This window comes from Maylandia zebra, linkage group LG23 (assembly GCF_041146795.1).
Source record: "Maylandia zebra isolate NMK-2024a linkage group LG23, Mzebra_GT3a, whole genome shotgun sequence".
NCBI lineage: Eukaryota > Metazoa > Chordata > Actinopteri > Cichliformes > Cichlidae > Maylandia > Maylandia zebra.
Genome location: NC_135188.1, coordinates 41,204,439 through 41,320,031, shown reverse-complemented (window position 1 = coordinate 41,320,031; position 115,593 = coordinate 41,204,439). Strand labels below are relative to the sequence as shown.

The window sequence follows — 115,593 nt, the reverse complement described above, 5'->3', positions numbered from 1 at the left end:
TAAAGGAAAAGCTTCCTTTTCCTGTGACCGACTCAAGCCCTGTTTGACCTTCTACCGCTGTTTTAAGGCTAGACAGAGGGCAGGGAAAGAGAAAAAAACCTGTATGTGTGTGTTGTCAAACCAGGAACAGACAGCTGACATTTTAATGGCATTTCTGGCAGCAGGTGTATTTGAAAGAATCTTTTCAACAAAAAAAAGAAAAAAGGCTGAATTCCTGTCTCTTCTTTTGATCCCTATTGTCTCTGATGACCGCCAGCTGGACCCCAGTTTGCAGCAGAGAGCAAAACAACACAGCCGCTACTACTTTCTGCTCCTTGAAGGCCGCACGTCCAAGACCTCCACCTCCTTTTGTTCACAGTTTGCTTTTACAATAGTCTCGAAGATAGAAGTGCTGAATTAATTGGACATTTGCATTTGTTGGATTTTAATGAGGCTAATTAGCCCGGCAGATCACAGTTAGGTCTGAGAGCTTTGCCCGGATACAGAACAAGGTGTGAAAACACGCTCCAAGCTGAGGATGCAGTAATTGTCCCCTCATCCAGCTCAAAACTTTCACCTTTTGAAGTGGTTTCCCAGGTTAGAGTCTCCCTAATTGTGACCGTCTAATTAAGTGTGAGAAGAAGTGGAAGCACTGGGAATGCTTTTTCTTGCTATCCTTCCTCCGAGTGTGATTATGTTCCAAAATTAGCCCAAACAAAGTGCACAAAGCAGATTGCTGTGGCAAGTGCTGCACACAGGAATGTTGTTAATAACAATCTCCTCTCGTTTCGTTGTGTAGCCGATGTTGGCGTTGTGTCCTCAGTATCAAACAATCAGCTAAATGGTGTAAAAATATCACAGTGGCCCTGAAGTGCAAAGCAACAAAAATTCTCCAAGTGTTCTGTCACGTGTCACAACCTTTTGTGACAGCTTGTGTGAAATGTGGTGTTCTTGTGACTTGTTGGGATGTGGTCATCACAAAAAAGGCAAAGGTCATTCCCATCTTCGAGGCCAAGGTGTGAAATCTCTGTGATATGTTGCCCTGCACCTGAGGTAAGTTTTGAGTGGGGGCTGAAACACCCTAGAAGGGATCTAAAGACATTGTAGGTGGTTGATATCAGCCACCTACCCCTTCCCAGACATTTCGACTCCCACTCACACCTTGCCTCAGCTGCTTCCAGAAACACTTCTAAAAAAAAATCACAGGAGAAAAACATGAAAAAGGATCTTGTTCTCAAATGAAAACGTTTGGCCATTTGGAGGACACGTTTCTCCATGAAAAACAGATATCATGCCATCTCGTGTTTTTATGAGTGAAAAACACATTTTCATACACATCCCACCCCACAAAATGTCAGACCCCATCACAGCCAACATGTGTTATCTTTGAATGGCATGTGATCAACACTGACTGTATCTAACATGGCAACGTTTCTGTCTTCTGTAGCTGCTGGAATGCACAGAAAAAATCATAAAACTCAATATTAGAATCACCTTGATCAATGATGTGTTTCAATCTGAGTCATAGCCTTAAAGGTGTATTTCACCATTTTTGACATATTGATGTTTTATGTAGAGATGGACTGATCTGATATTACGTATCGGTATCGGTCCGATACTGACATAAATTACTGGATCGGATATCGGAGAGAAATAAAAAATGTAATCCGATCCATTAAATATCAAAAAAGCACCTCACAAAACTTGCAACATGGCGTAACTCGGCTCATAACCGTAGCACGTCGGAGCAGTGTGCTCACATAGAGCAGCTGTGTGTATTTGTAGCCTCGCTACCAAACCAGCATTTCATCTCTGAGGAAGTGATCCCAGAGAGACGTAAAGCAAGTGTGTAAGTTCGTCTCTGAATGTTTGTAAAGCATTCCAGCGTTAAGCTTAACAACCGATATATGGAGCCTGCCTCTTCTCCCTCTCCTGTAGCTACTTGAATCACAAAACTGCTTAATGATCAGCTGATCGGCTTTTCTGTCGAGAGTCCGTCTCTCTTGTTTGTTTATCGTCCACTTTGCACCAGAAAGAGGAAACCAGTGGCTGAACAACAGCAGCACGTTTAACCTTGATAAGCTGTTGTTAGAATTTATTTAATATTACTTTCTACACCAGGATCCTTTTCTATGCAGCTGATGGCTGTTAACTGTGCAGGGGCGGATCTAGCAAAGTTTAGCCAGGGGGGCCGATAGGGCATGAACAGGGAAAAGGGGGCATAAAGACATACTTTTCTTTCTTATTCTCATATAAAAAGTGTAGCTTTTAATAAATGATTATCTGAATCTTACACCCAAAGTTTTAATCTGATGTAAAATGTATAGAAATCCATTACTGTATACAGGGAGTGCAGAATTATTAGGCAAATGAGTATTTTGTCCACATCATCCTCTTCATGCATGTTGTCGTACTCCAAGCTGTATAGGCTCGAAAGCCTACTACCAATTAAGCATATTAGGTGATGTGCATCTCTGTAATGAGAAGGGGTGTGGTCTAATGACATCAACACCCTATATCAGGTGTGCATAATTATTAGGCAACGTCCTTTCCTTTGGCAAAATGGGTCAAAAGAAGGACTTGACAGGCTCAGAAAAGACAAAAACAGTGAGATATCTTGCAGAGGGATGCAGCAGTCTCAAAATTGCAAAGCTTCTGAAGCGTGATCATCGAACAATCAAGCGTTTTATTCAAAATAGTCAACAGGGTCGCAAGAAGCGTGTGGAAAAACCAAGGCGCAAAATAACTGCCCATGGACTGAGAAAAGTCAAGCGTGCAGCTGCCAAGATGCCACTTGCCACCAGTTTGGCCATATTTCAGAGCTGCAACATCACTGGAGTGCCCAAAAGCACAAGGTGTGCAATACTCAGAGACATGGCCAAGGTAAGAAAGGCTGAAAGACGACCACCACTGAACAAGACACACAAGCTGAAACGTCAAGACTGGGCCAAGAAATATCTCAAGACCGATTTTTCTAAGGTTTTATGGACTGATGAAATGAGAGTGAGTCTTGATGGGCCAGATGGATGGGCCCGTGGCTGGATTGGTAAAGGGCAGAGAGCTCCAGTCCGACTCAGACGCCAGCAAGGTGGAGGTGGAGTACTGGTTTGGGCTGGTATCATCAAAGATGAGCTTGTGGGGCCTTTTCGGGTTGAGGATGGAGTCAAGCTCAACTCCCAGTCCTACTGCCAGTTTCTGGAAGACACCTTCTTCAAGCAGTGGTACAGGAAGAAGTCTGCATCCTTCAAGAAAAACGTGATTTTCATGCAGGACAATGCTCCATCACACGCGTCCAAGTACTCCACAGCGTGGCTGGCAAGAAAGGGTATAAAAGAAGAAAAACTAATGACATGGCCACCTTGTTCACCTGATCTGAACCCCATTGAGAACCTGTGGTCCATCATCAAATGTGAGATTTACAGGAAGGAAAACAGTACACCTCTCTGAACAGTGTCTGGGAGGCTGTGGTTGCTGCTGCACGCAATGTTGATGGTGAACAGATCAAAACACTGACAGAATCCATGGATGGCAGGCTTTTGAGTGTCCTTGCAAAGAAAGGTGGCTATATTGGTCGCTGATTTGTTTTTGTTTTGTTTTTGAATGTCAGAAATGTATATTTGTGAATGTGGAGATGTTATATTGGTTTCACTGGTAAAATAATTGAAATGGGTATATATTTGTTTTTTGTTAAGTTGCCTAATATTTATGCACAGTAATAGTCACCTGCACACAGAGATGTCCCCCTAAAATAGCTAAAACTACAAACAAACTAAAAACTACTTCCAAAAACATTCAGCTTTGATATTAATGAGTTTTTTGGGTTCATTGAGAACATGGTTGTTGTTCAATAATAAAATTATTCCTCAAAAATACAACTTTCCTAATAATTCTGCACTCCCTATATAGTAACTATTAAGTCTAATATACCCTAGTAAGCTATAGTACTTTTTCCTTTAGGAAGGTGTGATCTGTGCAGTCTGCAATTCTGATGAAGAAAGATGTTGAATCTATTTAATTATTCTTCAAAATAAATTGATTTCTGTGCATTTGCTTTTCACACTGCATCAAATTAAAGTTGAATACGTTGAATAAGCATCATGAGATGGAGGGTGGTTCCCTATTTTTTTTTTTTGCTGGGAGTTTGCAACCCTATTAGTTAGGTTGCTTAATATTTCTGCTAAGTACTCTTTAAAATACCAGAATAGGAAGGATTGAGTAGGTTTAGGTTTATTAGATTGATCAGTATTGCTGAACTATGAAATATTTTGAGATGCAGTGTATTTTTTTATATACAGGTATAGCAGAATAGCTTTAGTGTTGTTGTTTATTTAAACTTGAGTATGAACTTATACAAAATGCAGCAAGATATTTAAAAAACAGTTTTATTGATTAAAAAACACTATATCGGATTCATATCGGTATCGGCAGATATCCAAATTTATGATATCGGTATCGTATCGGACATAAGAAAAGTGGTATCGTGCCATCTCTAGTTTTATGTAAAAACTGTTACTTTGTTTCTTTTGTTAAAAAATTTTTTTTTATTATTATTATAACAAAACTGTGAAAGTTTTAACTCGTGCAGAGGGCAGTCTATTTTTGGGAGTTCTTATTTAAGAAAAAGAAAGCATCTGAGAGCTTAAAAAATTAAATATTTCTTTTTAAAGAAAAGAATAAAAAGAGAAATATCCTGGTAATTTTCTGCCATTTTTGCCATTTTTACCATAAATGATGAATGGTAACATTCAATGTGTGGTTAAAAACATAGGACTAGCATCCATTCTGATCATTGCTGAAAACCACATATGATGTAGTAAATGCTGTCAGTGTCAGTCAGGTGGGAGTGTGTGGAAACCAGAAAAGATTGCAGCAGAGTTACTCTGAATGTGCAGCGCTTCCTTCTTTTCTTTGAAGTCTCACAAGAGAAGGTGTACATTTCTTTAGTTCCTCAAAAGGGAAAAAAATGACAAACATTATATTAAAGACAACACATAAAGGGACACTAGAAAGGGGGGATGATTTCGTTTGAGTCTTCCAGTTGCTGACAGCTTAAATTTTTGGAGAGAATCAGATCAGAGAACACACCCAGCAAAAAAAACCCAAAAAAACAAGGTTGAAACAAAACTTCAGACCAGAACGAGGAAGGCTCGGGAGATAACTCATAAAGAGACACTCGGGTATTAAAGGAGCCCTTCACCTGCACTTGTTAATCCGTGTTTGCTCCATCTTACGTGCTTCTTCTCTGCCTCTCATCTCACCAGCTTTCCACCTTCAAACACTTGGGCAGGTGAGCTTACTTCAGCTCAGCTGGATTTCTTCATGTTGCAGCAGGGTTACTATATTTTCTGCTCCTTCTCTCTCTTGCATTACCCTTCTACTGCACACATCTACTTCTTGACAGCTTCGCTCTGTACTTTTGTATTTTGAATTTTAAGCAAGCCTCACGCACCCGTACCATCGCCGGCACTTCTGGATTCTTTGAGTAAGCCCTTGTCTCAGCTGTCATCACCACATCTCTTTCTCTTGGAAAAAGCAGTGAGACCTTGTTTGGTTCCTCTGATACTTAGTCCAAATGTGCTGTGTTGATTTAACAACTGAGAGGTCGGTAGATTTGGGTGGAAAACTCAAAGGAGAGGACGGTGTTTTCCGCTTCTAAATGCGTACTTTCAGCTTTTCATTTTTGATGATATCTCCCTCCTCACTTTCAGCCTGGAAAAGAATCAGGCCACCTCTGTGGGCGGCCAACCGTTCAGACAAGGGAAGACTATTCAACACGTGGAGCAGACAACATGTCGACAGTTCCAGCTGAGTTGCCATCACCCCCGGATCAAATGATTTTCAGTTGTGGATGGTGCTGTAGCTCCTCATTGTCCACAGGACAGCAGAGCTGCCTGTCAACAGGCTGCAGAGAGCCGTGACAATGCAGTCTTGGCTGGGAGCTGTCAAGTTATACTCATGGCTGCAGTGTGCTGCTCCTACTACAGTGAATTATATGGCCTTACAGTCTCACATGCTAAATCTGTAATAAATACAGAGTAAGCATGCCGCTGATTTAGGGCTCATTGTGACATCGATAGTGTCACTGATAAGTAATAAACCTCATCTGCGGTAAACATTATGGACAAAAACTATTGGGTCACACATCTTAATCTTTGAATTCAGCTATTTAGACGACCTTTTTTAAACATTTGTAAAAGAATGGGTTGTTCTAAAGAGCTCAGTGAATTAAAGTGTGGTGCTATAACAGCATGTCACCACTGGAACAAATCAGTTTGTGAATCATCGACTGTCCTGTAATCATGAAACAGAAAGTTTTTGTTAATTTGTGAAAAATGCCCTTTTTCTTTTTTTTTTGACAACCCAGAAAAAGCTGCAACTTCTATACTAGAATGTGAAAAAACCCTTTTCTGTCATTTTATGTATTACTTGATTACTTTGTTGTAGTGTGATTGACCACGTGAGAGATCTTTGTCAGCAGGAAAAGCTAAAAAATGTATTAAAAAACACTGTTAAAAGTCCCCCTGTGACAGACTGGCGACCTGTCCAGGGTGTACCCCGCCTCTCGCCCTATGACAGCTGGGATAGGCTCCAGCACCCCCCGCGACCCTGTAAAGGATAAGCGGAAGCGAATGGATGGATGGATGTTAAAAGTCCTCCTTCACATTTTTTAAAGCAGTCCAGGGGTGCAAATTAGCTTGTTTACTGGGCCGATTCTGGCTGTTTCACACGCCTGATATAAAGTATCTTAGGTTCAGATCTGGTAAGAGACTTTTACAGAATTTAAATAATTTCTTATCTCACTCCTCCTGATGAAAAATGAGCTACAACATTGAAAACAATTTGCCCTGCTGTGCAAAGCTGTGACAGATTCCTCTCGCTGTCCCACTGATGTGAGCTTTCTTTCTTTCTCTGCTTTTTTTAATACAGCTGAAGTTTTTAAGAAGCTCACATTTCTGTCTTCCTCCTGTTTCTGTTAAAAAAAAGTGAAAGCAGGGAGAAGAGGAAGCCAAGACATTTCCTCTGGAACAGTGAACAGTTGATGGTGTGCTTGTGTTATACTGTACCTGTTGTCTTCTTGCCACAGATTTTTAAACATTTGAAGTTTCACATCAACCTCTTTATTGCCACGTTTTTGTTTGGCATCCATATTTAATTATAAATCTAACAACGTATCTGTCCTGTCTCCCTCCCCTCATCCTAACCGCTCACAGCAGATAGCCCCGCCCCTCCTTGAGCCTGGTTCTGCTGGAGGTTTCTTCCTGTTAAAAGGGTGTTTTTCTTTCCCACTCTCACCAAGTTCTTGCTCATGGAGGTTTGTCTGATTATTGGGGTTTCTCTGTATTATTGTAAATTATATTAGATTGATTAAAAAACAAACAAAAAAAAACCCATCACAAGCTAAACTGTAATGCCCCCCATATGTGCAGACTGGGTCAATAGTTATAAATTAGTGAGCAGCGTTTAATTATTAAAAATTTCAAAAGATCTACAGTCTGTGCGAAAAAGATGCAATGTAGCTGAGGCTGGGTGGGAGACTATATATCTTTTGGGACTGTCCAAAACTATCAAACATATTGGTAAAAATATAAAAAATGAAATTATAAACTGTATAATATAGATCTAGGGCTATATATGGACATTGCATGAATGCCAGAATGCACTGACTGACTTTTGATTGAGTTGCACTTTTACACTGTGCCTGTGAAATGGAGGACATGAATGATTGGACTGTCTGATTGCACTTGATGAATAGAGATTTTTTTAGACAACCCTCTTTGTGTCATTCCTTTTCAAATCTTCCTTTACTCTGGAGCTAGAAGAAGCACTGGTGACATTTTCACTGCTGTTTCCCACCTGCGGTTTATCAGCACTGTGCATGTGCTCATTTGGGAATGATGCAACTTCGCTGTTCAAATATTCCAGAGTAAAGCGTGTGAGGCAAATCATCTTGTGAACTCTCCAGGTGTGATACTCTCAAAAAGGTCATGAAGACAGCCGGTGCACAGAGTGTTGGTGATGGCGGGAAAATGAGAATTGTCTCTGAAAAGTCAACTTCTTTCTATAGGCATTAGTCTCAGTAGGTTGCCCAATATTCACTGCTATAAATCTGAAGTGGAACTCTGATACTGTATCCCACTCATGACATCTAGTGAAAAAAAGGTTGTTGAGATTTAATGCAGTGGAACAAAGTGCTGGATGGACAAACAGCTGATTGACACCACCGCCCATTAAGCCAGTGCGATTTCAGTTACTGGGTGTGACATTTGTGCAGGGCAAGCCGCAGCTGCTTTAAAGATATTTATTCAGCCAAGATGGCGAAATGGATTGATGGACACATTAAAGTACGAGCAGAGAATCGTTTATTATCGCTCTTGTATTCATGCGCATGCACAAGAGTTCCAGCGTCAGTCATGAGGCCTGATGGGAGAAGCTGTCTGCAGACTGGAAATGCCATCGTCTCCAACGCTGACAGACAGCAAAAACAGAGGGAGAGCCAGATCGACAGACAGAGGGACGTGGGAGGAAAAGGGTGGGTTTGTTTTGCCTATCTGTCGCATATTTTAAGCAGTGAAAACAAAAGATGGTATGTCATCATTGTTCCTCTACTGTTCAGTCCGAGGGCTATACATGAGGATGATACATCTGTGTGCACACGAGACAAATGCAAAGGTCATTTTGACAAATATACATTCTTGGCATGGCGTCCTGGGAATAAGCACACGAATTAATTTGGTTAATAATTAGTTTACTCAGAAAATATTCAACACATGTCTAGTTTGTACAGCAGCTGCTAATTATCACGCAGTGGAAAATGAGGGGGAAACTCTCTGTGTGTTATTCTCCTGGGGTACAAAGGCACTAAATCAAAACATTAATGTCGAAGCTCAGAGTCAAACAGACACTGGTTAGATCCGAAACCTACACTCATTTTTCTGAGAAGGTGGTCCAATTGTCCAGAACTTGAAGTTGTTTATGACTGAAGACAGGAATTGCATCACCTCAGCTTTGTGTTTACTGCTTATTCAAGAAAGGTAAACATGCTACAATGATCTTGCTTTTGATATGCTCCCCATAACAATCCTTTTAATTTCAATTCAGTTCAGTTTTTTTATATAGCACCAAAAGTTGCCTCAACACACTTTATATTCTAAGGCAAAGACCCTAAAATAATGCAGAGAAAACCCAAACAATTATACAACCTCATATGATCGGGCAATTGGCCTGAACAGTGGAAAGGAAAAACTCAGTTTTAACAGGAAGAAACCTTTAAAAAATAAAAATAAAAAAAGGTGATGAGGCATGAAAACCTTTTTTGATCCTTTTATTTCAAAAGTATGCAACAACAGTGAGATTTTTTTAAGAAGAAGAAGAAGTGTCCTGAGATACAGAGTCCTGAGATTGAATCCACCAGTCATCTGGGACCTTCTTGTGTAGAGTTTTCATGTTCTTCCCTATGCTTGCGTGGCTTCCTTCTGGATACTCGAGCTTCCTTGTGAAGTCCAAACACATGCTTGTGAGTTTAATTGGTAATTCTGGTCTTTCCGTGTTGGGCCTGCGATAGACTGCCAACCTGTCCAGGGTGTTCCACACCGTTCACCCTATGACAACTGGGATACTCTCAGTGGTGTGTCTGTATGTCTGCCACTGGACTAGAGTACTGTTAATTATACAGTGCCCAACACCACTGGATGAGAGCCTGGACAGGACCTGCAGGAACATAATACAGTCAATTTACAGAGGTACCTTGCTGAAGTACATGTTTAAGTGTTTTTACATTTGCTGATTTCTGCTTTTACTCTACTATATTTGGATGCAAATATTGTGTTTTCTACTCCATACCATTTATTTTAAAGGTCAGGTTACTTATTATTTTGCAGATTAATTGCATTAGCATAGATTAAACTATAAAAGTAATCAAAATCATCGACTGCTGCATGGTTGAAGAGACATCAGTGGATCAATAATTATTATCCAATTCAATTGTGCCATCATACATAATGAGTATTTTTACTTTTGATACACTGACTGTATTTTTATTATATAACTAAGCTTCTATAACTTTTATTCATGTACATTCTAAATACTTTCCCCCCACTTTTACATAACACAAATAATATTTAGAATCGATTCCACCAAGCTGTTGTTGTTGGCTCCATCTGTGCTGCCCTCCAAAACCCTGGATATGCTACAACCTAGCATTTAATTAACATGGATGAATGGATGGAAGTGTAGCAGTTACATTATTTTACATAATGAAAAAGGCGGTACACTCTCGTTTATAATCCAAACATGTAACACAGCAAAAGTAGTTTATTACAGCCATTGTACAGCCAAAGGTGTGACTAAGATGTAATATTAGTCCTACACTGTTCCTGCCACCTTTTCTGCATTAGGTACAGACTCAGAGTGACACTCACTGAAGACCAAAACACTTTAGATTACAAAGTATTTAATAAAAATAAATAAATAACAAGAGCATTAAGGGTTTTAAAGGATTCAAAGTATTATGCCAGAGATATTCAGTTTTAAACATCAGTCTTATTCCTAGGCTGATATGATTATGCGGAACAGCAGTCCATCATTCTAAAGTATTGCAGGTGCTCTTAAGTTGATTTTCTTGTAATACAGCTCGACACAAAGGCCCATAAATGCTGCTGACTGTCTCCGTAATGGTTCCATGTGTTATCCGCTGGAGAGGCAGTGATTTGTTATATGCTGTGTTTCCGGCAGTTTTGAAGACAAACTGTGATCAGTGTACCTGTTAATGTATTACCTCCTCTTCCAAAGCCCCAAATCATCTCATGGCTTTGACAACAGCCCGAGCGAAATGTTAGAAAAAATGTCAACCAGAGCAGCTTAACAAAGTTAGGTTCTTTATTTCCCCCTCCCCTCCTTTTCTACGATTTTACCTAATTGCATAACAGCTGTGCCAAAAACTGATTTCCAGTATTTTGCCAAAGTTATTGTCTGTATTTAAACTGCTGTAAGTAAGTAATATGGGAAATATATGTCAAATGTATCCATCATGAATGATATCAAGTCATCTTGAGCCACAAACAATATTCGTGTCACAAGAATGCCACAATTAGTTTTTGGCAAAGTGACTTTTAGATATCCTTTATTTATCCAGTTTAAAAATCTCTTTGATGTTAAAAATGTATTTTTAAGCGTGATCTGGCCAAGACTTTAGCTGAAATTGTAACAAATATAACAATAGTTCTGTAAAGTTAATTATAAGTGGCCAAAGAGGACCAGATTGGCTATAATGCAGATACAATAATAGACAGATACTAAGATAAGATACTTGGAAAACAGGCCATTAAATTTTTTTATTTTTTTTTTATTTTTATTTTTTTGGCCTGTCCCGTTTGGCTCTTTTGCCATCAGAATTGTTGTCTAAAGGCAAAGAAAGATGCCCAACGGATTTACTTTACCAAACTGACCATCCCAGCCTTGCCGTAATGGTCCATTTGATTCACCTTTTATTGTTTATTTTATTTTCACTTACTGAATACGGGACAGACTTGACTGGGGGAAAGAAGGGGAGAAAGAAAGAGGGAAAGAGAAACAGCTGAGAAGAGGGACGGGGGAGAAGGGCAAAAGACAAAAACCAACAGAACGGGCAGAGAAAAAAAAATGCATATATCGATCACCTGGATCACCTGCTGAGAAAGAAAAAAGAAAGCAAGCAGAAGAGAACAAGAGTAATAGAATAAACAACATCACAATGATGTATGGGAATATGACAGTAAATACTAAATGTTAAACATTATTGTGCAGCACATAAGATCAACAGAACACAGTGTGCTTTGAGGTAGGAGCCAAAAAGGGTGTAGTTTGTGGGTGTGATCACCCGTGTGTACACCTGTGAGCATGGACGCGCTTGTTTTTTGTTTTTTTAAAAGGTTCCTTCATGTAATGATCTGCTAGAGGGTGTGGGGGGGCCACAGCCCCGTCCTCCAGGGCGTGAAGCAGGTGTGGAGGAGATCAAAACTCCAGACATCCAGAGGCCCCCAGAACACAAGAGACCAAGGAAGACCAACAGAGGGGCAGCCGCGCCACTGTCCCGGAAAGAGCTGAGGAGAGTCCCAGATGAGGGCTCACTCAGCAGCCGCGGAGCAGAAGCCAGGGGGAGTTGCAGTGACGCGCCCGTGAGCTCCGCCGGCAGCCAGCTGCGCCTGAGTGACCGAGCCCCAGGCCGAGAGGCCGGGGGCACCCCACCTCCGAAGTGGCCCGAGCGAGCCCCAGGCTCCAGGCCCCGATAAGCGGCCGCCAAGGAGTGAGCCGGTGTGTACCTGGACGCCCATCCCCGGACACAAAGAACCACCAACGCACCGATGTCTGAGGGGGTCCGCCACTGGCAGGGGAAGTGGTGGTAGGGGGAGATAGGCCTCCAAACCTTGGAGGGCCTGAGATGTCCCCAGAGAGGTGGCGCCTGACACCCAACCTGACATATAGACACAGACATACAGGCACACACAGATACAAACATCCATTCCCACCCTCATGCTCTCATATGCACTTACTCCACACTCAACCAACGTGGAGACAGACATAAAGAGACGTTGTACACACGATCACACTCCCCAAGCGTACTCTACAAACCGGGTCTAGGTGCCCCCGCCCCTGGAGGGGGGAACTGCACCCAGACCCAGGTGGTGTTTCCCTTTTCCCTGCGGTGGGGGGAGGCAGACCGCCCCGACTCCGCAGCAGCAGGAAGGCTCCACACTCCAGACCGCAGTCGGACGGCCAACTCCTCCTCCTAGTCCTAGCCCCCCTGCTCCAGCAGGTCGCAGAGAACGGGGGTGAGAGAAGACTCCGAACCTCCCTCCACCCGCTCATTGTAATGTTGATGCATGTGTGTTCTAAGGTGCATTTAAAACCCAGGAGGGCTTGGAGCTACCTGCCAGAGAGCAGCAGGTAAGCGCATGGTCCCTCCTGCTAGCCCTCAATGTCTACGTGTATTTAAAATTGAGAGGTGGGCAACGATGCCAGGGGTGGGGTGTACACCCTGATGGTACTTTGGACTCCGTGTATCGTGCCCACCCCCAAGATCCTATATGTATGTGTAATGAGAGTGTGAGTAATGTGAATGTCTAAGTTGTGGGATAAAATTGAGGCAGAGGCAGCCAGAAGGGGACAGAGGGGGGGGGTAGCCTCCTCTGCACCCTGGTGACATACCCCTACTCCAAGGCCCTGCATGTGTGGGTGGTTGTGGTGGAGCGGGAAGAGGGAGGCAGCTGGAGATGGGGAGGGAAGGAAGGGAGGGGCAAGTGACCCCTCCCTGGGGCCAGCTCCCCCGCTGACCCCAGTAGGCACCCCCATACTCCGCGACCCGCCAGGGAAAGGGGGCCCAGGCCCATCCAGACCGGGCCCAGTGCAGCAGCGCCGCCCGGCCCCACAGAGCCCGGGACAGTCCACCCAACCCCACCACAGAGAAAACTGCACCCACCCCACCATCCACTCATCTTCCAGACTACATAAGACAATAAACACCCAGGCTGAGATCTTCATTAAAATTTTTCATATATGACCTCGTCGTAAATCCTGCTCACTAAAGTATATTAACCAATATAAGTAAAGACATTGCACATAAAAAATAAAAACACACGGAAACATTGGAAATTAGTGTATGGAAGAAGACCACTTTTTGGCACAACAAACACCGCACAGATCTGGACAATTACCTGCTGTGAACGGGCTGAAATGGTTGAGTGGCGGCTGCACCCACGGGTGAAACTGCTGGAAGGTTCGATGTGTCTCACATCATCGTCATCAGCTGACAAAACCATCTGACTCATCGGGCTAAAAAGCTTCTTACCTATTGTGTGCCTGAAGTAGCTGCTCGAATGTAGGGCCGAGCGGCTTTTATTTTGAAAACACACGTTGCACGTCTGTAAGTGAAGAACTATTGATTTTACCGTTTGGAAATGTTGACCTCCTCCCCTGCCCGTGACACACACACACACACGCATCATGTTGTGCTCCACTTCCCGGTTGCCAAGGTCACCATGCCCGCACACCTACTGCTCCCTAACAGAAAAGAAAAACACTTTATTTTTCTTGCTGTTTGTGCTGCAGTCAGGCATTGATCTCTCTGTCTGCCTGACTCTCTCTCTCTCTCCTCAGTCCATTTTTCCCCTTGTACGCAGAAGTAAAGAGGTAGACAGAAATAAAGCGGGCCTATTCTCAGAAATCTCCAAAGGAAGTGCGCCCTCCCTCTTTCTCTCAGTCCACGGAGCTGTGACTTCAAAAGCCCCTCTCTAAAAATGTGGGGAGGAAAAAAAGGCGCTCGATATGGCTCCTACCTGCTATAGCTCAGCTGTTTTGTGAATGAACCAACATGCTGACTTACCTGTCGTTGGTTCTTTTTTCCACTTGGACCCATCTTGCTCTTCTTTCCCATTCCCACAGTGATCGTTCCACAGCGGAGACAAACCCCTTATTCATCCTCAAGAAGCTGCAAATTGCTGCACTCATTAAGAGGTGCTGTCCGCTGTTTGTGTGGCAGCACTTTGAAGAAGACCTCAAGATGTCAGTGGGCATTAAGGAGGTGACCCACAGCATGTCTGAGCTGGCACAGCTTTACATTTGTTCCACTGTAACAGATTTATGTCAGCAAACATTGTTACGTCGTTCGAGCCATAAAGAAGGCAGAGGCGCCTGTCTCATCCTGTTCTAATGTGCACCTTGGATGCAGGACGTTTCATGTGCAAAATGACATTTGCAACATCTCTTATCTCCCAGTGCAACACACGAGGCATGCATCCATGAGTTATTGTTTGGTAAATGATTATTAACATAAGCTGCTGCAATTCTATTAGTGCTCACTAATGGGGGGGAAACACCATCCGCCCATTGATAAATTCATTTTATTCCTAAATGAATTTAAAAAGAAATCAATAATAATAATAATAACAATAGCAATAAAACATTGCTGGGAATATATAGAGCTGCCTTTGTTTTCCCTGTGCTCACTCCTTCAACCACACTTAACTGCTCACCCCAGGCTGACTACAAGTCTTGTTGAAAATTATGTTGTTGGTTTTTTAGAGAGAAAAAAAAACATTAAATTCACTCCATGTTTACATGAATAGATGTAGAGCACATCTTTCCATATGCATATTTCTGTCATTTTTATTATAGAGGTCAACTATGTTTTTAATGAGGTCTTCTTACTGGTGGAACAGCTCCATTTTCACACCTGCTTTCTATATGTCTCATATATATCTTTTCGAAATTGCTGTATATTACTGCATGGAATATTCATAAACTCCAGGAAAGAAATGCAAATGAATGCAGTGTATTGGTCATACACATAACTGTGAATATACACACATTCCAGATGTTTTAAATTAGGAAGCCCCCTGACTGAGACTTGCTAACGACCCCACAAAGCCAAGCACTCCAACTAGAATTTGTTTGAGCGTCTTATTAGTGAGTTAAGAGCTGATGAGGCAGCTCAATGATAGAAGATTTGAATATCTCAAATTATAATAGGATATTGGTGTGTGTTTCTCTGATGAGAGCCAGCCAGGGAAATCACAGTGAAATGAAATACAATATTTATGAATTCTGATATTGAGGCTTCTTTCTAACTTCAATATTAAACCTGCCGAGGCGCCCTTCAAAATCTCGTAATAATCCACTCCTCCCTTTCTCTATTCTCCCCCCATCGGTCTGTCTAATAACTAGTGATGGGATTTCCGGCTCTTTTTAGAGAACCGGCTCTTTCGGCTCGGCTCACTAAAAAGATCCAACTCTTTCGGCTCCAAACCGGCTCTTCAGGTTATTTTGTTGCTTTAATTTATTTATTATTAACAACAATATAAAACTATGCACAAAAGGAATTACTAATGTAAACAAACAAACAAAAAAAACCAGTGGTTTTATTTATATATATGTTTATATATAAATATATATGGTGGCCCCTAGAGACAAAACATGTACAAACTCCAAAACACACTTCTAGCATTAACTGAACTTCCAAAACAGAGCTCCCTAGATCATTTAAATTACACAATTGAAAGCATACGTGTATTGTTTGTGTATTTGTACACAGGCACTCATATATTCAAATAATTTAAAAAAATGTTCATTTACCTGTTACTACCACACACCAAATCCGGTCGTTGGTACTTGCTGGCTTGTGTAGCCTCTAGGTAACAAAAGCTCAACACTGCGCCTAGCATCCTGGAGCACTTCTGTTGTGTTTGTACATGTTTTGGAATTTGTACGTGCTTTGTCTCTAGGGGCCACCGTAAATATGCTTTTATTTATTCACTTCACATAAAATGTAATAAATAAATCATATAATACAAAAACATGTTTACATTTCAACTTTTAACTATTTAAATTTTCAGCTTTTTCCTTTTAAACAAATTTAAAGTGAAACAACACAAAACACTGCAAACCACAACACAATTAAATATAAATATGAAAACAAAAAGAAGATGCACATTCTCTGTCATATGGGCCTGCATGAATAAACTTTGTGAATCTTTTATCATCCGCAACTGAAAATAGTTGTGGATGATTACTATACCTTTCCAATGTGACGTTGTTGTCCCTGGCTCTCTTTCTCTCTCTTTCCATCCATCCATCCATCCATCCATCCATCCATCCATCCTCATCCGCTTTGTCCGGGGCCGGGTCGCGGGGGCAGCAGCCTAAGCAAAGAGGCCCAGACCTCCCTCTCCCCAGCCACCTCCTCCAGCTTATCCGGGGGAATACCAAGGCGTTCCCAGACCAGCCGAGAGATATAATCTCTCCAGCGTGTCCTGGGTCTGCCCCGGGGCCTCCTCCCGGTGGGACATGCCTGGAACACCTCACCCAGGAGGCGCCCAGGGGGCATCCTTGTCAGATGCCCGAACCACCTCAGCTGGCTCCTTTCGATGTGGAGCAGCAGCTGCTCTACTCTGAGCCCCTCCCGGATGGCCGAACTTCTCACCCTATCTCTAAGGGAGAGGCCAGCCACCCTTCGGAGGAAGCTCATTTCTGCCGCTTGTATCCGCGATCTCGTTCTTTCGGTCACTACCCACAGCTCGTGGCCATAGGTGAGGGTAGGGACGTAGATCGACCGGTAAATTGAGAGCTTCGCTTTTACACTCAGCTCCCTCTCCACCACGACGGACCGGTGCAGCGTCCGCATTACTGCAGCTGCAGCCCCAATCCGTCTGTCGATCTCCGGCTCCCTTCTCCCATCACTCGCGAACAAGACCCCGAGATACTTGAACTCCTCCACTTGGGGCAGGAACTCATCCCCGACCCGGAGTGGGCACTCCACCCTCTTCCGGCTGAGAACCATGGCCTCAGATTTGGAGGTGCTAATCCTCATTCCCGCTGCTTCACACTCTGCTGCGAACCGTTCCAGTGCGAGCTGGAGGCCCTCACCCGATGAAGCCAACAGAACCACATCATCTGCAAAAATCAGAGATGAGATTCTGAGGCCACCAAAGCGAAAGCCCTCCGCCACTTGGCTGCGCCTAGAAATCCTGTCCATAAAAATTATGAACAGAACCGGAGACAAAGGGCAGCCCTGGCGGAGCCCATCACCCACCGGGAACGAGTCCGACTTATTGCCGGCAATGCGAACCAAGCTCTTGCAACGGTTGTATAGGGATCGAATGGCCCGTAGCAATGGGCCAGACACCCCATATTCCCGCAACACCTCCCACAGGACACCCCGAGGGACACGGTCGAATGCCTTCTCCAAGTCCACAAAACACATGTAGGCTGGTTGGGCAAACTCCCATGCACCCTCAAGTATCCTGGAGAGGATAAAGAGCTGGTCCAGTGTTCCGCGACCAGGACGAAAACTGCATTGTTCCTCCTGTATCCGAGGTTCGACTAACGGACGAACTCTCCTTTCCAGCACCCTGGCATAGACTTTCCCAGGGAGGCTGAGGAGTGTGATCCCCAGTAGTTGGAACACACCCTCCGGTCCCCTTTCTTAAAGATGGGGACCACCACCCCGGTCTGCCAGTCCACAGGTACTGCCCCTGATCTCCACGCAACATTGCAGAGGCGTGTCAACCAGGACAGCCCTACAACGTCCAGAGCCTTCAGGAACTCGGGGCGGACCTCATCAACACCAGGGGCTCTGCCACCAAGGAGTTGTTTAACTGCCTCAGTGACCTCGCCCCCGGAAATTGGCGGGTCATTCCCCTCATCCCCAGACTCTGCTTCCTCCTCGGAAGACGTGTCAGTGGGATTAAGGAGGTCCTCGAAGTATTCCTTCCACCGCCTGACAATTTTCTCAGTCGACGTCAGCAGCGCTCCGCCAGCACTATACACAGTGCAGGTAGAGCACCGCTTTCCCCTCCTGAGACGTCTGACAGTTTGCCAGAATCTCTTCGAGGCAGTCCGAAAGTCTTTTTCCATGGCCTCTCCGAACTCCTCCCACACCCGAGTTTTTGCTTCAGCCACTGCTCGAGCCGCATTCCGCTTGGCCTGTTGATACCTGTTGGCTGCCTCCGGCATACAGCCTTATCATCTCATCTAATCGACTGCGAGAAAGGAAAAAAACATATTTATCAACGTGTCAGAGCACTCCTTACGTTGTGGTACATCTTATCTCCTGTTGTGTCTGTCGGCTGCCTCTCTCTTTCCCTCCCGCTCTGTTCCTGTGCTACTGCGAGTGTAACTACCGCCCCTCCCCCCTCTTCCCAGCGCTAAGCAGCAAGGCTCACGTGCGGAGTGAAGCGGCAAAAAAGTGCAAGAGAGAGGGTGAGAGAAAGAAAAAAAACCACGGCTCCCAAGAAGGAGCGGGCTCGCGTCGTTCACTTCAAAGATCCGGATCTAAGAGCCGTTTCATTCGTGACCGACACATCACTACCAGTAACCCTACTCGCACAAATCCAAACATAAAGCAGCAGCTCCCACAATTTAGGAGTTTAAAGGAATATTTTCCCCGGGTTTTCCTGTTGCTTGTGCAATAAAATGTTGGGTAGGCGATTACAGCTTAAAAGCACAAGGTCATCTGTCAACAAAGTGGGCTAAACCCTGCAGTCAGAGCTACATCTCAGACTCTACAGGCCTTAGTTAGCATGTTAAATGATAAAGTTCATGACAGTGAAAATAACAAAAGCCTAAGCAAGCATGGCTTGTTTCGAAGGGTTGCTGGAAAAAAAAATCCCTTCTCTCTGAAAAGAACACAGCTTAGCCTTATGAAGTTCTGGAACAATGTCCTTTGGACAGGTGAGATCAAAGTTGAGGTGTTTGGCCATAATCCACAGTGGCGCGTTTGGAGAAAACTAAGCAGCATATCAGCACAAACACCTCAAAACAACTGTCAGACACGGTGGTGGAGCAGCAATGATTTGGGCTTGTTTTGGACTCCAAAGAACCTGGACACCATGCAATCATTGAGTCGACCATGAACAAGTAGGGCAGTTTTCCCATATACAGTTGGACTTGTTCTGAGTCGCCCCCTGCTGGCATTAGAAGAAATGTAGGTTTAAGGTAATTCTACCTTACAGTTTTTTACAGACGCTAGGACACATTTCTCAATACTTAGGTCACGTTTGCAAAACTCCTCACACAGTGAGCACAACAGAAGTCTATGTGGGCTAAACTGAGGATCAGTTATCATTGTTTTGGCACAAAATGCATTCAATGACTACATCTCTCAAATTTCATGAATTATCTTCTCACTCAGACACAACAACTGCCAAAAATCTTTGTACGGACAGGACATTTTGCATGTGCTTACATACTGTTTTCAAAACTGTTAAACTTATGGCCAAAACAATAACACAATGCAAAACTTGAAAAGACAGCAAAATCCAACGGCAATATTTTATTGAAACATATTTTAAATCTAAAAATGCAGTTTAACCAGCCACAGCTGATTCTCATTGTAGATGAACATCTACACAGGTGTTACTCCTTCAATTTTTCAACTCCTTCAATTCTGGCATGCCAGAAGATTCTTTCCTAGGTGCATTGCCCTAGATGACATAAGATGTGATGTGGATGAGAACCTGTGGCCGAATGGAGAAGACCGAGTAGATTAGCATTACTATTGTATGTGTATCAGTGGATGGTGTGTATACAAATTCTTGTATTTTGGGATTACTTAGTGCAAAAAAATAAAAATACAGAAACAAATATTAACGAATTCTGCATGATGTCTGATTCATTCCAGTAACATACAGTGGGGCAAAAAAGTATTTAGTCAGCCACCGATTGTGAAAGTTCCCCCACTTAAAATGATGACAGAGGTCAGTAATTTGCACCAGAGGTACACTTCAACAGTGAGAGACAGAATGTGAAAAAAAAATCCATGAATCCACATGGTAGGATTTGTAAAGAATTTATTCGTAAATTAGGGTGGAAAATAAGTATTTGGTCACCTCAAACAAGGAAAATCTCTGGCTCTCACAGACCTGTAACGTCTTCTGTAAGAAGCTTTTCTGTCCCCCACTCGTTACCTGTATGAATGGCACCTGTTTGAACTCATCATCTGTATAAAAGACACCTGTCCACAGCCTCAAACAGTCAGACTCCAAACCCCGCCATGGCCAAGACCAAAGAGCTTTCGAAGGACACCAGGAAAAGTATTGTAGACCTGCACCAGACTGGGAAGAGTGAATCTACAATAGGCAAGCAGCTTGGTGTGAAAAATCAACTGTGGGAGCAATCATCAGAAAATGGAAGACATACAAGACCACTGATAATCTCCCTCGATCTGGGGCTCCACACAAGATCTCATCCCGTGGGGTCAAAATGATCATGAGAATGGTGAGCAAAGATCCCAGAACCACACGGGGGGACCTGGTGAATGACCTGCAGAGAGCTGGGACCACAGTAACAAAGGTCACCATCAGTAACACACTACAACGGCAGGGAATCAAATCCCGCAGTGCCAGACGTGTTCCGCTGCTGAAGCCAGTGCATGTCCAGGCCCGTCTGAAGTTTGCCAGAGAGCACATGGATGATACAGCAGAGGATTGGGAGAATGTCATGTGGTCAGATGAAACCAAAGTAGAACTTTTTGGTATAAACTCAACTCGTCGTGTTTGGAGGAAGAAGAATACTGAGTTGCATCCCAAGAACACCATACCTACTGTGAAGCATGGGGGTGGAAACATCATGCTATGGGGCTGTTTTTCTGCCAAGGGGACAGGACGACTGATCCGTGTTAAGGACAGAATGAATGGGGCCATGTATCGTGAGATTTTGAGCCAAAACCTCCTTCCATCAGTGAGAACTTTGAAGATGAAACGAGGCTGGGTCTTCCAACATGACAATGATCCAAAACACACCGCCCGGGCAACAAAGGAGTGGCTCCGTAAGAAGCATTTGAAAGTCCTGGAGTGGCCTAGCCAGTATCCAGACCTCAACCCCATAGAAAATCTGTGGCGGGAGTTGAAAGTCCGTGTTGCTCGGCGACAGCCCCAAAACATCACTGCTCTCGAGAAGATCTGCATGGCGGAATGGGCCAAAATACCAGCTACTGTGTGTGCAAACCTGGTAAAGACCTATAGTAAACGTTTGACCTCTGTTATTGCCAACAAAGGTTATGTTACAAAGTATTGAGTTGTATTTTTGTTATTGACCAAATACTTATTTTCCACCCTGATTCACGAATAAATTCTTTACAAATCCTACCATGTGGATTCATGGATTTTTTTTTTTCACATTCTGTCTCTCACAGTTGAAGTGTACCTCTGGTGCAAATTACTGACCTCTGTCATCATTTTAAGTGGGGGAACTTGCACAATCGGTGGCTGACTAAATACTTTTTTGCCCCACTGTATATTGAAATTATAAACAGAGATGTGTCCTTGTTTTACACAAGAAAACACTGTGTAATGCTACATGTTGTTAGTGTTTTTCAGGTCATTGTTTTGTGGGTGACAAAGTGTGTTTGTCGGCTGTCAACCTTTGCTAGTGTTCTGGAAGAATGAGTTTATTTGAGACCTGAATAAAGTGTTTTGGTAGTTGTAGTGCATTTTGAATGTGAAATGAACTGCTTTGCCAAGCTGAAGGTCAGTTAGGAGAATTGTGTGAAGAGTTTTGCAAAAGTGACCTAAGTATTGTGAAATGTGTCCTAGCGTCTGTAAAAAACTGTAATTTTGTAAGAGGAAGACTGTTCTAGCTTTAGCTCCAAAGAGGTTCAGAGAAGATTAGAAGAAGAAGATTATTTAACCTATTCACGACTTTTTCTGGCCTTCTGGTTTACAGTTTTTTTCAATCGCTAACAAGCGCCTACCCATACTTCAGGTACTTTTTCTAAACTCTTAACACAGACTCACACCTACAAAACACAATTGGCCAAATGGATAATTTTCTTCTCAAAAATACATTTTGTTAAATATATACTAACTCTTCATTTCAAAATAGAACACATCTTTCTCTGCACACACTAACTGTACAAAAACACTATAAATCTGACTCAAAATGAAATTAGTCTGTCAAAGAATAACACTTGTTTTCACCTCACAAGGTACATGCAGTCAATCAAAGTACACCTTGTTTCAAAATACTGGCTATTATTGACATTACAAAAACTGCATAGACTTTTATGTTTCAGTTTTACAGGTATTTGCATGCGAAACATGCAATCCACCATTTTGACACCAGAAATGTCTTGGTTGGTAACTGTATGTCCACATGTACAGTAATGTTCACATTCGAAAGCATTCCAGTAAAAAGCAAACAAGTTTCTGTTTCTTTACTGTTTACTACAGGAGGTACAGTAGAAACACGGTATGATAGGACAGAGAAAGTTCTACAGTATTGCTTACAGTGAACAAAATATCCATGAAACACACAAGAGCATTCTGAACAAAAAAACAACAGCAAAAAGCCAAGATAAAAGGGGGGGAGGGGGGCTAAAAAAAGGCAAAAAATTTGCATCTAATCCCTGCGATCTTCAGGGTTAGGACACATGTTTTCATCAACATCACATCTGATGTTATCCAAGTCGATGCACCTGGGATAAAACCGCCTGGTATGTCGGATCCACCCTTGGCAATCGTCAACTGTGATGTCCCTGGAGCCAGCATCCATGGCTTCAAGGAGGGACATCTGGTCATGTGGCTGATGGTCATAAACCTTCCACCTCCATGCAGAAAAAAACTCCTCTATGGGGTTGAGGAAAGGTGAATAGGGTGGAAGGAAGAGACTTACCAGTCTTGGGTGGACTTCAAACCATGTTGTTATTGCTTGCGAGTGATGGAAAGCCACATTGTCCCAGGTAATTACAAAGGTCCTCATGTTTTCACCCTCCTGACCCTGCTCTGGAACCAGGCGCTGGTGGAGATCATTGAGAAAGGCAAGCAAGCGCTCTGTATTATAGGGTCCAACCTGACATCTGTGAAGGAGTAATCCTGCATTTGCAATTGCTGCACACATGGTAATGTTTGCCCCTCTCTGTCCTGGCACATCAACTGTGGCCCTTTTTCCAATTACATTTCGTCCACGTCGACGCCTTTTGGCCAGATTGAATCCTGCCTCATCGATGTATATGAATTCATGAGGGGCCTGGTTGGCCTCCAATTCCATAACTCTCTGAAACAAAGTTTATGTAAGTCATGTTATTACTGTATACCATACTGTACTGTAACCTAGTATTGTGTAGGTTACCTACTTGCAAAGTGCAAAGCTTATAGAACTGGACATTGGATTGAATATACACTATACCTGGACATATTGTCGTCGTAGCTCCTTGACCCTCTCACTGTTCCTCTCAAAGGGAACAGTGTAGAGCTGCTTCATCCGCACTCTGTGTTTGGACAATGTCCGCGTAATGGTTGTGAGGCTGATTCTATCGATATTGTCAAATATCTCATGGTCCGCCACAATTCTAGTTTGAATTTCACGCAGTTTTATTGCATTATTTGCAGTAACCATTTCTACAATGGCAAGCTCCTGATCATTACTGAGGAGCTTTCATCTTCCCCCAGAGGGTGGAAGACGTTGCATTCTTTAGAAAGACAAAAAATTCAACATATGCATTACTGTATGACCATATTGACATGTCAAGTGAGAATAGAAACAATCCATGTAAAATGCAATACTTACCTGTTGGTTTGTTGAAAGATGCGTATAATGGAGGCAACCGTTGACCGCCTCAAATTGGGCTGCACTCTTTCACCAGCCTCTCTTAGTGAAAGACCATGGTTGATTACATGGTCAATGATAGTGGCATGAATTTCATCACTGACTACTGTTCTTGCAGCCCTTGGAATGCCACCACCACGCATTCTTACACCTCTACCTTGCCCTCTCCTTGGGCCTGCTCTTCTCCCTGGGCCCCTTGCTCTTACTCTTCCTCGACCAGACATTACAGTGTTTGTCTTTTTTTTTGTTTCCAAAAACATCACTCCTCAAGGTCTTGCCTTATAAACCCCACTGAGTCTAAGCCAGAATGGAAGAAGCTGTGGTTGGCCCAATTTACCCAACATAAATCAGCTGTGTGTCAATTATTCAATTGTTTGTTTATTATCAGCTGAGATATATTTTTGATATTGATATTGGTTTTGTACTGATATCATTGCAGAAGCAGAGGTTTTTATACTGTATCTAAGGTTTAGAATATTGTTTTTGCTATTGTGGGATGTTGTGTGTTAACATTCGTACATACTACAAAAACAGTCCATAATTTTGTTGGGAGGTATAGCTTGTCTGTTAAGAAAATGTAAGCATTGTGGAAATGTGTTCACTGACTGCATATTGGGTGAACACGACATGAAATGTGTGAATGGTATGGCCACAACAGACCGATGCTGTGCTAATTGTGTTTAGAGTTTTGCAAATGTGACAACTGTTTGGACAAACGCTTGTTAGCGACTGAAAAAAACTGTAATCCAACTGGGTACTGGTGCTTTTGTAGTGAGAGATTTGGTTCACTTTTGACCTAAAAAGCAATCAGTTGAAGAAAAAAGAAAACTACATTGTTGGATGTTCTTTTCGGATAAATTTAAACACAGTTCTTTTTATACGTGCTGCTTTTTGTGTAGTAAGGACAGACTCTGACTACTCGGGCTTTGTGGCTAATCCAAAAGATTCAAAGAAACACTTGTTAAACGTTAATCCGAGGATATTACAACTGAGGGTTAAAGGAAGGATAACATTCCACTCAATAATCCTTCAAATTTCCACCTGGCTTACAGTTCATCCTTTGAAAGTGGATGCAGTTCATGACCAAGCTGATCCTGATCAAGTGCCGGGTGAAAGACGCCGCTCGTGCCCCCAAATTCTCAAGGTAAATATGCTTGTGGTTTGTCTGTTTGGCAGTACAATAGTGGGTAGTGTTCAGTGGTCAAAGCTAAACACGACGCAGCACAACAGAGATGATAAGTGATGCATTGGCTTGAAGTGGACGTGATTACTGTGAAAACCTCCCTGTGACTCACTGCTGTGTGAGAGAGTGTTTCTGCCAGCATGGATGGGGTGTGCAGAGAAACCTAAATCTTGGGGATTGGATGAGTAAATAAGGCTATTTGTGCATGTGCATGAAGCGGTTCTGTGCTATAATAATCTCCAAATGTGAAAAATACTGGGGGACACATAAAGGAAGTGCCATGTTTTAATTGCACTCATTTTACTGTGCGTTTCATTGTTAGGTATGCTGTGGGAAAGTGAGGATAAACGTTAGCCATTCCAGGGTTACATCTACCTTTTAATGATGAACAATGGTGCTTCCATATGGAATAATAAATTTCAATAACTCTCTCCCTCCCACTCTGTCCGTTTCCCCAATGTTTTCCTCAGTCCACTGCTCCTCATTTGCATGACAGTTGAGAACAATATTGCCGAAGCAGTCCAGACAAAGGCTCTCTCTGTCTTTAATTTTGTTCTCTTTTCTCTCTTTCAGAGCCTCTCAGATAATGGGATGTTTCGCAGTCATCAAAGCGTGACCCCCTGTCCAGACTGAAGCCAGCAACAGGTTTGATCACGTGCACCAAATCACAGAGAGCAGTGATGTCAAGTGGAAATAAAGTCTGAAGTTTTCTTCAGGAGAAAGCTGCAGCAGCATTTCCAAATAAATGAGTTCATTGTGCTTCAAATCATTTTTAGGTTTAAATTCAGCTGAATAACTAAATCGGTCTCAGTGGATTGGGGATGTCGAACTTGGTTTTTAAAGGCGGCAAAACCAAATATTCTGGAGCGCAAACTGAGCGCTTCTAGCTGTCACACGTGCCTCTGGGAAAGAGTGAACTGAAAACACTTTGACGTACTGCCTTCTTTTAAAATTGTAACAGCGCGTTCTCATCCCGGGGCGTAAAACACTGCCATTCTGAGGTGGCTGGTGTAGCACAAACAGGCACAAGTTGCCCCTTGGTGCTCCGGTTGCAGTAATGCTTGATGCTGACAAGTAACCGTGCACTTCTAAAGAGTGGGAAGAGGAGAGTGGAGGAGCTGTATGGCGTTATTTTTTTTGCCACTATTCTGAGCGCACGTAAAAGAAGTTTGAGTGCACGTAAAAAAAAATTGCAGTTGCAAGTGTTGCATTTTGAGGAGAAATTTATTTTGAGCGAAGAAAAGCTAAATTTGAGTGAACAAAAGTCATTGCTGCGTGCAAGAAATGTATTTCAGTGTTTGCTATTATCCACACACACACACAATAGCAGCCCCTCTCGCTCACTTTTTGCATTTGCGCTTGCTCCCAATGTGTTGCTCGCGCTCTCAACATTTCTGCCCGTGCGCGCTCAACTCTATCTGTACACCGCAGTGTTGCCAACTCCTCAGTAAGGAAAATCGCTATTGGCTGTCGAAAAGTCGCAAGAAGTCGCCAAATGACGTCATTGCCTAATTTGCATAATCGGTCATGCTAATGTAATTGTAACCTACGCTGTTGGAGAGAGAAATAACATCGTGGAAGAGACATAAAGTGAGTAAAAAACGTCCTAAATGCAGTTAGAATTTATTTAGAACTACAAATTAAATTTCTTTTAGCAATTATTGTCACAATTCCAACCCTGCTCCTTTATCCGGGCCTGGACCGGCAAAAGTGACCTGGCAGTCTGGTGGAGTTACTTTGTGTGTGAGAGTGTGTGTTTATAAGTAGTTTTAAACCTTGTGATCCACAAAACAGCATAACAGTAAAAGAAGAACTGACTGCATTACAGTCAGTATGGGAGCAGCGGCTTCGCCCATGCGCGATTCATTTGCCGTTTGGACGCACAGGTGTGTGAACGTCTCCTGCCCTGATAGCAACTGGGGGAGGACTATCCTCCACCTGTGAACGCTTTGGCACGGCGAGGTGCCCACAGCAGCACCGCTGCTTGTTGAGCGTAAGAGCGATACGCGTTTTCACGTCAAAAAGTCGTCATAAATAAGTCTCCAATAATACCAGAAAAAGTCGCCAGATTTGTCGCTAGTCGCTTTTTATAAAAAAATGTCGCTAAGGGGGTCTGAAAACTCGCTAAATATAGCAACAAAGTCGCTAAGTAGGCAACACTGGTACACCATTATATGTGTGCCACGAAACCAGCCAATCACAGACTTGGATGCCAAAAAATCTGATTGGCTGTTTTGGTCTCCAATCAGCTCGAAATGACGAAATGCAATATCCCAGAATCCATTTCGCCCAAAACTCAAACGAGGCAGTCAACACGGAACAGAGTGGCGGAGTTTGAAATATTACTCTTTCTGGGTCACAAAATAAACTTTTAAGATATTTTCATGCGAGAATGGTGCTGTGTTAACTTCAAATATCTGCTTGATTTATCAAGACATCACATATTTGCACAAGTGCTCTAACGTTTTCGGAGATGCCTGTTACCCACTAGCTGACCGCATAGCTGGACTGCCATTGTGCATACCGCTCATTTGCCCGGTGGGCCGATGGTGATTTTTCATTTTTATGTTTGTTTGTTTGTTTTTGTAACGGTATAAACAATGAAAGGTGGTGGATTAGCCAATTGGTCATGATCAACTCTGGGCTGGACCAATTACAATACATCTGTATTGAGGGGAAAAGGAACGTGATTTGTCCCGGACTTCAGCTAGAATGGAAAAAGACACGAAGCTGGAGTTATTCTGTCTTTACACTGTCAGCTGCCTCTTCTTCTGTCATTCTCTCCCCTCCCTCTCCTGTTGCTACTTCAATCATGAAACTGAATCATGAAATGATCAGCTGATCATCTCTCTCGTTTGTTTATCGCCCACTTTGCCCAAAATAGGAAACCAGCGGATGTTGCGCTAAACAACAGCAGCATGTTTAAGCTTGATCAGCTGATGTTAGAATTTATTTAATATTACTTTCTAGTATCAGCTGATGTTTGCTGGAGCCACAGCTGTAAAAGCTGCTGGTCATGATATCGGTTTGTATATGTGGTGAGAGGGAAACATGAAGGTGATACAAATCATACATATATACCAACAAGACAGTGTACATCACTGTCACAACAGCGATTGTTTTTGTTCAAAGGCTTTATGGTTTTTCCTATAATACCTGGTGGTGCAGTCGGCTGATTTCTTGTCAGTTCAGCCTTATATATTATGTTTAACCCGAGTGACCACCCGGTCAGCTGGTGGGTAACAGGTTCTCCGAACACGTTAGAGCACTTATGCAAATATGTGATGTCTTGATAAATCGAGCAGATATTTGAAGTTAACACAGCACCATTCTCGCATGAAAATATCTTAAAAGTTTATTTTGTGACCCAGAAAGAGTAATATTTCAAACTCCGCCACTCTGTGTTCCATGTTGACTGCCTCGTTTGAGTTTTGGGCGAAATGGATTCTGGGATATTGCATTTCGTCATTTCGAGCTGTTTGGAGACCAAAACAGCCAATCAGATTTTTTTGCATCCAAGTCTGTGATTGGCTGGTTTTGTGGCACACATATAACAGAGTATAGAAAGAGTTGAGCGGGCACGGGCAGAAATGTTGAGAGCGCAAGCAACACATTGCGAAAGTGCAAAAACTGAGCGAGAGGGGCTGCTATTGTGTGTGTGTGGATAATAGCAAACACTGAAATACATTTTTTGCACACAGCAATGAAATTTGTTCACTCAAATTCAGCTTTTCTTCACTCAAAATAAATTTCTCCTCCAAATGCAACACTTGCACCTGCAAATTTTTTTTTTATGTGCGCTTCTGTTTAAACTTTGAAAGTTTCATAACAAACAATGTGGAAGTGATCATTTTAACATTATGTACTGTCACACACACACACACACACACACACACACACACACAGCTGCACTTCTTTTCCTCTCAGCTATGATGCTTTCTCGGTTGCCATGGTTGCCAACAAGTATCTCTGGTGCCCGGCAGAAATGGCCTCTGATTGGCTGATCAGTATTCAGATAGCATGCTTGCTTGGCTGGATGCTACCCTACCCTGCTCCGTGCATGTGTGTGTGTGTGTGTGTGTGTGTGTGTGTGTGTCCATCAAATGTCACTTATCACCTGAGAGATGAATTATTCCATCCTCTCCTCTTTCTCTTTCTTCAATCAACTTTTCCTTTCCTTTTCTTATTATGAAGACGAAGAGAGAGAGGGAGGACTGAGAAGGAGAAGAAAGATGGGTAAAAAAGGGGAATGAAGTGGGGAAGAGCAAGAGCAGCAAAGAGATGACAAGAGTGAGTGACAGCAACTGTATGACAGGTGCCACTCTGAAGACTTTGATCTATATGCTTTCGGTCAGAGGAGGCTTAGATTGTCAATGAAAACTGGGTTTTCAAATATAACGAAGAATCTGGATATTAATACACATGAGTAGCAGTGTGTTATATATTATGATCATCATCCTGGGCCTCACTGGGATGTTTTTGTGTCCTGGGATAATCTAAAGAGAGCCCGGAGAGTGAGAGAGAGAGGGAGAGAAAACAACATCAGTCAAATGGTGATAAAAAGAGTATGGGGTTTGATCTTAACCTTTCAGTGACTGACAGCAGCCTGGTTGCCATGGGGATATAATGAAACCACAGACTGTCATTATATAATGCGGCTGTTGTGTGAAAACCTCACAATGTTGCTCTATCATACTTCATATTTCAGTGAAATTAATGGATCGCACATTCCTCTGTTCTCGGGAAATTCCTACCGCAGAACAGTGCCGGGGAACTGAAAACAAACACTGTGGGTTAAAGCTCCGGGCTGCCCTCCTTTGCTCAGTTTCACAGTTGTTGACAGCTTAGGGGATGCAAGGTTTTCACGTGACAGGCAGCGGCAGCGGAGAGGGGCATTGCAGCTTCAAGTGGCCATGATTGCAATGGAAACCGTCTATGACGCTCGCCTGTGTGTGTCTGTGTGTGTGTATGTATGTGTGTGCTGGAGTGCCTGTTGTCTTTGATGATAATGAGGCAGACAGAAACAGGCTCTCAAGTGAGTTTTCATTGCCACCTCAAACACACACTGCTGCATACTATCCCTGCACGTGTGTGGGGTGTGTGCGTGTGCGTGGCAGGCAGATAAGAGACCGAAAATCCCAACTCGATGCTGTTTTAATGAAATTAATCAAAAAGGACGGGAAATCGAAACATTTCGTGTTATGTGATAACAAAATGCCATTTTTCTTTCTGGCTATAATTGGCTGCTTTTTAATAAGAGATTACTGCTCTGCCATTTTGCTTTGTGAATAATGGAGTTTCACTTTAGCTGGTGGCCAGCGTGATTTCATGGGGGTTGGGTCGAGACACATTTATTGGGTCCACTCATAATTTATCCATTCAGCTATTTATTTGTATATGTCTAAACATGTGCAAAAACTTTTAAATTTAAGCATCTTTTCATTTCATTTCATTTCTTTATTTATTTCACACTTGGTACAACAATTCAAACAAACCAACCACACTTTCTATCAAAAAGCACTACAACCATGTGTGAAAAGGAGCAGGAAGAAGAAAATATTCTTATTAAACCCTGCCCCCTATCTACAATCCAATTTATATTACAAGTAGGCACCAAAAATCAGGGAACAAACTAACATTAACATTTATCTCCAGTCCTAACCTAAACCAAACAACAAATTTACAATCAGAATATACCACTACACATAGTAACAAGGAGAAAAATAAAATTAAAATAAATAAAACAAAAAATTATAATGGATCCTTTTTCAATGAACTCCAATTTCATTCACATTCTTCATATCGAGTTATCGTTTTAAGCATGTAACACTTTTTAAAATAATGTAAATTTATACAATTCTTTAAATTATAATGAAGTGAGTTCCACAGTCGTATACCCCTAACCGTTGGACTCATTAATCTTTGTGTAGTCCTAGCTAGCTGATGCTTAAAATAAAATTTCCTTCTGCTATCTTCTCCCCCTGAGCACAATAAAAATACTCTTTGTAACTTAAAGGGCAAAATATTATTTTTAGCCTTAAACATAATTAATAGTGTCCGTAATTTCACTAAATCTCCTAATTTTAATAATTTCGATTTTATAAATAATTTATTTGTATGTTCTCTATATTTAACATTATGAATCATTCGTATCACTTTCTTCTTTAATAAGTTTAGAGGTTTTATAGTATTCTCATATGTATTCCCCCAGACTTCAATACAGTAACTAAAATATGAGAAAAACAATGAGAAATATAAAATGCGCATTGTTTTATAGTCTAATAAATCTCTTACATTTCCCAAAATATAAATGTTTTTAACCATCTTCTTTCTAATATACTCAATATGTGATTTCCATGTCAAATTTTCATCTACTATTACACCCAAAGAACGAAATTCAGTAACTCTATCAATCAATTCTCCATCAATGGACATAATGACTTCATCCTCCTTTACACGATTGCCAAATATCGTGAATTTCGTTTTTGTCAGATTCAAAGATAATTTATTTACATCAAACCATATTTTTAATCTTAACATCTCAGAAGTCATAATTTCAACCAAATCTTTCAAATTCTCTCCAGAGCAATAAAAATTTGTGTCATCTGCAAATAAAATAGAATTTAACCTTTTTGATACGTCACAGATATCATTAATATATAAATTTAAAAGTTTAGGTCCCAAAATAGAAACTTGAGGAACGCCAAATACAATCTTCAATCTTTCAGAGGTGTTACCGAGATAATGTACATATTGCGACCTATTTTCTAAATAACTCCTTAACCAAGTCAATGCCACTCCTCTCACACCATAATTATACAATTTAGAAATCAAAATAGAATGTTGTAACGTATCAAAAGCTTTTTATATACATGTCACTCACAGTTACCAAACCTTTAACCTAAGTATTAATACAATTTAAAGGGGCTAGAAAATTCTGTGTAAAATGCTTCACACGCTCCTCATTTCTTCATATTTTGCTAGAAAAATGGGAACTAGGGCTAACTATATGTGGAAATACAGTATATAAGGCAAAAACAGAGGTTGTCATATCTGTAAACAATCTTAGGGCTTCTTGAAGGACATTCAAAGCTCTTCTTTGGATGTTTCTGCCCTTTGTTCTATTCCCTTTTAACATGATCCCACACTGCTTCAGTGATGTTGAGGTCCAGGCTCTGGGGAGGCCAATCCATGATTGGGATCATTGTCATGCTGACAAAATAAGCTGGTGCTTCATCCTTTGATCTCTTGATCTTTGATAAGATCTCCAACACCAAAGGCTGAAATGCAGCACAAACCATGATTTAGTCTCCACCATGCTTTAGAGATTGCTGTGGACACTGTTGTGATGTTATGTACATATTGAAGACAATTTTAACCAAAACCTTTCAATTTGGATTCATCACTCCATCAGGCCTGTTGCCACTGATTGCAGTCCTTGTGTAATTTCGCTTACTATTCCTAGAACCAGTTCCGATAGTCACAGTGGAAGGTTTCACAATAGATGGATCAACGGAAGTGCCAGATAGCTTTCTTTTTTCACCACTTTCAGATAATCAGATAATCTGCTATGATAACATCAAGACCACTTTAAATAGTCACAAGGAAGTTTATAGATATTTTTCATTAAAGGAGAAATTAGCTACAGGGGCCAAACTCTATTTTCCTACCAGTCTGCAAACATCTTTGTTGCTGCTTCAGAGTTTAGAATTTTAGCATGGGAGGCTGTGGGAACCTAAATAGCCATCCAAGGAATCGTAGTGTTTGGCGGGTTCTTTGTTGGCTTTTTCCACATTGTTGTCACTTAATATTTTCAGAACTAACACTTAAAAACAAGCACGAGCTTCATAAATAAACTGAATGGTATAATGATCAAAACCCTTGTTTATATATATCTAGGCCTCATCATCAACTTCATCCACGATAAACGCGAAAAGGAGGAAGATGGATGTTTCCAGAATGCAGACGACACTTCCTCCAGGTACGGTAATATCAATAAAGCAGGATATGTTATCTCGTCCTCACAAGATAAAACGCTCCATGCTGAGGTCCACGCTTACAGATACATGAAGATGGAAGAAATCCAAACGAGCAGCTAAATCTGATCTTACTATCGCTTTGCTCATATTTAACTAGTCTAATTGAATTTATCTGCAGAGTGATGAATTACACAGTGCGGTACCATGAAAGCACGGAAGTCAAAGCCTAAATTTATGCAGGGGGCCTCTGATTTCACCACGAAAGAAAGCCTCAATGTCACTGCGCGCATGAGAATATTCCAGATAGTGCAACAAAATGCCTAAAAAATAATAATAAATAACTATGATGTGATGGAAGAAATATCATCAAGTCCAGAGTCTTAATCATAGTTCTAAAAAGAAACTTGCGTGGAATTAGAACGAGTTTCAGCTTGAAGGAGAGCTGAAGTTGCAGTTTTTTTAATGCTATAGTTAAAGCTGGAGAGCTAACCCCTAATTAAGCACTGTGTTATTCTTCAGAGAACACTTCATTTACATTACATTTACATATGCAAATTATAATTATATCCACTTACAGTTTTTTACAGACGCTAGGTCACTTTTGCAAAACTCTTCACACAATCCTCCTAACTGACCGTCAGCTTGGCAAAGCAGTTCATTTCACATTCAAAATGCACTACAACTACCAAAACACTTCATTCAGGTCTCAAATAAACTCATTCTTCCAGAACACTAGCAAAGGTTGACAGCCGACAAACACACTTTGTCACCCACAAAACAATGACCTGAAAAACACTAACAACATGTAGCATTACACAGTGTTTTCTTGTGTAAAACAAGGACACATCTCTGTTTATAATTTCAATATATGTTACTGGAATGAATCAGACATCATGCAGAATTCGTTAATATTTGTTTCTGTATTTTTATTTTTTTGCACTAAGTAATCCCAAAATACAAGAATTTGTATACACACCATCCACTGATACACATACAATAGTAATGCTAATCTACTCGGTCTCCTCCATTTGGCCACAGGTTCTCATCCACATCACATCTTATGTCATCTAGGGCAAAACACCTAGGAAAGAATCTTCTGGCTGCCAGAATTGAAGGAGTTGAAAAATTGAAGGAGTAACACCTGTGTAGATGTTCATCTACAATGAGAATCAGCTGTGGCTGGTTAAACTGCATTTTTAGATTTAAAATATGTTTCAATAAAATATTGCCGTTGGATTTTGCTGTCTTTTCAAGTTTTGCATTGTGTTATTGTTTTGACCATGAGTTTAACAGTTTTGAAAAAAGTATGTAAGCACATGCAAAATGTCCTGTCCGTACAAAGCTTTTTGGCAGTTGTTGTGTCTGAGTGAGAAGATAATTCATGAAATTTGAGAGATGTAGTCATTGAATGCATTTTGTGCCAAAACAATGATAACTGATCCTCAGTTTAGCCCACATAGACTTCTGTTGTGCTCACTGTGTGAGGAGTTTTGCAAACGTGACCTAAGTATTGAGAAATGTGTCCTAGCGTCTGTAAAAAACTGTAATTGCAGTATTTGCTTGTTCATCTGCTATTTAGAGGAGGCAGGTGATGCAACGTGTGTGTGTGTGTGTGTGTGTGTGTGTGTGTGTGTGTGTGTGTGTGTGTGTGTGTGTGTGTGTGTGTGTGTGTGTGTGTTATATCTGTCAACCTGCAGTATCTGTCTGTGTCTATCTGTCTTTCCAGCTATCTGTCTGACAGTGGAGCACTTCAGTGGTACTTCCATTAAAGTCTGCATTGTAGAAACTGAGCGATGCAAGCCAGGAAGCAAGTAGCCCCCAAGGCTCTGGGTTTATTTGTTTGAGGTCATTTAATTAATTATAGGTTTGTAGCAAATTCAAATTCTCGTGCTAGACGTTCTTTTTGTCTCGTTTTCCTTTTTTCTCAAAAAAAATACGAGACTGGTTTGCGTAAAGGAGAAAAACCGCTTCTTCTGACATTTACTGATCACAGCTTAATGAAATTCGGGGAACAACAACAGAATTGAGGTGGCAGCAGGTGTTCTGCGATGTCTGCGTACTCCACATCTTACTTTCATGATGATGAGTCAAAAGTATTCACACATACTGACGTCTAGGCCGGTCCCACACCTCCGAATTGATGTATTTTGAATGAGCCAGTGTTTTCTGGTCTGAAAGCATTGCATCTGAAGCATTTGCATCAGGCTGAGCACCAGAGACCAAGCGTTTATAATTTAAAAAACAGTGAAACAGGCAGTTTTGCAGGAGAATTTTAGTTCAGACATGATGTAAAACAGGCTTTTGTATTTTCACCTTCTTCTAGATGAAGGTGGGAATCATCAGACAGTCACAATAAAATATTACTGCAATTTTAAATTTTTTTTCAATATCCTACAAAAAAATGTCCTCAAAGGTAAACTTCACCAATATCTGTTTTATCCAATAAGAATGTTATCTCACTTCACTTATTTTTTGGCTGAAAAATGAGACTGTTAGTAAAACCTGCTGTAAATGTTGCCATAACACAGTCAGTCTGTGATTGAATGTGTCAAGTTGGCAATTACATGCAATCTGTTTCTGATAATTCAGCAATTAACTCAAAACTCATATCTGTTGTTGTCTCCACACACAGAAATTCACATTTAACTATTACATTTGCACTCAGCAACCTTCCTATTTCACATGACCATAGCCAGAATACAAACAGTTGAGTCGAGTGCCCTCGAGTTGTGTTCATAGACAAGGATTCATTCAGACTGATGGCAACATGTTGGCAATCTGTCTGCATTTATAAAATAGACATTTGAAAAACTCTTTGCGAGCGATTGCAGTCAGCCCAAGTCAGACTGCAACTGGTTGCAGAAAGGTTGCCTCATTTTAGGCGACCTGTGCAATCGCCTCAAGCTCCAGGCAACCATGTAGTCCAAATGAGTTGCAATTGGTTGTATGTATATAATTACAATGACCACTGGTTTATTTATTTGTTTACTTTTTGTAGAGATTGCTGTCCTGTTTATACTTCTGTGCTGAATTAGCAGACTGCTTTGTCAAGCTAAGTGTTTCCAGCGTTTGATGGTTTACGTTACCTGAGGATGGTGGAGCCCTCTTGTTTGTAGTATTTTAATTTATTAAATAAAAATACAGATAATTGGTGTCCCAAGTATTCATACAACATTGCCATTCTAAAAAAATATCGCAGTGGTGGTGTATCGATCCCTCCCCAGTATTAAGGGGCTTTTATAAATGAATGTAAACACAGTGGACTGAAATGTGAGAAATCAATCAAAGCATTTAAAATCAATCAATGAATCAGCCCAGTCACGCTTCCTTTCTATAAATCCTTTATTCAATATCTTTGTTTTCATTGTGTATACAATGGATTGGACACAAACTGTACAGTGCAGACAAACTCTGTTTGCATAAGATATATTTATACATATATATATATATATATTTATATATGTAAAGGTAACTGTACATTTACTGACAGACAGAGGAATCTCCTTTAAAGTTAGCACGAGCTGCACTTTGCTTTTGGCTCATAGCCTGCATGGCTTGCACTGGGGAGATACAACCGGCTGTGGTTTTGTTATTCTTCATCTTAACTTTGCTTTTATGTGAGTTACATCTGTTCAACTTAGTAAGTGTATATACACACTCTTGCTGTTTCAAGGCTATCAGTGGGAAAAGCCTGGGTAGTTTAGTCACTAATTGGCTCATAAAATATGTTTTATTTGATTTAAAAAAGTAAAAAGAAAATAACTAACTGCATGAAAAGAATGTAACTGCATGAAAAGCTGTTGTCTTTGTGACTTCAGAAAAAAGCAGCACCAGCTGGGTGCCAGGTAACATAGAGATGATATATTCTGACTAAGAAAGGTGTTTTTTTAGAGCCTGGCCTCTGAGTATACTCACACACCACAATCCAGCCACTGAGTGAGGAAGAAAATCTTCTGAGTCAATTCTGGCTTTGCTATTTTCGAGTCACAGAAGATTACTGTGTTTTAGGAATAGGGGGAACAGTTTAACTAAAACAACCTAATCTCTAATCTGCCATCACTATTAAAAGCAAAGGCACTCATTCAACAATCTTATTTTCATGTCACAACTGTAACGTTTCTTACTCTCAGGCATTGAATTAAATATTGATGGCCTGCTTAAAGTATTAAGACTAAGACTTGCATTAGTGTAACAATATTAGTGAAATTGCAATGATGGATAGTGTTTTAAAAAAAAAAAAACAATATTTCTTTGTGAGTCGTCTCTGATGCCACTGGAAACTGATCCTATAATACTTAATAAATGACCAGTGCTAACCGACGGCAGGGATGAGCCAGAGGCAATGCTTCACCGGTGCTATGCTGTAAATGTTTGTTTTGTTTCGAGAGCACATTTCCTACATAACCACATGCATTAGCCCCCATCGTCTTTCCTCTTTTGAAAACCATGCAACAGGTGGAGAAACTGTCCAAACAGAGAGAGTGAGAAAGACTGGGGAGGGTGGAGGAGGACCAGGAATTGGGGGGGTGGTTGTGGAGGGATAAGTTCTCTGGCTGCATGATTACAAGACGAGCAGAGAGTGAAAGCTAGCATAGTTACAGTGAACAGAAGATTGGGGATCAAAGGATAATTGAAAAGTAAAATAGGATGAGGAGTGACTATCTGCTGCGTGTGTGGGATGAGAGTGTTCAGAGAAAGAAACAGCTGGGAGGAGAGCGCGTTTACTGTCTCGTTGCAGATTCAGATGTAATAAGGCAGTCTTTTGTAAGAGGAATAAAGTAGAACAGAAAAAAAGAAACCTGAGGGAGACAGGCTACATCAGGAGTACAGTGCTAGCCATTACATGTTCCTGTGTCTCTAAAGTGCACCTGCACCGCAGTGGTCGAGTCACAAAAGCATTTTTTTCTTTTTTGCCCTGCTATGTCTCGTCTTGTTTTGTTTTTTTCCAGAAGCTACAGTTCACAGAGGACAAAGTAAGATGGCTACATGTGTACCTGCCACAAGAACACGAGCGGTACTGGTACGTGGAAATTAAAAATGACCCGGGCTGTCGCGATTGCTCGCTTCTAATTAAATCAGATACTCTCTTCCTGTGCTGAGACGCCTGCTAGACGTTTCGTGACTGTAGCCCCGCTACACGGCTACCCACCCGGTGGAGAGGAATCTCTCACTGAGAAGCTGACAGTAATTGTGCCTTCGTTGTTTGAACCAGGAGCTGTGATTACCAGCCTGGAAACACTATTGAAGCTCTATATTTGGTCAGTAGCCAGGAAACCGGGCCATTTTTCGGTGGCCTCAGCCATCATTAATTCTTGAGCATGTCCCGTAGATCTTTAATAGCTGCTTTCACAGGTAGGGACCCCTGCTGGTAACCTAACAAGCTCTCTAAATAGAGGAAGGTTAGGTTCCCTCTCTAAGTCGATCTTTTTCCCCTCTGCCAGCAGCGAAGCGCAAATTAGTCGCTTGACAATAATTCAATGAAAAGCAGCTGCTGTCCTGGAGCCTTGTTACCAGTTGTATCTCCTAATGGTTGTTAAGTACAAAAACATCGTCCTCTATAGCGCCATTAAAAAGGTTCTGCTTTGACACAGGCAACACCGGACACATTAAGAAATAAAAAAGGGAGTTCACAGACCTGATTGTCAGGGTTTATTTTTATTCTTTTTTTAAACCTTTTTTTTTTTTTTATTACTAACCCCTAGTGTGACACGACGAGTAGTCAATAAACGATACATCCACGTTTCTTCGATGTGAGACGAGCACAACACCAGTCAAAGACGTCTTCCTTATCAACAATATCCAAAGTAACGTCAGGCAGAGCAGAGCTGGAGTCAAACCACTCTGAGAATTTGGGGAAATCTTCAGTAAACCTTGGCGAATTCCAGGAAGGCTGAGGGTTTAACACAAATCTACAGCCGCCCTGCAAGCTCACAGCTCTCTTAGCTGGAGATGAATGAGAGGCACTCATTTAGCTAGCTAGATATATATATATATATATATATATATATATATATATATATATATATATATATATATATATATATATATGTATATATATATGTATATATATGTATATATATACATATATATATACATATATATATATATATATATATATATATATATATATATATATATATATATATATATATATATATATATATATGTATGTATAGATATATATAGATATATAGATATATATATAGATATATATATAGATATATAGATATATATTTGTTTTGTTTTTTTTACCTCATAACCTGCACATGTACTTGCAGATTTTCAGTATCAAGATTACAGTTTGAAACACGACATGACAAAGAAACATCTCTCTCTTTTTTCATTTGGCTCAATAAGACTTCTTTTTTTTAACTAATGTTTTTCTTTCAAAACAGCATTTAAGGGCTGAGAAATTACACCTGCATCACCACATAGACTGGATTTATGTTTATGTAACGCTGGTCAGCCACACATACTGGAACATGAAGGCAACAGCTAATGAGATCAGGGAAGGAGAGAAAAAACGTGGCGTATGTGAGGAAAGAAAAATCTGAAAATTAGAAACACTGTGAGCTGTCTAGTGTTTTTCACAGTCTCTTCAGTCACAGAGGGGATCTTCTGCACAACGCAGCGAGACGACTTTTACACCAGCTCTGTGTTTCGTCCGCTATGGCGACACATACCTGTTGCTGAGGCCGTAGATTCGGGGCCAGCGCTCGTTTGATGTAGGTATTGGGCTTGGTTCGTGTCGGCAGGCTGCTGAACAGTGGTTCAGTCGCGTGATTAACGTGCAAAGCGCTTGTTCCCCCCAAAAAACTGGGACTCAACGCAACAGGGAGAGAGATGCACAGTGTCTGTTTTCATTGATTAAAAGCAGACGCACTGCAATCCTGAGCCTCGCAGAAGATATTCATTTGCATGCCTCATTGTCACTGAACGCTAATTTGAAGTGTTGGATCTCAGCGATGTGACCAACTACTTAGTGTAACTTCTCGAGGAGTTAATTGGCATCTAGTGTTGCCGTCACAAGAAAGACGAGTAAACAGAAAGGCTGGCAGCCTGAACAGGATTCAGGCCCAGAACAGACTGGCGCCATGTTGACAGTCACAGTGAGAGGGCGAAGCGGGGGGAATCTATTTGGTTTGATCTCTTTGATTTTCTACCTTGTACTGTCGTTCTTGAGTGTTTCGATTTTTACAACCGCTTTATTCAACGCTGGGATTGATGCATGCTGTTTGGTGGGGTTTTTTATTGTGTTCTAAAGAAACGACCTTTTTTCCCACACTTTAAGTAAACTACACAGATTTCTGAAGGCCATTGCACAGGCTGATTTAAAGCCACTGTGTGTAAATGTAACAGCCAAAAACAAACATTTCTCCTGCCCGATTATGCAGCGCTGATAGGCAGTTTGCTCGGATCTTCACACATCCAGCGTTGACACACAGATCTGCAACCAGAGGTGGAAGGTAAACACATGCTGCATATTTTAATAGACTTAAAGGGAACCGATCATGCTTTTCCTTATAATCTGTTATATTCAAATGCTGTTACAGTGGAGTATGTTCACATCGAACACGGTCGGAGCTTCAAATAAATAAGTTAGTGTACGCAGGAGTCAAAAACTCAGGCGCACAGCTCTGGAACCAGTAAACGAGGGGCAGCCAATCAGAAGGAAGTTGGCTTAAAGGAGGAGCTAAAACAACTGCCTTCAGACACTGGATTAACTAAAGGGCAGCAAATAAGCATTATTTTGAACAGTATTTCATGCAAAGCTAAAAAAAATAAAGCTGGAAATAACCTTAACAAGCCCACTTTAAACATTTCAGAGAAAAATCTTCTTCTCCTTATTCCACCACATTTATTTGGAATCTGTTAGCGCTCGGATAACGAGTTTACATTACAAAGATTACACTATAAGCCTTATAAAACATATCGTAGGCTAAATTACTTGAGAGGTTTTTTCTTACTTTTAATTATAAGTGCCTCGTTTTAGCTTCGTTCGTGTAATTACTGTCGGCCCGACATTTCACAAACATCATCTTCTTTCCCAGCCCATTCATCACACAGCCCAGAGTTATTTTGTGGCTCTTGATGTTTAAAAACCAATAAACTTCTGGACTCAGCTACAATGGCACTTAAACATTGAGGCAGAGGTAACTAGTGACTAATATGAATTTCAGGGCCATTTTTTTTTTTTGATAACAAGAATTTTTATTTTATGATGACTGAACCTTTTGCAACCTTGAAGTCCTTGTACTTGGACCAGACACAATCTGTTATGAAACTAAAGCTGGCTCACTGAAGAGGACCCGCTAATGCTATTATGACTAAAACTCAAGTGGCTGATTTGTTGTGCCTAATTTCTGTTTGTGTGAGTTGAGAGGTTTTAAAATGTGTTTAATAACTCTAAATAATTGTTTACTGACTCACTGTTATAATCCTACAGTTTAGGTTATTTTTTTAAAATCACAATGAAAACTGATAATAAAGACACGAAGACCTGCGAAAACCCTGAACGAGTTCATTATAACGCAGAGCCTCATATTCACCCTTTGATGGCAGAAGTCTGTCACTTGGACTTAAGCGGACCCTTGCAGTATACTTAGCTGATAGTACACTTGTATCATTGTTTATAATTTGTGTTTAGCAATTTTTTTCATTGAACCAACTTCACAGTGCGTTTTTGTTAAATTCTCGGAAGAATCTAAATGTTCGACTAATGCAAAAGACCCTTGGCAATACCAAAGCCAGTATAAAAGACGGACTTAGCTACTGTTACGTCCCCCAATGCTCAGTAAAGTCTTGCTTTAAAGCCTCAAGCTGAATGTTTTTACCGTCACTGCGTCTTGGTGACAACAAGGCGCAGATCTGGCTGTTGTTTACTGGATCAGTTGCTCACTGGCTAGTGACTTGGCAATCACCAGCTGTTAGCCAATGAGCTGACCAGGGTAATCATCCTAACTCTAGAAATGACCATAATTGACAAAATGGAAAATGGTGTTTTATTTAGCCTGACCTGAAAGCACATAAAGTCATCAGGTAAGTGTTTACAGGGGTCACAGACCAAGAAAGCCAGGGCCTGTTTTCCCGTAGATTTCTATACAGCCAGAAGTCGTTTTGCAACCAGACGAGTTGCCCCCTGCTGGCCATTAAAAAGAGTACAGGTTTCTAAGGCACTTCTGCGTTTGCTTCGTTTTTCAGACCCAGAAGCTACATCCATATTTTTTACTGGCTTTTGGCAACACTTCCTGATCTAGACCTGGCCTTGGTTCCGACACACTGGAGTAGTCCGGTGTGTCGGAAGCGAGAGATGTTCAAGTTCTACACACAGTGGCTTTAACATCAGTTACCCTGTTCAGTATTCCTAATTCCTGCTTTTGTTTTCAAGTACATGGGAAGGCAATTGAAAAAAATAAATAAATAAAAGTTCTACCAGGCTTATAGCGCCATCCGACCAGTCTAGAATATCTGCTACTCTATGTAAACACTGACTGCTACCATGCTGCTTAGACACCAGCATGCCTCCAATACTGTCTGTGCTGCTACAAACAAGGAATTTGTGTAAATCGTTCTCCTTTCAATACTCAGCTACATGCTGATTTGAGCAACTCGATGCCTAAACTCTTCATTTATCAGCCGACCTCCTCCTCTCCTGAGCTGCACTTATGTCAGCGATGTGGAAATCATAGCATTTGTAAAGGAACCAAAACAACAGAAAGGGGTGGGGGTGTAAGACACAGAGGTAGAAACTCAAATCCGATTTACGTCTGTACAGCAGTGTAGCTCAAAAATCACTAGTGCTTTGTTTGTTTAGAATAATAACTGAGAAACAGATAGTAAAAGAATACTGAGAAGTCAAACATGCTTTAAGCTATGTGGTCATAAATGACAAGTCTCTCTTTATTATGTGATCAAAAGTAGGGACAGGTGAACCGGTGCGTTTACCTTGTATTTAGTGCATTCGGCAATTTCCAAGCACATGTCCCTGTGTGCTTAGTACAGAATGTCCTGTGCCAAATCTTAATTGATCGATGACTAAGCGTCCTCTGAATCATCAGTGTTTGGTTTAAGGTGTTCTCTTCGCCCAATGTTTGCTGATGCTTTTAATCTGTTCCTTATTTACTCAAAGATCGAACCCGAACGCGTGGTCGATTTCTGTGGGGAGGCTGCGCTGCGTGCATGTGTGTCTGTGGCCACCAGCAAGCGAGCGAACCAGGCAAAGGAAAAAACAGAAAAGGAAAAAGAGGGTGCGGGGACGACGACAGCCTCATTCTTACAGATTGTCACAGAAAAATACCGGTGAGGACGTCATTTTTTTCAGATTTCTGTTTGTTTTGTTTAGATTTTAAGTCCTGCTTTCTGCCATACGATGAGGACATGCTACTGTCCTCGTTCAGAAACATCAGTCAGACATCAGCCTGACTTTACTGTCTTCCTTCTCCCCTTTTCCCCCCGCCGTCAACTGCAGCGTGGTCTCTACGGGCCCCCCTGGTGAGGCTGGACGTGTGGTCCCACTGTTGTTCGTTTTGTTACCTTTTTTGTTGCAGTTTTTGTTTTTTTGGAGAGCGCAGCAGTGGGGGTGGGGGCGAGTTTGTGGCTTCTCCTGGCCTCCCGTCAGCCAGGCGAGGTGAAAACAGGGAGCGGGGTTATGTCGCCTCCTTGTCAGGTTTGTTGACTGGTTTGCCGCCATTCATGACTACCGGTTCAGTGGTTGTGCTTTTGGATGGCGGGCACCCGACCAGTTTAGGAACTGCCTCTCCTACATCGTGTAACGAAGGCTCTCGGTACATCGCAACTGCAGGGGAGGAGCAAAGGAAAAGCAGAAGGACAGCGTGAAGAGAGACAGAGGATATATGTCTATGTATACATATATAAAGTGAAAATAAAAAGCCCAGTTTGTTACCTTCTATGGGTTTAGGCAGGAAATGTGCTGCTGGTTTGGTCTTTTTGACCCTGTTGCCCTTCATGACCTGTCCCTCTTTATTGAGGCCAAGAAACCAGGCCCGACCCGACTCTTTCTGCCTGTAGAGCATCGAGCTGTAGATAACATAGTAGTTCTCGAACACCGACTCCTTAAACTTGCACTCCGCCGTGAACAGTTCCTGAGAGAGACAGAGACATAAGAAAATATCGATCACATTACTTTACCACAGTTTGTGAGCCACGTTTTCTTTCGCAGTGCTGAACTCATGAAATATTTATGTTTTCTACACTATTAAACCAAATTCTGAACTGAAATGGTATCAGAATAAAATAAACGAACTGATGAAATAGCTGCACACATAGTGTATGTATGCATCACTGTTACAGAAAACTTAATTTACAGTGGTGTTATATTTGCTTTCGGTTTAAAAGGGAAAAAGAAAAAGTTTTTAATGAGAGTCTACCGAGATGTCTCTGTGTATATAGTTGTGAATGTGGGCAAATGTGAAAACTTTAGAGCAGTAAATTCCAATAAAATTGCAATAAATGTTATACTGCCTGCATTTCTATGGTTTAACTGTCTTGTTCTCTCATTTCAAGCTTAATACGGTTTTCTATTATGTGTGCTTTATGTATAGATACTACTTTGCACTGTATATTTGCTGCTATTGTCTGCGTGAGACTTTAATAAAGTTTATTATCTGTAAAGTCTCACTTCCTCACAAATTGTCCCTTTTCGACTTATTGCTTATGCTTGATCTGGCGTTATTTTCTTGCAACAGATTCTGTAGGGAAAAAAAGGAACAACCAAAGAAAGAAAAACCCGATATTGACCAGCCGCAGACAAAGAGTAGAAGCACAGCACCGCCTGAATGATGTACTGCTCTAACCCGTGTCATTCTCGTTCTCCCCTGACGCTCTGGCTATGTGCACCGACAGCAAACTAAACAGATAAAAAGAAAAAGCAGATAGATTCCGGTGACACAAAGCCCCAAAGATCTCACCTCCCCACCCACATCAGCTCTGCTGTTATGTGTCAAAACTCTTTTCCATGGATGCGGGCGCCTCCAGCGGAGCATATTTCAGCCTAGAGACAAGGTGTTATTCTTACGGGGAGAAAAATCGTCTCTCCCCGGTGTGCGCTTGCACTGCCGAGTACGAATAAAAGCCAGGCTGGGATGAAACGTTACTCTTTTCTGGGGGTTTTCAGACTCAATTCAATTAAGTTTTATTTTTATAGCACCAAATCACAACAACAATCGCCTCAAGACGCTTTATATTGCAAGGTACAATAATACAGAGAAAAACCCAACCATCAGATGACCCCTATGAGCAAACACTTGGCAACAGTGGGAAGGAAAAACTCCCTTTTTCACAGCTACAAACCTCCGGCACAACCAGGCTCAGGGAGGGGCGGGGCCATCTGCTGTTACCTATTGGGGGTGAATGGACGGAGGTATGACAAAAACACTAAAAAGACTCATAGAATAATTGCAGATGACATATCAGGAGGCTCTGCTTGTTGAACCAAAGTGCTATATATTTGTTATCAACTCTGAAATTCAGTCCTTCAAATAATAGTTTGGCTTACTTGGTTTATTTTCTTTTACTCCCATTTAAACCAGGCAGGAAAAAAGCCACACATAAAAGATTTGCCTTTTTAAAGTCTTCATCCCACTGTATTTGAACATTTAGCCATCACAAAATTAATGCACCACAACAAATAAAACTGGTAACAATGTCTTCATATACAACTTCAGATACAACAATTTTAGTGATGTATAATTTCTACTTGGATCTTTTACTTGATATTCTAACATGTTTATCATAATAACATAACATTTATGACCCTCACATTTTTATGAACCTCATTAATTAAAACTCATACATGCAAATTAATATTTATTTATTTATTTAGCTTTTTGAATTTGTCAGAAGGCTCAATAAAAACTCCATTTTCAGAAAATATGAATTTTCAGGCGATTATCTCTTGGCTCAGGCTTTAAAAGGATCATATATCCTGTGAAATGCATATTCTTGATTCTTTTTTCTTTACCCATAATCTCATAGCTCTCTGTTTTAACCTGGACTTTATTTATTATATTTATTTATTTTAGTTGTACACCGTGGGTCAGGGAGAAACCACTGTGTATGTCCTGTACATACTACAGAACTGATTTTGATATCATAGCTGATATAAAAGCAATATGTTTCTTGCATTTATTTCTTCATTCCCTTATTTTTGCTTTATTAGAGGATTAGCAACACAAGTACTTTTCTTCTTTGTTGTATTATGTAGTTTGTAAAATATGTATATGACAGTGGAACGACTCGCCTTTGGCAAATCAAATCTATGTTTGGGGTAGAAATAAAAGTAATATCAAACCAAACCAGCATGAAATCATTTATGGAGAGCGCGCTTTCCCCTTAGGGCTGCATTTAATGATTAATCTCATTATCAGTCCATTTTTGATTAAAACTGTAGGGTTAACAGGAATGGGAGAACATTTTGCATTTTCTCGTGATAAATTAATAGAATAATACAACGGCTGTTCTTTAATCTGCTGTTTTTTAAAGCCGATCAGTTAATTGAATAATGGTTGGGAGTTTCTATAGTTCTGAGGTTCAAATGCGGAAGAAGCAAAGAAGAAGCTCCCAAAACGGTATTCACTTTATCTGTTATGTCCTTTTACTCTGTGAATAAGATTAAACTTCGATAGCCCTTGTGGGGAAATTAGAGTGATTTTCAGTCATTATATCAAAGCATGAGAGATGATTAGAAAACCAAGATTGCATATTAATATACATACCGAGACAGGGAGATGACTTGTGTCTGTGTGGCTGGAAATGGAGTGACTGAGGGTCTAAAAACCAAAACAGTGAGCTAAAGGAGGCTGAAAAGCTTTGGTGAAATTCTTCTGATTATGTGAGGAGCTTTTTTCATGGTCAGCAGCCCACTGTCTATATATATAGAATATATATTGATATATATTGACGACGATAGCTCTAACTACCTCTGTTTTACTGTAAAATTTTAATCCAAGCATTCATTTTGATTCCTCCTTGTTCAACAAGAGCACTCCTGTCTTAATCAAGCACAGATATCAATCACGCAATAATTTACAAAACGGTGCTGGAGTAATAATTTAATAAAAATAATACTAAAGCGTTAATAAACTGCACCTCGTTTGGCTGCAAAGGCTCCTGCAAACCCAAACAATCACCCCGGAGGTCCCCAGACCCCAGATTAGGAAGTGTTTGTCTAGACTGTCTCTTATTGGTTGTTGTGGGCCTTTTGCCAGAGCCACAGACACATTGTCATTCAGCTCAGGTCTGTCGGTCCGAGTCTCATAGCAACATGAGGAAGAGTGGCGACACGGTAGCCGTGGCAACCAACCAGCGCTGAGAGGGAGGGGTCAGCGGGTGGGTGGGTGTATGTCTGTGTGTGTCTGAGGGGAGGGCTGCACTAGCGAGAGAGAAACACTTGCATTGGTAATTTAACACAGTAACAATATGATGCATTTGGTGCTCTGCAACATCCACTCACGCTAACATAGGAAGACATTTAACGTGATATGGTTTTAAAGGTACGGCGGGGAGATGCCGCCAATGCAAAACACACACTTGTGGCTCTAGGGGATGAATGGAGGGAGATGCAGGAGGGCTTGCTGGGATGTGAAATGTGACTACATGATTGGCTGGTGACAAAACAAGGCAGATTATAATGAATGAATGCTCTATTTATTGGCAATCTCAGTGACACCCCTTCAGCACACAAACACAGCGCAGCAAATCAGATGCCTTCCTTTTAAATAAAGAGCATCTCCACAGAGCTGACTATTTGTGATTCTTGCAAAACACCAGCTTAATAATATATATATGTAGTCTTGACCTGCACCCTGTATTCATTATTCATTTGTTAAGTAGGGTGATCTTTGCCGGGGCGTGCAAGGAGCGGTGCCAGACACTTATTAATGTCGGTCAGTAAGGTCATACATCATTTAATGCTGCTTTTAAAATAAAAGATCCTTGACGTCTGATGGTCTGCAGCAGCAATATTTGGTCCAGTATGATTTCAGAAGACAAAAAAAGAAAAGAAGTGAAGTAGAAGGAAGACTTCATATGAAAATCTCACAGCCTTACAGGTGAGTCATGTTAACAGCGCGGCCCGCCTCGAACGTGCTTCTGTCGTCATTTCTAAACAGCTATGTTCACGGGCTGCCCGCAGAAAGAAAGACAGGGAGAAAGAATGAATGGAAGGGTGGGGTGGTGTGGGGTGGAGGGGAGGTTGGAAATTGGGACATGAAGAAGAGGGGAGAGAGAATAAATCACCAAGTGAGGAGGACGACGCCTCCTGATTGGAAAAACAGCAGGGGATTCTCTCTCTTTTACTCTCGCTCCCTTTTCTTATCTTTGTATTTCTCCCATCGCTCTCCTTTTTTTTTTTAACGCTGTCATTTCTCTGCGCTCTGCAGAGATTTAGAGAAAGTGCACACACACACACACACACTGCACACACACTGCACACATGCATGCACACTGTTATCTTTTTTGAATAGCACGCACACACACGCTTGCTAGACAGAACAGACGCCGCTTTTCAGGCCAGCCATAATCAGAGAGAGAAGAGCCCATTAACATGTTAAACATGCTGCTCAAAAACAGACTAAATTGATACAGGCAGCACTTTGTCCCTCATCCATTAAAGGCCTAAAAAATAAGGAATTCAAAATCAGACCGAGAGAGAGAGAGAGAGAAGCAGTCTAAAGTCTTGGCTCAGCGTAAGGCTGCACTAATAACAGAGCTTGGCACCTAGCTGATAATGCTGCCACAGCTTGACTGCTGGCCACTGGGAACTTCCCAGTAGAAACACGGGCAACAATACACCACTGTAAGTAATTACTGCATTTTACCAAAGCCTATAATCTATTGATTTGGTAGAATGAGGAACATGTACTGCTGAAGGGAGCCGAATCAAACACAGGTTAAAAGAAGACAAAGAGTGCAGACCTGTGGCTGTGGCACCTGCTACATGACTCACAGGCTTCATGATTTGCTTGTCCTGGACTGTGGGCTAAAAGACTAAAGACTGAGTGAGCAAGTTAAGAGGGATGGATCAGTATGGAGACGAGCCAAACCATTCTGTCATCGATCGAAATTAATTTAACTAGAGAATGTAAACAGAAATGACAGCCAAATATAAAAATATAGGGTTTTTAAGACTGATTCCAATGTTTCTGAATTTAAAAATCTGATATTCTGATATATCGGATGATATTTTTTCTTTCGGAAAATCAAAACATAACCAGAATTTTCTGCCGTATGTTTTGTGTTGTTATGTATTTACTCGTTAACGCTCGGTCCAGCTCTGCTCAGATCAGCTTCTTGTTGCGTTTCTGGCATTCATATTACAGGTCGTGAATAGGGAAGCTGCAGAGTGCCCTCTTGTGGACAAACTATGCAATGACATCACAGATAACATGGTTGAAGGGTGTTTCTCTCTTGTCTTATTTTGTTCTTTTCATTTTCACTTAGTGGTTGTTGTAAATGCCAATACCAAGATCTAAGATATTATGATTCACACAAAGATCCTTTTCAGATAAAAGTTAAAATTTCCCACCTTATTCCGGTTATTATTTTCTTATGACATCCTCAAATCGAAATTTTGAGTTGATAAGTTGAATTCCAGATGAGCTCTGCCAATCAGGTTGTTTCCTTGTTACCCAGAAGCAGATGGCACAGATGCATGCATGCTCAAAATCAGGTAGTATCATCAGCATGAGTGAGCTACCAGTGTATAACAACCATGACTTAATCAACACCAGGTTCTTCAGGTTTGAATGCCTTCTAGCAAATCATGCCAAATTGTTGGACAGCTGGCATCTAATGCTTCCAATAACAAGGAATTAATATACTTGCACAGATATTCCTGATTGGGAGAGCTAACTCAAAATTTCGAGTTGCTACCTTGAAATTTTGACTGATTAACTTGAAATTTTAAATACCTTACTCCGAATTTTAGGTTATGGATGGCAACTTTTTCTGTGGCGGAAACATGCTTCCAAACGTCCTCGTTAAATGTCTACTTAATCAAGTTATTTTTATTTTATTTTTTTTAATTGAATAGCCTAGTGTCATGTTTTTCATTATAACAAAAAAAATCATTAACTCTATTTAATTGCTGCCGGTGTAAAATCGAATCAACCACCACAAAATGATCATAAAATTATATTATCGAGACATCAAGTAAGTTAATGGCAGTGATTATCACCCAACATTACGGTCATTTAATTCGGTTCAAACATCATAAAAATTGTACAGTTTTATTATTACCAAATGCTGAGACACGTTGCTCGTATTTGTTCCCCCTTCTTTAACGTGAATTTGCTCTCCTTGTAACGAGACTTAATGCGACTTAGCTCAAGAAAGTTGTTTTTCATCCCAATGCGCGTGTTTGTGTGTCTGTTTGTGTGCACTGCTCAGTGAGTGGGTGTGTTTGTTTCCAACACCAGTTATTATCACAGAGCTAATTACCCACGGGAATTGTGGGTAAACAAATCATCCTAAAGAAAAGAAGCCCACAGAGAAGGAGGAAGAGGAGGAGTGGAAAGAAAAGTGTTGGCATAAGGAAACAAAAGAGCGAGGAGTGTGCTTGGGAAAGAGACTTGAAAGGATGTCCTCCAGCCCAGGCATACTGAATTACAGCATAAATCTGATTCAGATCACAGCGTTGCTCTCAGCATGTCAGCAACACCACAGTGTTCCTCAACCACTTCAGATCCGCACACCTGATCCAATTACTCTGTGATGAAAATGTGTGGCTCTTAATTGGATCAGGTGTGTTAGAGGCGCAGCAACAACCACAGCACAGGCTCCTGTTAGGGAGGACTAAATATTCCTTTCCTTCTCTTCTGTCATATTTATATTATTACAATGGTTGATGTTCATATTGAATATGGCCCCATCACACTGAATGTGGCCATCTTACTGAAAATAAGGTCAATTGTAACAGTAATGTGATCCAAAAGCCCATGCTTGGGCCTGCTGCAAATGCTCCATTTCAGACAGATTCTAGTCTTGACCCTGCATGATGTCAGTAACAGCAGATATCGCTAATGAGGTCATCTCAGGGACACAGGTATGGCTATGAGGAAAGAAGCCCCACACACCTTCTCTTTAAACCTTCTATTTGGAAGTTATAGCCAATCAGAAAAAAGGTAGGATGGCCTTAAAGGGAGAGAAGGTTTACCTGAGAGGTCTAGGGAGCTTGGAAAGAAAAGCATCTGGATTTCTTTAAGTTTCCTTAAAGAGGTTTCACCTCTCATCTGAGAAGCTTCTTCAGTTCTAAGAGCAATTGGTGGAGAGTCCCAGATTTAAGCCCTATGGGAGTGTCCACAAGAGGGTCATGGGCCCCCTATTGATCCTCTACTTAATCACACGAGCCAAGGTGTGAAAAGGGTTGTGGGTCCCAATCAGCCAAGGTTTCCCTATTCAAGGTTTCAGGTGAACCCATTGGGAAACCTAGCCCCACCCTATCATGTGATTAACTGAGGTCAAATAGCCCAGGTTGTGAGTAGGTGTTAAGTAGGGATGGGTACCGGTGTCCGGTGCCATGATGGCACCAGTTCTGACATAAACTGTAGTAACCAGACCGAAAAGCAGCGCACATTTCGGTGCTTTATTTCGGTGCTTTTTTTTCCTGAGCTGTGATACACTTTAGATTCTAGCCAATCATTTTACATTTCCGAGGATAGTAGGCGGGTCCAGGTACGTACGTTCTTTTAGAGCAGAGCTACAGATTAAAAATGCCCAAGGCGAAGCGGTCAAAAGTCTGGTTGTACTTCACAGCAAAAGATGCAAACTCAGCAGCCTGCAACAAGTGCTTTAAGCTGATACTGTGATACTGTCAAAGGAGGTAACTCCTCAAATCCGATGAAACACCTGGCGACGCATTAAAAGCCGAGAAATGCGCCGTATTTGATAGCTTGCTGCGAGACCTCACACCGTGCACATCTACTGCGGGTGGGTTGCCTGTTATGCAACATCCCCCAAAAACACGAAGAGGAGAGTCCTGGCCCCTAGCCCTGCCAGTGTAGCAGAAATGATGAGGATGATGGTGGCAGCAGCAGCCGTTCTTCTCTGCGTGAGTAGCTTAATGTTGTTCGTGTGTAATTTACGTTGAGTAGGCTCACCACGTTATTACATTAATGCATGTAAGGTGAACTAGCAAACACCATCATAGCTACATGCGGCTGTCTTCTTGTTTGATGGCAGATACTCCCTTCACCCTGGCCAAAAAGGCTAAAATGACCAAAGAAAAAGTGGAAAACAGTTAAACATGAGAGGTTTTTGGACAAAGTTTGTGTTTTTTCCATTGTTTAAGCACTGCTTCCAGCCAAGAGTGATACCATATATGCCCCATAGCTGCAGAAAAGGCTAACATTGTTATCTTTTTACATAAAAACAGCTGAACATGGGAGGTTTTTGGACCAATTTTGTGTTCTCCATTCTTTAAGCACCGGTTTGAGCACCGTTTAAGCACCGGCACCGTTTCAAAAGTACCGGTTTGGCACCGGTATCGGATAAAACCTAAACGATACCCATCCCTAGTGTTAAGGCATCTGGGAAGGGATCCCAAGCTTTATGGGACACTCCCATAGGGCTTAAAATCTGGGACTCTCCACCAATTGCTCTTAGAACTAAAGAAGCTTCTCAGATGAGAGGTGAAATGTCTTCAAGGAAACTTAAAGAAGTCCAGTTGCTTTTCTTTCCAAGCTCCTTAGACTACGATGACCAGGATGACTGCGATACCTGAGAGGCTTGTCCAGTGGTAGGCAACTCCAGGCCTCGAGTGCCGATGTTCTGCAGGTTTTAGATATCACCCTGGGTTAACACAACTGAATCAAATGATTAGTTCATTATGAGGCTTCTGGAGAACTTCAAGACATGTTGAGGAGGTCATTTAGCAATTTGGATCAGCTGTGTTGGATCAAGGACACAACTAAAACCTGCAGGACACCGGCACTCGAGGCCTGGAGATGCCTATCTCTAGGCTAGACCAAGGCCTAGCATAGGCTAAATCAGGATTTTCTACCACTGAACTCTCTGGTGTCTGGAAGAAAAAATATGGAACCGGAAATGAGAATCATTGGTTATCTGGTTTCACTAAGCCTAACAACTGCAGTCACAGTAAATGGCACTACAACGGCATTTTTCATTCTTTACTTTGCATGTTCACCTCTGGTCTGGCACCAGATGACCAATTGCAAACTCAGACAGGACTAAAGCTGCATATAACTCACAATGGCGTGTCCAGCGGGCCACCCCCCAAACCAGACTGGCCACCCCAGGTGCCACCCCAAAGGCAAAACAATAAAATTCAATCAAATATCAAATGTCCGATTATGTTTTCACGGTGACGCTCAGATATCCGAGTGTAAGTGAATGCAGCATCGCTTCTGCGCTATGCGCATCACGTTAGCAAAGGTAGGAGAGCCAAGCGCGAAAGACGGCACCGCAGGAAACAATTTTTCGGTGAAAGAAAATGAGGACAGAATAAATGTCCCGGTAAGTAATATTAAGTTTGTTGAGTTTAGTAAACTTCGGTGAAATTAGAATACCAAGGAAAAAAATAACACTTAAAGAATTATTGCAGCCGTGGAATATTTCAGACAGTATGCTACTGAGGGCAGCTAACATAAGAGTTATGAGTTATAAGATATAATCTAAGTCGTAACATTGCTGTATGGAGCTGCAGATTTGGTTGCAGGTTAACATAGCTGGACTGGCCATCGGGCATACCGGGCATATCCCCAGTGACTTATTTTTTATTTTTTTTGTAATGGCATGAACAATGAGAGGTGGTGGATTGGCCAGATGCAGGTCGATGTGTAGAAATAACTCCGTTGTTTGGTGGTGGCTATGACGGGGCTTCCACAGAGGCAACAGGTGGATGAGGGAAGGGGAGGCAGGAGGAGAGACCCGAAGCAGCCGCCAGTCCGAGTGTCAGGTGAACTGAACTTCAGGTAAGAAGTTATGACCTGCAGTCTATCTGGGTCAGATATAAACCAAGTTTAGGTGGAGTTTATTTTCATGTTGCTGACTTTTTACTGTCAGTTGCAATAACTCATACTGCGTTCTAGCCAGTTTGACGGAGTTTTTATACAGCTGGGTGGGTGCTATGATGTTACTGATAGTGAACTTTATTTTATTCATAAGGTTAGTTTGTAGAGTTGCCAACGGCTCCTTAAAAAAATGGAATGGTCCCTCATTCAGAGAAAATATTACGCGTTTCGTATTGAGCTGAGAAGAGACGCAGTTTGTCCCGGACTTTAGCTAGAATGGAAAAAAGACACAAAGCTGGAGTTATTCTGTCTTTATGCTGCACAGCTGCCTCTTCTTCTCTCATTCTCTCCCCCTCCCTCTCCTGTTGCTACTTCAATCATGAAACTGATCAATGATCAGCTGATCGGCTTTTCTCTCTTGTTTGTTTATCGCCCACTTTGCGCCAGAAAGAGGAAACCAGCAGATGTTGCGCTAAACAACAGCAGCACGTTTAAGCTTGATCAGCTGTTGTTAGAATGTATTTAATATTAATTTCTAGTATCAGCTGATGTTTGCTGGAGCCACAGCTGTAAAGCTGCTGGTCATGATATCGGTTTGTATATGTGGTGAGAGGGAAACATGAAGATGAAACCAGGAGATGTCCTTACTGAATCATCAGAGCTGAACAGGTGATGGAGAAACAGGTTTACCTTTTAGGTGACATGAATGAGTTGAAGTTATCAACTGTTTCTGAGAGATAAATAACACCAGGATCCTTTTTTATGTAGCTGACAGCTGGTAACTGTGCAGGGGCGGGTCTAGCAAAGTTTTGCCAGGGGGCCAGGTAGGGCATTAACAGGGAGAGGGGGGCACAAAGAAATACTTTTCTTTCTTATTCTCATTTAAAATACCTAGTTTTTATTAAATAATTATCTAAATCTTACAACCAAAGTTTTTATCTGACGTAAAATGTATAGAAATCATACATATACCAACAAGACTGTACATCACTGTCACAACAGCATTTGTTTTCATTCAAAGGCTTTATGGCTTTAATACCTGGTGGGCTGGTCTGTAGTGAAAATGCCCAATTTTTTTGTCCCAGTCCAGCCCTGCAGGTTAATACTGGCAGTGTCACCATGCCAGCTGACTGTATTTTATCATCAGCCAGTGTTGTTCTTTATCAATATTACCAAAGTTTACCATAAGGCAGCATAGAAAGTATTTACTTGCTTTCAGGTTTTATTCAAATGTTAGTCTTTTCATTTGTTTCCCCACTTTTTTCCTGTTTCAAAATCAAACACCAGTTTGTGAGAAGATTATCTTCTTTTTTTAACAGGCAGATAAAGTTTTGCATTGGCATTGGCTAATTTGTCAATTGTTTGTTACAAATGTTTGTATTTTAATTTTCAAAAATGTTTTTGCCCAAAACATATGTGCACTATATGTCAGTAAAAATACTATGCAAATATTGATGTCCTTGAATGCTGAGTAAGCACTGACAAAGCACTGATTGTATCTCTTGTACTTTATCAACGCAGTATCTAAAAACTTTGCACCGTAGTGGTTAAAATCTCATTCTAATAAGAGTTAAAAGTGCATTTGGTTATTAGGTTTATAGGGTTATTGAATTATGGTTAACGGTTGGTAGAATTTTTTTTTAAAACATTATCTGCCAATTACATCTGCCACCCTTCTCCAAATCTGTGCCCCTACCTGGCCCCCCCAACAAAAATTTTCTAGACACGCCACTGATAACTCAGACAAAATAACACAGATTTAAAGCGAGACAGCTGCTTCAACCAAAGCCAGTAAGGAAAGCATACCATCAAGGCATGAATATATCTGACTATAATTCTATTTGTGTATTCCATTAAATTAATATGGCCCTTAAGCATATTCCTATGGGGTGAGAGAAATATTTTAGCCTTATTTCTGAAGCTGCAACTCTGGCAGTGTTTAATCTTTGAACAAATATGAAAACATAACTCAAACTGGTAAGCAGGCTTACTTGTAATTCTTATGAGGTCAACAAGTGCTTTAATGAGCTTACAAAGATAAGGAGTTCTCTGCGCTGATCTCTCATACCCTACCTGTGCTCGTCAGGTAAAGCCTCTGAACACTCTTGCTCTCTTGAGACCCTCTTAGCAAACTCTGTGGGATCTTCTACAGACAGCATTTTCCAGCAGTATGTGTTAGTTGTAAGGCAGTGCTTGTATAAGTAACATCACTTCTATAAAGCTCAAATTTGAACATTTAGACACCGAGTAAAATGTGCCTTTTAATCGCTGCATTTGGAGACTGAGCAATCCATGATGGGTTGCTCGTGTACAAATTTTAGGTAATTTAATAAAGAGTCATTTCATATTTTTTTGTACATTAGTCTTTAAGGCATAAATAAACCATTTCACCTTGTTCATTTTGACAAAGTAAAATACTTTAAAATAACATATCTCCCAAAGCCTGGTTCAGCCAAAGGTTTCTTCCTGTTAAAAGGGAGTTCTTCCTTCCCACAGTTGCCAAGTGTTTGCTCATAGGGGTCATCTGATTGTTGGGATTTTGTCTGTATTATTGTAGGGTCCTTGTAGGGACCTTACAATAAAAAGCATCTTGAGGCGACTGTTGTTGTCATTTGGAGCTATATAAATAAAACTTAATTGAATTGAATTATACTGAAATGCAACATGTGGCTTTGGGTGTTGATGTTTTCTTGTTTGGTTCTGTTTGGGTCAACTTCATTTGACCAACGTCTAATCATCCTTAGGATCCCTCATCACAGAACTATCCCTTTTCTCAGAATCTAATTCACACATGTTGAACGTGGTCTGCAAAATTGTTTCCAAGCTGATAAAAAATATTTCTTGTCCTTGACCCAGGGGTGTTTTGAGTTTTCTCTATGCCTCCATTTTAGTGATGTGAGTTTCTGCAAAAAGGTGCAGATTCACTGGAAAAACTGCCACAAGTACTGCATATCACTCCTTTCTGAAACATCAGCCGTGGACAGTATGTTTCTATAAACGTTCAAACCTGCTAGTAGAGTGTGAAGCCTGTCCTGTGGTACTTCAATGTCATGATTCACAGAGTGGTGTCTTTGAAGAGGCTCCACAGCTCCACAGTAACTAATTTATTCTCTAGTTACCAGAAAATCTGTGCGTGTGTCATGACTCACATGGCTAACATTTATTCTCTCTGCCACTCCTCTTCCTTCTCATCTCTCTCTGGATGTAGACATCACAGGACTCACTCTGTCTGAGTGCTGTACCAACTGCGTTTTGAATGGAAGCGCACGCCTACGTACACAGGCGTGTGTCAGTTACACAGACATGAACGTACATACAAAGCACACACACCCCTGGTGTTTGCCTAAAACATCTTGTTCTGAAACATTTCGCAGAGCTGTGCAGAGAAGCTGAAAAGGGAAAAAATATCCACATTGCAGATACGGATGGAAAAGAACTCTTTTAACAGTGTGCTGAGACAAATAATTACCCGATAGATCCGTCACACAATTAGTAACCAACTATTTTCATACCTGATTGACTTTCTTGTCGACAGCTCTCCAGATCGACTGGTTGCTTTCAAGTGACCTGCCTGTCATTGGTCGGACAATAGTCTGTGAAAGCACCACATCAATGGAGTTAAGGATTAAGTCATTACTTTTGGCAGAGGGAAAGGCAGACTACCTGCAAAGCCATTTTCAGCTGAAAAAAAAGAAGACTTAAGCTTATGTGAGATTGAGAGAGGTCATCATCAAAAACCAATTGATTAATAGAGAGTAGAGACAATTTCAGATTTTCTTTGGTTGACTTGTCATAATATAGGCCTGTCAACACAAATGTAGACAAGCAGACAGATATTAGGTAAAAGCTCAAACAAGGCACACAAGAAAGCTAGTTATCAAAACAGCAAATAACCAGAAACCACACAAACACTAAAGAGACTCAAACGTGATTCTCAAATAACAACACAGCTAAATAATTTCACAAAAATCACAAAAACTCACCATCATTAGAACAACAACGAAATCAAGAGCACACGAGATTCAAGAAATAAAAAAGAACCAAACGTTCAACATCACCAAACCCCAGCGTCAGAACACGACTACAACCCTCACTGTTTTAGTTTCAAGCAAAAGAATGATATGATCTTTTTATGCTCTTAAATAATAAATATTCTATGTCTTTCTGAGCATATCCAATTATTTTGCAAACAACCTTTAAAAAATATTGATCAATAATGAAATAATCATTACTTACAGCTCTGTTGTTCAGCTCCTCTGAAACAAGATTCATCTCTGCAGCATCGGATAACTGAACTAAAGCTGCTGATTTAAAGTCTTTTGCATTAAACACATTAAGCACAGGCTCTTCCTTCACATACTTGCCCCTCACTACTTCCCTGATCTCTTTCTCTCTACACACATCTGAAATCTTTGCTCCTGTGACACCAGGAATCCGTCCTTTTTCCTTTTCAGCTTGGAGACCATTAGAGAAAGCCTGTTTTAGACTTCTCTCCTATGCATCGGGAGCCTCTCCTTCTCCACATCTGAAATGTCAAAACCCATCAGTTAAACACAATTACTGTGTTCCTGATGTTGCTTTATTTTATTTTTACAGCGCTACTTTTTTAAATTTGTTTTTCTTCCCTACATAACTATATTTTATCATGTAATGCTAATCTTTATAATTATATGCTATTAGTCAGCTTAGGAATCTCAAAAGGCAGTTTTATAAATTGCATGTGTATACAAAACGTTTGATAAACTAAAAAGAGAGTCAAAGATTAGATTTTTGGAGTTTAATTTTTAAAGTAGCACACTGACTATATTCCAGCTGTTCACTTATTTTATATATGGTGCAGTTTCCTTATCACAAACAACAGTTATTACACTTTATTGTTATCTTTTTTTTTGTGTCAATATATTTTTTTAGTCTCTTTTAGTATTACTGTGTGGAGGGTAAATCGCAGAGGTAAGATATAGGAAAATCAATACAGCTGATGGAATAAAAACATAACTTTTAATGTTTCATGACTAATAAACGTGTCTGTTAATGCCTCATCAGTCAAGGTGTGATGACAAATGTTTCAGTTTCAGTTCATTTTTATTTTGGTAAATTGAAATGCTTTCTCACATCTAGTTTTAGTTTTAACTATAATAAACTTGTCATGAACTGCTGTGTATGATGACCATTAGCTATAGTATATAATGTGTAGAATTAGTATGTATACTGAATATCGTGTGATATGGATCTGAGAAAAGTGTATCACATATTACAATGTTTGTGTATATAATAGCAGAATGCCTCTGTTGTAAAAAGTGAATGATTTTATTGGAGCATTAATGGCTTTTATACTTGGAAACTGACGCTATTCAAAGCCAAACAAATGGCCTGTCCCAAAACCACCTTAATGTATTACATTTACATTTTTATTCACTGAGCTCTTTTACTTTAGTTGACCTTTTTCTATTTTCTATTGATTGTACTTTCTCTTTTGTATAATTTCTACCTTACTGGTCCCTTATTTAATTTACTAATTTATATAAGTATTTTATTATTATTTATGTTATATTAGGCTAGTTTCAGTATTTTCTTTCTGTGTTTTTGTTTAAAAATGCTCCTAATCATCAATTTTTTTTTTAAACAGTTTCATTAAATACCATTGTCCTTTTCTATCATCTAGTGATACCTGGACAGAAAGGTGACTGAAAAAATAAGAATGGTGTATAAAGACAAAGATGGAAGAGTAGCAACAAGATGGTGTGTAAACTCACAGGGGACTCCCAAACATGCAGACCAGGGCTCTAAGGTCGATTCACTGAGACTTCACTGCATGAAGGACTACATTTGCATTTCTAATCTATGATGGTGGACAGTCAGCAAAACACAAATTGAAAAAAGGGGAGAAAAAAGGAGCTTTCAGGGACAGTTGTCAAGATACACACACCTAATGCCAATACCTACACAAACCTAGCATACAGAGGCCCTTTATTAAATACATCTGTTTGTTAATGCAAATACCTAGTCAACCAATCACATGGCAACAACACAGTGCATTTAGGCTTGTAGGCGTGGTTAAGAGATTCTGTTTAAGTTCAAACCGACCATCAGAATTGAGAAGAGGTGCCAGAGGTCAGAGGAAAATGGCCAGACTGCTTTAGACATGGGGTAAAGCAGCAGAAGACCACACTGGGTATCAGTCTTGTCAGCTAAGAACAGGAGTCTGAAGGTACAATTTACAAGAGCTAACCAAAACTGCACCAAAAAACTTTAGAAAAACTTTGTCCACTCTGCTGATGAGTTCGGTGTACTCAAATGGTCTCCACAGTTACCAGATCAATCCAACAGAGCACCTTTGGGATCCAGTTGACAAATTTCCAGCAACGTGTGATCATGTCATGCCAACACCGAGCAAAATTTTCCTGGACATTGTTGAATATATGCAACAAAGAATTAAAGCAGCTTGAAGATAAAAACGGGGGATCGACCTGGCCCTATCAAGGTGTAACTAAAAAAATGGCTGGAAAATGTATATAAAGTGATTAACATACCATGTCTACAAAACCTCCTTACAGGCCTGTTGGCAAAATGTATGAAAATATTCACCTTTGAAAAATGTTTCTGTTTTGTTTGCTGTGTGTCACAACAGGTATTATCAACAGGAAATAACGTTCAAAGCCATCCCTAATGTAATATTGCCTGTCTTTTTTTCTCATCCATATACAGCAGCGGTAGAAGAACACAGTGTGGCGGTAACAGCAGTGTGATGCAGGAAATGTGCAATGATTTTGCAAAAAGAAAAAAGAAAAAACAAGGCAAAAACTCAATTTCCTCTTTCACCTCTCAGCCGACATCTTCACACCTACACCTACCCAACACCCCTGATACGTCCGCGCACACACAAAATACCGATACGTGGAATATTCACCCTTCTGCGCAGGGACGCACTCTTTTACCACTCTCGTCCTCATTCACACGCAAACACACACAGTCCCAAACTCATCAGCACTTTTTTTCCACTTCCCCCAGCATGCTCCATAATTATCACATAGCAGCTCATTGCACACTGTGCCATCTGTTAGCTGAGCGCACGCACTCCCAAACCCACACACAAACCACACATACGTGCACAACCACACAGCCGCCAGATGATGGTTATCTGGGATTAATAAGAGCCACCATGTATAACTAAGTTTGCAGCATATCATTAACAATTTGCAATAAGAGGATAAAAAACACACCAAGAGGAGAGCAGCATACATCCAGGAAGAAGCTGCAAAGAAAATGCACTATACCAGGAATAATGTAAATGTCTGAGGATGATGTAATCTACATACACAGCTTGGATACTTAAAGCAATTTGGGAAAAAGAAATGTTTCCTCTTTTTTTGTCTTTTTTGACATTTAAAGAGTAAAAAAAACCACGCAACCCCAAAATGCACATTATTGCATTTTACATCTCATATTTTTTGAGATTTGGAGAAGAAAATTCAGTTTCATTTACAATTGAGAACTGTGAGTGATGACACGTCAGAAGAAAATGTGTTAAAATTGATTACATTACTTCACATTTCTTCAAAAATGTCCTTTTGCTTGTTTTCAGTGACAAATGAGACACATTTATTCAGGGATTTGAATGCATAATGTAGGCTGTGAAGTCGTGTGAATCGTTCTGGCACTTTTAATTCCGAATATGAAAGTTGAGATCGATGGAATTATTTTTCCTTCTGCAAGAACCTGAACTGGACTCCTGTTTAGTTTAGTCCATCACACTGCGCACACACACTGATGCTTAATGGGTCACAAAATAAATGTTATTTAAACTATATCGGATAAGAGACTAGAAATTTTTAAATATACTCAAAAATAAAACACATCCTGTAGAAACTGTGGCCTTTTCAATCTATTTAGACAAGCAAATATTTTATTTTTTTGTCATTCTGTCACATGAAAACATGTAAAAGGTTATATTTACATAACCTTCAGATTTACAAAATCAGAATCAGGAGTTTTATATTAGGTACCAGTGATTAGATCCTCCTTAATGACCGTCATCTGAAGCCTGTTTCATCTGGGGTCTGGTGTTCTGCGTGCTACTGATGTGTCACCACCGTAAAGATCTAAGAACTGTTAGGCCTCTTAGTGCGCATGAATCAAATCAAATCAATTTTCTATTCAATTTATGTAAATTCTACAATCAGAATAGAGATAGCAAAAATGGTAGGTAAGCAAAACTAACATTTTCTAAAAAGAAAAAAAAAACTATGCAAAGGTCTCGAGCAGGGATGACAACCTCATTTTTACAACGTGAGCCACATTCAGTCCACTTGATGATAAGTGGGCCAGTCCAGTGAAACTATGTGATTAAATGTGTGTTACAGACAACGTCCTGATAGATCATTGCTCAGACTGTTCTGTAATTATGAATTTAGTATATAACCTTGTCATTAAATTGCAGAAAATGTCTTTGTACTTTGGTGTAGTACGGATGGTGGTGGGTGGTGTAGGTCTTTATTGATAGGAAAATACAGATAAAAGTTCAATGATAGTTTGCTACCCAGCTTCAACATTAAAATTACTGTTTTATTATTAGCCACTGCTGTTACTTTAATGATACCTTAAGAGATGGCCGATATGATTGTGGAATAATTGCTTATAGTGAAATGGCCAGTGTTAACACGTGTGCCTGACAGGCTGATGTTTGTGATAACAGTTTAATACTTCAATGTCATTGAAATAGGAGATTTACTGACCTCTTAGAATTCCTCATAAAGCATTGTTTAGTAAATGGCCTTTATTTGTATAGCGCTTTACTAGTCCCTAAGGACCCCAAAGCGCTTTACACAACCAGTCATCCACCCATTCACACACTGGTGATGGCAGCTACATTGTAGCCACAGCTGCCCTGGGGCGCACTGACAGAAGCGAGGCTGCTGGACACTGGCGCCACCGGGCCCTCTGACCACCACCAGTAGGCAACGGGTGAAGTGTCTTGCCCAAGGACACAACGACCGAGACTGTCGGAGCCGGGGCTCGAACCGGCAACCTTCCGATTACAAGGCGAATTCCCAACTCTTGAGCCACGATCTAGTGTTGCGAATGTCACCTACTAACATTAAAAAAGTTAGCTGTTCGTGTTTGTGTTCAGCTGTTAGTGAGGTCAGGTGTGTCTGTCTGCAGCAATGCTGTATGAGGTTGTGTTGACTGGAAGAAGCGAAGACGGCTCTGTTGGTATCAGTTCTGTTTGCTGGTAAGTATCTAAAGCACATGTGTCAAACTCCAAGCCTCGAGTGCCGGTGTCCTGCAGGTTTTAGATGTGTCCTTGATCCAACACAGCTGATCCAAATTGCTGAATGACCTCCTCAACATGTCTTGAAGTTCTCCAGAAACCTGGTAATGAACTAATCATTTGATTCAGTTGTGTTGACCCAGGGTGAGATCTAAAACCTGCAGGAATCCGGCCCTCGAGGCCTGGAGTTCGACACCCCTGATCTAAAGCGACAGTTTTTAGTATCAATTAGTATCTGACTATCTTTCTTTTTTGACAGCCCTACAAACATCAAAGATCTTTTGAAATAATATGTACTGGGCACATTATCTGCTGTATTCACAGTAACCATACCCATGTTTGGCAGAGACCAAAGACAGCTTTGTTAAGAGAAGACTCTTTTACCACTTGTCAAGCGTGGTGTTGGAAATGTTAGACTTCACTTTTGCTTTGCTTTATTATGGACTGACCAGATCCCAGCCATTACCACAGCTGTGGACTTTCTATCATATTAAAGAGGTAATGTGTGGCCATCTGTCTAAAAACTGAAGTTGAACTAGAGGTGGTGCTTGTAACAAGATAACGACCTTAAGCGAATCAACAATTCTCCTAAGAAATGTCTAAAAAAAAAACTGGATGGTTACTGAATAGCTCATAGTTAAACATTTAATTGTTGTGGAGTATTTAATACAAGCTTTATATGGAAGAAACAAGAAGGCATCCTTGAAAAAAAGGAATTCAGGAAGCACATAAGTCTTATGTCAAAGATGTACTTAAATTCTCCATATGTCAATATTAGAGCTCAAGCAGTATATTGGCCCCGCTGATATTAGCTATTTGCCGGTATATCAGTGTTGGCATTTATAACAGATGATAAATTAAAATGTAAAACGTAACAAAGAGCAGGGAGAAGCACCCTTCAACCATGTTATGAGTGTGGAAGTTGCATAATTTGTCGACTCCCACATCACCGTGACAAAAACAACCGACTAACCTGAGCAGGGTTTGTCAGAGAGTAAGGGGGTAACGCACAAGTTGTGACAATAGATTGATATTATATTGATAATATTCTCAATAAGGATTCATAAAAAAGTACATATAACACATTTGGGGAATCTGTTTATGTTTTGTGTGTTGGAAAGAAAATATCGTCCGATATATCAGAAAATCATCAAGTATTGATATCTGTCTTAAAAAAAAACTTTAATTAATATATGGTAAAGCTGATTTTCCTTGTGGTGTTCTTGAAATATATCACCTTTTTCTGCAGGCACTGTTTGAAAGGGTTGCTTACATTTTCACACAACTTCAGCTACAAGATAATGTTTTTACACCTGCTAGCAAACACGCAGTAATGTAAAAGTCCTTCCAAGTGCAAAATGCTTTGGACTGCTGGTCTATCTTGAAGTCGTTACAGAACAGACTGCAAACAAGTGCACCATGTCTTGTTGAAGTTGCAGGCACTGGAGTCCAATTCCTATGTAGCCAAGAGGGATGAAAGATAAACCAAACTGTGTCCAAAATAAGGCTCTTTGGTTAGTGCGAACCTGAAACAACCAATTACCAAATACATAAAGCTAAACATCGCTGCTCATGTCCAGAGCAGGATAAAACGAACTGTGATGGCACCCTTATAACATTTAATGAGTATTTCTACAGGTTGGTTCATACTACCAGTGCGAGGCACTCCAACAGCCAAGACCTTTGCAGCAACCAATTAAGCATCAAGCAGTGCTGACATCACAATAAACCCATCCTGCTGTATATAATTTATATATTTGTTATCTTGTAGCTGTCTGCACATCAGTCACAGAGCTGGAAAATGATCAAACATGCTCACTTTCCCTCTATGCAGCTTTAGAGGGGATTTATGCTGAGTGTGAGTGTGTATATGCAGGGGGGGACTCCCCCTCCTCAATTATTTACAGGAAGTCCTCATGCATCTGTGACTTTCAGCGACAGGCTGAGAAAGCCCAGCAGAGCAGCACAGATCTCCGTTCTTTCTCTTCCCGATTACCCCCTTTGTCTACAGGCTTGTTTTTGCTCCTTTCTTCTTTTTTTTTTTACAACTTTTTCCTCTCGCCCTTTTCCCCCTTCTGCCTAAACATTTCCTCCTCCCTCTCCATCCTCTCCCCTTTTCTCCATACATTTTTCATTTGTGTTTTGCACGTCTAGCTCCACAACATTTTACCTCATTTCATTTTGTCTGCAGTCCCCTCCCTTCAGTATTTTCCTCTGTTTTACCCTTTTCTCCTTCATTTCCAGATTTCTTTCTTATTTAATCAATGTCGTTTCCTCACATTTACATTATATATTTCTATTTTCTCTTGTCTTTCTTGCATTCATCTCCTCTCTCCACCTCCTTCTGTCATTTTTTACGACTTTTACTCTCGTTCCTTTCCCCTGACTGTCTCGTCCTTTTACATGCTCTTTATTTTCACCTCTTCTGTGTCACCTTCCCTCCTTTCTTATTTTCTGTCTGCAGCCCTTTTCCTCCATCCTCTTGATCTTTTCCTCATTGTCCTTGCCCTACTTTCTCTCCACTTTCTTTTCTTCTGCCTCACATCCAAGTCTATTCTTTCTTCTCCCCTCTCCTCCTTTCATTTTTTTCTGTCATGTACTGGCCTCACCCTTTTTCCTCTCACCTCTCCCTTTCATTTCCCTCCTTTCATCTCTCTTGTCTCTGCCTCTCCTCTCCGCTACCATCCATTTCTATTCCCCCGTCTCCTCCCTCCCTCTCTCTCTCTTTCTCCATCACCTCTCCTTACTTCTCTCCTTCTCCCGTCACCTCCTTTCCCCTCCTCCTCAGCTCCTGTCATCTCCAACCAAAAAAAGAAATGAAGGGGAGGAAGCAGGGGTGATGTCAGATGAGGGGACGTCAGTGGAAGAGGTTGAACTTTCTCTGAAGAGTCAGCATGGAAATAATTCATATTCTGCTCAAACATCTTCACGCCGCCACTCTTCTACCTCACGTCCCCTCCATCCTGCTCCGCTCCACTTGCTCTTCACCTCTTCTGCCGTCTCCCTGTCATGTCTTTCTTATTGTTCTCCATGTCTCTTTCTTATTTCAATTATTCGACAAGGTTTTCAGATTTTTCTTTCTTTCTTTTTTTCATTGTCTGAATTTTTTATGTTCAGGAAGGAGATGCTTCTGGAAAGGACACAGAATCTAACGATTATCAAATAATAAAAGACCGACTGAACGCATACTCGTCTGTAATCAGGCTAATATGCTTCACTGGCATCTATTCAAAGCAATTTATCTCTCTTTTCATCTCTCTCTTTTTCTATCTAATGAAACTGTCTCCAATCTTCTGTCCCACAAAACCTAAAAAATGGGTCTTTCACATTATCTTCTGACATGAAAAAAGCTTTTTGTGCTATTATGCACCGCTGGCTCTGACTCAGTATTTGTCTCTCAATCAAAACTCTGACGAGCCTTCCAGTTTATTTTTTAATTGATTTTAAGAATTAATCAGCTGCAGCTCATTGCCAGTTTGATAGAACAACAGCGTATGTTTGTTTTTTTCATATTTTAAAGCCAGATTTCAGTAAAGTTCCCCAACACATGCTGGGTTAGTGATCTTTGCATCTGATTTTTAATCAGTGTACCGTCACACAGAGCAGAATACAGAAGATCTGTGACGTAGTGGCTCACACAGCTCACAATCTATCACAATTCACAGGTTTTTGTAATGTGTGAAGTGCAGAACAGAAGTGAAAAGTACTGCACAAGCTAATGAGAATCAAAAGTCCTTTATTAAGTCAATGGGACTCACAAACACTCAAATTGAAGTCAAAGGAAAGTGTTTTAACATTGTAGCCATGATAAGCATGAAAATACATGAATGTATAAGCATTGCAGAGCACTGGTCCCAATACTGATGTTAGATTATGGTAATAGGGAGGCCCTCCAACCATCCCTTCTAATGTGGGAGGCAACCAATAAGACCACTCCCTCCACAATCATGACCAATAAGATCATGCTCATCACCATCTAACAGGATATGTGGGATTCAACACGTGTGCAAAGTGATATTTAAAGCTATCACATTGTTTAGTATTTTCATGAAGCTCATTCTTTGTACTCATGTGCATGCAGAATTCATAGACACTGAGAATCTTTGCTAAATGGTTTCAACTGACTATTGTTCAGTACATCAAGTGTGAGAATTTGGAGAAACTCTAAGTAGTGTGCAAGAAAGTTATGCTGTTAAAACAGAAGCTAAAACAGCAAATATGACCTTGAGCTTGACCTCAGTTTGGGTAAGGACCCATGAGATGATTGTTGTGTGAAAGTAAAATATGACTAATACTCTAGGAGGAAAAGTGAATCTTGTGAAAATGGAAAAGTGCCTGTAAAATGACAAACTTGACCTTGAGCACAATTCGAGTCGAGATGCATTGGTTGATCACTGTGTGCACAACCGATAAAACTCTAGGAGGCGTAGTGATTCTCGTGACACGGACAGATGGATAACGAACGCCTAACCACGGCATAAGCTCATGTGTCCTTCAAGTCAAAAACTCCACATCAAGACCAAGGTCCCTGGATACAGTCCAAACAGTCCCTACACCTGGTAACTAAGCAGGGCTGTACAAAAAAATCCCCTCATGTTTCTTCCACACAATATAACGTCAGTGTGGAAGGTGATGATATATGTTTTAAAATATCTGTCACATTAGCCGGACAGTGATTCATTTACTTCACGTCTGGCTCTTTTAAAGAGTGTCACTAGATCCAAATGTTATTCTGGAAATTAGTCAAGGAGCCCATTAGGTAATTCACAGAAATAATAGGCCCTCATTTTGATAACTGATGAGCCATTTAAGCAAAAATGACAAAAGAAATCACAAGTTTAACCAATCCATGCACAGTAAACGTAATAACCCTGTGTTACCTTCCTTGAAAAATAAAAATTTTTCCGGTTTTTTCTTACTGTTTGCTTGCCAAGAGAAAAAAACACTGTAATATTTACTTGTTTTCTTTTTAAACTGATTTTTTTCCCACCAAATTAAACGATTAAGGTGAAAGTGACAATTTTCTTTTACATTTTATTATTCAAATGTAAAATAAATATATGAAGTTTGAATAAATAATGAAATAACACCTTAAAAACTATCTCTGCTTATTTCCCAAACTATTTTTGACCAGATTCAAGCAAAGTAATTTACCACTTTAATCGGAGCTAAAGTTAACAGACTAATCTCTCAGCTCAGTTTCCCTGCAGACAAAGCAAAGCCTTCTGACTTTTTTCAAAGCAATAATATGTCCAGTTCTCAATAATTAAAATCACACAAGAAGTTGTCATTGATAAATTCAGATCCACAAGTAAGCTAAACAATTTCTCCTGAGCATTGCTCCCCAATGCACAAAAAACAGGAAAGCGCCGTAATACCGGTTGTAATCAGTTAAAGCTCCCTGTGCTGTGCCGCACGCATTAAAGAAGCTGAAACAAAGCATTTCTTGTTGTGTCTTGTGTGTGTGTGTGTGTGTGTGTGTGCGTGCGTGCGTGCGTGCGTGCGTGCGTGCGTGCGTGCGCGTGTGTGTGTGCATGCACTCACCGAGGAGTAAAGGTGACCCTCTCCGTTCATTGCGATGTAGAGACCGGTCTTAACTGATTGGATGGCCACGACTCTCAGACCCACAGGAATTAAGTTAAACAGAGCTGAAGACAAAAGGAGACAAACTCAGTTCATGTGTTTGCGCTTCCTGCACACTTGTTGTGTGTCTCTTGTTGAAATGCAGTGCTCCCAGAACTGCTCAGTTGGTTTGGTCAACTGGTGAAGGCTGAAGCAGCCTCCACGGTCTCGTGGGGCTGCTTGCAGGGCTTTTAAATTCTGAATTTTACAGAAGAGAGATGGATTTCTTTTCTTCTATCCTAACACCAGTGCTCATGTCTATTAACATATTTAATATAACTGGATAAGAAATATTATTTGTGCAGCAAAAAAAATCATCCATTGTTCGGCTTAACATATAAAAGACTTTGTGACCAAAGTCTTCTTAAAAGCGTTGCAGGACAGTGAAAAATGTTTGTTCAATCTGAATCTGAACACCAGTAAAATAAAGATCTGGTGGAGGACATAAGGATATCTTAACCAAGGGCTCTGTGACATTTTAATATGAGCCACTTCTCATTTTTTCCAGAGGCACAGTCCACCTCTCAGCTCCATCGGTCAGTGTTATTTAAATAGAACAGCAGTCAGTGACGGTAAAGAAACAGACGGCTGGTTGCACCCATGTAGCCCGGGGGCTAGCGTCACCGGTGGTTTTGTTCACTTCCTGCAATCACGTAGCATCTTTTATCTTGTTTTCTTTTCTTAAACTGAATAATAGATAAATAATCTAGAATTATAACTCAACATATACACAGAACTTTAAACCTGAATATCAGTAGATGACATTATTTACTCTTTGAGGGGTCAACTAAGGAATTCATTTAGGCAGTTTACAAGAAGAAGAAATAACCTATGGCATTTTTGTGGCTCTCCATTATCACTGTGCTTTCTAATTATGTTCTTAGCTCTATGAGAGTGACTTCAATTTTACCAAAACTGCTTTACAAACATCAGTAAGACAGTAATGGATTCTGCATGCGAGAGAATCAGGATTAAAATTAAATTGATGCAAAAACGGAGCAAATAACCCAATCAGGCCTTGAGTGTCACTTCAGTTAAACAATCACAAGCAGCAAATCTTTCAATTTTAAAATAAACCCGCAAAGGCAGGGCATGAAAAATCACAGACAATATGCTCACGATTTCCATTCTGATATAGTTTTTTAATCTAGATCCTCGGATATGAAAAGATGAAAATAATCACGCCCATCGGCAGTTATGACCTTTCAAGGTTGTTAAAATTCTTCTGTCTCTCGCTGAGGTCGGCTAAAGTGGTGCCACATTTAACTCGTGTGATCTGCGTGCTGACAGCACCGACACACAAACAGCATCAAGCAAGGTTTAAGGTGAATCCTTCTTTCTTTGTGTACACAGAGGAGAATATTTTCAATGTAATATACAGCTTTGGTTCCTCAGGTCAACATAAACTAATCGTGTGATAGATTAGCTGTAACCTAACATCCACAGCATTTTTGTTAACTCATGATGTCTACCTTTGATTTTATTCAGCTATACTATTTTACATATCTAAGTTTCATTAGAGTTTGAAGTCTGTTGTCCATTCCCTCGCTTCCTCTCACCTACCTGAACCTCTCCAGCTGATAAAAAAAAAGCATTTTATTAGGTTTTTCATTCTCCGTTGCATTCTGTGAATCCAGAACTAGACTTTACATTATTGTCTTATTGTGCGGATGCTTTCCTCTATCGCTGCCGGTATAATTGTCTCGGGCGTTTGTGACTCCTCTTTTGATTAGCTGCCGCGTCCCACGGCTCGAGCTTAAAGATGTCGTCATTTCATGTTGCGAGTTTGAGGCCCAGCTTCGAAACATCCGCCTCTGAGATTTCTGCCTCCAACAGCAACTGTGTTTTTCCTACAACAATGTCCCAGATACTCTGGATAATCCACAGACTTCACTGTCAACTGCTGAAAGTTTTATACGACTGTCAGGCAATGAACTCCTATTGATGTGATATGCATCCATCAACCGTATACTGTATTTACCCTTAGGTATAGATACAGTACTTGCTGACTAACATTTGGAGTATTTTTTTCGACAGCTGAGACCTTTAGAAAGGAAACGAGTGCACACATTATCGCGTAAAAGCATTAAAAAAAACAACCATGACCTAAAATGAAGGTCACAACAGTGCATGTGCTCTTTTCTTTGTAATCAAAGGCTGATTGCACCTGGGATATCAGAGCCCTCATTAATCAAGGTTGCTTAGAAATGGTTGTTGATTTCTCAACCAACATTTACAGTGGAAATATGCCCAAGCACACCTGCGAGGAATCAGACTCGATAGATACCACAGTTAGTCAACCACCATCGTATTACACAGCCTTCATTAACATGAAGACATGAAACTGATCAGAGGTGCTGACAGCTGCCCCTTTAAATGCAGCAGGAAATGTTACTGACCAGACAAATGAAAAATAAATAAATAAATAAATTGCAGCTTGGCAACAAGCTTTGTCTCATCTACTTACTGCAGACTCGTTGTGGTAGAAATGTTAAAAATAAATAAATTAATGTAGATGTGAGGACATTTGGCAAAAAAAATAAAAATAATAATAATAGTAAATAAGTAGAACACTACCGCAAAAGGCGGACCGCAGAGCTCAGGTGGCTCGGCCAATGTGAAAAGGACACTTTGGATGAGTGAGTGGCACGCCGCAGTGATTACTGATTAGCATTTGATTTTCTCTAAGCCCAGTACATCAGAATATTACAACAAAGCTACATCAATCAATAAGCTGTCCATCTGCCGCTCCTCCCCCGGGGGGCTGGGTTGGGCGTAGAGGGTCCGATAAAGTGAGCAGATCACTGTGACTGAACAGTAAAGCTGAAGAGCATGTTACTAATTCCCTTGCAAACTGAGGAACCTCTATTTAACCACTTATAACTACTGTAAAATATTTATTGAATATCTATCTTGTCTTTTTTTCTCTCTTTCCCAATGGACTCTCCTCTTTAACAGTGGGGAAAAAAACACGTGCCCCAACCTTCATATTAGATGAGGGTCGAGAGATTGACACGTCATCTCTAGATACCCAGCCAGCCTTGAGAAACAGTGTCAGTAGTTTTTACACTGCTATGAAATATATTTGGTTTAAAACGCTCCTCTCATTTCTCTCTTATTTACTGTAGATACTGGTTGACGTGCCTTGCGTACGTGCATCTGTCAAGAGTGTGCAACTGTCTGTCCAGGAGGCCAATTATTAGCAATGGCTCTGACCTCTATATGACCCAAATGATGCTTAAATGTTAAAAAAGGTGTTTTGCCACCAAGAAGCACAAGGGAACATACATGAACTGAGAGCTTTTCTTACATATCTTAATAAAATGTTTAATCATTGTGTTAAAAATGCTAGTTTGATCACGAATGAGAAACTATTTATCATGTAAATGTTTGCGGCTCATGGATAGCCTGAAAAACTCAGAGAGGATGTCACTGAATGTGTATTCAGTCTAATTCCAATTTACTTGTGTTGTTTATGCAGCAGCACATGCATGAGATACTTTTAATTAATGTGTGTTTTTGATAATTAATTAGGTTTTACATAAATAAATTCATGCTTTTTCATGCATTGAGGCATGTGTGGCATTCACGATAATTTGCGTGCCACCTAAAGTTTAAAAGAAGCTCTTTTTCCACATAATGTAAATTCTGAAAAACAAACACATCTGTAGTTTTAGTTGCCATGAGCAGATGTTGTAAGAAAGCAAATAAAATACTCTGTCACTTTACAAGTGACAATTTGGCAATCTGGCCATTACGTTAAAGCAGTTTCGTGTAGACTTCTTACATAAAAATAGCATTACACCTCATGCTACTAATCTGTACAATAAGAACTGCAACAAACTTTGGAACATATTGTTGTGAGCAGACTGTGAAAAAGCCTTGTCCACCTTTGACACCGTTTTCCACAACAGAAATACACATTTGGGCTGTTTGTACAGTCGTGGTAAAAAGAAAATACACCTTCTGTTAAATTTAAGGTTTTATATATCAGGACATAATAAAAAAGAACATATGGCCTTTAACAAGTCTTAAAATGATTTGAAAACATTTTTGAAACATACCTGTCATTATTCAGCTAACAGAAGCCAAAATGCAGAAGTAATGTGTGGAAAGTACACCCACTCAGTAGCTAGCTACCTTTAGTAGCAACTTAATCGTAATCATTCCCTCTGTGACCTTTGGTCCACTCTTCTTTACAACATTGCTTCAGTTCTTTGAGGTTTGCAGGCATTTGTTTATGAACAGCTCTGTTAAGATCCCACCACAGCTTTATAATCAAGTCAACCTTGATTATTTTCTGTTGTAGATTTGCTGCTGTGCTTGTGATCTTTGTCCTTTTGCATCATCCGATTTGGGGCTTTAGCTGTAGGACAGATGACCTCACATTTGATTCTAGAAATCAAATTTATTTAAAGTTATTTAGTTGACCATGAAGTTCATGGTCAACTAAATAACTGTAAGGCACCCAAATCCTGTGGTTGCAAAACAAGCCCAAATTATCAGTACGCTACCACCGTGCTTGACGGTTTATATGAGGTGTTTGTGCTGCATTTGGTTTTCCCCAAACGTGGTGCTGTGCATGATGACCAAACAGCTTCACTTTGGTCTGGTCTGTCCAAAGCACATTGTTCCAGAAGTCTTGTGGTTTGTTCAGATGTAATCTTGAAAACCTAATCCATGCTTTCCATGATCTTTTTAGAGAGAACAGGCTTTCTCCTGCAACACTTCCAAACAATCCTTACATGTTCACTATTTTTCTCATTGTGCTGTCATAAACTTTAACATTTAACACGCTAACTGAGGCCTGTAGACTCTGAGATGTAGCTCTTGGGATTTTTGCAGTTTCTCTGAGCATTGCATGCTCTGACCTTGGGGTGGATTTGCCAGGACATCCACTCTTGGGAAGACTGTCGGCTATGCTGAATGTTTTCTAGGTTACTGAACAACCTGGTCTCACTGTGGAAAGATGAACTTCAAATGGTTTGGAAATGACCTTATAACCCCACCCAGACTGACAGGCAGCAACAGTTGTTTCTCTAAGAAAACAACTGATAGAAAGGGATCATTGCCTTCCTATCTTGGTATTGTATAAACACACACCTGAATGCAACAGACCAGCAAACTTCCCAAACTTCTGCTTTTATAGAGGTGCTCACACCTGCTGATGATCAGTTAACCAAGTGCATTTGATTAGCAGCACCTGTCTGATACTGACCTTCTTAATTCCTATGGAAGCAGTGAAGGCACACTTAATTATTTTACTCAATTATTTTTGTTGCCATATTATATTATATATGATATTTATATAGTTTTAAGACCTTCTGAGGAACAGATGATTTTTCATTATGTCCTTATGAATAAAACCTTAGACTTGAAAGAGGGTGTACTTTCTTTTGACTATGACTGAATATCTCCAGATGTTTTATTCCTTATATACACATGATTGTTTATGATGTCTTCCAGTGTGTGTATGTGTGCGTGAGTGTGGGTGTGTAGCGTGTCTACTAACAGGAGTTGGTGCTGTCGTCTTTGGTCCCGTCCAGACTTCCATCCTGGCCCATCTGGAGATAGAAGCCCTGCCTGCAGAACAACCTGGTCACTATGCCCTTCAGCTGTGGTTCTACACGCCACAAAACACAGACAAAAGACAGAGAGAGGAAGAGTTGAAAAAACAAGCTGATCTTCAGATCAGAGCATGCCGCACATTGTAAGGACCCGTGCATATTGTTAAGCAACACGAGACAAAACCAAGTGGTGATTTGTGTCCGTTTCAACGCTGATTTATGTAGAAAATTCCTGCTCTGAACTCACATCCTGCGCACATCTCGGAGGACGTATTTGTGGTACAGTACAGTTTAAAAAGAAGGACAATGTGACCACATGAAGCCTCCTGCATCCTGAGGGATTTCCTGTGGAGAGACTAGTCAAGCACATCCAATCCATTACAGGATTCTTGGACTAATCCGTCCTTCGTGGTCATTGTTCCACTTGAATAACATTGATAAATTATTTCTGAACCTTTGATGGTAAAGTGCAGCCTTAAATAGCTTTGTGTCTACTGTGCTCTGTCATGATTTACCAACATCTTTGTATACACGTGCTATTCTGTCTGTTCTAATGATTTCTCTTTATCTCAAGCACTTTTCCCCCCATATTATTTTAAAGCTCAGATTCAAATACATCGTACGTAAATACTTAATAACCGCCGCAGATTTTGAAACCTCTGCAATAATTAAAAAGCACATCTAATGTAGCAAACAGAAGGCTGTGCTCTCGGCTATTTCATGTCGCTACAATTAAGCAGAAGCTGCATTTGCCTCTCGCCGTTTGACTCCGTGCATCCTGTATTCGTACAAGGAACAACTAAAACAAGACAAAATGACAAAAGTGACAGCGGGCCTGAAGGAGAGGGTGGAAACTCACGAAATGACAACGGACATGTAAAGCAGCTGAGAGACAGACAACAGACTGATTCACTAGACAAAGATCGAGATCGAGAGAGTCACAGAAGGACAGAGAGAGACTGAAAATCGGACGAAACTCTGACTGGGTCTTAGTTAGGCATTTAGGCGCTTCTTCGACAGGTACTAACAGTTATTTTCTCTATCATCTCTCCCTCTGCACAACGCTCATCCACACAAACACACACAGTGGTTGCTGAAGCTGATTATCTAAAATGACATCTCACAAACATACAGACACACGTACACACACACACACACACACACACGCGCGTGACTACGCCCATTCTCCCTGCATAACACACATCGTGACTTCGCAGCTATAAAAAGGGGTGGGAATCCCCTTTGAACATGTATGTGAGAGACAGAGAGGGACTCTGTGGAGGTATACCCTAATGCATAGAGAAGGGAAAAAAAGCTGCGAGTGACCCAGTTAATGAGGACCATGTGTGTGTGAGAGAGGGAGACAGAGAGGGAGAGGGGTGTTTTCCATCTTTGCGTAGAATCCATCTTGTGCAGCAGGGGAGAAGGAGGAAAGAGGAGCCATGACGCTTGTAACCAGCACTTGAACTGCAAAAATTCACAGCACACAACCAAGCACGATATGCGGTGGCGTCTGTAATAAAATCTTAGTTAGAATATAGAGACGGCTATGAAATCACAAGGGAAGGATCGATCGCATTTTATACTAAAGATTTCTAAATAATATAATAGATACTTTTAAACGCTCCTCAGTGGAAATCCAGTTTATTCTTGCCTCTCTCTTGTAAAAAATAAATAAATAAATCATGCATTTAAGTAAACATGTTTCCAGCTGACAGTTTGGGTATTTCGTTTTGCTTTGTGATCCCATATAACTCTCAACATTTGAATCTAAAGTCAGGGAGCACAGCGCCTGCTTCAGAGACGCTGAAATCAGTCACATTTCAATCTATCCTTGTTCGCGTGACGCGTATTCTCAGACAGCTGTAAATTTAATTCATTGTCTCTCATCCTCATCTTTTTCCCCCCATGGTGTGCCATCAACTAAAAGGCATTAATAAAACAGAGTGTGAAATTTATTTTTGCATTAGAGCTAAACCTGGAGGCACAGATGAGACCTTTCAGTCGGGCTTTGCCTTGATACATCTGTCTCTCGGTAGGCTTTAAAAAACCCTGTCTGATATGGATATACTGCAGCAGGTGGATTTTAGTGGCAGCATGTAATAAAAGAACACGTTTTCTGGCTGGTGTTGTGACTCTGCCGATGGGAATTTACAAGGACGGGCGATTTGTTTAACGGAACAATTTATTTCCAAGTTGGGCTGCAAAAATCACAATATGTGTGACGTGTAAACTTAATCTCGCATCTACAGAGAAGAGTGCAGGAATCTCCTTTTTTACAGAAGGGTGGCAAATGAGTCGTGCTAACATGGCTTCTCAGACTGTGGGGTGTCCCCCACTGTGTGTGTGTTTTTTGGGTTACTGAGGTGTGGCAGAAAAAGTCTGATTAACCACTGCCTTCGCTTGAAAGGTCACAGCAAATCAATCCGAGGTTGTTCTGAGAGATCCCCTCTATCCTGTGATGAAACGCTTCTACCCTGATGGGAATGATCTCTTCCAGCCTCCGTGCTGCACGTGAGGGTTCACTGAATGGTAGGACTGACTCATTATGCTCGGCTCGGGCTTGTCGTCAGCTGCGATGGTCGTCGTGGAAGGTCAGGTGATCATAGAGTCATGAAATGTTTTGTGGGTTTTTTTGTGGCTGAGAGACATCAGTCAAGGCTGCCATCTGTTGTGACGTAAGTGATGTCGTCAAGAAAGAGGTGCTAGCTAGCAGGTTCCAGTTCCACAATCTGCACTAGCAACATAGCTCCTCTTTAGCTTTGTCTTATTTACAGGCGAGAGAATATAAAGTTCTGAACAGATGGTGAAGCAAAAGTGACAGAAGTCCTCTGGAAGACCCCCCCCAAATAAAAATCATCATTCATGGTCTTTCATGGTCAAAACACTAAATAAACAAATATCTTTTCTGATAATTTTGTTGTTGAGTTCTTCATTTGTTCCCCGTCTGTATATAACAACCTACCTAACTCCATAAGATGATCGAATTCAACTGTGTTAGCCTTCACCTGAACACCACGCTTTCAGGAGTTTAGCGTGAAAACAATACACTCATGTATTTAAAAGTGGTGAATGTTGGTCTTTGCATAACTCGCTGCTATAAAAGATGAAAAAAGACACACACACACAAAAAATCAATAACCCTCTAAGAGTCACCTGCTCATCCACTCACTCCTTCTCCCACCGTACGAAGCAGCCGCTGCTACAGTCATCCCCCCACTGTCGTCGAGGTGACATTCCCACAATTCCCAGTATCTCCCCTCCATCCTGTCTGTTGCTAGAGAAATTCCCATTCTTGGGTTGCCATGGCAACAGTCTCGTGATTCCAGACTGTTCCAGTGAAAGGGTATTCCCCAGTCCGCACACACACACACACGCACGCACGCACGCATGCACACACAGAGCTAAATTTTCTCCACGATGTGATCTGATTCAATCAGTCAGCCAATCAGGCTGCCACGCTGATTTGACATGTCGTATTGTCTGTTAATTCGCGTCTGAGTCTACATGCGGCGTAAAATACGGTTTGCAACACAAGTGTCTCATACAAGCGAGACGCTTGAAGACCTTCTCTCTTTTTCTTTGCACACACGCACACACCGTCTCACCAAACAAAAGCACCCGAGCGAAGAATTCACGTCCAGAAACCGAGTGCACCAATTTCATCCTCATTTGCATCAACGTGATTAGTGATTAGAGGAACAGGCGCTGCTGAAAAGGGGGCATTTATATGAATCTAGAGATATAAATAATACAAGTCCTTAACCTGAATTTTTTCATAATGAGACAGCCTGATCAAATTTTATGCCAAGTCTGGTAATGCTGCGCTGTGCTGGTACTTCTTCACAGGCTTTTCTAGCCTTGACAAGAGCACCGTCCTTCATTGATTATCTATACTGCTTCTTATTATGCATTGACTGCAAAGCACGGGAACACCCTGTGCAGACATGCAGCTTCACAGACGTAGCATCTGGGCAAACAGAGGCGACAGAGTGAGCCACAGAGCTTCCCCTCGCTGCGGTGGGTGACAGTCAGTCACCGGCTTTAAAATGTGGCAGAATATTGGCAATTTGGCACCTGATCCGTGGAAATCCGTTTTACTGAGAGCAACTCAGTCCAGATTCAGGTTCATGTGGCAACATGGAAGCAGCTCAGTTGCCTTTTAGTTAGGCTCTGCCTCTTGGGAGAGGGTCTGCACGTGATCAGAGGTCAGCCTGGAGAAAACATTCCTACTGCAAGGCCTGAGTAAATGCCAGGTCAGGTTTTTATGTCCTGGATAAAACACTTACAGGTTTAAAAGAAAAATTTGTTTTTTTATGACTAGAAACAAAAACAACTAGAAAAAGCAACTATATCTCTTTAAATGAAGAAAAATTTAACCAGAAATTAAAGATCTGTGCACGCACATGCATGCTATCACTAATTGCAAGCACAGATTTAATGGTCTCCCTTAAGAAAAGTAACTTTGCTTCTGATTGGATTCGGGAGAGATTAAAGATGAAATCATTCATAATTTGTTGCTCATCATATCTGTAGACGGTAATTTATTTTGTGTTGTCTGATAAATTGAAACCAACGTCCATTTGTTGCAATGTCTGGACTTGTCAAAGTTCATGATAATTTTAAACACTGAAGGCTTTTTTAAAATGATGGCGAAAACACGTGTTGCGTCTCTATACGCAAGACATTCCTCGCTTCAGCTGCACTTTTCTTTTGTTTCGTGCTCTTGTGAGTCCCATGCTTTAATGTAAACATGATTCCAACTGACAGCTGTGATATTTATGATTCAAAATAAGACTTTACCTGCCCAGCATCCGCCTGTCACCAAAGAACAGAAATCAAAGCACACTGCCCCGTTTAACTTTATGTGACGCACTGAAGAAGCGGTAATTTTTTTTTTTAAAGTGTCATGTTCAGTATTTTATTTGGGGAAATATTTGTTTATAAAATGTATTGAAACAATGTATTTTGTATGCAATGCATCTGCTCTAATTAGCCCCAAAGCCAAGAATGAGAGTGTATGACAGCAGGTGAATGTTTTTTTAAAGCACAATTTCTTTATTTTTTTGGCAACAATTGTTTTATTTTTGTTTGTTTTTTCATTTGCATGTCCGTCGTGTGGCAATCAAATCCTCCAGTGATGGCAGCAGCTCTTAAGTGAAGCTGATTTCACTGCAGAATTTAAAGACTGTTGACTAAAATCCACCCACACCAGTGTGATGAGTTCTCTGCTCAGATGTCTAATTACTAATAATAACAACTAACAAAGAATAACTGTGGACGAGAAGGCGCTTTGGTCAGATATCACATTTTCAGCAGTAAGAAGAACGCAGATATAACATGTGTGTTCGAGTTATTGAGTAATGGAGGCTGCGGATCATTGTGAGTTGGGTGTGTATGTGTCTCCTTCACAAAACCTCTGGAAGACAGTAGGGGATGTTGGCAAATCTTTCTCATTTTAACACACACACACACAAAGCACAGACACTATGGATGTTGCCAAGCTTCCACCAGCAGCTCTCACAGCTGAGAACACAGAAATGGAGGGAGGCAAGGGAAAACAACGGGTGGAAAGACAGGAATACCTAAAAGGAAGGAGAAGGATGCAGGGACGCAGGACGAGGTGGAAAGTGTGGGGGTGATGAACCAAAGGGCAGGAGATTAAAGGAGGTGAGGAAGAATGAAGAAGGGGAAAAGGAGAAAGTAGGAGAAAGAGACTGAGAGAGAAGAAATTGAGGGATGAAAGCAAGGAAGGAGATTTGAATGGAAAGGAGAGCAGTACGCTGAGGAGACGATAAAGAGAGGAAAGGGAAAATAGGGGAGGAATGAGGAGAAAGGATAGGAGGCCACAATGCACAGGAAGTGACTAGGTGAAGCTTGAACAACAGATAAAAAGATCTAAGGCAGGTGGGGAAGATTATGGTGCGGGGGAGGAGGTGGAGGAATGAAGAAGAGGAGGAGAAGAAAGGAAGTGAAGGGAGGGAAAAATTTCTGAGGAAATGGAGGTGAAAGGTGGAGAAATGTCAGCACGAGGTGGGAAAAAATAGAAAATTAAGAAAAGAGGACAGGAGAATTGAAAGGAAAGACGATTAGGAAAGAAAGGAGATAAGGATGAAAGTTGGCAAGGTGAGAAAGGAAACGAGAAGGAAACACAGGAAAATAAGATGAGAGAGACGAGAGAAGGGTGGGAGCGGGGGGGGACAATGGAGAAGCGAGACCACCTCCAACTCCCACCGAGCTCTGGAATCAGGCTCTCAAATCCCCCACAAATTTTCCCATCAGTCACCAGACCAAACCAGTGACAACAAATTCATATCGGCGCAACTCCTCACATTTGCCACCCCTCCATATCATCCCCCCACCTCCTCCTCTCATTTCCTGCCTCCCTCTCCCCTCCCCTCCCGCACGCCGTCACCTGCTGGTTTCTCACACAATCAATTGATTACAACAGCACTTATCGTCTCTGCTATTGAACGCTTTCTATAGCGCACCATCACAACATTCTCATTAATCTACATTCACTTCTACGTGTAATCACTTCCCTTTGTGGCAAAGAGCCCGTCCCATGATGTAACAATGATGTTAATTTGGATTTGAGTGGGCCTTGAGAGCTGAATGGTGGAAAATTTTCCTTACTTTTTTCCCTTTTCTTGTTTTTTTTTTTTACCTCCACATAAACAAATCTGTTTCCATATTTCTCTATAGGGAGGAAACAAGAAATAAAGGTTAATTGGTTGCTGTCATTGCTTAGTTTTGGGGGTTTTTGTCTGACATTTTGCTAGTGTTAAGGCAAAGTGTGATCTTGGTGATAAGGCACTTTCAATTATGAGCTGAAAATGAGAGAGCCAGGCAGAGGTCCACATAGAGACAGGCAGAGAGAGAGAGGCTAGACAGACTAATCTGCGGCTTCAATAATGGATGTACCTGGAAACTACTGAACCATAGGGCACAACAAGGCATGACAGTGCCCGCGAGTGTGTGTCACACTACAGAGGGGAAAGAGAGATGGAGGATACAGAGAGAGAGGGAGACTGGGGCTGAGTCTGGCAGTGTGTATTTTTGCATGTTCGGGGTGCTTGCGCGTGCGTGTGCTCGTGCGTATACGCGTGCCCCAGCCTGCCAGGGCGTGAACGTGAAGGAGATTGTGCACAAAATGTGGCCGTGCGTAAAAGTGCATACCCGCATGCGTGTGTAGAAGCGCGCGCGCACGTGCGTATCAATAGGTTTGCGTCCCTGCAACCGTGTGTATGTGTGCATGCATGTGCAACCCCCCCTCCTCCACACCTTGCCTCCGTAGCCTCCTCTTCTTCAATCCAAATATCCGGACTTTGGAGAAGATGTCGACCAGATTCCCGTTGCACAGCCCCTGCTTCTTACCGGGGCTCTTCCGCCGCCGGTGAGCAGTCGGTCGGTGGGCGTGTTGCTCTCTTGCTTGTCGCTTCTGCCGGATCAAACCGCTGGCGATTGCCGCTGCCATGGCTCAGCCGATACAAAAACAGCCTTGTCTCCGTCCTCGTCTCCAGTCTCTTCAGTTGTGTCCACCGGAGGGGACGGAGCGCAGACGAAACCAGACACAAACCTCCAGTCTCCGCTTTACCGGCTATAACGGCCCCATACTTCGGCCACAACGCGGTAAAGTCCAAGAAAAATTAAAAAAAATATATAAAAAAAATAATAAACCACACGTTACTGCATATTTTCTGCTGCCGATATTCTTCTGGCCATAGATTTGAAACGCACAGCGGTTTACCTGTCCGTCACGTTTCACCGGTCTGTCTGTCAGTCAGGGAACAGCAGCTGTCACTGAACGGCTCCTCCAAACAATCTTTCCACACCCCGCTCGTCAGTTTGTGCTCCCATGGTCAACGGGCGAGACCGCCAATTAAAAAAAATATCTGAAAGACACAGCAGTGCCTCAGAAAGCAGTTGCGTCCTCTCCTCTGAAAAGCGCCCGTTTGTATTCCGCTGACTGAAGCGCGAGGCGCGCGTGCTGCCGGCGCGAGCCCATCCAGCTGTGTGCAACTAACGAGAGTCACAAGGAGCATCACCGGAAAGAGGGCGGTTTGTCTTTCACAGTGAAAGCCTCATAGCCCTCTCTGTGGTTCCAAAAGGGTTGTGCGCATTAATGAGCCACTTGACGGCAAAGAAAATAAAAATATTTAGATCATAAAAAAAGATTATTATTATTATTATTCAAGTCTGACTCTGTTATTCTACTCTGATTGTTCCGTGATTTAACAACCTGTTGCTGCCATCAAGGGGTCAGTTTTATACATTTTAGGAAAAAATGTCACAAATTTGTAAAAACATTTATTATGTATTTATTTATTTAAAAAACATTTAATGACTTATGCTCGCCTTTCAGTGTAAACTAAGTGTAGCGTTATTGTTAAATTTGTCCTGCAATAGTCTGATTCTTATTTACTGTAATTATTGTTTGTTTGTTTTGTTGTTTTATTGAACCTTTAATTAATTAATTAATTAATTAATATATTTAATTTTTTTTCTACGCCTAATTGAGAAAAGCTGTTATTTTTAACGCTTTAAGAAAAGCATAAATAAATAAATTTAGGCTTCCAGTTCGGAAACTGTCCCGTTAAGTTATCATTTGGGGTATGTGTCAAAGCTTCAGCGTCAGTTACGGCGCTTGTTACTTTGAAGGTAATGACCGGATGTCCTCAGGTTATTTGACGCTTGAAAGCGCGAGCGCTCTCTACCTGAAAGCACACGGCTGCTGGAGCCACGCGCCGGGCGAGCGGCCACACACGCGCTCTCAAAAACAACTGGTCATCCTCGGGCCGGTGGGGAGGAGGGGACGACGTCACCGGCTGGAGCGGCAGCAGATGGGTTTTACTCTGAAATAAAACGCAGGTAAGTGCAAGCTGCGAACTTCTACGGTCCTTTACGCGCGCCTTAGTCCTGCTGTAAGGCTGAACCCAGATTTGTGGCTAATATTTTATTTAAAATGTTTCTAATTAAACGCACAGCCACTGTTTACGTAGGAGTTTACGGTGTCACTGTGCTGTCAGACCTCAACAGGACAGCCATTAATGCTAAACGTTCTGGTTTTAGCATTTTCGTGATTGGTTTTCAGGAAACTTAACAGCAGTAGCTGGTTTTCAATTTAGGACCTGCATACATTGCTTGACCCGTTAAGATGCAAAATACTGTTGCTATTTGGCTATAAAATCTCTCTGCAAACACTTTGGGTCTTTAAATTGTGATACATTGCAATGAGTTTAAGAAGTAGCTCAGTCAAGTAACTTAAGTAATCAAGTGAGGTACGGGTCAACTTTCAGGTAGATTTATGGTATCAGCTTTGTAAAATCTCAGCTATAGCCGAGAAAGGGAAAATTCTGGAGGGCTGTTTTCTTTTTATGCCAGTCTGGCCCTTGATTAAATTTAATTTCCCGCCTTTGATTTATATCCATTAATGTCTCAAGTGTTTTCTATGGACGTGGATATGTTTAAAGACATAAAGCACTGTGCTGGCTTCAGTTCCGCTTTTTCTTACATTCACCAGCTTCCTTCTACTTATTTCATTCTATACTGGCAAAAAATGAACAGTGCTTTAGCCAGTGAAGCCTGTTCTGCTCATTACCACCTCACATATCCCCGCTGTCTGTATTCAGCTCAGGAAAGGCTGTCTGAATGAGTGGTTTAAAAATGCAAGAGTTGGGCTCCACTGATAGCCTGATAAATTGCGGGGCAGCCTTGCCTGTGTGGTTCGCCTACAGTGCACATGCTTGTATATATATATATATTACAGGTGCAGGTTTCCGGCTGTAAGGTTACACCACGGGACGGACTACACGATACTCACCCACAATGTGACAGCATGTGGGGCAGTAACAGCTGTAACTCAACCCTGTGCGCTGACGTCACACCTCTATTTCTAAGCAGGTAAATGCACCATAAGGACACCTTACATTTAATCACCCCCCAAACAGTGAAACTCACTATTATTATTTTGAAAATTTATGTTTTGCCTAAACTTCACAAGCCTGCCTGAATCTGTCTTTTTCAGTACTGCATGTAGGTCAGCCATCTCTCCAGAATAAAGAGCTGGGCTGGGACCCAGTTGGACACAAAGAGCATTGAAATGAATTTCCCCCACTTTCTTCTGGGGAAACTGATATCAAAGAAAATCCCAAAACCGTCGCCAGTCTATCTGTCTTTACGATGAGTAACAGGGCCGTGGGGTTAGGACCCGTGGGTCTTTGAAGACGCGCCGGCTAGAACCTCAATTTTTTATCAGAGAACGACACATTTGATCAAGTTGGCACAGTGCAGTTCTCTGCAGATATGCGGCAGCAGTGATACCAACATGTGCTTTAAATATGCTGGGCTAAACTTCAGTGTGGAGGAAAATACGCACAGCTGTAATTCAGTTTAATTTAGCTTTTGCATATTCATAATTTAACCAGGAAGCACAAGGTGCTTTTGGTGGTGCCCTGCAACCAGAAGGTGCAGTTTGGTGATTAATGGTAATTACTATACTTGATAGTATTCATTTTTCCCTGCAGGTAAATCCTTTTGATTCTGGTATAGTCTGGGGCTAAAATTATTACTGTGTTCATTTTAAAATATATATGTTTTTAATTATTCTTGGGTTTTTTTACTATAGTTTCTTTATCTTACTTTGAAAATTCTCTGTTATAAAACTTTGCAATAATAATGAAAGTGCTATCCTGTCATAGGTCTTTTTTTGTCCTTGTTGTGCGGCTTCAAAAAAATGACTTTAGGGCAGTGGGATGTGATTAAAAAATAATCGGATGTTGCTGTGAGGCTTCCTGACGTCAGAAGCAGGTCAGGAACACTTGAACCAAAATATTTCAGCACCAGAGACAGCGACAGCCCTCTCACCCTGCTTCCTCTCTCTCTCTCTCTGCATGTGTGTGTGTGGGAGTTTTACACACACACACACACACACACACACACACACACACACACACACATTGTGTTTTTTTAACCCTTGTATGGTGTTCGGGTCTGTGAGACCCGTGTTCAGTTTTTTTCAAAAGAAAAATTAAACAATTAATTATTTTTTCACGTGTAAATGTGTTGTGTCTTTCCACTCACTCCACTTGATTATAACTGATTTATTTATAACATTTTATATAAAAGAAAAACGAGAAGCACATTAATTCATAAATGTGATCTAACAAAGGTAAAGGGAAAAAATTAACCATGTTTGCTGTTCATATGTCTTGTAATTGGGATGAAGTAAACATCTGTTGAGTAATTTAACATAAAATTGTTTGATAGTGTTAATTTGGAAAGCCAAAACTCTAGCGGGTCCACCAGACCCATGAACACTGGCTGAGTAACAAAAATACGAACACCACACAAGGGTTAAGAAGGTAACACAGAAATATGATGTATGTTGGTCCTCATTGCCACTAGGTGGCAGCAGAGCCTGTCTAAGCGAAGGACCAGTACAGCAGAAGTCCTTCACTAACATGATGACTAACAGTAAGAGAAAAACTCAAATGACTGTAAAACCTTTAACGTTAATGATTTAATGAAGTCCTGAAGAGTCTATCAGATCTTTCATCTCTGAGAGATCAAACTGTGTCATTGCCACTGTGTCCTTAACGTTGTCCTAATGTTATATTTAACTGTGCTTAACAGACCCAAGACCCAACAGCAGCATGACGTCGTCACCCTGCATCTATTGTCCCATTTCAGCAGGTATCTCTGAAATTTCTGGCAGTGATGACGCGCTGCCATTAAAGCATTTCTCTCTGTTTTTTTCCTCCCAGACAGCAAGAAAAAAAGAAAAAAGAGAGCAAAGAAAGTGTTGGTGTGTACTTGCGTGAAGATGACAGGTTTTTTCTTTTTTTATCCAGGTCACTTCAAGTAAGGGAGTCATGAATAAATCAAAGCTACATTTCCATTAAAATTCAACTCCACAGCTGCTTTTTATAACATCCCAGGGAGGTGGGACACTGCTCAGAAGCTTCAAAAAGGAAAAGCCTCGCCTTCTTCCATCCACTTATTCCACTGCCCACAGCCTCAAAAAACAAAAAACTTTACAGGGAAACAGAGTCAAAGGGAGACAACACAAGATCACAAACACACCAGACATGCATAAACTATAGGATGCAACATTGTGATTCGCTTTCTTTCTAAATCCATTCAAAATCTTCTCCTTGAGAGGAAACACACTGAGAGATACTGTTATCTTCTGTCTCAACATTTTCCACACACCAAAGTGTTCTTCTCAGCCTGCTCAGAGGCAGCGGCGCCCTCTACGGGCACTAAAGGAGACCGGCACTCACCCCTCATTCCTTCACCTCAACTTTTCCCTATCTCACTCTCATTATAATGTACTCTGTCATCCGCTGTGAAGACATTTTCATCCACAGGGATGAAAATGTATTTTTTATTGCAGCAGTAAAGCTCAAATTTGGTGGTGACTGCACTAAGCTTTTCTCACGGTTTATGTATATAGTTATGGTTGCTTCAAACTGCAACCAAAAAAAACCCTTTACAAAAGTAAATCTGTGGTCATTAAAGAAATTAATTGCCTCAAAACATTAGCAATGAAATGCTAACAGAAGAAGAGTGCCTGTGACATTTTGAGGTGTTTGTTCTCAGACACAAACACCAAAGTGCTGCCAAGAAAGAGAGAAAAAAAAGAATTATTGTACAGTTCTGGCAACAAACCACCAAAACTGCTCGACTACCTTGAGAGAAGCGCGCAAACATGTTGAACATGTTGGATGTGGGAGGGTGAAGCTGGCTTCTTTGGTTCTTGTAGGGCACTTTTATTTTCCTTTAGTGGCATTTTAACTGTTTGAACAGGGCGCTACTCCAATGAAGCGAGACCTTACTGCTTCTTGTACAGCATGTAGCAATGTTTAGGAGAATCATGTCCTCATAAGTTTGTGTTTTGGGGTCAGATAACAAGCAGCATAATTTGATTGATACACGCAGATCCCCATCCAGCACCTTTGAGGTAAACTTGAACATTAACTTTATCACCCGGCACCCAACATCAAATCCCTCTAACGTTAAAACAGAGTTCCCAAATTAGTTATGAATGAAACAATCCTAAAACAAATCAAGAAGTAGAAGGGTTTGCTTTCAAACCTATTGATTGTTGATTGTTTCACAGTGTCCCAGTTCTTAGAAAAATCACCCAAAGTTTGAAAAGATGGGAATAAGATGGGAAATAGGGAAAAGGTTTCTGCCTACAAACGTATAAATAAATTATAAAGTTTAATTAAATTTTTGATGTCTTCTTTTGCTTTGATAACAGGGTTAATGGTTTATGGCATGCACATCAGAAGTAACTGATTTATTATCATAAAATGTGAAAATAGTGTTTTTTCTCATAATTACAATGATAACAAAAACACGGAGATTCATTTTTTAAGACATCTTGATTCCCAATTTCTGCTTCATGTGTATTTCCTATAGTTAGAGTCGGGTGTGCTGCACAGGATTGCAGGGTGGGCGGTTAAACTGTTGGCCACGAACACAAAGTTTCACTGCAGAAAAGCACAAATGGTCATAAAGCACAATCTAATTGGACACACCAGTTAAAATAACCTCCATCTGAGGCTATTTTATCAGTCAGCATTACACTTAAGGCGGTTCTCGGGAATCACTTCTTAAAAAATCTCTGCAGGTGGCGCTCTATCTGCCTGCCTGGCTCGGTCATGAGGACTACAGCTGCTTGCGCTGACTGATCTTTCTCTCCTGCTCTGATCAAAGCAACAGGTAAATAATGCATCCAAGTGTCGAGATCAAGAATCAAAGAGCTATTAATATCAGTGAGTCTGGGAGGCAGGGGAGATAAGAGAGCTGGTGAAGAGAGGATGATGTAGCGATGAGGGGATAGAGATACAGACAGGGAAGGTAACAGATGTGGGTGGGTGTTCCCCAGACGGGAGTGTGAGGATAGCCGCTCTGAACTCAGCAGGATGAGTCATAATTCGCGCTCACACACCCGCCCACATGCACGTACGCACACTCGCAGAGGCACAGGCGCGGGGAAGTCCACTGTTGCCTAGGTAACGAGTGATGGGTCTCCGAAAGGAGGGAGGGAACACCTGCTGAATGCTGAGAGGGTAACAAACACGCACACAGGCACACACACACACATCTGGCATCAATTACATTAATCACAGGGCTTTTCTGACTTTCTCCTCTCTGCTGCTGCTGCGCCTCGCTCCTGTGCACACACAAACACTGAAACACAAGCACATGATCACACACACACACACCTATGCTGCTGTTAGACATAAGGAAAACAATCACCATTAGAAGATGCCACTTTCTTTCTGTCTCCACTCCTTGCTTCCCTTTGGTCCTTTCCTTGTCACCTTTCACTCCTCCCCTGTCCCCATCTCCCCTCTTCTCTTATCCTCTCCTTTCTTCTCCTCATCTGTGTTTGTAACATCTCTAACACAGCGGGGAGAAGAAGAGAGGGAATGGGGGGACTAAATTATTCATTCACCCCCCCCACCCTTTTCCTTCCATCTCTGCTGTCTCTGGTGTCTCTAGCGCTCCTCCTCCTTGTTTCTCTCTGTTTGTTATACCTATTCCTGTCTCATCCCAATTTTTTTAAGCATTCAGCAGCCTCTCTCTCTTTCTTTTGCTCACTAGCACAAAGACCAGTGAGAAACTTTGCATGTACTGGATGTCAGAAAACTCACAGGGACATGTGCATCACAAGGACAGACGCAATAAAAACACGGAGTATTTTTGTTCCTGTCATAATAGTTTGTCATTCGGGCTGTTAAAGCGAGCGTTAAAGTTTTTGAAGGAGGGTGGGGGGAATGGGTTAGGGGGATTGAGATTTTGAGGTTTTGTTATTGCTTTAAAACTTAAAATTAGCGCCAGAAGCGCAGGGTTATAAAGACACTGCAGTGACCGAAATCTCATGTTAATATCGATGATAATTCAGTGTCCCAGCTAACTACCCTCAGGTCAGTGGCTCAGCGTTTTACTGGCCTATGTACATTTTTTTTATTGGCTTGTGAAAAGGCTTTTATTTTTACATGTAAAATATTAATGCAATTTAAATAATACCATATTTTATATTATTTTACTTTTTTAATCTAAATTTTTTTACAAAAGCCTTGAAACAAAATGGTCTAGTACACCTCATGCCCCCTTGCATATTTTAATACAACTTCTGAGGGCTTACTGCAGATTTTTCTCTGTGTATGAGGTGCATGGAGCAGCTACAAAGTTCCCTTTTCCTCCAACTCAGAATTTGTTGATCAACAGCAAAGGTCTTAAGGTCGATTACAGGGACAGACCTGCTGTTTTGGGAGCTGGGAACACACCGATTGCTCATAAGACATTTGAAGGGTGTTTTTCTCATCTGTTCTTTATTTCTTAAACTTTCACTTATCGGTTGTAGTAAATGTCAGCATCAGCTAATATATAGCCCAGCCCATATATTTCAGGCTATTCTTATAGTGTACAAATGCTCATTAGTATGCATATTGTGTAGACGTGTTAAATACTGGTTTAGCAGATAGTTATCAAATATGCTAAACTGTAATAATAGGTAATAACTCGAAATTCTTGACATATGAAAAGAACAAATGTAGCTAGCAGATAATGTGCAAGAGATGTAAACTTTTATGTTTCTCTAAAAAATAGAAAAATAGAAACCTAATGAAGAAAAAGGACGGAGAAACTGATCACAAGAGACAATGATTTGACACTCATGTTGTGCCATTACTTACAGCATTTTGCAGTCCACTGTATCGTGCATACATCATAGAATAGAAAAATTGTCTGGATAACCTTGAATAAAACCCCCTAAAAACAATAAAACACAAAAAACACACACACAATTCCCCCCTCTCTTGTCATGGCGGATTTTCTTGACAAACTTGAAAAGCAACTAACTCAACTACCCCCAAGATCAAGTACTCCTGTCTCCAAAACACTCTCACACTGATTACATAGTGATGTCTCAGTTTTTAGTTTAGCCTATATATTCCCGTGAAATGCCATTCAAAGCCTTCTGCCATTTGTGCCACTTTGAAGTATGAAGTAGTGGCAGTAAAGTTTATATTAGTCATGCCAATTTCCATAGAGTTACCAAGTGTTTATTGAAAAAGAAAAATGGCACTGGAATTACCTGAAATGCTCCAATCAGGTCCACGTGTTTATCTGTATGGCTGCTGGTTAAAGTAGCAGCTCATTAACTGAGAGGAGCACAGAATAACCTGCAGTCCAGTTTCCATCTCTAATTTTAGACCTTTATCTCACATTACAGATGGTATCTGATACTGTATTGGGCTGACTTAATCAAAGCTCTTGTAGGAGCAAGACAAATGAAAATGGTTTATAAAATGGACCACCAGTAAAACAATCCTTCACATTATATCACATATAAAAATAGCTACATATAGGACAGTAAATAAATTTTAGCACCAAAAGCAATTCATATTTGGTGGCATGGCTTTGTTCTTGGGCCTCACCACTTTTCCATGTCCATTTGTGGCAAGCCAAACTGCAGGGAGATCAGCAGCAAGGCACAGACCAGAGCAGATATCAATAAAAACAGACTCAACACTGATTAAACTGCAGGAAATTGAGAAGTGAGTCTGCAAAGAGCTTGCAGATGTAACAGTATGGGGAGTTTCAAGCACATAGGAGATTTGTCAATGGGATCCCCAAAAGGGCATCAGCTGAGCCATAAACTGATGTGGGCTGGCATTGGTTTGAGGCATTCCCATATGCACCCATCCATCTATCTGTTTCTTAACTGCTTATCCAGTTTGATAGGCTGGAGCTGGGTTGGGTGAACAGTTCAGCTGGCCATCGCAGGGCTAACATGCTCACACTCACACTTACGGCCAATTTAGAATGATTATAGATGATCAGAGTGACCCTAGCAGTCGAGCAGAGGAGCTCCACACAGAGCAGTGTGTTTGAACCAGCAACTTCTTGTAGCTGTGCTTACCGCTAGACCGCCAAACCACCCGAGGGTCGAATCATCAGCGACGATTTTCAACGCAAAAAAAAGATAACAGCTGAAAATGGAAGGCTTCTGAATCAGAACAGTTATATAATCACTCCAGATCTTTCCCCCCTCCAAAAAAAAAAATCCCAACTACACGAGAAGATGGAGGTGTGTGTGTGTGGGGGGCAGAGAGATAACAAGAGCGAAAGGAGAACTCCTTCAAGTGAGAGTTTGAATTAAGGAAGACGCTGAAAGCTGAGTGGAGGTGGCAGAGAGATATGAAATATATATGCATTTTTAAAAAAATGCGGGAAGAAATATAGGGAATAGTATTCTCTAGCTTTCACCTGCAGTCCAGTGTTCACGAATACCTTTATCTTACATATCACATGATATCTGATGTTGTATTTGGCTGACTTTAATAAAACTCTTACAGGGATAAGAGAAAAAACTGACTAAATGCACAAAAAAGCATTGTCAGTCAGCACGTCGTGAAATGAAGTTGATATATAACCACTGCTAAATTATTCATGACCATCTGATGTCACGATTTGACTCGTGTCTGTGTGTCTGCACACAATGAAGAGAGAAGAAACAAACTTGGCCACGTCCATGTCTGTCATAACATATACAGTGGGATGCAAAAGTTTGGTCAACCTTGTTAATGGTCATTATTTGCCTGTATAAATCGTTGGTTGTTACAATAAAAAATGTCAGTTAAATATATCATATAGGAGACGCACGCAGTGATATTTGAGAAGTGAAATGAAGTTTAATGGATTTACAGAAAGTGTGCAATAATTGTTTAAACAAAATCAGGCAGGTGCATAAATTTGGGCATCGCAAAAAAAAAAGAAATGAAATCAATATTTAGTAGATCCGCCTTCTGCAGAAATTACAGCCTCTAAATGCTTCCTATAGGTTCCAATGAGAGTCTGGATTGTGTTTGAAGGTATTTTGGACCATTCCTCTTTACAAAACATCTCTAGTTCATTCAGATTTGATGGCTTCCGAGCATGGACAGCTCTTTAACTCACACCACAGATGTTCAATAATATTCAGGTCTGGACTGAGATGGCCGTTCCAGAACGTTGTACTTGTTCCTCTGCATGAATGCCTCAGTGGATTTTGAGCAGTGTTTCCAGTCGTTGTCTTGTTGAAAGATCCAGCCCCGCCGCAGCTTCAGCTTTGTCACTGATTCCTGGACATTGGTCTCCAGAATCTGCTGATACTGAGTGGAATCCATGTGTCCCTCAACTTTGACAAGATTCCCAGTCCCTGCACTGGCCACACAGCCCCACAGCATGATGGAACCACCACATTTTACTGTAGGTAGCAGGTGTTTTTCTTGGAATGCTGTGTTCTTTTTCCTCCACGCCCCTTGTTATGCCCAAATAACTCAATTTTACTTTCATCAGTCCACAGCACCTTATTCCAGAATGAAGCTGGCTTGTCCAAATGTGCTTTAGCAAACCTCAAGTGTCTCTGTTTGTGCTGGAGAAAAGGCTTCCTCTGCATCACTCTCGCATACAGCATCTCCTTGTGTAAAGTGCGCCAAATGGTTGAACGATGCACAGTGACTCCATCTGCTGCAAGATGATGTTGTAGGTCTTTGGTGCTGGTCTGTGGGTTGACTCTGACTCTTCTCACCATTCGTTGCTTCTGTCTATCCCAGATTTTTCTTGGTCTGCCACTTCGAGCCTTAACTTGAACTGAGCCTGTGGTCTCCCATTTTCTCAATATGTTCCTAACTGTGGAAACAGACAGCTTAAATCTCTGAGACAGCTTTCTGTATCCTTCCCCTAAACCATGATGGTGAACAATCTCTGTCTTCAGGTCATTTGAGAGTTGTTTTGAGACCCCCATGTTGCTACTCTTCAGAGAAAATTAAAAGAGGAGGGAACTTACAATTGACCCCCTTAAATACTCTTTCTCATTATTGGATTCACCTGTGTATGAAGGTCAGAGGTCACTGAGCTTACCAAGCCAATTTAAGTTCCAATAATTAGTTCTAAAGGTTTTGGAATCAATAAAATGACAACAGTGTCCAAATTTATGCACCTGCCTGATTTTGTTTAAACAATTATTGCACATTTTCTGTAAATCCAATAAACTTCATTTCACTTCTCAAATATCACTGTGTGTGTCTCCTATATGATATATTTAGCTGACATTTTTTATTGTAACAACCAACGATTTATACAGGCAAATAATGACTATTAACAAGGTTGACCAAACATTTGCATCCCACTGTATAAAGGCTTTGAATTGATTTTTAAAAAGTGCATTTCCGTGTATTCCACCAGAACACAAAAGTTGTGGCAGTGACAGAAAACAATCCCTCAGATATGGATGAAGCTACAGATTTTAATATATGGATGCTCAACATATATTTCCAGCTGCACAGAACAAGAGCGTACGGTGGGAGCCTAAGCTTAGCTTTACCAATTCAGTATCACCACCAAACTTAGAAAATCATGATGTCACTATTAAGTTGATTTTGAATACAAAACATACACAGACTTATCATTTAGCTAGTGAATCCAAAGTTATGGCCAAAAATGTGTTTTGTTAGGACCGTAACACCAAAATCTAAAAACTTCTTCTGTAATGTGAAATTACTCCAGGGGAATGAGGGACAGGGGGACTGACCGAGTTACAGAGAACTGACTGGACACAAGTGAAACTAATGATGAGTGAGCAGACAATTACAGTACAGAAACAGAAAAAGATGCTAAATAAGTATGGGTATTTACCACAATAAACAGGAAATCCTTAAAACTGAAACTCCAGTTTTAAACTCACTTTTGAAGCCAGCCTCAAGTGGCTGAGAAGCTACGTCCATGTTTTGTACCTTCTGTGGCCAAAATGTAATCCCCCCCCCCCCTTTTTTTTTTCTTTTTTTTTTTTTGCCTGTCCCGTTTGGCTCTTTTGCCATCAGAATTATTGTCTAAAGGCAAAGAAAGATGCCCAACGGAAAAAAACAAAAAAACAAAATGTTTGTGACCACTGTGCCTCCTCCATGTATAAGCTTCTTTTCCTTTTACAGCACATATCATTTACACATTCCCATTCACAATCCCTTTTCGTGTATTGACCCATTTTGTGAAAAAAGTGTACCCTCCTGTTGATCCTGCTGCAGCGATGGACAGTAAAATTATTGTGTGGTCCAGAAGAAGAACATTATAGTCCTGAGCAGACTGGTCTGCAGAAATCTAATATATCTGTCAATGCTAATCCATTTACTTCAGAAGGCAAAGTATAACTGATTTGCACTCCCCCAACCTGCACTAAACCTCAGCCCCCTACCCACTGCTCCTCCTGCCAACAGTTTGTGGACCTTTAGTGAGTAATGGCTATGATTTTCTTCTCATTGCTCTGAGAAGTTTTACATCACTGTAATTTTCTGGCCTGTCTGTAAATGAGTCAGTCACATCTCAGGCAGGTTTCACTGTGTTCACAATGCTCAGATGCTCTGGCAGAATACAAAAGGCTGGAAACTCGGGTTAGTTTCGATGTCCTCCATCTGTACTATTATGCATTGAAGGTTTTGTTCTGCTTGTTGCAGCTTGAAAGACAGACAATACGTCAACTGCGTGCTCCATAATTTCCTCACTGAAGGAGATTAGAGCTCGGCTTGACTGCAATGACAGACGCCTTATTTTTCCCTAACAGTGGTTTTTTTGTTTAGCTTTCATACACGTCTGTATGCAAGGCTTACCGAACAAGACGCACAAATTACTTTTCAGTAACGGGAGCAAAGTGTATAGTTAGATAATATGACAAAAAGATAAAATACTTTGTTAAGCATTTGCTGCTCAACAATGGAGAATGTTTTCAGAGCCACCCACAGTCGTGCACACGCTGTGTGGGAACTTAAGCTTATTTTTCTCAGCAGCAGCTCCAGGCAGCCCGTAGACTGAGTGACGAAAGGTCTCATTTCAGCCACTAGGCCATAAAAAAAGTTGCTTTAGCTCACAGTTCTTTGTAGTTGGTTGGGAGAGGTGGAGTTGCCAACTAAAAGAATGTGGCATTTTAAGAAAATGATTAAATCATTTTCAATTTGTTGGCAGCAAGATGTCTTACAAAAACATGGGACAGGCCCATGTTTACAGCTGTGTAGCATCAAATCTTCTTTTAAGAACAGTCCATAAGCATCTGGGCGCTGAGGAGACCAGCTGCTGAAACGTTTTGGACAGGAATGCTGTCCTGTTCCTGTCTGATGGAGGATTGATTTGGATTGATTGGAAATGATTTCATGTTTTTGGTTTCATGATGTGCTAAATGTTTTCAGCTAGGTAAAGGTCTGGACTGCAGGAAAGCCAGATCAAGGACTCTTCTACTATTAAGCCATGTTGTTGTAATAGATGTATTAATGCACCACAATACCATTGTAATTCAGGCTTTTGAACTGAGCACCAATGACAAGCCAGGTGCTCTCTTTCCTCTTTAGACTATAGGAAGCAGCATCCATGTTTTCCACAAAGAATTTACTTTTTTTCATCTTTCATTTAACTAAAAAAATTTGAACAAATAATGTGTTTTGTGACAGATACAAAGTGCCTAAAGATATCATTTTAAATAGCTTCTTTACTAAGTTCTCTGTTATGTACAGAAACACTGGTTCATCCCTTGATTTAGGTGTGTTATTTTCTGTCTGAATTATTCATAGGTTAGTTAATTGTCTTAATAACAAGAAGCATTCCTGTGAAAGTGGTCAGGTACAAAGACTGGACTGAAAATAAATGTCCAAAGAAACAGAAAGAGCTTCAGAAAACCTGGAGAACTAGTGTCCCTAAAACTATATATCCTCTTACTAATTGCACACCGAGGTTGATGGCATATTCAGTAACACGTGTTTATCTACAGCAGGCCTGCAGCATGAGTTACCATGGCGATGTAAGTAATGAAAACCCTATGTCAAATTGAAGTTACCTTCCTAGACCCCTAATCCAGCTTCATAGTGCAGGCCCCAGCTTTGATGCTAAACCTTTTTTGTTTCTTTGTTTGATGTTTCTACCAGAGTCACATTCCATGTTCAAAAGGGCAGAACATTCACCAGCTCAGTTATTGCACCGCTCAAAGAAAAGACTTTTGGAGAGATTTGAGCCTTTTTGAACTTCCACCTCATTTCAGTTTCTTCGTGCAGAAATTCTCCTGCATATGTGCCGAGGGCTCTGGCTTGCAGTAGCTACAGTATTATGCCTGCAGGGTTGTAATTTTTGGTGTGAGTTGCAGTGCAATATCCAGTTGCAGTGCCCTAAGGGGGTGTACAGTGTCTGTGTGATAATTGCCTCTCGCCATGTTTTTAATTGACGCTGACTGAGATATGTCTTATAGTTTGTACTACAAACTGTTTGGTACGAGGCAAATTGAATTTAATTGTGATAAAAATGATTTCTTCCTTCATCTTCTCATTTGGCTCTCAGCGAAGGCGGTCGCACTTTTCTCCTCTACTGCCCTTATCTTCCCTGCTTAGCTTCTTATGTCCTTGTCTTCTCTTGTGTTTTTACTTACTTTTCCCTGGAACACTCTCTCACAGTCTGTTCTCTAAAACCTAAAAGAGGAATTATGGATTTGATCAACTGGTCTCTGAATGCAATTGACACCCCTTCTCAACGAGAAGTCTGGGCTCGGGTGAGCCTGACTGCTGAAGATATCTACCTATTCGGAACCATGATAACAGGGTTCTTGCTGATCGGAGCTGGCTTGGGCCTGGCTTATCGAAGAATTAAGGAAGTGGAACCAGCCAAGATGATATCCTGTGAAACCATCTTGGCTTGTGAGTCTGTCATTGTTTGAGGAGAATTCACATCTATTTGCATCAGGCTGGGACAGTTAACGCAAAGCCAGTGCATCTAAAACAGATGCTTGAAAATGACTTTGACCCTTGAACCCCCTGGACAAGACCAGTTCTTGTCCTCAAGTGGGATGATTCACTTTTGTGTTGTCTATTGTACAAGCTTGTCCTTGATAGCTTGAGGATCTCAAAGACAAACCAGCATCCATTACCAGTGTCTCTCTTTTAGAGCTCAATAGCCCCAACATATTTAAGAGGTTGACGGATTTGGTGCTGGCATGTTTAGGTTCAATAACTTGTTTAGTGTACCACAATCAAATTATTGTGTTCAGCTGGACTTTTCTGGAGCCTTTGTCATGCTTGGATGAGGAGCTAACCAAATTATGCCAGGCTAACCTCAAGGTAAAGCCAGTTAAATGAAATATATTTGCTTGCAGAGCAACATCATCCGGTGCACTGTGTAGAAGCTGGAAAAGTAGAAGCATGGCATCAGCAACTAGGGCTAAAGAAGTGGACTGAAGTAAACAGTTTTATTGGGTTTGTTTCTTCATTAATCTTGCGTTTCTGCCTCGTTGAGCGTGGTATAAAGTTTTGGGATCTTATGTTCCCTTGTGAATCACAATCATTTGGTCTATTACTCAGTGATTGTGATTCACTAACAGGTGAGGACGTTTGATGAATCCAAACGATGGATTTCTGTGTTGTAAACGCCCAAATCAGTCCATGCATGATTACATTGCAAATCATCAAAAAGTGCGCATGCGCAAATGTATTCCCCATCGTCTGGACTGGACTGATGATTGTCGGTTGGAATATTTTTACATATCGCCCTACCCTAGCATGCTTGTTTTAAGTGGGAACATTTTTACACACTACTGTCTTTCTACTGCCTGGTTTATTTCATCTGTTTCTTTTTCTGATGTTCTAAATGGTAAAATGGTGAAAGGACTGTGCTTGTGTAGCACTTTTTAAATCAATTCAAGCATTCAAAGCACTTTCAACCACATGCTTCATTCATCCATTTACACATGCACTTATGTGCCGATGAATGCATTAGAGGTTCAGTATCTTGCCCAAGGACACATGACTGGGGTTCAAACCACTGTCCAGCTATAAGACAACCCGCTCTGCCTCTTCAGCTACAGCCACCATAATTCTATCAAGAATTTAACTCCAAATTCACAAAGTCACAAAAACAAAGCTAATATTCTTTGGGAGTCTCCACTTATTGCACACATGACTTAGCCTTGCTGTGACACTAAAAAGACCTCACACACAAATCTGGTTTAGACACAGTGTTACATAAAAGGAAACACCTTTTATAGAAATATGTGCATGTGGCATGTCTGTGTGTACGGTAATCCCTATAACAATGACAGTTCAGCAGCATGGTGCATTAGCCTGTGAGGCTAACATGGGACTGCATCCAATTCAAACTGTGACACAATACCGATGTGAGAGTAAATCTCCTCTGTGGCGAAAAAAAAAAAGGAGATTTCAGTTGAGTGAGAAAATCGGATATATCTAAAAATACGCACTCTGTAACAATTCCTTTATTAACAGATTTATTTTGATAATAGCTGAAGGCAGTGGTGCAACCTTTTCATGGCCGGTGCAGAACATTTATCAGATAATAACTCAATATAATTTTTCTCAAAGCAAGTCCTTTAAAATTCTCACTTTGCATAGTCTAATAGCTCCAAGTCATGTTCGATAAAGCAAGATCCTTCTGCCCAGTTAGAGTTAAATAACAGTATGTTTAAAGAATACCGTTTCATAAAAGCTTTCACTTTACTTCAGCTTTCAATTTACTTCAGTAAACAGAGAAAAAATACAAGCAGCAGACTCTAATGCTCAGATAAATCTACTGTATTCTGCAAATCCCGTAAAGACCACAGCAAACAATGAAATTTTACAATTGACAAGTATCGTCTGTGTTCCCAAAGCCTGATGTGGCTCAAAAAGAGCAAAACAAGCGACTGCAAGAGGAAAAAACAACTTTGCAAAGAATCAAGCACCAGATGAGTGGATGACCTCATCTGTCCGCTAGATGCACACATACTGACACACCATCGACAGCTATATAACAGAGACCTCCAGGCAGACGTTAGAGAGCGACGCCTGACTTATCAATTACTACAAGAGGCATTTTAAGTGTTGTGTGCATCTAACTGTGTTCTCTGTGCTCTTGGTCCAAATGCATAAGGACGGTGTGTGTCCTTTTGAGTCGTCGTGATCAAGACCAGACACTAAAATACCTCCTAATATTAATATTATTGACGTAGATTGGTGGGATTATTCACAACAGACACATTTGTGTTATTATGCTGGACTCTTTCCTGAATTCTTGATTGCTCACATGGCACAAAACATGCACCAAAGAAAAAAGTTTGATCTTGTCACAATTTCAAGTTTACACAAGAGAAACACATAAGAACCTGCTATTTCATCTCTACACTCCCAATAATCGCTTAAATTTAACACAAAACAATGAATATATTTTAAAAACTCTGGTTTAACAATAACTTTGTGATCAATTTTTAACTAAAGTCAAGACTGATCAGTTGTGATTGGCCTGTTTCTAACCAACTTTCTCAAAGTTGTTGTAAAGATCTAATGGGTGAGTTTAAATCCTCCTAAAACCTTCTATGAAAAGCATAGAAGTATGTTTATGACTACAGGTATTATTGAAGATGTGTGTTTCTAGGAGGGTGTTACGTAAGCAAAGCTAGTCTTATTCTTCTGCTCTACGTCCTTTAGCAAAGAGTGGCTTACCTGCTTCAGCTTTGCCTAAAGCAGCCTTTATTCTCTTCTCCGCTACCTTCAATATAAACTCAAAGTCCATGGCGCGCACACACCTGCAAACACCAGCCCATTGGACTTACTTGGAAAACGTACTTCTTAAATTCTCTGCACCCTTCTCTCTAGTGCTACACACAAACACACACACACACACACTGTGAGTGGGATAGATATGGTGATTATGTCATGCAGGGCTGTCATCAAGCAAAAGGTTAACACAGACAAGAGAAGACTAAAAGTCAGCTCGAGTGTGTGACTGAGAGGTAGAACAAAGGGAGAGATATCAAGGAGAGGTGCTAAGAAAAGCTACAGACTGAAAAGCCATCAAAAACAAACAACACAGGAGGGCTTTTCAAATGTTTAGAGTCGCCTTTAATGGAAGGAAAGTTTTTATTGTCCTTTCGGCACTATTGATGAAGACCATAATGTGGGTTTGCACTGATTTGAGGTGTTTTTAGAAAAATACAGAATTCCTCCAGTCTTGTCCTTCTGTACTCGAGCAATGGTAACATTGACCGAGTGTATCTGGCAGCTCCGGCCACACCAATTAAACATTTTTTATGTAGCCAGTCACAGAGAGAGACCGAGATGCCGTCAAGTGCCTCTCTGCTCCTTATCGTTCAGTCTGTGAAAACACTTCTCAGTGGAGCCTTTGATGCCCTGTTGCTTTTTTAAGTGCACTTGGAAAAATGTCACTGGGCGCTCATTCTCTCGTGACGGATACCTGGAGCCGAGTCCAGACACATGCGGGTGCTCCTACACCCACGCTGAAACACACACATCCTCACCTTTCTTCACTCGCTCATTGCTTCATTTTGAAAATTATAGTGTTTCCAGTGCGAACGCTGCTCCACTGTAATTAACAGCACTAGCTTCTCAAACGATTTTTTGACACCCTGCAATAACTACACTTATTTACCTCCACATCTCTGCTGTCCTATCCAGGCAGAAATTTAATGACACAGGATTTGCAGCAGAACTGAGATGTTTCATAAGATTATATAACTCACTGTCTTGGCTTACAGCATGAATGAAAGCCTCCTTTTTAGTGAAGACACTGTCCTTGACATAAGATGTTAGCAGTGTGGCTGCGATCTTTATTAAGAGTGAGTCTTTTTTAAAGACATCCTAACTACATTTTTATTAGGGGCGGGGAAAAATTGATAGAGGATAGTGTTTTGCATGGCAACATTGTATAGATACAGAGACACCAAGTATTGATATTTAAATAAATAAAAATATTCTTGGAGCACTAAGAACAAGAAGGCTGACATTGAGAGCCACCATCTGGTGATAACGTTAGCAAATTCACATTAAATCCAACACTGGTCTGACTTAGCTTGAAAAACCCACCCCCTAATTCAGAGCAAGCTAACAGCTGGGTCACACAAGTCAAATAGGACAGCAACCTTCTTACAGATACACAGAACTGCTGACTGCCAGCTGATTATATTGAATGTTTTCACATTTTGCAACTGTTTCCACCCCAGAGGTTGTTGCACACTCATGACAACTTTTGACCGCAAGGCAATTGCACAGGTCACCTGACAGGAGGCAACCTTGATGCAAGCAGCTGCAGTCTGGCTTGGACTGACTGCAATCACTCTCCGAGAGATTGTTGAAAGTTTGTAAAAAATTGGAGTATTTAAAATGCAAATTGCCAACATGTTGCCATCAATCTGAATCACTCCATGTCATTGAGCAGAACTTGATTCGACTGGCACCCAGCTGGTTATATTCAGATTTTATTCCTATAGTTCTGGCATAAATGTTGCATAACGCTTGGCTTGTGTCTGCAATATAAGTTTGTTTTGTTTTAACCAAAAATCTAGCCTGATTATATAAGGTGTGTGTGTGTGTGTGCAAGTGCTCGGTATGGCATATATGATGAGTCCAGACGAAAGGACCAGCAAAGTCATCCCTCTTTTTGAAGACTAAGTGTGTTTGGACAATGACGCCATGATCTAATAAGCATCCTTACACACACACATACACACACACGCACACACACTCATACATACATATGAGGGGGGATATTAGAGTACTGCACCAAAACCCTCCATGTGACCGTAGAGGACAGACATCACTACGGCTGTCACTATTTTGCCAACTCATCATCTGTGGACAACATAACAGCGCGCAGCTAGAACAGAGAAAGAAGCACACAATTCAGTTGATTCAACAACGCACACGAAGGTGGATTTTGAAGGCAGATCTCAGCATAACCGCTTTTTAAAAGCAATATATTTAGATGGCGTGTTTAGTCCATGCGTGTTTGTGTATATGTGACCCTTTCAGAATCAGAATCAGAATCAGAATACTTTATTGATCCCTGGGGGAAATTATTTTTTGTTACAGTGCTCCATTTTAAACCAACATTAAGACAAGACAGACAATACGCTAACTAAGAATAGTACAATATATACATATATATACATACATACATACATAAGTCACTTATAAATAAATATTTGGAAAAGAAACATGTGTAGCTGTAGCAGCAAACAGTGTGTTAAGTGGATGCGTTGTACAGGGAGATGGCCACAGGCAGGAATGATTTCCTGTGTCGTTCAGTGGTGCTTTTCGGTAATCTCAGTCTCTCACTGAACGAGCTCCTGTGACTGACCAACATGTCATGGAGTGGGTGGGAGGTGTTATCCAACATTGTCTTTATCTTGGACAGCATCCGCCTCTCCGACACCACCTTGAGGGAGTCCAGCTCCATCCCCACAACATTGCTGGCCTTACGGATCAGTTTATTAAGTCTGTTGGCATCTGCGACCCTCAGCCTGCTCCCCCAGCATGCAACAGCATAGAGGATCGCACTGGCCACAACAGACTCATAGAAAATCCTCAGCATTTTCTGGCAGATGTTGAAGGACCTCAGTCGCCTCAAAAAATAGAGACGACTCTGGCCCTTCCTGTAAAGTGCTGTGGTGTTTTTAGCCCAGTCCAGTTTATTGTCAATGTGTACTCCAAGGTATTTATAGTCCTCCACAATGTCAACACTGACCCCCTGGATTGAAACAGGGGTCAAGTGTTTCCTGGTCTTCCTGAAGTCCACGATCAGTTCCTTGGTCTTTGCCACGTTGAGCTGCAGATGATTCTGCTCACACCACGTGACAAAGGAGTCGACCACAGCCCGGTACTCTGTCTCATCATCCCTGCTGATGCATCCAACCACCGCAGAGTCATCAGAAAACTTCTGAAGATGGCAGGTCTCTGTGCAGTGGCTGAAGTCTGTGGTGTAGAGGGTGAAGAGGAAGGGGGAGAGGACAGTCCCCTGTGGTGCCCCTGTGTTGCTAATCACCTTGTCAGACACACACTGTGGGAGACGTACATATTGTGGTCTTCCTGTCAGGTAATCAACAATCCAGGACACCAGAGAAGCATCCACCTGCATCGCTGCTAACTTATCACCCAGGAGGGTCGGCCTGATGGTGTTGAAAGCACTGGAAAAGTCAAAAAACATGACCCTCACAGTGCTCGCCGGCTGGTCCAGATGGGTGTAGACACGATTGAGCAGGTAGATGATGGCGTCCTCTGTTCCGAGACGAGGCTGATAAGCGAACTGAAGGGGATCCAGATGTGGTCTTACTATGGGTCGCAGCTGGTCCAGGATGAGCCTTTCCAGGGTCTTCATGATGTGGGAGGTCAGTGCCACGGGCCTGTAATCCTGGGGGCCACTGGGACGAGGCGTCTTTGGTACAGGGACGAGGCATGATGTCTTCCACATCACCGGGACCCTCTGCAGACTCAGACTCAGCATAAACAGTTTATGAAAGACTCCACACAGCTGGGGGGCACAGGCCTTGAGGACAAGGGGACTCACTCCGTCTGGTCCAGCAGACTTGCCTGAGTGAAGTCTCCTCATTTGCATCTCAACCTGGTATTGAGTGAAGGTGATGGGTGGGGGAGGGGTGTCAGGAATCTCACAGGAGGCAACATGTGAAGAGAGAGGCTGGCACAGTGGTGTGGCTCTGGATTCCAGGCTGACTGCAGGTGAGGTTGTGGGGGTGGGAGCAGACACTGTGGTGTCGAATCTATTGAAAAACAGATTCAACTCGTCGGCTCTATTCTCACCTCCCTCAGCTCCCCTGCTGTTGGTTGGCCTGAATCCAGTGATGGTCTTCATGCCCCTCCACACCTCTCTCATGCTGTTCTGCTGGAGTTTCCACTCCAGCTTCCTCCTGTAATTGTCCTTAGCCTCTCTGATCTTGTCCTTTAGTAACACCTGGACCTTCCTCACCTCCTCTTTGTTGCCCCCTCTGAAAGCCCTCTTCTTCTTGTTGAGGAGGGCTTTGATGTCCTTAGTCACCCACGGCTTGTTATTTGGGTAACAATGAACAGTCTGAGCTGGAACAATGGAGTCGGTGCAGAAAGTTATGTAGTCTGTGATACACTCAGTAAGCCCATTGATGTCCTCGGCGTGAGGCTCACAGAGTGTTTCCCAGTCGGTCACCTCGAAACAGCCCTGTAGTTCCGCTATTGCCTCCTCTGACCACCTCCTAACAGTCCTGGTGGTCACAGGTTCCCTCCTCACAATTGGCACATAGCGGGGGGTGAGGTGAATCAGGTTATGATCTGACCTACCAAGTGGGGGGAGGGAGGAGGAGCTGTATGCATCCTTGACGTTAGCATACAGTAAGTCTAAAGTTTTCTCTCCCCTGGTGGGACAGTCCACATATTGTTTGAATGTTGGTAGTGTATTGTCCAGTAATACATGGTTGAAGTCACCCGAGATCACAATAAAGGCACTCGGGTGCTGAGTCTGTAGCCGAGCTATGGCAGAGTGGATAGTGTCACATGCAGCTGTGGGGTTAGCAGAGGGGGGAACATAAACAGCCACCAAGATGACGTGAGAGAATTCCCTGGGTAAATAATACGGCCTGAGTCCAACAGCACACAGTTCAGTGTCCGGGCAACAAATCCTTTCTTTGATTGTTATGTTGGCAGGGTTACACCACCGGTTGTTAACTAAAACAGCAAGCCCACCTCCTTTACGCTTACCGCTAGCGATGCTGTCCCTGTCCGCCCGAACAGTGTGGAAGCCTTCCACGGAAGCATTCTCATCGGGAATGACCTGGTGCAGCCATGATTCGGTGAAACACATCAGGCTACACTCTCGGTATTCCCTCTGACTCCGTACCAGTGCTGAGAGCTCGTCGATTTTACTTGCCAACGATCGCACATTTCCCATCACGATAGACGGCAGACACGGTTTAAACCTCCTCCTCGCTTCGAGCCTCCGCTGTCTCACCGTCACCTTTTTTCTTCTCTTCTGTCCTTGACCTCTGCATCCCCGATGTGTTTTCCTCCAAATTTCAGCTGGTACTTCTGCGGGCACTTCTGCGGGCCTGGCCAGCGAGCCGGCCGGCATCAGGGCGATCAGCTGATCTCTGGAGTAAACAGTCCGTGCGTGTAGGAGATGTGCCGCGGTCCCGTTCCATGATAAAAGTAACAGTTCCACGGCCACCAGAAGAACAAAAACTCTCTCAATCCACATGATTGAGTAAGAGATAGAAAACGGAGGAAAATACAAGTCAGAAAAAAAAAAGAATACGTAAGAAAAAAGAGCTAAACTAAGAGAAAAGCAGGAGCGACTGTAACAGGCTGCACGCTGGTTGGCGCATGCGCACTTGAAGCGCTTACAGCGACAGATCTGAGTTGGCACGAACCCTGCTGCTATACTCCAGAGTTTGAATAAAACATAAAGTAAGACACCTTAATGGAAACTCTCCGAAGAAGGTGAGCAAGCTTGCCTGTGTGGATGCATGGACTCGCACGCCTACATGTGCTATAAAAGGTGAAAGTCTCTATCTGGGTCACGCCACATGAGACACGAGACATTGAGTAACACCGTGCTTTATTCCTCTTAACAATGAATGATACAGATGCTGGTGGAGAAGTTTTTCAGTAGTCAGACACCATTCACTCAGCTTCTTTCTGTCAGAACATATACACTGACAGCGAGGCCAAACCGAATCACTAAACTCAAGTATTTGATTCCATGGCCTTGATTCTACATGCATTAGTTGAATTTAGTCCCTGATATCAGTTATATAGCCTGTAGTGCCATTCTTTGAACAAAATCACTTAACACATAGACTGTATATAAAGGATGGTAAATGGCAAGTGACCATAACTACAGGTTTGTAGACCATTTGTAAACCTTTCAGCGTCTTAATTTTTTTGTAGCCATTAGTGTCCATATTTGGACAAGAGGGCTTGGTAACCAGCAGCCTTGATTAGTGTGGTGGATCTTTAAATTGTGCAGATGCAGCGCACACTCACAGGTACCTGCTAATTAGCACTAACTAAAAGACTTTATCAAATATAGGAATTTCTCTTACTAAAATTTAAGCTCAAAATTCTTGGTCAGCTTGCTGCCATACAGGAAGTCTTGTTAATTATCATTTAATTAAAATGCTACCAATAGGGAGTGTCAGGGTGGTGCAGTGGTTAGCACTGTTGCATCACAGCAAGAAGGTTCTGAGTTCAAATTTAGGCAGTGTGGAGTTTACATGTTCTTGCTATGCCTATGTGGGACCTCTGGGCACTCCTGCTTCCTCTCTCACTGTTAAAAGTCTTGCATATTAGGTTAGCTTAACATTGTAAACTGGCTGTAGGTGTAAGTGTGTTAGCCCTCCAACAGACTGTCTATGTGACCAGGGTATACCCTGTGTGGTGGGGCGTGGTCTGCGGGGCCGTGCAGGGCAGGCGAGCACACCTGCATGGCAGCAGCAATTATGCCCCGCCAACTTAAATATGGGACTGGGTCCTGACTGGTTGTTGATGGTGTTGGTGTTGATGTGCACAGAATAATAAAAAACGTACAGAACACGACTGGGTCTGCCGTGCACGTTTACACCCTGCTTTTAACCCCACTGAACTGGTTAAGTGTTTTGTTTTTAAATGGATGGATTGATGTTCCAAAAGGCACTAGCACAGCTGAGAGGTCCGGTTCAGTGCCTTGAATTAGCTAATGTAAATCCCAGTACACAGCTAGAACCCACAAAGTGGTGCATTTGAGCCATAATTAACTTTTAAAAATAGATCCTTGTAATGAGATGAGGGGAAATTAGCTAGAGAGCAATAAAATACCAGGCTGCAAACATTTTAACACTGAGCGTCAGCCTCAAGTGGCCACTGGAGGAACTGCAGGTTTTGGTGCTTTTGAACTAGGTTATTTGTCAGAGGTCACTGCTTAGCTTTGATCCCAAATAGCTAAATCAACTCTAGATCAAAATGTAAATGGCCTGTATTTATATAGCGCTTTACTAGTCCCTAAGAACCCCAAAGCGCTTTACATATCCAGTCATCCACCCATTCACACACTGGTGATGGCAGCTACATTGTAGCCACAGCTGCCCTGGGGCGCACTGACAGAGGCGAGGCTGCCGGACACTGGCGCCACCGGGCCCTCTGACCACCACCAGTAGGCAACGGGCGAAGTGTCCTGCCCAAGGACACAACGACCGAGACTGTCCGAGCCGGGGCTCGAACCGGCAACCTTCCGATTACAAGGCGAACTCCCAACTCTTGATCGTGGCTCAAGAGTTGGGAGTTATACCATCATCCAACAGCAGCAACTACAATTATAAAGAAACCAAAACCGAAGCTTGCTTCTGATCACCCCCATCAGCGCGTGTATCTTTACACGCTGAACAAAGCTGTATTTCAGCCATGCAGGCGGACCCTCACTAAACAGTGCAGTTCATGGTAAAAAAAAATTAAAAAGAAGAAGAAGAAAAAGAAAAGGTCAGTAAATGCTGAGTCAGCTAAACTCTGTCTCCTTCCCATCAGTATGTTGACAGCCAACATAAATGCCCGCACATAAAGAGAACAAGAGCAAGAGTTCATATGTTATCTTTAATTGAAGAAGAGGGAGACAGCTAAATAGTGCTGGCTGCTATAAATCTGCAGGCTGAGCTGCAGCAGGATACTGGTGGGAATTCATGTCTCTCAAGATAGTGTTAAGTACATAGTGCTGTTCCTCTTTACGTTCACGCTGCGCGTGTGGGTGGGTGAGATATTATTTCTTCGGTTAATTGCCTCATATGACAAAACACACGCAGAAACCGAGTTTCTGAAGCCGAATTCAATATTTGCAGTCACTTCATTTCAGCTATTTACACAACATTGTGCTTGGTGTTACAACAGATCAACAGATTATTTTCTCCATGGCAGAATAAACTGAATTGTCACAAAACACAAATAGTGTGATGTGCCCTGCTGTTGCAGAAAAATGTGATTAACTGCATCCACTTACAAACTTTTTGATGAACTTAGCATGCCAGTTATTGGAAGCAGCTAGTGCTACATTGTATTCAACACAAGTTTACCAAAAAATGTATAGCAGATTATGTATTTGTCTATTCGTCAACTGTTTGAAAGCAAAGCTGTGACTCATAATGTATGCATTTAATAACATTTTACACCCCTAAAAAAAGAGTGGGTGTGAAAGTTTTTTAAGTGTGCGTGTTAGTGTGCAGTGTGCTGCTGGTGTAATGCTCTGGTTAGGAGCATTTCAGTTGTCAGAGTCCTGCTTGTGTATCACAGGAATGCACACGCTCTCTCATAAACCCAGCAAGCTTTGCTCCGAGCCAATTCATCAAATGAGCACACAGGAGCGCAACATAAAAAGGAATTAAAGTAGAAACAAAGCGCCCAGAGGAAACAAAACACATCCAGTCATGTGACACTTTGTAAATTGCCAGCTGTGACGTTTTGGCAGGATTTAAAGCTGTGAATGCTCTGCAGTTATTAGCAAACCAGCTATTTCACCTGTGTCAGCACAGCAAAAATGGTTTGGTTTGGTTTGTTTTCAACTTTAATCTGTAAGATTCAGGAGCCAAACACTAAATGAGTGTTTTCTAATAAGACGAGCCTTTTTCATTTATTGATAAAGTATAAATATAGATTCAGAAACCACTTTATATGGTTGGTAATGCAAATATCTAATCAGCCAATTGCATGATAGCAACTCAATCAATTTAGCCACATAGGCAACCTGATGAAGTTTAAAATGAATAAAGGTGATTTCAGTGACTTTGAATGTGGCATGGTTGATGGTGGCGGTTAGGCTGGTGTCGTCAGTATTTCACAAACTGTCTGTAGTTTTCAAAGAGCCAAAGTTTATTCGTTAACCAATAACTTTTATCATAGTTTTCATCAGTGAACTTTTTTCTGTTGAAAACAAGACGATAAGTAAATAAAAACTAATGCACGTACAAAAACTACGATCAATTGTACTGATACTTTGGACAATGAATTTTAAAAAAAAGAAAATGTTCTGGTGACACGAGATCCAATCAGAACTAAATATCTTGTGGGAAGTGATCAATTCAGAATTAATCTACGGAGGCAGTAAGGTTAGACATGCACAATATGATCTGCCCCCCTGCAAATAAGTTGAAGCTCCTATCCTCTTTGTTTTTTTATAAACACTCAACAAAATGTTAATAAAGAAGAGATAAGCAGACATATGGACACATTTCACGTTTGATGTCAAGTTAAAGAAGATGCTTTGTAAACCATGTGAAGCAACTCTCACCAATACAGAACTTTATGTTTTAGTCAACTGAGGCAACTTTGGATTTAATCTCATGATATTTAGTCGGCTAAAACTACAAGACTTTAGACGTTAGTCAAACTTAACACCGGCCTGACAATGTTTTTGACACAAGAGGTCAAAGGAGAATAACCAGACTGCTGAGAGGAAGACAACAAAAACTCAAACAACCACCGGTGACATGCAAGGTCTGGTAAGAGCATCTCTGAATGCACAACAAATCAAACAGATGTGCTACAGCACCAGAAGATCACACCAGGTCCCACTTCTGTCCACTAACAACAGGAAACAGAGGTAAGAATTTGCACAGGCTCCTCAATACTGAACAAGAGAAGACTGGATAAATGTTGGTCTGATGAGGCTTTATAGAAGGGGCAGAGTTTGGTATAAACAACATGAAAGCATGCCTTGTATCAACTGCTCAGGCGGCTGGTAGTGATGTAACACTTTGGGACCTTTAGTACAAGCTGAGAATCTTTTAAACACCACAGCCTACTTGAATATTGTTGGGCATGTCCATGCCTTCATGACCAGGGTGCCCATCTTCTGATAGCTGCTTCCAACAGGATAAAACACCATGCCACAAAGCTCAAATCACCTCAAACTGGTTTCTTGAACACGACAATGACTTCTCTGTACTCAGACAGCCTACATAGTCCCCAGATTTCAGTCCAACAGAGCATGTGGTGGATTGGGATGTGGAGGAGGAGATTCTCATCATGGATGAGAGATGTATGGCCAAAATATCTGCAGCAACTGTGTGACCCTGTCATGTCAATATGGACCAAAATCTCTGAGGAATGTTTTCTCCACCTTGTTGAATCTGTACCATGAAAAATTAAGGCAGCCCTAATAACAATGGATTGGATTTATATAGCGCTTTTCAAGGCACCCAAAGCACTTTACAATGCCACTATTGATTCACTCTCACATTCACACACTGGTGGAGGCAAGCTACAGTCGTAGCCACAGCTGCCCTGGGGCAGACTGACAGAAGCAAGGCCCCTCTGGCGAACACCAGTAGGCGGTAGGGTAAAGTGTCTTGCCCAAGGACACAACGACCAGGACAGAGAGCCCGGGGATCAAACCGGCGCATCTGTAACCGGCAACCTTCCGGTTACAGATGCGCTTCCCAAACCCCTGAGCCACAGTAGCCCTGAAGGCAACAACAAACAGGTACCAACAAGGTGTACCTAACAAAATGCTGGAAATATTTTGTTATCTCTCCATGATTAATATGATTAACACAGTATGCTGTTCTATAGGACAGAATAGGATAAGGATATATATTAAACTGAATATTGTTAAACTTCTTCTTTGCTGCTTCAGAAAACATAGCAAAATAAAAAGCAGGGACTTATTGATGCTTACACATACATAAAACATCTAAAAAAAACAATGAAATAGCCTAGCGATGACAGCTAAATTCTAAATAACTGTTAATAACTCTGGTTACACGTTGTAAAAATGTTTCAACGCCTAGGTTTGAAATGCTGGTTGCTGTCCATGGTGCTGAAATTTTTTGCATACCTGTCCTTTTCATAAATCAGCTCTAAACCAAAAAGGTGACAGTGCTTTGTAATCACTCAAACAATAAAAAAGATATGAGCATTTAGTATTCAGGGACAAAGAGAAGACACAGCATTAATGGCTGACCTCATCGTACCCTCTGAAGATCCGCTGTGCATGTCAATTTTCTTCTCAGAGCTGAATACTTTTTCACTCTGTGGGCTCAGTGGACTCTCAGATATTACCTCACTGTTGCAAAGGACTTTGTAGAAGGACAGAACAATATCAACATTCTGTATGCAGCTGCTGCTAACGTTTTAGATTCTTTTGGTCAAGTATCATTATATTTATGCAGTCCTCTATCTGTCTGTGTGTTGCACCTGTAGTGTTTACAAATACATCTTGCTAACCAAGCTTGCTAGTCTTAGATGAGAACTCAAAAACAGCCACTTTTGACACCAGAAAGTTACACAGCAGCAGCCAACACTGAGGCTCCAAAATGACAAAACCAATGGGTGAAGGCACTGGTGGCTATGTCCATCTTTTAGATACAGTCTACTATTTGCACCAGCACCTCCCTTCACTTTGTCCAAAGGCAGATAGTGACAAAGAGTGGAAAAACGTCATACATCACCCCTTCAAATAGTCCTCTGTCTATTTGACTTGTGTAGTGTACTGCTCCTTTAACTGATGAATAGCTGTTGAGACACACTGAAAAAAAAGGCCAGCTGCAGAATCTGGACACTGGCACTGCATGTAAAATGAACTCCCCTCTCAGTTTCTATCTAGGGTGACTCATAATCTATTTTTTTTTTAAGTTATGGGATTACAAATGTGCACATTCCAATTTACCACCACTCGTACTGACACCTGAGATCACTTGTTAACTCCTTATTACCTGTTGTCATTTCATGAGCCAATGAAGTACTCAACAAAAGCCCGGTGAATAAAAAAAGTGACAAAGCGATGAGTAATCTGAATAAACTTTCGCTTGTGTTCACTGAAAATATCTGACTACAGGGCATGCATCATTTAACTGCCCTCTCAACACTGTGTGCAGGTTACATGGGCCAGCTCTCTGGTGCAATGTCAATATGCCAATAAAGTCAACAATGTCTGCTTCATTAGTGATGCCAGTGTCAATCTCTGCTCTGCTTTCAGCCTCACAGAGGGGAATCTGCTGGAACAAAACAAACACAAAAAGCAAACTAATTAAGTTTGATAATTAAGTTTGCAAGACTGCCCTCTGTACTCTCTGAATTGGTAAATTCAATCAAATCTCCCTCTGACTTCAAATCTTTGCATCTTTGTGTGACAGACCCATCCCTGAAGGTGGACATGTTGCACGTGAGCACGAGGAGCGCTAACTCTCGGCTCACCTGAATGAAAAAAAAAAGTTGGCGCACATACAGTATTAGGGGTCCTCCCCACACCCCCTACTCCTTCCAAAGAAGCTCTGCTGTGCGCAGCATCGCATTCAGACTTCGATCTCAGGAGAAGAGATGTGACTGAAATAGAAAACACACACACACAGACACGGGACTCTTTCCTATTTCCACATCATGCACTGTATATCCACAGTGGAAGTCTAAATAAGGCCATGTGTTGTTTAATCATGCAGAGTACTGGAGCCTGAACGGGTCTGCATGCTGCATTAGACTTAATTTGTCTGCAGCATCTCTGCCATGCACGGCACGCTTTTCCTTTAATTTTATTTATTTTTTTGTCGGCACGCACTGCCAACCGTATACTCAGTATTTGTGCTAATAAGTTAGCACCCCCACCCTACCACCTCACCTCACCTCCCCACCCCACCCACACCCCCACCGTTCCCGTGGCGCTCTCACTTGCTGCACAACCACGATTGCGGAGAAACACCAGCGAGCGCTCGAACAGTGCAGTCTCGGGAGGGAATTCACACACAGGCTCGCGCTCGTGCGCGCACGCACACACGCACACACACACACACACACACAGAACACCTAATAAAGTCTTCTTCTGTCACCTCCAAGCACGCACACGCACACACGCGCACAAAACAAACTCACCAGTTGGGTTCTTGTTTTTCTTGAGGCTCCTGCCACAAAGACACTGCAGCATATGCGATCCTTTGCTGAAAATGTTGTTCCAAATAAACCGCATGGATTTGGCTGAGACGGGGGGAGAGGAGGAGGAGGAGGAAGGAGTGGAGGAAGAGGAGGTGGGGGACGAGAGGCGCTCCGGATGCGGCAGCCTAAAATTCACCCACCGCATGGGGGCTGATACGCCCCCCTGTTTGCATGCCAGCAGAGCCGGCCAGCTGTTGGGCTCAGTTCGGCGGTGCTTGGCCGCCCTGACCTGCACCATAGACAAGAATAAGAGCAGGAAGCCCGGCTCCTCGCCCGCTTTCTCGCCCGGTTCCCCCACGAGCTCGGAGACCACCAACCGCACGTATTCCGCGTCGACGTCGTCCCCGTGCGGCAGGAAGAGAGCAACCGCCGCGGCGCTTGTCTCCTCGGTCCCCGCCTCCGGCTGCCCTAGCTGCCGGCGGTCCTCAGCCAAGGAGCGGTCGCTGCTGCTGCCCGGCCGCCGCGGCGTGGAAAGCCCCCGAGCGCTCCTCTTCAAATGGCGTCGTCTGCCGCGCGGCGCGGGGAGAGGAGCGGCAGCGACGGACAGGCATGCGGCGGCGCTAGCGTGAAGTCGGCGGTACGCGGCAGCTGTCGGCTTCTGCACAAAAAACCATTGCATATTAGTGGGGATGGCAGGGGTCGGTGTGTCCGTCCGTCCGGGAGGAGGGGAGGGGTGCGGATACCGGAGGTCCGTCAGCAAGTCGGTGGCATCCCTGTACCCGCGCGGCGAGCGAGTAGGCTACTGCAGCAGGGGGGCTCCTTTCCAAACGCGCACACCAGCACGCTGCACACTCGCAAACACGCACGCACGCGCTAGATGCACAGTCCTTTTTTTTCACCCAGCAGCTTCTCTGGTCTCTGGTCAAGTGAGAGCGCACACACGGCACTGGAACGGGCAGGTGAACCACTGCGGGGAATCTCTGCGCTACCCCGCTCCGTCTTTTTGCTTCTTTTTAAAAAGTCCTCATAAATATTTGATCCACGTTTTGGCCTTCACTTCTCAATAATCCATAAGCTCCAATGCGCCAAGACACTGGTGCTGTCTGTCTCCCCTTCCTATCCTCTCCTCCACCTCCTACTCTTCACCTTCCTGACAAACAGGAGCTGCTGGACTGTGGTTCTGCTTGCCGTGTCTGTGACTACTGAAAGTAAACGAAGAAGAAGACCCGAGTCTGGCTCCTGGTCCTCACGCGCTTCTTTCGGCGCTTCAAAGTCTTTCTGCGCTCGAGGCAACCAGCGGCCGGCGGGGCGCGAGGAGGTGCACTGACTAACGATGCCAAATCAGTTGCAAAGCCGAACCCAATTAAGCAAAACATATTTTCCGCTTGCTAATTCCAAAATAAAAGCCCCTCCCCTTTCACCATTTTTTTTAGTTCATGTGAGGAAACTGTCGATTCAGAATTAGGATTTCAATAGGCTACAGCAACAGTTTGTCTTGAAACAACAACTGTAATATTTTTTTCTTAATGTCGCATCAATACTCCTTCATAGAAATGAATACTATCAGAAAACAAGAAATAAATAAAACAGGGAATTTGTTTAAAGATTTTTAAATAAGCCTATTCCGTTTATAAAGTTTTTTTAAAAAGTTGTTTTAGTAAAATTTACCTTAAACAACGTAGTATAAGCTATAGCACAATTACCAGAAAACACAAATAAAATAACGAAGAAATAACAAATCAATCCTCTTTATAATTCAAATATTTTGGTTTTTTTCCTTCGACTTTTCTTCTGAAGGGAAAAGTCACCTCCGGTTTCCTCGTGCAGTTTGATGCGGGCGTACTGGCAGACGCAGCATCCAGTAAGTGTAGACACGTGGTTTCCACACCGTCAGTCTCCGATTGCCTCAAACACAGAACCGCAATCAGCAACATTTTGGAGGCAGGGGTGACACGAGGTCACTGATTGGTGGAAACCACCGCCTGCCTTTGTCTGTCTGCTGTTTATTTGTACCCAGTAATGGCTGCTCTAAACTCACATATCCGACTGTTTAATTTCGGCTTCACTGCTGCCAGATGCACACACCTGTTGATTGAGTCGTTTAAAACCAGTGGGCCGGCGTTTAGCTCATATATAACCTGCTGTCTATAGGAAAGGTAGACTACGATTGCTCTTGTGTGGTTCGCTCGTTCAGTTCTCCAGAACCTCCAGATATGTGGACCTGTAGAATACCGGCTAAAAATGGTGCAGTGATTTTGTAT

At 41.6% G+C, this 115,593-nt stretch overlaps 1 protein-coding gene across 4 annotated transcripts; it reads right to left on the bottom strand.

The window, feature by feature from the left end:
- Nucleotides 1-43,505: 43,505 nt before the first annotated feature.
- On the bottom strand, nt 43,506-114,633 carry LOC101482517 (fibroblast growth factor 14). Of its 4 annotated transcripts, XM_076880245.1 has the most exons (6): nt 82,408-82,655; nt 81,942-82,273; nt 74,603-74,713; nt 69,013-69,116; nt 44,117-44,315; nt 43,506-44,008 (listed from the first exon to the last, which is right to left on the bottom strand). In XM_076880245.1, exons 2-6 carry the CDS (start codon nt 82,132-82,134, stop codon nt 43,860-43,862), a joined length of 756 nt encoding a protein of 251 aa, XP_076736360.1. In that variant the 5' UTR covers nt 82,135-82,273; nt 82,408-82,655; the 3' UTR covers nt 43,506-43,859. The 4 variants fall into 4 exon arrangements, with proteins under 4 accessions (XP_076736360.1, XP_004573668.2, XP_012770981.2 ...); XM_004573611.4 differs by lacking the exons at nt 81,942-82,273; nt 82,408-82,655 and adding an exon at nt 113,333-114,633; XM_012915527.4 differs by lacking the exons at nt 81,942-82,273; nt 82,408-82,655 and adding an exon at nt 100,175-100,292.
- Between the last annotated feature and the right edge of the window lie 960 nt (nt 114,634-115,593).

Bases quoted from the DNA above. Each gene is read 5' to 3' on its own strand.
- LOC101482517 (XM_004573611.4), bottom strand. From the start codon at position 114,011: ATGCAATGGTTTTTTGTGCAGAAGCCGACAGCTGCCGCGTACCGCCGA. The intron at 69,117-74,602 runs GTTAGTAGACAC...TTTTGTCTTCAG, and splicing joins AGACGACAGCACCAACTCCT to CTCTGTTTAACTTAATTCCT. The intron at 44,009-44,116 runs GTAACAAACTGG...CCTCCCCTGCAG, and splicing joins CCTGCCTAAACCCATAGAAG to TTGCGATGTACCGAGAGCCT.